Source organism: Podarcis bocagei, assembly GCF_964188305.1.
Source record: "Podarcis bocagei genome assembly, chromosome: 5".
In the NCBI taxonomy this organism is placed as follows: Eukaryota; Metazoa; Chordata; class Lepidosauria; order Squamata; family Lacertidae; genus Podarcis; species Podarcis bocagei.
Window position 1 is genome coordinate 60,969,292 of NC_138129.1, and position 144,179 is coordinate 61,113,470.

Here is a 144,179-nt window from a genome sequence, read left to right on the forward strand (position 1 = left end):
CCTTCCGGCACGAGCCCTTTCGATGCTATTTTATAGAATAAGTTCCTTCCCTTGGGGGCCACCCGGCGCCTCCAGAAGCTCAGCGCCCCCCGTCCCTTACCTGGCCCCCTCCCTCTCCTGCCCTCCCTCTCCGCGCGCCTGCCTGCCTGCCAGCCTGCCTGCCTCCGCCTCGCCTCGCCTCCCCTCCCGGCCCTGCCCTGCCCTGCTGCATTGTGGTCCGGCCCGGCCGGCGGCGGCGGCGGCAGCGCCGAGCGAAGATGGCTGAGAAGCAGCCGCAGAAGCACGACGGGCGGGTGAAGATCGGCCACTACGTGCTGGGGGACACGCTGGGGGTCGGCACCTTCGGCAAAGTCAAGAGCTGAGTATGGGGCGCGGGAGGGGCGGGCTCGGGGCTGCAGCCGAGGAGGGGAGGGAGAGAGATGGAGCGCGCGCGCGAGGAAGCGCCTCTCCAAGGCGCAGCGCGCACCCCCCCCCCCATATACGCACACGCGCCGCAGGCACCAGGCGACAGCCCCGCGCTCAGTTATCCCTCCGTCTCCATCCTGCACCTTTCCTCCCCAGAGCCCCCTCCCCACCCCCTGAAGCGAACACCTCCCCCACCCCGGTGCCCCCCACCCCACAGTATATCCCTTTTTATCTGAGGCAGCCACTGGCATAGGAGCCAACTCACTCCCGTTTCAAAGTTCATGGGCATTGCCCTTCAAATGGCATCCATGTCATGGGATCGGTTACATGGGGCTTACCTGGGCCCCCCAATATTTTAGTCAAGTTGGCACCCCTGGTAATGCCATTCACACACACACACACGTGTATATGTGATCAATTATGTCATGGAATGTGAACAGTTATGTGTGGCAGGGCTTACCTGCCCCCCCCCCCAATATTTCATTCAAGTTGGCACCCCTGCTTTACATTTCCATCTGACCCTCCATTCAGCTGGGCACCTAGTCCAGCAATTTCCCCTCAGCTCCTCCCATAAACACCTTTGCACTCTCCTCCCCCGCTGCCTTCAGAAACCCCACAATAGGATGCTGGGGAATGATGACAGGGGCTTAGAGAGGGTCTTTTTCTAAGAATCATGAATTGTAGAATTGGAAGGGACCACGAGGGTCATCTTGTCCAGCCCCTTGAAATGCAAGAATCTTTTGGCCAACGCTGAGATTAAGCATCTCATGCTCTACCAACTGAGGTATTTGGAAGTTCTCCTAGCGTTAGAAGACAAAAAGCTCTGGGCTTGAAATTGGGAGCACCTGGCAAGCATCCAGCACACATACCTTCCTCTTTTCTCTTTCAGTCAGCGCCGACAGTACACATGAGCTGTGTATATATGCTTTAGCAAAATAAAAGTGTCCGGGAGAGGGGTCTCTGCCCTGATGAGAAGGGAACGTGACACTGTGGAAAGGACAGGAGGGGATAAATAGAGGCAAAATGTGTGCAAGCCGAATGCGGTTACCCACACTGTTTGGCCTCCAGTTGATGAATCACACAGCCTTTCCTCCCTTCCTTCCTGTAAGATGTGCAATGCATTGTGAGCCCTGCCTTTGGCTGCTCTGGGATGTACACATCTTGCTCCCTCCAGCATTTACACAAGGTGCAACAACATTGGACATCTTCAGCTCACATCACCTTGGTCTTTGGCTGCCCTGAAGTAGCCTTTTAGAATAAACTTCATGGGCATGCTGTCACCAAAGAAACAGTTTCAAGAGGAATAGCTGTGTTAGGTCACAAAACTCTTGGCTAACAGTTTAATTATGGCATCATCAGTTGAAATGAACTGGACTTCATGAAAGCTTATGCTGTTATAAATTCAACAGACTTTGAGGTGTTAAAGCTGAAGTGAACTGTAGTCCACAAAATCTTGTTTTATCACCAAAGAGGCTAATTCAGGAAGAGATGCTAAGCTATTAGAAGCTATTGCTATTATTATTACTATTTATGAAGTTGTTGTTGTGAGATATTTGTGAGATATTTTCCAGTGTTGGCTGGCAGAAAATGTCATTCATACATGAGTCTGATTCTTTGCAAATCCATGGAGAATCTTCACATCGTGAAGTATTTTTTCCAAGGTTGGCATGAAGTTAATGCAATTTTTTTAAGGTGCTCAGGAGACAATCATGGCTCATTCTACCCATTTTATCGTCGCAAAAAGCTTGAAGTGGAAAAGTAGTGAACTGCCCAAGGCCACTCAGTCGCTGCGTGAGGATTGAACCGGAGATTCCTCAGTTTAAGTCCAGAACCACACTGATTTCTTAATCACACAGACCCTCCCATCTGTCATACTCTACCCAAATCATATCCCAATCATTGCAAAATAAAGTCCAGGCTTGTCAACTGCCACTTGCCAAGTTGCTTGTAGGGAGCAAGATTTGATCCCAAGCAGGAAATTATTTTTATTCTTTTCCCCTTAACAGTCTGATCCTATGCATATTTTACTCAGAAATGAGTCCCACTGAGCTCAGTGAGGCTTAGTCTTAAATAAATATGTATAGGATTGTTGTTGTCATCATTCATTGGTGTGCTACAGACTACTAATGTGGGTGGGCTAGTAAAACATTTTTTAGGGCTAGTAACTTTAATGGGCTTATTTGCAAGGTTGAAAAAACCTGTTTTTTAGTGGGTGTGAAAGGTTAGGGTGCAGCACACAGTAGCTAGTATCTAACTTTCTTAAGGACCATTGTAATAATTGAGCTGAACCATTTCCTATAATGTTGCTAAGGTCACCCTCTGAGTAGACCTACTCAGAGGGAAATACTGTCTTTCAGAATTCCTGCCTTATACCATTTAATTAAAACACAGATGCGTACACACACACACCCAGTAATGTGTTAAATAGTGTATCATAGGGAGTTGTTGTGCCTCTGCTTCATGGTTATATTAGGAACCTGAGTTACCGCACTACGCAACAAATAACACTGTCTCTCTTGCCTGCATCTCTTAAGACATTCAAGTCGGCTTAACAAGTCCCAAGGGAGCGAAACAATAATATCTCTGTATCAGTTCCTTGCTGTAAGCAAACGATGGATTACAAAGCAGACTTGTTTATTATTAATTATTAATGTATCGGCACTAAGAAAACCACAAACAGACACATGTAGTTTTTTTATTGATAACAAATGAAAGATGGGCTACTCAGTTGCAGCTTAATACTTTGGTTTGTTTGCTTTGCTGGTTTGGAGTTTAGCAAATGTTCTGTGTGAACTACAGCAGGTTGTAGAATAGATCATCCTAAAGCAGTGTTTCCCAACCGGTGTTCCGCGGCACACTAGTGTGCCGTGAGACATCGGCTGGTGTGCCGTGGGAGGGAGGCGGGTGAGTCGGGCGGTGAGAGGCGGCGGCGGCGAGGATCCGCGTCGAGCCGGGGGCGGCTCCGCGGTGGTGGTGCCGAGCGGCGGGGCAGCGCGTGCAAAAGGGAGGAGCGCGAGACAGCGGAGGAGGAGGAGGCCGGCATGTCCGGGCAGCAGCAGCAACAACAGCAGCAGCAACTCCCGCCGCCGCCCCCTCCTCCGCCCGCTATCGCCGCCACCACCACAACAGCCGCCGCCGCCTCAGCTGCCGCCGTCCCTCAGTCCCTCGCTCTGCTGCCTCCTACCCCCCACCCCCAAAGCTTGGAGGTTCCCCGGCAAGGGGGAGGGGAAAAAATTAAAAACTTTCACTTTCGTGCGTCCCTCCCGGCGTGACGCTGCGCGCTGACGTCACGGGGCTGTAATGGTGGTGTGCCGCGAGATTTTTTTCATTAAACAGGTGTGCCGTTGCCCAAAAAAGGTTGGGAAACACTGTCCTAAAGTGGTCACCAAAGCGGACAACTGGGACTTTGTCCCATTGGAACATAATTACCAGTACATTGTTGATCTGGGAGCTGCCAGATAAGCATTTATTTATTACATTTATATACAGTACTACCTTTTATCTTCCAAGGATCTTAAGGTGGTGTATGTGGTTCCCTCCCGCCCATTTCGTCCTCACAACAACCCTGTGAGGTAGGCTAGACCATGGGATGGTGACTGGCCCAAGGTCACACAGTGAGCTTCATGGCTGAGTGGGGATTCGAACCCTGCTCTCCCGGGTCGTAGCCCAATACTCTAACCATTACACCACACTGGCATAAGATGATAGACTTCCTTCTGACAGAAATAGCAGAGAGAAAATTCCAATTTCAAGGATGTTTCATACCCGCTGGGTGATATTCAGCCTTAGTTATAGAGTAGTCCCGCTGAAATCCAATAGGTTTAAGTAATTTGCTTGCAGATTTCAATAGGTCTACTTTGAGTATGACTAATGTTGGCTATCACCCATTCGCTCAGTGATCACCAGCATTGCTATCATGTGCTTAGTCTCTTTCCCACTCAGTTATTCCCTAAAATATCAAGGGATGATTAGGCCCTCACTCTGCCCCCTCCCCATGTATAAAAACACAAGCCTTAGCTGCATCCTCAAAAGAACGTGTAATGTGTGTGAGTTCAGCTGCAGGAGCAAGCTGTGAACTCAGTGAGTGCTGTTGCCACTACTTCTAAGGCCCAGATTATTTCATGCATGTGTATATACAGCTGGCATCTTTGTTGTTTCATCTCCCAGAGCAAAATATTAGCAGTACAGTTGTCAGGAAACATGTCATGCTTTGCTCCTGTACAATACAAACGTAGCATTCAGGAAGTCGCAGGTAAAGATTTTTAGAGGCTCAAGATGAACGCATTATCACCTGCTAATGTATGCAGAACAAGCTGCTGCTAGAGGTATAGGAATGATCAAACTAGGATAACTGTTACTAGACTAATTTGTGGCCCATATTTTTTTGGCTGTGGCACTGCAATAGGGTGCTGGAACAAAAGTTGCCAAACATGGGTTTTCTAGGATCCTGGGAGCATAGTTACAACCTGGAATATGAAGGGGTAACCAGATGCTAAAGCTGACATGGCCCTGCATGTTTTAGTGTTTGTGTTTGGCATCTGCATCATATTGCAGCAATGGTAAGAAAAGATCCCCCCCCTTTATGCAGCTGCATAAAGCACAAAAGCCAAATCCACTTTCACACTTAGTCACCCAAAGCGTGAAAAGCTATATGATGAGCACCCATTTTGCTGAAGCAAATACCTCAAGTTTGCACAGAAACATATTGAAGGACTTGGTTTCACTCTGTGTTTGGCTGTTTATGAAACCGCATAGTGGCTGCAGCAGGCAATCGAGGGATATGGAGCAGAGTGAATTTCCATAACAGGAAAAGGAATGATAATTCTTATGTAGCCCTCCTGTTGTTTCACAGCAATCGGTTGGGAACATTTCCTAGGGTTTATGTTTGCCAGAGAAAGGTCGAGATAGAGGCATAGATTTTCACTAGAGGCACCCATTGTCAAGTGGGATCCAACCATATACGGGCATATTCATGTTGCAGAGTTATGGTTGGTTTCATTTAGTGCCTTTGTGAAACAAACCCTCCTCCCCAAATATCAGACTTCTTGCAAAAAGGAATGCGATGGGGAAATGCATTAGAAAGGGTGGATAATGCTACCTTCATGTACCTTTGTCTAGCCTCCCTGCAAACAAATCAGAATAAATGCTCACTGCTCCATAGGTCATATAGCTAGATAAAAAACCCCTTTTCAGTGGTACCCCAGCTGTGGAATGCTCTCTGCAGAGAGGCTTGCAGTCTTTTTGGTGACAGGTGAAAAAAAAATGTAACCGCTTGATTTTTAAATCTAAAACCTGATTCATTTATTTCTTGTTGCTGAAACCTTTTTGTTATATGGATTTTAATCTACGCTTTGTAGTTTACTTCATTATTAGGGCAGGATAAAAATATGGTTGATCTGTAAAATAAATAAATACACTTGTGCGATGAAGAGCATAGCATCCTGTTAATATTTCCTAGCCTAGCCGAGTACATAAAAAGGAAACAAGCCCAAGTGTTTTTATTTGGAAGTGTGGCAAAGCACTTTATTTTTAGAACACTCATATTGAGGAAAGAATTTCAGACTGCTCTTATCTCTGCTAATAATAGCGACTTGCTCACCCTATACAGCTACTGCTTTTACCACTCTGCTCCGTTCTTTAGTCGGGGCCACAGTCACTGTCACAGATAGTCTCTTGCCTAGTTTTAACATTCCATGACTTTTAAATTAGAATGCAAAGCTGTGTGAGAGTTCAGTGAATTGTATCCTAAATGGCATTTCATTGTTTGCTGTAACAAGCATAATGGCTTCTGCTAGAACCTTACAGCTTGGGACGTTCTGTAAAACTCCCGTTTGTTTGTTTTTCGTTTCCAGAGGGGGTGGCCACGTTGGTCTCTTGCAACATGACACACACTTTTCTGAGTTACAGATATGTTTGCGGGGAGGGCTGTAAACAGTAAGGTCAGAGGAAATGAAGTGCAGAAAAGCACAGACAGTGATAATTATGTAATTAGCAGCAGTGATTCATAAAATGTTAATTCAGACATGCTGGCATTTGTAAGCCAATTAACACATGACTTTACTAAAAAAAAAAAAAAATCCTTTGTCTTAATCCAGTCCATAAATAATAGCACTGAACTCTTGATGCATTGTAATCCAACTGTTTCAAGTTGAAGTCTCCCTTTAAAGTTCCTTTGCCCCCCAAGATGGCCACTCTAATGTCACAGACACATATTCTGTGAGGTTGAAATACAGTATTGCCATTTCTGATCTCAAATTTGTGTCTTGTGAGAAAAGAGAGAAAGTGGCTTTCAACTGCAGTGGGAGCATATTTGCCCACTGGAGTGAACCATTTGCCCTTGTTGGCAAAAATAAAAATAAAAAATTAAATCACTGGCAGCTAACATCCTTCTTCACAACCTACGAAGAGGATGATGAAATTGGGGTGGGAAGAACGTTTCACCTTAGACTTAAAATTATATTATTACCTTTTGTTATTTTTGTTTCTGTTCAGGGCCAAATACCCCCTCATGACTCTCATTATTATCCAGTATACATTATACGTACTTCAATAAAACATGAAACTTTTCTTTCTTTCTTTTAGTTGGAGAACACCAGCTCACACGGCACAAAGTAGCGGTCAAAATTTTAAATAGGCAAAAAATTCGCAGTTTGGATGTGGTTGGGAAGATCAAACGAGAAATCCAAAATCTGAAGCTTTTCCGACACCCCCATATTATTAAATTGTAAGTATTGCTGCCACTACTCCCATTGTTGTATGTTGCATGAAATGGGGATACTGCTCTCAGGGACCCTGTGTGCTCCTGTTACTTTACCGTGTGTTGAATTAATATTTTCAAAGGTAACCTGCAATGCAATTCCAGGCACATTTATTCTGGAGTAAATTCCACTGAACTCCACTGAGTTTACTTCCTAGACACGGGTGGCACTGTGGGTTAAACCACATAGCCTAGGACTTGCCAATCAGAAGGTCGGCGGTTCGAATCCCCGTGACGGGGTGAGCTCCTGTTGCTCGGTCCCTGCTCTTGCCAACCTAGCAGTTCGAAAGCACGTCAAAGTGCAAGTAGATAAATAGGTACCGCTCCAGCGGGAAGGTAAACAGCGTTTCTGTGCTCTGCTCTGGTTCGCCAGAAGCGGCTTAGTCCTGCTGGCCACATGACCCGGAAGCTGTACGCCGGCTCCCTCGGCCAATAAAGCAAGATGAGCGCCGCAACCCGAGTCGGCCACAACTGGACCTAATGGTCAGGGGTCCCTTTACCTTTACTTATACTTAGAACTACAGCCTTTGCTTTTCTGAACCATAGTAAGCAGGATCTCTATTGGGATTCTGTTAATTTATGACTACCAGATTAGAGTAGAGGGAATGTTATAAAATATTGTTGTAAAACGTTCATCTCATCATCTGGCAGCTTGTGATAGTAACATACAATGGCTGGATTATACTCTGTGCTCACTGAGGAACAGAAATAAAACTTGGACTAGCTGATGGATTTGAAGTAAATTCCTGGATTTTATGGAAGGATTTGATGCGCATTTGAGCAATTTCTTGGGCGAAGCAACTGAGTCTTCTTGTTAGATGTGCATTTCACTCTCTGGGATATTGTGGTTCTGTGCAAAAATGGATTTCTGAAAAGTAAAATATTTTGACTATTATACTTGGACTTCCCTATCCTCTTGCCACTACGATTCAGTTTTACCATATTACTCGAGTCTGAGTATTATCTCCCATCTTTTCAAACATTCTTGAACATCTGTAGCCACAATGGAAATTTGAAAAGAGGGTTAGTCATAAGTGAGGTATAATTATTGTGCAAAGATTCCAAGAGATTCAATAAGCTTATGGAAGAAGAAAGGTAAATCCGTCAGAGCCCAGAAACAGTTTATATCTGCTTTTATCATAAAGAATATAATAAAATTCACCTTAAGAAGTGGAAAGCAATTATGCGTGAAGTGCTAATTTTAAGGAAAATGTTAGTTTAGTAAGATTAAGTAAGCACTAGCTCTTGTCTCACTATTGAAAAAGATGCAGATAAAAAACAACATAATTTTTGTGTGTCTTTTTGTTAGGTACCAGGTCATCAGCACACCAACAGATTTTTTCATGGTAATGGAATATGTGTCTGGTGGGGAATTGTTTGATTACATCTGTAAACATGGACATGTAAGTGACTTTTTCCATTAAGGATAAATGTGTGGGCAGGAGGGAAGTGAATTCTACCGATCTATAATATCTTTGCTAAATGAGGGTTCTTTTTCAGGTTATTAAGGCCAAAAATAGAACTGGCTTCATCACAGACCTATCTGGAATGACTTGCAACTGGCCTGATGGCACTGCAGTGTCCTACACAGTCTTAGAGTGCAAACATTTTGCTGCTCCATCTTGCCTTGAACTGCATATCATTTGAATAAACATATAAGAAGCAAGGCAATAACCAGTAGCAGCTTCCTGGCTCTTTATATTTGAATGCGTTCTGGCAAATGAAAGCAGTTTGGTGATAGTGATCCAATCCTAAATATGTTCTGACATGTGTGCTTGTAATGGTGGTGCAGTTTTTTGGGTGACATTGGATTAGTAGAACAGCCGTTTCAGACGATGCTGAGCATTTATTTGCCGTTGCAGTATAATTTAGTGATAACTATCAGTTTACTATATAATTGCCCAGAAAAGACAATAAGCCACAGAATTTCCTAGAGTGTAGGTGATAGTTCAAGCTCAGAAACAAGACAGAAGTGCTTGCCTCTGTAAATTTACATTTTACAGCCAATCAGCACAATTCATGGTTGAACAGTGTTTTATTTTTGCTGCCCAGATTTTCCCTGAAATAGAAATTATTAAATGCTTTTTAAAACATAGAATCTAAATTCTATGCAAAAGCAGTAATAATAAACAGATTTTGATTGCACTCCTGTACACATGTACATAAGTCTATTTTAACTCAGCAGGACTTAGTTCTGAATAGACATGCTTAGGATTGTGCTCTTTCCATAGCGCCAATTCACAGGTTAGAGAGGATCTCATATCTATTTTTTCTTTAATCCTTCGGAAGCTATTAGCAGAATTGAAATGCTCTCTGCTGCATGCTATGTGATTGTCACCTCACCACTTGGACTGCATAAAATTCAGTATTTGAATTTTTGTACTCTGTAGTCATAATATTTCCTAATTTGATCCCTTGTTCATAATTTATTGAGAGGATATTATAATCTGCTATATAATTATACTTGTTATAGAAATATGTAAAATGTTAAGTATGTACTATCATTACCATTGTTTTACCACTATGATTAAGTGGTGAGGCGCATCCATTAATGGCCTAAATTCAGTTTAAAAATAGTGTTTCTATTAACAGACCTAGTCAACTCAGGCTGTTTCACAACAACTGCTAGGATCTTGCAGACTGAGACTGCAGCTAGGGGTGCCATTTTTGAATGCTCTCTAATTGGGGGGTGGGACTTTCCTGCAAGTATAAAAACTAGGACACCAGGAAGGGTCTAGCCTGGAATAGTCCTTGTTGTCCTAGGGTTGTTTTCCTTGTGGGGTGCATCGGTAGGTCCCAGTGCCGGATTTACGTATAAGCTAAACAAGCTATAGCTTAGGGCCCCACTCTCTTGGGCCCCCCCCCAAAAAAAAAATTAAAGGAAAAACAACAACAATTGGATGTACATTTCCAAAATATAAGATAAAAAACCAAATAAAATAAAACCTATATACAGCAACAGTGTTTTGTGTTGTGTAGGCTCCTATGTTGTAAGTAATGGGCCCCGCCTGCTAGCCTGCTCCCTAAAATATCACTGGTTTGGTCATTTCTATATATAGGGTGCCTACATTCTGCATGGACTGGTTGCGTGGCAACATGTGCAAATGGTTTTAGATACCTATTAGGTCCATAAATTACCATATATAATATATTAAACACAAAAAGTGACAATTTGTTGTTTACAAAGGACAGCTGGACATATAAAGGGCCCTAGCTTAGGGCCTCATCAAACCTAAATCTGGTCCTGGTAGGTGCCATAAAAAATATGATCTCTCTCACTTGGTCTGGTATAGCTCATTCTACTCTCTTTCTCTTAAGATATGCACAAAGAAGAAGAGATTAAAAACTTCTACTTTTGCTTTAGTTTGTGATGTCTGAACTGAAGGAACTGTGACTTGTTCTGTGTTTAGTTTAAACAAACCAGGATCATACCATGATATGATATCCCGCTTTGTTAACAGACCGTAGTTTGAATAAACCATAGTTTCTCAAGTTCAGGCATGACAGGAAACTGTAGTTAGTTGGTGCTCTCCTCATATGCATGAGGGATAGGGGCAGGGGACCATGAGGCTCATTTCAACAACACTAGTACATTATGGAGCTGTGGGACTAGGTGAAAATGTGACCCCACTCTGGCACATTCCTATTTCATTCTACTGTGGATCCATTCCCAATAGCCAGGGGGGGGGGGAGTGGATCTTAAACTGTGCTGGCTTTAGGTTTAAGGTTCTAGCCTGGGCAAGTTTCCTTGAGTGGGCTTTGTCCTCCACACTTTGCTGACTTGCCAGTAAAAGAGCTAGCAAGCAGGTGGCAGCACCTGCTGATCCTAATTATTACTGTCACCATCACTTATTTCCTCATCCCCCTCCCGTCCAAAACGAAAAGTAAACAAACCAGTTGCAGCAGTGGAGAGGAGCAACAGCAGGGCCAAGTCTTGGGCTTTGGCCGATGCCCAAGTATGGGCACCCTTAGAGGTCAGTCCTGATTTCAAAAGTGTGAGATGAAGAGGCAGGGCCTTCTACTTTGCTGTCTCTGGCCCCCATGTTTGGTTTTTCCAAATTGGGTGCAGTCAAGGAGTAGAAGGCAAAAGTAACAAGGGCAATCTAGTTTCTTCAGTTTGCAGAGGCCTTTGGAAAATTACTGCCATGGGCTGCAATCTGTAGCAGAGAAATTTTTCAGAGCTGAACAATTGATTGGTCAAAGCAGCACAGTTTTAAAGCTTAAAGGCACACTTATTTGACACACTTAATTATAAGAGAATAGTGCAATGGAATGTCTCCTTGGGATGGCTCGCCTCTGTTTACTTGTTTGCTTAGTGTTGCTTACTGTAATTCTGTCTCTTGTGGCCCATTAAGGGGGCACATTCTGCCTCACTGAGTATCCTTTCAGGACAAAAAACATTGAGCCTTGTTTCCCTTCCTGTGCGTTTTTCTAGGTTGAAGAGCACGAAGCCAGGCGTCTTTTCCAGCAAATTCTGTCAGCTGTAGATTACTGTCATCGGCATATGGTAGTTCACAGAGACCTGAAACCAGAGAATGTGCTGCTGGATGCAAACATGAATGCCAAGATAGCTGATTTTGGTATGTGACCCCAGCAGCATTCCAGAAATGTGACCAGCTCTATGCCAATTGCTGAACTGTCTCAGGGCTAACATCCTTCAAAGAACCCAGCATCAGTTTTCATCACCATTAGCAGTTTCTTTGCTACTGTGAAAAACTTCCCAAGTTGAAAACATTAGTCTCGTCTTCACTGAGTATTAAACCTGAAGGTGGACGCTTACATAACTGGATGCTTCTCCATACTGAAAGTTTTTAAAAAATCCTGGCACATAATAAGTTGATTTCAGGGAGAAGGGTCCTAGCCTTGCCATTTCCCTGGCATCTAGTTTTCTACATCTTTTTCTTTATCTTATATGGTGGAACACTCAGCCATATGAACCTTCACCTGCAGACTGAAACAATACAATTCATACATTCACTTATCACCTCTAGGGAAAGCAGGCTTTTCTTGTTATGGTGTTGTCAGTGTGATTATAGATGTATAATAGAAATCATTTACAAAATTATTTTGGATCTTTGCCACTTTTAACATTTCCTCTCAATATTTCATGCAGTTCCGTGTGGCTTCTTATACTATCAGGTTTCATTTATTTATTTTTGTCCCATTGACCATAATACTGCCCCTTAAAGCAGACAGGACAGGACTGAATGTATAGCACTGATATTCAGCTTCATGCTAGACATATAGAAACATGAGGTCCTCCTCTCTTCCCCTTGGGGCGTACAGATGCCTTCCCTCTCTGGGCCTCCATTGCACAGAGTTTACTCCAGCTCTTCAGTAACCTAGATGAAGGAACCTGAGGAAAGATGGTCCATTGAATTCTCTCCAGGGGAAATGCTTAGAATAAGCTTTGAGAATCTAGTTTTCAGTTTGAAGTAGATCTTTACAAAGACCTTTCTACCTGTAAGGAATTGTTTCTTAAGCAAATAATGCAACACAGTTCTAAGAGCCTTTTTAAATTTTTTAATCTATATCTTTCCCTTCTGCCTCCCTTGCTATTTCACACACAAACACCCTTCTCTCTCTTCTAGCAATGTCAACAAATGAGTCTCTCTTTCTCTCTCCCCTCCACAACCTTTTAGGACTGTCCAACATGATGTCAGATGGCGAATTCCTGCGAACCAGCTGTGGCTCGCCCAACTATGCAGCACCAGAAGTCATCTCTGGAAGGTAGAACATTAAAGACCAATGGATACCCTTTTGATCAGAGGCATGGTTTTGACATGGGATTCATTCATATAGCTGAGTAGTTCGTGGTCATTTATATGTGCTTAGGTAGTGTTCGTATGGCAGCATTCTGTCCTACTGGCTGCACAGTTTGTTTTTAAGCAAGAAACAATAGCACCAAAAGGATTTAAAGTAGATACCAGGAATTGACCACCGAGGTTATTTCTGTTGACTGCACCAAGGCAAGTCCAAAGAGAGTGGACACTTCTAAGCAACACTCGAGAGAAATGTTAAGGATTTTTGGAGAATGTAGGGGAGAGCAATCAAAGAGAAGAGGCTTGAGCAGTTCCAGTATGATGAACAGGCTATGAAATAAGTTCAGGGAGGATGTTATTGTAATCAGATGCTCTTCCAGTTGTCACTTGGATTCAAGGCGACTGTTTAGCATTGCTTCCTTTTTCCCTCTCCCAGCTACTTAGGGTGTCCTTTGGAACTTCAGGCAAGATACTGCAATGTCTTAAGGAACTGGTTAATGGCACCTTCCTTTTGTTCAGATTGTATGCTGGCCCAGAGGTTGATATCTGGAGCTGTGGTGTTATTCTCTATGCTCTCCTCTGTGGGACTCTTCCTTTTGATGATGAGCATGTCCCAACCCTCTTTAAAAAGATCCGTGGAGGTGTCTTCTACATTCCCGAATACCTCAACCGCTCAGTTGCCACCCTCCTTATGCACATGCTGCAGGTGGATCCACTCAAACGAGCAACTATCAAGGACATCCGGTAAGGTCTGGTGCCAAAATTATAACTCGTTCCATACTAATATTTTTTTGATGATCTCTGAGAAGATCATCAGAGAAAATCAGCCAATATGTCCTTTAGAAATAATAATTTTTTTAAAAAAAGGAAATTGGCTGAACAGGGAATGGAGCTGACAGTTTGGAAAACATCTAATCTAACCAGCTTACATTATTGCTACGTTCTCTTTATTGCTATGTTCTTTACAATATTTCATAAGGAGTGACTGGGAGAAAGCAAGATGAAACATCACCTAATGCAACCTCAGTTGTTGAAATAGCAAGAGATACACATAGCATTTGAATAATCAGAAGTGTCACAAGGATGGCCAAAATCCCTCAACTAAGCAGTACATGTCAAACTATATATATGGTCCAAAATTACAACCCACCATAGCATTGTCTGTGTGTCTTTCATCTTCTGTTTCCAGCTCATCCCAATATCACCAGGAATGCCATATCCTGAAGCCTTGGGTGCCATTGTGAGAACATGCAGTGTAGTATATGACTAAAGAATGTTGTTGAGACTGCTTTGTCCCTTATAGCACATCGGTCACTACACCATGTGCTGTAAGGGACAAATAATTTATAGTTCCTCCTTTAATCAGCTTGTTTTACTCCTGCTAAACTCTCGGGGTCCGTAGTTTCTCAGAGGAGTGCATTTCGAAACCTCAGCCCTTTGAACTCAGAAGGGTTAAACAGGAATACATACACCAGCTTGACACTTACCATTTAACATTTTAGTGCCATGCTTGGTCTTTTATGATGAGTCAGATCTAGGATGTTGCATAAACAGTATTATTATTCATTAGAGAAACGATTTCTTTTAGAGAACACGAGTGGTTCAAACAAGAACTGCCCAGTTACTTGTTTCCAGAGGATCCTTCTTACGACGCCAATGTTATCGACGACGATGCCGTGCGGGAAGTTTGTGAAAAATTCGAGTGCACTGAGTCAGAGGTGATGACCAGCTTGTACAGTGGGGATCCTCAAGACCAGCTTGCAGTTGCTTATCACCTTATTATTGACAATCGGAGAATCATGAACCAAGCCAGTGAGTTCTACCTTGCTTCCAGCCCTCCCACTGGCTCTTTCATGGATGACACTATGCACATCCCTCCGGGGGTGAAGCCCCACCCGGAACGGATGCCTCCTCTCATAGCAGATACTCCCAAAGGAAAGTGTCCCTTGGATGCACTGAATACCACTAAGCCAAAGCCGTTGACTGTGAAAAAAGCCAAGTGGCATTTAGGAATACGGAGTCAAAGCAGGCCTTATGACATCATGGCTGAAGTGTACCGTGCTATGAAACTGCTAGATTTTGAGTGGAAGGTAAGGAATACGAATTCTTTGAATGCTATTCAACGTTTGATAATGGAAGTTTATATTTTACTATCTGCATACCAGGTTTTTTAATACTTTGTAAACAACTTAGAAGCCTATTTTGGCATTAAATGACATTCAGATTAAGCAGTGCATTAATTAATTGTGCATTGATGCATTATTAATAATATTTAATAATGCATTAATTAATTAATTAATACCTCCGGTAAGTTCTCAGTTAACTGGCTTTGTTTATGTATTTGCTAATGCATTCAAATGCTGACCCCTCAATATAATAATTCTCAGAGCAGCTTAGATCAAGAGAACAGGGCAAATAAAATGCACAAGAAATATTTAAGGAATTTAAACAGTGGATAAAGTGAACAGGGAGATTCAATCAGAGTTAAAAGGTTCGCAGCCTGGTAGAGTGTAAAGGTCTTCGCCTGGTGCAGAAAGGACAGCAGAATAGGGACCAGGCCAGACTGCCCAGGGAGGCAGTTTCAGGACTGGGGCATGACAAACAAGGAGGCCCAGTGACCACCTGCCTCGCCTGGTGGTGGGGACACCTGGAAGAGGGCCTCCAGCAACTATCAGAACATGGGCAAGTAGGCACTCTCCAGGTCCCCAGCTGTATCAATAATAACAGGCATAGCAATCCTAAATGGGGTTGAGGAGGAGAAGTGGAGCTGCAGATCTACCACTGCAACCCAAGCCTTTCTAGCTCATGCTGCCCAAGGTGGAAGGCCTACACACACACACATGGTTTTTCATTTTCTTACTTTCTCTGTACTTCTGACCCAGGCTGGTGCAGCAGAGGGGCCTGAGGTTAGGTCCCCTCTGGGTCTGTGCAGGACTTTGGATCTGGCTGCCTCACCACCACTGGGACAACTGCTGTCTGCAGCTTTCTGCCCAGCACAGCTGGAATCTCTGGTTCAGTGGCTGGCAGTGAAGCATCCGAAAGCCATTCTGGCCTCTTCCAGCCATCAGCACCTGGGAGTTAGAATTGCACTGATGAACAGTCTTCTAATGGCCATGATAGTATTCACCACGTCTCATCGTTAATTATTATTAGCTTACTCTCACATCATCCTCTTTGTGAATATTAGCACCTTCAAAGCGGTTAAATAATGTATATTTTTAATTACTGACCTAAAGGGGGCGGGGGACAAAACATACTTTCTTTTTTAAGCTTCCTAAGCTTGAGGATAGGCAGATAATTCTGCCTTGCACAGTGGTAGGGATAACAGGAGCTCCACATTTCTAATTATAGTAGCTAATTCCCTTCTGGGTAAATAATCTTACTGAAAGCTCCTAATAAATAGATGTTATTTCTACATGGTATCCAAGAACTGTATGGTCAGAGGTGAAAATGCAATATTGTTCCCTTACATCTGTCTTAAATAACTTGGTAGTAGCTGAGTCTTCTTTTTGCCACAGAATTGTGGTAGTTGCTGGTTTCCACAGTATTTCCCTGTACATAAGGTGCCTTCATTTCACAATCTTAATGTCAGTCACTTCCAGCCACATTTGGGGGGGGGGTGAGCTTGATCTTGAGGATTAATGATTATCTTTGTGAGGTTTTCTGTTTTCCTGTGTATGCCTCCACCCCACCTTTTTGAGCTAGTGATTTATGAGCAAGAATTAGTGTTGAAGCATCATTAGATTCACTTTCTTTCGTTGTTCTTATTTAACTTCAAGTCCTCAGTAAGAAATGGAAATGCAGTCTTCTGCTGCCTTGCTTACTGACATATGCTACATTCGATATGTTTACTGAAGCAGCTGCTTAAAAAACAAACCGCGTATGCACCAAAGATAAATACATACAAATTTTAATTTAAGGAACCTGTGCTCCTTGCCTGTTCTGCTTGCTTAGATGTTGATTATTTCCCTGCTGCTGCTGTTTTGTTATCGCCTTTATTACGTTTTGTTGTGTGCATTTTGATTCTTTGTTTCTCTTGGCTGCTTTGCCTGTTGCTGAATGAGAAAAGCAAGGTACAGGTGTTCTAAAATGAATAAATGTTCAGCGAATCCTCTGTATGTATGCTTGAAAGTAAGTCTCACTGTCTTCAGTTGGGCTCACTCCCAGGTACGTGTACATAGGATTGCTTCCAATATCCTGTACAAACTGAACCAACATTCCATGCCAAGGAAAGAGAATTATGTGACCTATACATTTTAAAACGAAGCCAAAATTGCATGTCTTTGCTTATTTTGAAATAATCTAACAATTTGCTTATTTGGAATAATACTTCTAGTCATTGTTAGGGCACAGAACTACGTAGGTAGAGAAAACCTTGCCTCCTAATCATCGCAATTCAGCTGTCCCATACGTTGTCTGTTGTGAGAGCCATAATGACTAGAAACCTGTTGCTTATAGAAATAGCCCATGGGACCCCCCCCCCAATAATGTGGTCAATGCCAGTTTCCACATTTGTACAGTTGGTTTTCTCGTTCACTAATACATAGCGCTCCTAACTAGAAGCCCAATAGGAGAGAAGCTTGTAGTTGTTTTAACCCCCATCGTTCTGCCCGGACAATGAGGTCCAACGCCGAGGGCCTTCTGGTGGTTCCCTCATTGCGAGAAGTGAAGTTACAGGGAACCAGACAGAGGGCCTTCTTGGTAGTGGTGCCCACCCTGTGGAACGCCCTCCCATCAGATGTCAAGGAAATAAGCAACTATCCTATTTTTAAAAGACATCTGAAGGCAGCCCTGTTTAGGGAAGTTTTTAATATTTAATGCTGTATTGTTTTTAACACTCGATTGGGAGCCGCCCAGAGTGGCTGGGGAAACTCAGCCAGATGGGCGGGGTATAAATAATAAATATTATTATATATTATATTATGGATGGCGGGACTAGGACTGCTGCTCTGATTACCTGACTCCTCATGTTGAAAACTCTCCCTTTCATGATGGAGGGAAGAAGGCTTGAGAAGAGTTTCCATGAAGGATATTTAGAAGAAAAACACAGGAAGGAATGGAGCAGGTGGAAAAGAGTCTATAACAGCCTGCCGTGTTCCATGCCTGAGCTTTTCCAGGAATGCCTTCCCCTCAGAGAACACCTCTTTTAAAACTAAGAACCAGCATCAGAGAGTGGGATGGGTTAACTAGCACATTAAGGACCCTGCTATGCTGGCAGGGGCTTAGGGGATTTATAGTTCAACTACATTCGAAGGGTTGCAGGTTATCCATTCGTGCCTGAACATAACAAGGGTTTAGCGTACGATGCAGGAGCCCAGTTTGGACTTTCTGAATAGAAAGCCTGCTAGCTACACCCCTGAGGTTCGTGCCCAATCTGAACAGTGTGGTGTGATGGAGAGAAATGTTTCTAAAGGGGGATCTGGGTGCATGTGTATAGGCTCCATCCTCTGTGATGGGGAAGGGGCAGTGGGGAGGGGCCAGCAGGCGAGACTCCATTGTCTACCTACACACAATCAAAGTCACCCAGAAGGGAGCACCTTGATCGAACTGGCATTTTACAGTGGTGCCCCGCAAGACAAATGCCTTGCAAGACGGAAGACTCGCTAGACGAAAGAGTTTTCCGTTTTGGAGGTGCTTCGCAAAACGAATTTCCTATGGGCTTGCTTCGCAAGACGACAATGTCTTGCGAGTTCCTGCTGGTTTTTTTCCCTCCCCCCTTTTTCTAAGCCGCTAAGCCGCTTATCAGCTGATCCGATCAGCAGATAAGCCGCTAATAGCGCTAATCTGCTAATCCATCAATGGGCTTGCTTCGCAAGACGAAAAAACCGCTAGACGAAGAGAATCACAGAACGGATTCTTTTCGTCTTGCGAGGCACCAGTGTACTTCCTTTCTGTTCGTTTTGTAGTAATACCGTGTGCTGCGTTACTGGAAAACTTAAAAGTCTGTGTCTGTAGTTAGGGCCCGTTATTCATATAGGCTTATTTAACCAAGTGATTGCTTCTTCTTTTTTTAAAAAATGATATTTATTAGAGGTTTGAAAGTTACAGAAGAAAGAAGAAAGAAACAATAAAAAGTTAAACAAAACAGAACAATACCTTACAATACATCAAAAACAAAAACAAAAAAACAATACAGCAAAACAACCAGAAAAACAAAAACATTTAAAAACACATCCAATATTTCCGTGTCTTTACCTTTCATTTACTTGTTTCATCGACCTCCTCACACCTCCCTTTTTTGTATTCTAGTTCAATTAGCTATTTCAGCAAATCCTTTCCATCTTTCTCAAATTTTGTTCTATAATTTATCTTAACACAATCTAACCTTAAATTTTCCACTTTGGTCCATTAACAATCTATTTTTACTTAATTCTTTATAACATTTCTGCTAAAGCCATATAACTTCATTCCAGCATCCTTCTAACATTCATTAATTTTGCAATATTTCTGTAAATATACTTTGAATTTTTTCCAATCTTCTTCCACCGACTCTTCTCCCTGGTCTCGGATTCTGCCAGTCATTTCTGCCAATTCCATGTAGTCCATCAGCTTCATCTTCCATTCTTCCCGGGTGGGTAGATCTTGTGCCTTCCAATGCTTTGCTTAAAGTATTCTTGCTGCTGTTGTGGCATACATAAAGAAAGTTCTATCCTTCTTTGGCACCAGTTGGCCGACCATGCCCAGGAGAAAGGCCTCTGGTTTCTTCAGGAAGGTATATTTAAATACCTTTTTCATTTCATTATAAATCATCTCCCAGAAATTCTTAATCCTTGGGCATGTCCACCAAAGGTGAAATAATGTACCTTCAGTCTCATTACATTTCCAGCATTTATTATCGGGCAAATGGTAGATTTTTGCAAGCTTGACTGGTGTCATGTACCACCTGTAAATCATTTTCATTAGATTCTCTTTTATGGCGTTACATGCTGTAAACTTCATACCTGTGGTCCATAACTGTTCCCAGTCAGCCATCATAATGTTATGTCCAACATCTTGTGCCCATTTAATCATAGCAGATTTCACCGTTTCATCCTGAGTATTCCATTTCAGCAGCAAGTTATACATTCTTGACAGATTCTTAACTTTGGGGTCTAACAATTCTGTTTCCAATTTTGATTTTTCCACCTGGAAGCCTAGTTTTTTGTCCAAATTATATGCCTCCATTATTTGATAATAATGGAGCCAATCTCGCACTCTATTTTTTAATTTTTCAAAACTCTGCAGTTTTAATCTGTCTCCCTCTTGTTCCAGAATTTCCCAATACTTCGGCCATTTGGCCTCCATATTGAGTTTTTTCTGAGCCTTTGCTTCCATTGGTGACAGCCATCTTGGGGTTTTATTTTCTAGCAAGTCCTTATATCTTATCCAGTCATTAAACAGTGCTTTTCTGACAATATGGTTTTTAAACGCTTTATGTGCTTTAACCTTGTCATACCACAGATATGCATGCCAACCAAATACATTATTGAAACCTTCCAAATCCAAGTGATTGCTTTGGGGCTGACTTCAGGGCCAAATATTTGTTTACCGTATTTTGCGCCCCATAAGACGCTCCGGCCCATAAGACGCACCTAGTTTTTTGGGGGGGAAATAAAGGAAAAAAATTATTTCCCCCCCAGGCGCGGGGCTGGGGCAGCCCGAGCTTCCCCCGACCCCAGCCCGCAAACAGGCAGCTCTCTGCAAGCCGTGGGAGCCCAGCGGTGGTTCCCGCTGCTTGCGGAGAGATCCGCGAAGCCTGCACGCGCTGGGATCAGCGCGCGCAGGCTTCGGGATGCCGGCAACTCTCCCCAAGCAGCGGGAACGTTCCCGCTGCTTGCGGAGAGATCCGCGAAGCCTGCAGGCGCTGGGATCAGCGCGCGCAGGCTTCGGGATGCCGGCAACTCTCCCCAAGCAGCGGGAACGTTCCCGCTGCTTGCGGAGAGATCCGCGAAGCCTGCAGGCGCTGGGATCAGCGCGCGCAGGCTTCGGGATGCCGGCAACTCTCCCCAAGCAGCGGGAACGTTCCCGCTGCTTGCGGAGAGATCCGCTAAGCCTGCAGGCGCTGGGATCAGCGCGCGCAGGCTTCGGGATGCCGGCAACTCTCCCCAAGCAGCGGGAGCATTCCCGCTGCTTGGGGAGAGGTCCGCGAAGCCTGGAGAGCGAGAGGGGTCGGTGCGCACCTACCGCTCTCGCTCTCCAGGCTTCAGCGAAAGCCTGCATTCGCCCCATAAGACGCACCCACATTTCCCCTTCATTTTTGGAGGGGGAAAAGTGCGTCTTATAGGGCGAAAAATACAGTATTTAATTGAGCCTTTCTAATCTGAACTCACGCATGCTTCGTAACAAGGAGGTAAAGACAATTCCATGAATGAACAAAACCATTGTATTGAAGGGAGGATTTGCAGGTCTCTTATAAACTGGAGTAGCTATAAATGGGTCATCACAGAACAGAACTGAAGTAGGCTAGACTGGGGTCCAGCCTGCCCTCCCTCCCCAGTCTGCAAATGTGTATTAGGTGAGACAAACCTAACCTTGATTATCCAGAAGTGGAAAGAGGGGCTGCATCTGATATCCTTGCACAAAAAGCATTTCTGGGTATGATAGGTGGTTATGAAGCGTTTTGAAAATATATTTTCTTTTCTTAAAGGACACTGAGGGTAATAGTCAACTAAGGTTTATTCTGAGTAGACCTAACATAGTCATGTTCATGAATTTCAGTGGGTCTACTCTTGAGTAAACCTTTGTTGGAATGCCATCAGTTGACCTCCAAACCTGGGAGCAAACCTGTGTAGGATTGCACTGCCAGCCTATGCTTAAGGCAGAGTTGTTTTCTTGAAATGTGAAATTGCAAAAAAAGAAAGAAAGAAAAAAGACTGTTTCTCCTGTGCCATAAACCCATTTTTCCTGAAAGACAATTACATGTTTTAGGTGGTGAATGCCTATCATCTTAGAGTCCGCAGAAAGAATCCAGTGACGGGAAATTACGTGAAAATGAGTTTGCAGCTTTATCAGGTTGACAATCGCAGCTATCTGTTGGACTTTAAAAGCATTGATGGTAAGCAGGAAATGTTGTAGAATAAAACCACAAGCGTGAAGGAAGTTTTTTTCTTGTTTTTTTAAACCCGCTTTCCCCATCTACTCTTTTTATTTTTTATTTTACTTTATGATATCTCCTAGTGAGGACTGCTGTTCCAGCAGTACTACCTTAATCTTTTTGTCACCTCTAATCTTAACTGTGACAATTTAATTGCAGTTGGGTAGGTTAAGAGAGAATTCTACTCCTAGCAGGATTCACAATAACCCTTAAATGGATAATTCTGTTGCAGACCTTTTCTGACCATAAACCATTTTGGAGTTCCAAATAATGAACTTTTGCAGTGAAATTCTTCCCCACCCCTGTAGAATTGTTACAATTGCTGCTACTAGTTGACACACATTTTTTTTTTCTTACAGTGCAGTCCCTTACATGCTCAGAAGTAAGCCCCATGGAGTCCTATAGGACTTTTACCCAGTTAAGAATTCATAAAATCATAGAATTGTAGAGTTGGAAGGTACCCTAGTCATGTAGTCCAACCCCATGTAATGCAGAAATCCTGCCTACAGCCATCCCTGGGTGGGCTCAAACCACCAACCTTCCGGTTAGCAGCTGGATGCACTGACCCATTGCGCCACTGTGGGCACTGCAATCTTACAGTACAGTAAATTTCACTTTCATTACAGCTAAGAATCACTTCAGTTATTCATTGTGTCCAAAATAATACTGTAGATGTTTATGCAATTTTCTTAGCTGTTTTACGTAAGGTTCTTCGTCATCAAAGCTACACATTTCAACACGACAGTCAAAGCTTGTGAATATTCAGCTAATTACTATCAGTGCTTTCCCCCCCACAGAACTCAGAAGCGGTACAGCCTCTTCCTTGGCACCAGCCCAGTTAAATATGGGAGAGTCAATCTGTGGCTCTCTATATGTTTACTCTATTATATTTCTAAATTTCTTCCCACATACAGAGGCATCCCAAAGCGATTTGCAGTAAAATACAAAGCACCTTAAATATTCAATAAAACGATGCAAATATGAACTATTAAGTGTGCATTCCAAAGAAAAAGTCTGCAACTCCCACCTGCACTTTGGCTACGATGGCTGAGCTAGTGGGGATTCAAATCCAACTTCTGGAAGGCCACAGATTCCCCTTCCCCAAGTTAATGTGCAGTTTAGGCTGCAATCATATACATACTTGGTTGGGAGCGAGGCCCATTTAACACAGTGGGACTTACTTCTGAGTGAATACACATGGAACGCAGCTGTCCAACAGCAGCGTCCTTTTAAAGCCAGCAGGATGGAAGCTTGAAGAGCAGTAAATTCCATTGAAATAGGCTACAGCCTTAGGGACACAAGAGAGGCAGATGAAACAAAGTGAAAGGATAGTCTTAGGCTTGATTAAGAATATTTAAAAAGATGCAGCAAGAGGGAGAGTCAGCTGGCAGTGTACAGAGCACAAAAGGAGATGCAATGGCTGTCTTCGTCAAGAGTTTGCAGAGAAAGTGTGGTTTGAAGGAGATAGGCAGAAATGGCTTGTTTTCTCCTGGTCCAGAGGCTCGGAACCAAACCAATGGATTCAAGTTACAAAAAAGAAGATTCCAACTAAACATCAGGAAGAACTTTCTGACAGTAAGAGCTGTTAGGCAGTGGAACAGATCCCCATGAGAGGTGGTCGACTCTCCTTGGAGGTCTTTAAGCAGAGGTTGGATGGCCATCTGTCATGGATGCTTTAGCTGAGATTCCTGCATTGCAGGGGGGTGGACTAAATGTCTCTTGGGGTCCCTTCCAACTCTACAATTTTATGATCCTAAACTTCTCATGCGATCTTTGTGGCACAGGAACTCCTGCTTTGTGGCTCATTCCCGCTCCCCAAACTTAATATGAGAGAGCCGTGGGGGAGATGGGTGAGCAATGGTTGCATGGGTTTCACTGTAGTTTATTATATGTATCCTGAAATGTCTTCCGCATATCAAGCTTATCTCAGTCTCTTCTTGCAAGCCACACCTTCTGAAGAGAGACTGCCATAAAGGCATAGGAGCAAAGTCAGTTGCCGGAGAAAGGAACGGTAGCCTCCTATCAGCCTGAGCAGATGTTTAAAACCTTTGTTTTCTGTTTGTGCCTTCAAGATGATGTCGTGGAGCAAAGGTCAGGCTCTTCTACACCTCAGCGCTCCTGCTCCGCAGCCCGCTTGCACAGACCGAGGCTGAGTCTCGATTCCGCCACCGCCGATTGCCAGTCGCTTCCTGGGTCTCTCATGGGCTCCTTGACCGGGAGCATGACCTCGGTGACACCTCGTCTCGGTAGCCACACCATGGATTTCTTTGAAATGTGTGCCAGTCTCATCATGGCGCTGGCTCGCTGACAGGTATCATTCAGAAGCTTGATTTCTTTGCAAAAGCTGCATGTCAAAGGATCATTTGGGCACGTGCAGCAAGGAACCTAATCCTTGAGGTAGAAATCCCAGATTCGGTACCCAGAATACATGATGTATATTAAGGGAAGTAGGCAAATGTGTTCGATTTTATGTAATCTTTATTGCAGAATTTGCTTCATTCTTTTTGCAAGGAATTTGGAATAGTTGTGGTAGAAGTGGAGGTAGAAAGCAGTGGAGGAGGGCTTTGGGCCCGTTGTCCAACAGCTGGTCACTGTCCAGTCTCATCGCTTGCCACACTAAGCTTCAATTATGCAGGAAACAGCAACGTCTGCCAAAAATCTGAAAAATGTCTCCAGTCACAGAATCCACAGTGCCCCTGCCATTGTAAACATATCAGTGCAATAATGTTCCTGAATACTTGAGTATTTCTCCAAAGGATTCTGAAAAAAATGATTTCAGAAAATTTATCCCTATCTTTCTGATGGGGTTGATTTTCACTTTACGCATGTGGAAGAAATTTTCACCTTTGCTGTTCTTTCACCTACTGTAACATGTAAAATCACCTTTTGTAGAAGGACCGTAGCTCGATGAGAAGTGCAATTTTTGAATGTTTTCAATCCCACATATCAAATATTTACAGGTTTTAGTCTCAGGCATCTCTGGCTAGGAAACAGTTGATGACAAGCCTCTGTGGCCAAGCTGCAGTGTAACATTCTCTCTCCCTTCCCGAGTCCCCGCCTCGTGGAAGCGCTCTTTGAATGTTCAGTAGTCAACAGGAATCTTGTTCCCTGCTCATAGGTTCATATGAATGAACAGCTGCAGCCTACAAGTGCATTCCTCCATTCTAAGCACACTTAATGTAAAGTAATGCACCGCAGCAGGAAAAACCCACAATTTCCTAAAACAGTGGAGAGCAGGATTTAAATTCTGCTGACCATTATAGTCAACAACAGTGGCCTGACTCTATTATATTATTGTCATATTGTGGCAAAATAAGAGAAAGAATCGGGTATTACCATTGAGGAACAATGCACAGGCAGTTCTCCATTCAATATATCCTTTGATTTAGTCCTTTTCTGAATTCTGCACACTCTTAACATAGTTTTGGTTACGGCTAGGGTGTTTCACACCCTTGTAGAGACTTGTAGATCATGGGTGGCTAACCTGAGGCCTTCCAGATGTTGTTGGACTCCAGCCCTAATTGCTGTGACTGGGAAAGAGGGGGACCTGTTGCCCCAAACAAACAAACAAAAGGTGGAGGACTACGGGTTAGCCACCCCTGCTGTACATCCTCAAAAGACAAATCTGTTAGAATGAAAGAGATGGGTCAGTATGCAGAGTGCAAGGCTGTAATTATACAGCAACAGTGCTAACAAGGTGCACAAAAGGACACACCATTTTGTGTGTGTATACACACACACACACACACACACACACACACACACACACACATAATATATGCCTGCAGTTCATGTACCAGACCCACCTTGCCTCCTCTCTTGCTGCCCAGAAGTGACTGATGGGTGTGTGTACATGTATCCTTGGCTCTCCCCTCTTTGGATACTGAATCTGCTAGCGGGCGATCACTAGAAGTTAGTCAGCACTTGAATGCTGGAAAAAGCCTTTTGTGACATGGTTGCACAGGGCTACCGTCTCATTTAGTAAACATCCCACAGCAACATTTTTTCACAGCTTTAATTAAAGTTTTGCATTTGGGAGTTTCTGTTCCCTCCAAAGGAATTCTTTCCACTACAGCCTTTCATAACCATTTTGTGCTCACTGCTGTTCATTGTCCTGGGCTTGTTAAGCTCAGACCACCTACTATATCCCATAAGTAATACTCGCAGCCTGCTCTTAATCACATTATTAGTCTTCCATCAATCATTGCAGCCCCTGCCTTGTACCAGAAATATCAAAGCACAAGGCCTGTATATTTAAATGAGGAGCAATCATTAACCCCATGGCAGCTGTAGAGCAGATAAAGATTGCTGTAACCATCTATGTAAAACTCATAATAGTGGGATGGGGGAGAAAAAATTATATCTTTCTTCAGGAGTGAGGTCCTTTGATAACACCCTTGTTCACTAGCATAAAGCAAGATAATTAGAGAGTGTATTCAGCAATACAGCAGGAAAGAGGGTAATGGATAAAATTAGGAGCATTAAGGTAAAGAATCAAATGAAGAATATCCTGGCTCGCAAGATGAATGGACCTCCGTTCAGGACTGAGCCTGGGGTTTTTTTTCTGCTGTGGCTTCATTCATCTTTTTTACTATATCTGCTTGATCCTGATTCCAACACAGATCTTCATCAGCATAACCTCTTCAAGAAATGACTTCTTAATTGTAAACAGATAAGGGCATTGGCAGGATTAATGTAATAACCTGCAGTTTCATAAGAGTATATATTTAAAGTAGATGAGTAAAAGAATAAGTTAACTTAGAATATGCAGGGAATGATAAAAATAAAACTAAGGAATCTCTGAAAGAGGAGGAAGGAAGTTGAGTTTTGAAATGTTAGAATAATTGTAAAACTATTGAAATGTATATAACTGACAATCATAAAAAGGGCTTTAAAAATGTTTAATCCATGACCTTAAAAACCAAACCAAATAAGTTTTTAAAAATTCAGATACAGGAGTGCATTTCTTGTCACAAGGCCCAGCTGGTCATCATTCCGCTACACAGCCAGCTGTGGGAGCAAGAGCAGGGCAGATTGTGTTTGCCATAAAGGCTAGACAATCTGTTTTCCACTGATGAAGACCAGGCATTCAGTGCTCAGGAAGAACCAGTTGCTCCCAGGCCCTATTGTCTTTTGAAACATACTAATATGTCCTAAGAGAGATAACTAGGAATCCACAGTGGACTCAGCCCCTCAAGGTGTGTGCTTTGTCTGGGATTTGGGTCAGGCTTCTGTAATCCCCAAGATCTGAAAATTTACTAGGAGCCAAGAGTGTTTCCCAGTCTGCTCCTTTTCTCTCTACAGTTAGATCGTCAACATATTTCAGTGCTTGAACCATCGTTATGTTGTCTTTTGCCCCCTTCTTTCTCAATTCACCTTGTTGCTTCCAACCAGCTCTTCACATCTGCTAAAAATAAGACACGCGTCTCATTGTTTCCATACCTCGCCCTCCGTGACCTTTTCCTCTATTCAGACTTCTGTTGAATTATAAACACATCAGCTTCCACTTTCCTTCTTCCTAATGACTGAGCCAAAGCTAGTCCAACATAGAGCTGCAGTGGGACGAGCTTTGTGTCTTGAATGTTTTCTGACCGTGTGTAGTGGGCATTCTCCAGTAGGGCAGCAGACAGATAATCAGTCTTGAATGTTGCAGTGCATCAGCCATGCTGACCCAACATTGGGTTGCCATCTCAGGATGTACTTTGTTCACAAATGGCGTACGGTTGGCCCTGAAGTAGCCCTTCACAGTGGTAAATATAATATAATGTGCTGTTTCATTAGGCAAAAAGAAAGAAAGGTATTACATACTCCACAAATCACAGGTGCTCATGGTCATTGTATCACAACCGAATGAAGAATTATAATACAGAGGGAGGCTACACCGGACATACTTGTCATTATGTTGACCAAAATATATTTTGGCAGCCTCATGTGGGGTTCCCTGCATGGTACAGGCCAGTGCCCTTGAGGTCTAAGGAGTTTGAGTTTTGCATTTCATTTTGAATGTTCTTCCTAGTGACAAAGACGCTGGCTATTCCCCCCAACCCCCCAAAACAGGACAGCAGCCAAATTTACCTTTCTAATATAAGAGCAGATAGAATCCCTTCCGTGTGCCGTTTCATGAAAGCTGGAATGTAAATTTGACAATACTGTTCCAGACCTCAGGGCTTCAATGTACCTCCAAAGCTTAATTGACTGTGACCTCTACTGATATACTGATAAAGCAGGAATAACTTGTGTTTTATTGTTCCTTTTCTGCAGGATAGCTGAAGGAATCAGGTTTACTAAATTTGCAGTAACATGCCATTTTTAAAGGGTAAAAACCTTGCTTTTAGGATGACAAAGCTATAGCTTGTGTGGGATGTTTCAGTAACATTTTGGGGGTGTGTGGATTTTTATGTCACTTTTCTCTCAATAAGTATTAGCTGCTTTTGTTTAATTTTATAGTGGGCTTGATATCAATTGCCCGATAAACTAAAAGGAAGCAGAATAGGCTCCAAGTCAAGACAAGAGGGCCAAAAAACTACGCTGGGGCCATAAACAGTTATTAAAAATAAATAAATAGTAATAATGGGAGAACAGTTGGCACAGCTTTAGTCAAAAGCCTCTGTGGGAAAACATTTGCCAAACAAGTCGTCTCCATCATTGTTACCACATCGTTTTATCAAAACTGTTTTTCAGTGTCCCGTTGGTTCTGAACTACTGCAGGATATTCATTTTCCTAGGAGGCACTATGGCTTACTTCACACAGTCATAGGAAAGGACTCACCTTGACTGAAGGAGTAGCAGGCTGTACTGCTGGCCCCGCTCACCCAACATTGCACAGCTTTCCTGTCCCAGACACTGAACACAGGCATGTACGGTAAGTGGGGAAGCCTCTGTGCGTACATCTCTACATGTGTAGGCTCCCCCAAGCACCCCACCTGTGCTCAGTGTGTGGATGCCAGTGTGGGTAAGCTGTGCAGTATCAGGGGCTAATCTCACAGAACCCCTTCACATGACTAATACATGAAATACAGGCTATATTCTGTGCAATTCTGCTTCTTTGACTTAGCCCCCAATTCTTCATCTTGAAATGCTCTGAAAGCAGAAGCTCACTCCATGTAGGGAGCCCATCAGTTTGGCCGAAGGAAATAGTTGGGAGAAGAAAGGTAGCGTTAGGGAAGAGTTAGCAATATAACTATTTCCACTACCAGTTGAGTGGAATGTCATTGTCTTTTTCTGGGCTGTTAAAATATTTCCCAGGCATAGTGTATAGGAACAGGTTTCCTTGGCCAACTCTTAACCCTTACTTACATGACAGACATAAATTCTTAAATTGCTACTTTTAAATTTAGCACTTTTATTGCACTTTACCTCTTTTTAAGAAAGACACTACTAATATTGGGAGCGGGGGAGGGGGGAAGAATCAGTGCTACTTTTTAAATAAATAATTTGATACTACCACAGGCTAGAGACGGAGAATAGTTTTATTAGTATTTCTGAGTGGTTATAAATTATTTGTAATGTCAGTCGCATCTGGGAGCATTGGCCGAGATCTGGCACCACAGACGTTTCTTGCCAATAATAAAGAGCCACATCTTGTGTGGCTACATCCTCATTGTCATACTTCCACTGTGGCAAGAACTACAATTTAGAAGCATCTGAGTGTCAGGTGCTTCAAAACATCTGCCAAAGTGTTCAGCGACATTAAAGACTAATCGCTATTCTGCCCTTAAAAAGGCTGTGCTAACCTTTTGGGGTCCGTGAACACATTTGCCATGTGGGCAAATCATTGTGGGCACCATCCACACACCACACTACAAGAGAAGGCTTCTTTCAAGCCTAATTCCAGTAAGACAAGGGAATGTATGCAGATAGCCAACACACACGTGCAAATATGTATTTGAGCAAGCAGAATAGATGCATTTATGCAAAGCTCAGCACTAAAGCACAATTTTCAGCTGCTAGTTTAATGGCGTGTTGCAGATAAGAAACCACTAGTTATTTTCTAGAAGGAACACTGGATGAGTAAGGATTTAAAATAGCACAATATAATACAGCATAAATTCTGTAGTCTTTAAACTATGTTTCCAGTAAGGGTACTAACCTTGCACGAATTTTTCCCCCCAGTGGTCCCTGCTGCATCTGTGGTAGAATCGCACCAAATTCTTCGCATCACCACACACTGAGTCATATGACATAATTTACAGATGTAGCTTAGTAAGTCTAGGCAATTTGTCGTTTATTATCAGTGGTAGCATATTGTTTTCAGGAGGAAGATCAGCCTGAGCTAGAGAATACAAAACCGTGCCTTCTCATATCAGCTGCTAAAAATCACAAATGATTCATTTCCACTCATTTAGTGCGCTGCCTTCAGTACCCTAGGTGCAGATTTTTTAAATACTTGAAGTGTGCTTGCTGTGTTCTCACGTTGCCTCAGTGTTTGCATTTGCATGGGATAAAACTTCTTGTTGGAAACCTCCTGTAGAGTAGCAGCTGGGATGCCATTGTGGAAGAGCCATATAGGTCAGTATTTGTGCTCATGCTTTTTATATGCAAAAGGCCCAGAGGTCAATCCCCAGCATAGGGTTTGGAAAGATGACTGACTGAAGCCCTGCGGAGCTGCTGTCACTCAGTGTAGTTAATACACAGTTATTTGAGCCAGTATTTTCTGACTCAGTATAAGGCAGCTTCCTAGGTCTTGGGGCTGAATACTGTGGCACCTACCCTAACATTTTTTTTTTATCCAGCTTTTTAAAAATAATAATTTGTCACTCCTTTCTTTTCTCCACTCCAGCCCCAGGTTATCCGTGACTTATTTGGACTTCAGGTTCATGCCATCCAATGTTTAACATGTTTGCTATTAAGATTTGGCATGCTTTTATAGGAAGCTAAAGTGTGTCCCAATCCACTACGTACAATGTAGAGGAGGAGATTCTGAAGGATGCCCCATTCACTTCAAAGCAAGTAGCAGGTCCACAGGCACAGCTCTTTGCACATGTAGGGCTGCCCTTCCATTGAAGTGAGCAAGAAAACATTTGTGGGCAGGAGAACTTCCTCTATGCACACTAGATCAGGTACCAGGCTATGGCTTACACTACAAGCATGTCAGCATACAAGCAAAAAGTAACAGTCAATGTTCTTATGCCTTTCTTTGATGTTTCTCCAAAGCAGCTCCCATGCCCGAAAAGGCAAGCCATTACTCAGTTCAAAAAGTTGTCTTGTCTCTTCAGGGGTGACAGTTGCTTTCAGGAAGAATTAATATCCCAAATGTAATTTCTCTTACTTGCACGCAAGTGACTTTGACTCAAGAACGTCATAAGCTATGTGGCAAATTGCAATGTGTTGATTTTTCTGGTTGTGGAAATTCTAAGTTACTGTAAAATTAAGCATTTAAACCCTTAGTAAATTCAGTCTTCTATGCATTGAACAGCAATATTTCTTTACACACATTTACTAGACAAGAAACCTGGTCACAATATTAAATCTTCTAATTCTCTATTACCCTTGCATTCAGATAAAGTATTTTCTCCCTTCAAAAAGCCTTGAATCTCCTGCTGAAAATGCCTTAACTGATCAAACTTATTTATGTAATTTATTTATTTAGTGTCTCAGTGTTCATTAATGCATTTCTCTCCCTAAGTGGTGAATGTATCCTAACCTCACAAAGCTCTGAAATGAATACCAATGATACAGTAGTGTTTATTCTTACTTTGGAAGTGAACCCAGTTTTTCTGTGTTAAGAAACCTTTGTATGTATATTTTGTAAATCTAGCAGCATTTTCTTCTTCGGTGTGCACAACAAAACTGCAGGCCACCTGACAACTGTGTCCTTGAACTACTTGTAACTTGAGTAATAGCAGGGAAGCCTGTGTCATGCAGCTTCTATTATGTAAAAATGGAGGAATGCCATGAACTCTGGATACCCAACCTTCATTAGTGGACAAAAGCGGAGATAGGCAAGCTCTCGCAAACGTACCTGTGGATTAACTTTGATCTCCCAATTGTTGTCCCAAATTATTATATTTAGAGCTAGTCTGAGGGCTCAAAAGAATGCTCCAAGTCCAGCCAGTTTTCAGAGTTCCCAGATGCCATACCTGCTAGCCCACTTTCCTGAAACTAACTTCCCCCTAGAGAGAAAGAGGAAAAGAAGGAAGGGCCCTTGCATGCTACCACTTCTGCCTGAAAAGTAGAGAGGATTCAGTATTGGAGAGCAGGAGCCAGGGGAAAGGTCTTTTGGGGACTGCAAGAGCTGGGTGAGAAGCCTAAGAATCTTATGGCTAAAATTTTAATTCAGTCTCGCTTCTCAGACATTCATGTCCAAATCCAATCTGAGCTGGCTTCCCTGTTCAGATAGGAAAGCAAGTCTGGATGATCTTAAAACCGATCAGTGTTTTGCATATATGACAGTGTTGCAGGGAAGGCACTACTCCCTGCCCGTTTAGTTTTGTAACTTAAGCAGAAAATGAAGGTTGGGTGGCTGCAGTTTCACTGACCTATTTTGGTGTTGATTTCCCCCTCCCCTTTTATTGTACCACACTGTTTGTGATTATTACTCCATGGTTGACATTTGCACTTTAATAAAGAGATGAGAATCTTACAAAATGCTACATGCTTGAGCTGTTCTTGTGATAAAATCAAAGGACTTAAGATACCTTCTGTCTGCTCATAGCAAAGTGAGGTATGTCTTGAATTACCAGGGAGCAGCGTGTGGAAGAAAATGCTTAGCAAGTTATCAAAAAACGTGAGCTTCCAGAGAATTGCCATTAAAAGTGAAAAATAATCACGGGGTGGCACAAAGGCAGGCACAATATTAAGGAAAGCCCATTCGTATTGCCCACTAGTAATAAGGACAGAAAGCTAGAATTTGTTACCACATACTGTTTAATGGTATTTTCCCCAACAACAACATCAGGCACCCATGTAAAGGTACAGGGCCTGAAATAGGTTTTCTGCTAAAAAAAAAAAAGAGTCCCAGATTGTAGCACGGTGTAGGGAAATTCAGCTAACTGACATGACTATCAAGGAAATATCTCAGTTTTTGCCATCAAAATAATCCATTTTTCATTCCTACAACCCAGCTCCGGTGGTTGCATATCAAAGAGACTGACAAGCCAAGTCAAAGTAATTAACAATAAGTTTATCTAATGTGGAAACTGTTGATTTACACAAATCCACATTTCTTCTGAGTTTTCTCCTGAGATTATGGAAGTTCAATATTTTGTGCTGACAAACCTGTGTTTTGTAGGCTTAAGCCACTTTGAAAGCAAGCGTGCATGTCAGCACACTTAATTCTGTCCACATGTTAGAAAATCAAAACTCCAGGGTATCAAATTCTAAAGAAGTTCTTGCTTGAGACTGGGATTTGGCTTTTATTCAGATTTCCCCCACATGCTGTACTATCTGGTCATTGTAACAAGTGCCATTTCTACAATTGGCTTTCCATAATGAATCATGTTTTCTAACAAAGCCAATCAATTGTTATAAAATCTCTTAACAACATCTTGAAACAAACAGAAACTCTAATTTGATTGTGCAAACTTGAAACAATGTGGTTTTCAAGGCCTCTGTGCACAAGGTGCCTATTTTTACCAATCTGCATGAGTTTTACTTTGTTTGGTGAGTCTTCTAGAATGTTGTTGTTGTTGTTTAGTCGTTTAGTCGTGTCCGACTCTTCGTGACCCCATGGACCAGAGCATGCCAGGCACTCCTGACTTCTACTGCCTCCCGCAGTTTGGTCAAACTCATGCTGGTAGCTTCAAGAACACTGTCCAACCATCTCATCCTCTGTCGTCCCCTTGTCCTTGTGCCCTCCATCTTTCCCAACATTCAGGGAGACCCTGGAAAGGGTCTTTTCAAGGGAGACCCTCTTCTACAGTAAGTTCAGATATTCATTGCACATACTCCCATTCAACCCTTCTTTGCACAGTTTACCAAGGGATGCCTGGCTGTGAAGATATTGTAAATCTAGAGGGAAACTAGCCCATTTACCACAAAACCAGAAGAAGAGGCCAACATGCATTTGTGTCAAGGCCTCTCATCTTTGAACTAGGTCCCCCCCCCCATGGCCATTTGTTCTTAACTCAAAGCTACTTTCCTTCTTTTATTTAAGCTACTTACAGATTAAGTTAAATAAAAACAGGAAGCCAAGTTTTAAGCAGCATCGCCTTCAAAAACAATCTATTAAATGTCAATTCATACTTCATTTTATTTACATCTACAAGGAATGTTTCAAGTATGCCAACAGCACATCTAATATGTACAGGGATTGATGCAGATTTAATATAGGAATGCCAAGGCTTACATTTTCATCACTGACAACACACACACAGACCAGCTGTTTCACACACAAAATGGTAAGTATGCTGGCCATGATCCAAGGAACCAAGGTGATTTCTGCACACGCACAGGAACTTTACATGTTCTCCATCTGTCATAACTGAAAATCCTCTTGTTCAGGAGGGGATGGGAGCTGGAAACAAAATCCGACGAAAGCCTCCTGTACATATGCAGGTTCATTAACTATGTGCGCTAGGGTCTTGGGATCCCTGCAGTTAGCTAGAATCTAAATTATCAAGTCACACAAATGGCACAGCATGAACTTGAAAAACAATTTTGAACTTGCAATATTAGAAAGCAACCATGCTCAACTCCTTGTCTATCATTCAAGCAAGTGGCAGCTGTTAACTGTGAGCTACTGAAGAATTCAAGCTTAGCATTCAGCCATCGACAACTCCATTCTATTTCTTCCCACGCAAAGAAGTTTCTTACTGGTGCTTATTTTCGGTGGATGCCATCGATACATCATCACTTCATAGGAAACAGTTGTGCTGCAGATGTACAGTACTAATGTCTGCTACAAAAGAAAAGGCACAAGTTTATCCCAGCTTTGCACATGGGTATTTATTTATCGGTGATAAATACATTGGGAAACAAAAGAAGCAACTCCCTTAGTGTTTGACTTAGAACGCAGCAACTTTAAAATATGATCATGGAGCATCCAGAAAGTATAAAACAATGCAGCTACGTAAGAACATGAATCATTCCCAAAATAAAATTATAAAGGAGCCTCTTACTTTAATTGTCTCAAAGAACATACAAAACTACCAGATCCTGCCACACTAAACCTCAAGCAAAAATGCTTATGAAATTGTTCTCTTAACATCGGGATAAAAAATACACAAAACCTACCTGAAATTCAAGTGTTCTAGTAGCACAAATCCATCTAGGAAAGAATAAAATAAATTATATTCATAAATCTTAATATTTTAGGCATATGCAAAATCCTCCAAACATACCGTATTTTTCCATCTATGATGCCCCTTATTTGGGGGGACTCAGATTTAAGAAAATGGGAGAAGATGTATCTGTGTATAAGATGCCCCCTAACCTTTGACATTTTTAAGGAAAAAGACCTAGTCATACACGGAAAAATACAGTAAATGCCTTAAAACTGGTGAATAGTCAAAGATAAGCCAAGAATAGGTTTTCCTAACTCAAACTGCCAGAGTCAAATACTGATCCAAGTAAACAATCCATAGTCCATCATTGGTAGCAGAGTTTTGGTTTCTGGAGAAAAGGGAGTCTGGTTCTCAGCTGTAGAAGGGTCTGGGGAGCCCAGAATTTCATTTGAGCTACTTACACATTCAGATTGCTTCCTTGCAATACCCAATGCCCAGTTTGTGATAATTGAGACTGCCAACTCTCCTCTCACCCACCCATACTGTTTTGTTTAAAGGTAAAGGTACCCCTGCCCGTACAGGCCAGTCTTGACAGACTCTAGGGTTGTGCACCCATCTCACTTAAGAGGCCGGGGGCCAGCGCTGTCCGGAGACACTTCCGGGTCACGTGGCAAGTGTGACAAAGCTGCATCTGGCAAGCCAGCACCAGCGCAGCACACGGAAACGCCGTTTACCTTCCCGCCAATAAGCGGTCCCTATTTATCTACTTGCACCCGGAGGTGCTTTCGAACTGCTAGGTTGGCAGGCGCTGGGACTGAGCAACGGGAGCGCACCCCACCGCGGGGATTCGAACCGCCAACCTTTCGATCGGCAAGCCCTAGGCACTGAGGCTTTTACCCACAGCGCCATCCGCGTCCCTGTTTTGTTTTGTTTTGTTGTAAACTGTTTTGTTTACACTCTGCTTAAAACATGGCCGTTCCATTCAACACCACTCGGAAAACTTACATTTGCCTTCAGAATTCCGACATATCAATTGGTTCCCTTCCGTAATATCAATGACTTCAAGTTGTTCACCTGCCGTGATCCTCAAGTCAAGTTTTCCTTTGGTCAAAGTATTTGAGCAGTGTGCAACTGCGGTATTGATTACCCCAATCTCCTTATCATACTGAGAGAAGGGAATAAGAAAATAAATAAAGATGCAATCGAAAGTACACTTACTGGAAAAAGACCCATTGAAAATAATGGGGTTACTTTCAATTAAGCATAGGTAGCCAAAAGGGCTTGGGCATCCTGAATGGTTCTTTGAACAAAAGATATACACAAACTTACATCACAAGCTGCTTTGCAAAGTCTCATGTTTCAGAGGTAGGCTGCCACACAGCATCAGGATGGCTGAGCATATGGATGAATGTTTGAGAAATGCAAGGCCAAACCTTCATTGGGCATGCAGAAGAACTAGTTGTATTATTATTTGGATTTCAGGCTATATCATGAGTTTGAACATTTCTAATCACTATTAGAGTGGATCTGCAGCCTTCTGAATAGACCATGAAATATATGAATGATGCCTACGTTTTTTTTGGTTTTGTTTGTTTAAAAATAATCCTAGTATCCAACCCACCAGGTATTAAAGGTAAAGGTAAAGGACCCCTGATGGTTAAGACCAGTCACGAACGACTCTGGGGTTGCGGCGCTCATTTTGCTTTACTGGTCGAGGGAGCTGGTGTTTGTCCGCAGACAGTTTTTCTGGGTCATGTGGCCAGCATGACTAAGCCGCTTCTGGCGAAACCAGAGCAGTGCACGGAAACGCCGTTTACCAGGTATTAGGGCTCCCAAAATATAGCAGCAGCAAGGTTGATTTCCCCAAAGTCTCAGAAGCAGATTTAAAATGAAAATGAACACTAGATTTTTTTAAAAAATTAGACTGTTTCAGTTCAACTCCATTAAATATTAAACTATGGAAAACATTAGGAGGGGACAGCTAGAAAAATGTAACAAGTGCTGTCTCCAGCATCGTAAATCCTAACCATCACCACCTAAAACACTATAAAAGATCATACAAACACCCTCATACCTGAGGGTGTTCAGCTGCTGGAAAGTGTCAAGCATCAAAACTGGGATAACCTCTTAGGAGGTTTATGTCCTGGCTTACCAGAGACATCATATAAGTAGCTGGAAATACTCCTGACTGGGCTCAAGCAGCTGATTTGAAAAATCAGCATCAGATCTAGAAAACATTTCCTTGTATTGGAGCCCTATTTTAGTATGTTTCTAGCAAACGTGTGCCATGATGATTGCTGCGTTCTGCAGCCTACAATTCTTCAGGTACTTCTATACTTTGCAGCTCGCAGGTTTCTATCTGAACCAACGCCCAGAATCCTTGGCAAACTGCTGAAAAATTACCTATGCAACTAATGACAAAATAATTTAAACAGAACAGTTTTCTGGAACGTTGCAGCTCACAGTTCTGTACATGACAGGAGGTGACAGATTGCGCAATAGACTTTCATGCACCATACACATGCAAGAGTTGACTCTGCATTGCAGGTAACCATGCCAACATATTCCAAGCTTTTTGTAAAAACAGAATAAGGAAACCTACCATGAACTTCTCTCTAAACTGCTTTTCTTCTTTTGTCATCTTGCTATTCTTCTCTAAAGCATGTTTCTTGACTTTGAAGAAATTTCTTGAGGAAGGCCTATGAAGAAAGAATATACATACGATAAACCAGCAACTCAATGTAAGCAATTCAGAACAAAAGTGGGATGGTATTGGAATAAGATGGAGGCATATAAGAGCACGTTTCACAAGTGAGAAGAAAGCATCCGTGTTGAGTATACTTATCTGGAAGCAAGTCTCACTGAACTCAGTGGAACTTACTTCTGCATAGACATGCAAAGGAAAATGTCACAAATTTCACTGAACATACTTCAGAATAACATGCATAGGAGTCTCTTGTAAGAATGCCATTTAATCTAGAAGATATCATTTGTAAAAGTTATTAAGGGAGAAAATTTATTAAGCCAAATGTATTTTCTAGTCAACATAGACTTTATATCCAATTTAAAAACTTCTATCCTGCATCTCTAAATGTTAGCTTTACAATACAGGAATTGTGTCTACGTATGCACGTAAACTTTTTAAATACCAAAAGGACAGAAGAACAAAAGGACACTAGCAAATATTAGAGAAATAAAAAATTACAGCCTAGTTTGGAGGCAATGAGAAACCATGATTTGTTGCTACAGAAGTGAGCCTTGGAGAGCCTTGGGCTTGGCTTCCCTCTCTTCTATCAAACATGATTTCAAACTAACCATGGTTCCCTTGATGTCCAAACACAGGAACATCCAGTTTGCTTAAACTACAATTAGTGAGAGAACAAGGTACGGTCAAAGCATGGTTTCAGAACCTGATTTCTTTTCACTAATTACAGTTTGTGGAGCGGGGGATCAACTACAGTTGCTTCAAGGCTTTCCATTACTAATATTTAGTGAGGAGCAAAGAGAGTGGCTTTATTTTAGGATAGATTCCCATAGCTTCCTGAAGCAAATAGGAAATAATGACAAATACACCTTTTCATGGCATTTTGGGGCCGTCAACATTTCTCCACCAACCCTTCTCTTTTGACTTGAGGAACTTTAACTTCCCATTTTATGAATCTCATTTTTCTCTCCAGAGAAAAGGGGAAACACCAGGTTTCCTAATGGCACACATGCTGCAAAAAATGCTGATGCTCCAAAGAGAGACAATGAGTCTCAGCGAGATCAACCACAATACCCCACACAAACAGGCCTCATTTCATGCACCACTGAATCACAAAAACATTTTCCAATAGGAATCATGTAGTTACAGCAGTACACAGACTTGCAGCTCAATAGGTTGCAAGTGGAGAACCAAGCAGTTTTATTCAACTATAGAGCTGAAAGGGGTTTTTTATATATATAAAAAATGTAAACATAGAACAGATGTCAAAAATTAAAATTTCCTTCGAATGCCGCATGAATTTCATCTCCATGGCTTTCTACCCCACGAAGAGACAGTTATACATTTAGTAGTCAATTATTCTCATGCTGCTGAAAAACTAATTCTTTTTTATCATGCTCATTTGCACCATCTCTATCTCCGACACACATTCTCACACTGCACACATACATGCATTCATATAGACATGCAGTGCACACACCCATTCATTCTCACTAACATTCACAAACACATCCACACACTTTCTATAACCTCCCCACCTCATCCAAGTGCAATTAAACTTGAAAACTTGAAGCTTATTTGCAATCTAATTGAGGCAGGGGGTGGTTTTGTTTGGGGGGGGTGTCACTGTGTTTGATGACAGGAGGGTTAACCCTTCCTTCCCAAGCTGCAAGTCTTCCCCTCAAATGCCCCCTGGCTCTGTATTTAGGCTTGAGAAAAGTCTCCTATTGCATTCAATAGGAGGCTTTTTCAAGCTTATATGTGGTGTGGGAGGTTGTGGGGGCGGGCTGCAGAGCTCCACATGGGGAGGCCTCCTAGGCAGGATGTGACCACAGGTGCCAGCAGCCAGCATGCACGCGCGCGCGCACACACACACACACCACACCACCACCACCACCACCACCACCACCACCACCATGGATTCAAGACTCAAGCTTGTCATCACATCTGTTAACCTAGAGCCATTGCCACAATTCACAAACTGGGCGGGGGGGGGGTGATCCTGAATCCACAAGAAAAGCAGTCTATGGGGTACATCTATGCTGCAAACCTGTTTTGTTTTTGTCCTGCTATCATGGCCCCTCCAAAGATTGCTAGAAATGTGTTGCTTGGGGAGAATGCCAATAATTTTCAGAAATCGCTAGCTCCCTTTGCACAAAGGGGATGCTCTTAAGATCTGCTGAGACTGTAGCATAAATAAAACCAAATGCATATCCTTCATATTCTGAGGCAGATGGTGTGGCTCAAAATGGAGTACTAGAGGTATTCTTGCTCAGATAAATTCACTGTGGACTATGTATTAAGCAAGCATACCGGGAGGTCCATCTTCAGAGCAGCAGAATCATTTACATAACACTACTGCTGGCAATAGAATTTTGGTTATGAGAGCAAAATGTCATTTATCACAGTTTTTACCTACTTTGTATCATTTTGTTCTGCGTCGATGTTGTCATACACCATGCTTTCTGGGGCCATAACATCTGTTGTCAAAAGCACATGTGGATGTTATTATCTGTCATTTACAATGTACCTAAACTTTCCTAAGTGCTGTACAAAGATTTTTAAACAGGCCACACCCCCTGCCTACAGGTTTATAATCTCATAGACATGACACAAAAGGAGACAAAGTGATCTGGAGCAGGGCCATAGGTAAGGGGTGGTGATGTGGGCCCTGCCAGGGGCACAGGCGAGAGGGGGGTGCCAAATCGGCTAAAATATGTCCATAAATGTGTCTATAAATAAAAATGTTGATTATTGCCTCATAAAAAAAGGTTTTTAAAATTGGGTGAATTGAATGGGTGGAGGAAGGGGTTTGAGGAGAAAAGAAAGAAGAACTAATTTGTCCATGGATGGGGGTGCAATCTGGATGGTTCTGCCAGGGGTGCAAGACCACCTAGCTACGGCTCTGATCTGGAGCAGGATATGGGAGAAAAGGGAAACACACACAGATGAGCAACTGTCCATTAAAGTTTCAGCACTGCAACAGTTAACTCAGTTACAAACAATACTGTAATCCAGGGGCTGGACTCCAGCTCCTGTTTCCCTTCTACAAGCCATTTAATGCACAAATCGGAAATTAAACCTGCCTCAACATCTAAATCAATTCACAAAGCGTCTAATTGTTCAAAAATCTAGAAAGTGGATAACCTGCTCTTCAAATCAGGGAAATTGCCACCTCTCAAATCCTAGGCAACTTGCTTGTGGCATGAGGGTCATTTGCCTTCCCGGCACCTGTATAATAAGCCTTAAAATTGCTAATCAAGCAGTAACCTTTGAAAATAACATTCTGGTTTGTATGAAATATAGCTCTGTGGGTTTTCAGTGCACACAAAGGCAGATTCATCCTGTAAGATCAGTGGCAGTAGGTGCATGAAAATATGTCTGGGTTGCATTTAGTTGTTGTAAACAATTGTTATGATGTAAATTATAGGCTGTGTTATAAAAACCAGCAATTACATCTCGTGACCTGTCTACTTCTCCATCCTCAGTGTCAGAGACACCTCACCTCCACAACCCCAATGTGTTCAAAAGGGAGGCAGTTTCCAGTATGGGACACATCAGCTTACCCAGATTTGGTGCAGAACTGGAAAGGATGCTGAGGAGAAAAACAAAACAAAATCTAAGTTGTGTGTTTCAACATGGTTCATAAATTTCAGTACTGGTTGTATGCAGTTAAAGACTTTGAAGAAGGCTTTTGCATGCACACATCCACTTTCTCATCACACTTACATTTTGGATGAACATTAGAACAAATTGTTAAACATCTGCTACCTAACCATATCCTGTACTGTTTACAGTATTATGCTAACGTGGCTAAGTAACACCGAGAATAAATCAATGCTGCAGGGAGGAATAGAATATATGAAAAGACAAGGAGAAAAGTGGCCTCAAGAGTTCATGAGCTATTTGACTTCTACACATAGGACTCTGTTTCTTATCAGTCTTAACCAGTGTTAATCAGAGATTATGGGAGTTGGAGTCCAACCCAGAGGGCTGCGGTCTCTCCATCTGTGCCATACACTCCTTTTGAACCCAACTCTTTTAAAACTCATTTTAAAAAATCCTTTGTTGTTGTTTAGTCGTTTAGTTGTGTCCGACTCTTTGTGACCCCACGGACCAGATCACGCCAGGCACTCCTGTCTTCCACTGCCTCCCACAGTTTGGTCAAACTCATGCTGGTAGCTTCGAGAACACTATCCAACCATCTCGTCCTCTGCCGTCCCCTTCTCCTTGTGCCCTCAATCTTCAGGATCTTCAGGAGCCTCAGCTTCAGGATCTGTCCTTGCAGTGAGCACTGAGGGCTGATTTCCTTCAGAATGGATAGGTTTGATCTTCTTGAAGTCCATGGGACTCTCAAGAGTCTCCTCCAGCATCATAATTCAAAAGCATCAATTCTTTGGTGATCAGCCTTCTTTATGGTCCAGCTCTCACTTCCATACATCACTACTGGGGATCCTTACGTATCCATATATCCATCATGGCAAACACCATTTTGTAACTAACAGCAGGTACGTAATTACAAGAGAGTTACATTTGTAAAGTCCTGGGGGTGTTTTGTCCAATAGAGCTCCTTCTGACTTGAGCAGCAACAAGATCATAGGACCAGTGGAAGAAGAGTGGGCAAAGAGGAGAGCCTAACATGACTACACTATTCTAAGGTGAGCCAGCTATGCAGAGAGGCTGATGCAGAAGGAAGTCAGCTGAAATGTATGCAAGCACTAGTGAGCAGCTGAGCATGAAACAACTGTTCAAGGTGTTAGAATTCCTTTGGCAGGTTGCACAACAGATCCTGGAATTACAAGTTACATAATCATTTTCTTGAGAATCCTGGCAAGGGTGGGGAGAGGGAAGGTCTGTAGCTAGAGCATTTGCTCTATGTGCGGATGGTCCCTGGTTCAGTCCCCAGCATGTTGCGGTAGGGCTGGGACGCATTCTGGTCTGAAGCCTTGGAGAGCTACTGCCAATCAGTATAGACTAGTGTTTCCCAAACATGGGGTTCCAACTGTTTTTGGACTACAACTCCCATCATTCCTGACCACTGGTCCTGATGGCTAGGGCTGGTGGGAGTTGTAGTCCAAAAACAGCTGGAGGCCCAAGTTTGGGAAACACTTGTATAGGCAATACTGAACTAGATAGAGTAATGGTCTCTCTCAGCCAGCTTCCTATATTCCCCCGTGTTTTGATCCTAAAGAGATACAAAAATAGATAAAATGTAATTACACTGGGCAACAATTTTTTACTTTTTGAATGTTGTCTAGATTTCTACAACTGATTTAAGGTATTTTTGCATTGCTGAATCAGGAAATGGCATCCGTTTCTCTCCATCAGGTCAGGTTTTCTGTAAACTGAATGGTGGGCATTGATAAAGGTAAGTACACGTAAATTGCATGTTGCTTCACCATTTTTCAAACTTCAGGGCTTGAACTTCTGTTTCTTGGAACTCCTGGAATGCTCAGCAGCACGGAGGTCTCTCTTCAGAGTCCAACAATAGTCAGCCATCATAACTGCGTCCCAGAGACCCTGATACCTGGTCTCCATCTCTTTCATGTCCTGATGGAATCTCTCCCCCTGCTCGTCACTCATTGAACCCAGGTTCTCAGGAAACCGGTCCATATGTGAAATTAGGTAGTGCATCTTGACGCTCATGTTGCAGCCCAGGTTTCTGAAAGCAGTCAGCATGTTGTTGACAAGTTCTGCGTAGTTTCTGGCCTTATTGTTGCCAAGAAAGTTCTTCACTACCAGAACAAATGCCTTCCATGCTTCCAGTTCCACTTCGTTCATTGAGTTTCCGAACTCTGGATCTCTGATGAGCTGACGGATCTGAGGACCGTCAAAGATGCCAGCTTTCAACTTCTCCATGGTCAATCCTGGAAAAGCCTGGCACAAGAAAATGAAGCAGTCACCATCCTTGTCCAGAGCCTTGGTGAACTGCTTGATTAAGCCGAGCTTGATGTGCAGCGGTGGGAAGAGTATTCTGTCTCTGTCCACCAGAGGGCCGTTGATGACGTTCCTTTCTTTGCAAGGCACCAATTCCTCCCGCACAGGCCAGTCCTTCTTCGTGTAATGCTGAGCACGGTCCCTACTATCCCACATGCACAGAAAACATGGGTACTTGGTGAAGCCAGACTGTTGTCCCAACAAAAAGTTCACCAGGGGGTTGGACTCGATGGCCCTTGTGGTCTCTTCCAACTCTATGATTCTATCTTCAGGTCAACACAAATAAACCGCTTATGCTGATCATAACCAATTTTCTCCAGCACATACTTCACCGCTTCATAGTTCTCCTTCAGTGTACTCGAGTGAGCCAGGGGTATAGAGGCAAACTGGTTGCCGTTGTGTAGCAGAACACATTTCAGTGATCGCTTGCTGCTGTCAATGAACAGTCTCCAATCTTTGGGTTCGTACTGTGGCACTCCAAGCTTGAGCAGAAGCTGCGCAATATCTGCAAAGTACACCAAGTCCTTCTCTTCCGAGAAAAAACGGAGGTACTCTTGATGCCTGTTGCGCAAGAAGCTGATGTGAGCACTGTCAGAGAGGAGGTTTTTTCCCTTCAATCTGGATGCCAACAGTTCGGCAGAGTCCTTTGACAAGCTGAGGTCACGAACTAGATCATTCAACTCCTTTTGGGAAAATGGATGTGGAGCATCATCTTCAAGAACCACTTCTTCTTCATGTCCTTCAACACTGGAGGCATCTTCGTCACTAATGTCAGCAAGTTCTCCGAAGATAGGCACTGAAATTTCATCACAATGAGCTACAGGACGACGTGCTGATTGAAGATCAGGATACTTTGTGAGGCCGCTGCCCCATTAACTTAGTTTTGATCCTCCAACTTTATGCTTTGCTGGACCAATTTATGGAAGATTTCGAGGTTTTATGACTTCAAACTGATCCCTTTTTGACACAATCACCCAGAACTATCGGACCTGAATACTTCTTGTCATTAAAATAATCATTTCCAATCAAACCAATTATTTGACAAGGCATTTTACCCCCACCAACTTCTTCTAAAATGCTCCACACAAGCGTACATGTGAACAAAAACGTAAAAAAAGACATGTGGCCATAGCTCAAAAACTTGAGCTGATTGAGCAAAACCAATGTCATTTTTGGATTCAGCGCATCAGATTCATCCTAAATCAGCTGAAAAAACGCAGACAACAAATTTGTTGTTGACCAGTGTTATCTGTTGAGTATTAGCAAGCATTTGACATTATCAGCTGCCCTTTCATCTCTCCAAATGCCAGAATTGGGGGGTGACAACTTTTCAGTACAGACACAGTTCTGGGCACCAGGCAGTTTTATAGTCATATGCACATGAAGCCAGCTAGTAAATCAAGGAAGATTACTTTGCTTTCAGGATAAAGGGCAGCTGTTGATTTAAATTAAGACTACATACCGTGAATTCTCTTTTAAGTGTGAATTTTTCATTTTGAATTTTCCTTTCTTGAAAAATTTCCCAAGTCCCTTTAATTTTTCTTTGACATCACTAGGTAAAGAAAAGGTTAAAAACATAAGATTAAATCCAGAACTGGGAAGTTATGCACATTCATCCTTTATCACCATTTATGAATGTGAAGTTGATTGGCAATAAGGTTAAGACTAGCAAAAGGCAGTCATTCTGATTATGGCAGATTCATAATTAATGTCTGGAATTCAATACCACAATATGTAGTCATTTCTACTAACTTAAGAGGTATTTGAAAGGGGTTAGACAAATCCATGGTATAGAGGTCTAAATGGAACATGGGTGTTCTGAGGGACTACTAGATACTATTTATTTAAATGTGTATCTTTCCTTTTCACCAATGGTGTTCAAAAGTGAAAATTCAGAGGTCTTCCCCTTCATAGTGTATGAAAACCTACTTAAACTGCCAGTTCTGAGGTAAAAGACAGGAAACAAAGCACTCACTCTGACTTGGTTGAACTATAGCCTTCACTTCGAACATCCTCATAGGTTTCTTCACAGGCATACTCTGAAACTTGATAGACATTTAGATCTCTTTAATAACACAATTCCCAGCAGTGAATTATTATCTGAACAGAAAGTCAAATGCTTGGAGATGCTAAGGGGTGCAGCAACGAAGTTTAATGTACAACAGACCTTTTATTATGCCTTATTAACATAGCACAAGCATTTCTTTTAAGCCTTAAGGAGTAACCCCCTCTGCAATCCAAACTCGGTGGCCAGCCACCGCTGCATCCACATTACTACTACAGTACTATAGACGGCAACAATTTTCTGCATGTGCAACTGATACGCAATTGCCGATTTGCAGGTCCTTTGAGGCCTGGGAGAGGGCAGAACGGGGGTGGGGAGAGCAGAATAGGGGGGCTTATGTGGGGGGACACCTGTGCAAAATGGTTGCTGCCTGTACGGTGCTCAAGCTGGCCAGGGCAGATGGAGGGCAAGAAAAATGCCTCTTCCCTGCACCAGCTCCCCAACTGGTAAAGGAAAGACACCTGGATCAGACCTTTTGCCATCACATGATGGCACAGGGACACCTCTCCCCTGAAATGCCCTGTTTGGGCATGGGGGTGGGTAGTCCACTATCTACCACCTGTGGTAGCTTCTGCCTGCCTACTCTTTGGGTATGGAGAAGTGGGGCCCTCAGAAGCAGTGACAGAGCAGGGCTGGATGGAGGGATACCTCTGCCTCATCCAAACCCCTTCCAGCATGGCAGATTGGTGTATGTGTATGGATTGCCTTGTAAATTGTTGTGAAGGAGAAGGAAGGGTCAAGTGAATTTCAAATTCAGCACATCTTTCAAGGGGAATAACCAACAGGACTACTTTCACATAAAAGAAAGGAACTATTGGAAGGTCAATAAGCATTGAATTATTCAACCTATAAACCTCTACATGAGGACATGTTAAATGAGCTATACCTATATGGTGCTTTAACTAGTGTCTTTAAAATACCAACTTATTTTAATAAGTTTTGCTAATGCTATACAGCCCATATACTCCCAGAGCAAAAAGAGAGAAGTCTATAAAATAACTGAACCAGAAGACCAGATTAGAAACTAGCACTTTCCCCTCAACTAAACCTCAACATAAAGACACATTTAAAAAACAGGGATAACTATGACTTCCACCATCACACACGGAATGGCTGCTGTTAAGTATTATTGTGGGCTAATCAGTCTCTCATAAAAGGGCCATTTTTGTCCCTGACAGTACGATTATAACCCCTGAACATTTTAAATGCAGTTGCTTCAAATATAGTTAAGCAGGCAAATTGAATCTGCTCACTCACAAGAGGTTTGACTCATGCATAGTTGGAGATAGTTAGCCACTAACTTTAAGCCCCATTGATTTCAGTGGGCCTGTTCAAAGTATGATAATAACCGACCCAAAGTCACTCAGTAAACTTTTGTGATGGATCCATACGATCACTTGGCCTAACTTAGGAAAGCAAGGGTAGGGGGTATGCTGCCTTGAGCTCTTTCAGTAAAAACTGTAGTAATACAAAAAGCTATATAATAAAGGTCCCATCAAAATAACGGTGAACAAGAACCTCTCAAATCACTGAACATGTGCATAAGCAGATTAAGAAAACATTGAAGACAGCCCCAAAGGGATCTGGCAGAATGTAGTGTGCATCCTATTAGTGGGGACTAGGCATGCTTCAGACTCGGAAGTCACATCATAACAACTCCATACAGCACGAATGCAGAACTTGTGTCCTCCTAGATGTTGCTGGATTAAACTCCCATGAGCCGTAGCCAGTATAGCTGATAGTCAGGAATAGTGGGAGTTGTAGTCCCAGCAACATCTGGAGGGCTACAAGGCCCTTGTTCCTGCCATGCAGCCTCAAGAGATTTAATGGATGGAGAAGAAAGCGTTATTTCTGATTCCTAGAAGGTTTTATCCTGTACAATAAGAAAATAGACTGAACACCAATTCCTATTTTGTACATTACTCATCAACCAGAGGTTATCAGGAGACCACAAATTTGGATTGGCAAAGGTGTTCTGAACTAGGATTATAATGCTTTTAAAAAAGCATTCTATACATGCTATTTCCACCTATCTATTATAACCCTTGTTATACTTGTTTAATAACTTTATTATTTTTTTAAGAAAAAGGATAGTGTTACTTTCACACTTACAGGTATCTGAAGTCAGTGAGCTGTGGGCATCAGAAGTTTGACTGCAACAGAAACAATTTTAAAAAGAGTTGTGATGAATATGTGCTTCAGATTTCGAAAGACATTTCCAAAACTTACATCTACACCTGGACACTCTGTTAGTACTCACAGTTCTCTCTGTATTCCTTCCACGTCATCATACACTTCCTCATGAACTTGCACCACTTTGGGAGTCCTTGGAGCCAGACTTGAATTGTCTTCATCTGTTTTCAAGGCTTCCAGGCACACATAATCATCTGAAACTAGAGCAAAATTCCTGCTTACAAGCCTTCCCGAGCCTATACAAAATTGATGCATTACCTAAACTTCTTAATGCTGCAATCGCAAAGCAGAATCCTACGTTTCTCAGGTAGGACTATCATGAGTGTATCAACCTCTCCACACATGCCTCCTCAAAAATCTACAGCCAACCAACATTCTCAGTCCTTACTGCCTGCTATGCTTCCAGCCTTCTTAGGACTCAATAGTGCTTGAGAAGCTACAGCATACTGATGTTTAACAACATCCAGTTTTGTATCTCATTTCTCTCCTAAGGTTTGACCATAATGTTACAGTAGCTAATCAAAAGGCTGACTTTGGGTGGGATCTGTGGTAACAACAACAACAACAACAACAAAAGCACAACCTTGAGGATGGATGTGTAGAGCAGTGGTTCCCAACCTAGGAGACACTGGCCACTGGGAAGGGATGGGGAGTTACCCAAGGGGTCCGTCCACAAAGAATGTTCCTCTAAACGGCTTGATCATTTCCTCTGCTGTCCTCTTCTGCTTCACATCTCTAGGAGCGCTGTGTTATCGCTGAGGCATTTATGACCATTGGCAAGCACAAGATTGCCACTGAGTGCAATGTTTCCCTGCTGTTATTTCTTGGTTGGCAATGTTTCCCTGCTGTTATTTCTTGGTTGGTAGTTAGTGTGAGGTGCATTTAAAAGAACAAGTGGTGGCAAGGCATGGAAACAGCAAGTTTTGACCTTGCCCTCCATGCTTCTGCTGGTTTGTCTGCAGAGGTGTGTTGTGCCTAGGTTTTTCTGGACTTTGATACTGCACTACACATAGGGCTTATTGGCGGGAGGTAGAATACATGGCATGGTGGATTGAAGGCCCTTCATTGGATTTTAGCGGACTACATACTGTGGACCATTGATGGGCTTCATTCATCCTAATTACTGATTTCATTCGGGCGCCTGAGTTTTGGCATTATCAGGGAGTATTTCTAGTGCTCTGTGGAAATAAATTCTGTGGACGAGGGTTGCCTAATTTTTGGGTGGGGGACTGGATTAGGTAAGTTTTAGGGGCAGATCTTTGGAGGCTGTTTTAGGATTTGCTACTCATGCCCACTAGCTTATTTAAAAAATGCAAATAAATAAAATAATAAATATAAATAACAGATCATTAAATGAACTGTATATATAAATAGCTTTATTTACAGAGATTAGGGAATTCACTGGATTATACAAATGATGGTTCTGATTCTATACAGAATATGCTACATTTGTATCTATGAAAGTTTGCATTTTAATTCATTTGAGGATTACTTCAAATGGGTTGCATTTGAGTTCAGTTGGATATAAATAATTTTGTATTTAGTTGTAATTTGATTGATTAGTTGGGCTATCATTGGGTCTACTGAGGAAATGAATAAATTTCTAATTATAAATAAAAATATATGCCATACATTTAGCAATTGATTAATAGGGTTGATTGGTGGGTACATTGGGGAAATAATAATAATAATAATAATAATAATAATAATAATAATAATAATAATAATAATATCTTTATTGTCATTGCCCCCTTCGGGGACAACGAAATTACTTGACTGCTCCATAAAAACACTAATAAATGAATGAATTTATAGTTATGAACAAGTTAATATTGAATACCTCTTAGAATTAATTGCTTGAATTGATAATTGGTGGGTTACATTGGGGGAATAAATAAATATTTTTTGCCACCTCCTTTGATTTTGGCACATTTACAAATTAATTGAAAAGCATTATTGAGGTCATAATAGTTGTTTGCCATTATGTGTTTTTTCAATTAAAAGAGCCTAAAATGGTGACAATTAGCATGGAGGGCATATTCAATACTTGCAAAGGTGGAGAACTACTGGGGCAGATAACACTCAACAAGAGGTCATTTATTATGAAAAGAAAGAAAAAGTGCCTTCTTTAGTTTCCAAGTTTTTAATCCGAATATGTTGTTCTCTGGAAGACAGCAACTTGAAAAGAATAGAAATGATGATAAGAAACTGGGGAAAAGGATATGTTTCATATTTTCCTTGAAAGGGAGCGAAACATAATTTAAAGCGTTTCCCCATTCATCTTCTTCAGGTAGACCCACATTTGGCCCTTGAGCATTCAAACCCTACCCACACCCACCCAAACTATTCCATTCTGTTTTCTCTCCGCTATCACACAAACCCTGCTGAGGCAAGCTAATGGCTTTCTGTGGGAGTCGCAAATGCATCTAACGGCTGGATTAAGCTTTAACACAGCAGTGTTTATACTTGGAAAAGATGTAACAGCATGAAACGAGCCCAGCTTCCAGCTCACAAACACTGTGGCGAGGCTCTTTTATATTTGAAAGCAGAACAGGTTACATTAGGGAAGCTGTCAGAGAAGATTCACAAACAGCACACGTGTCATCACAACATTTAAAGGCAGCACCAACTTTTTGCCAAGAGAATCCGCATGCATAAGAGAGAGGGGGCTCATTGTTTGAGTGACAAGACAAGCTCAAACTAAAGTCATTGCACAGCAGGACTGGAATAATTTAGAAAACAAGGTCTTGTTCTATTCTTAGTTGATCAGACAAACCTGATGGAGGGGGGGATTACAGCCATGTACCCCATTTATCTATTTAATACAAGTTCTGGGTTCTTCTCCAACTGTTCTCATGGAAAAAATATATATTGCACCTTATGGAGCAATTAAAGCATGAATTATCTAGCTGTGATTGTTACAACAACCCCATAAGACAAAACCAGAATCATCATCTCCATATTTCCCAGGGGGGTGTAACTGCACAGTGTAAACCATACTGTACTCAGATTAAATTAAAGTAGTAGCAAAAAGTAACTCACCGTTTCCATCTTTTGCCAGCTGTACCCTAGCGAAAGATGGTGCTGTCTCCTCTTGAAGTATGCCCTTCTCACCTCTATATTCTCCAGTGATTTTTGGTTTAGCGAGCATAGCTCCTGGGGCACAAATCTAACAGTAAACATTGTGAAACTCAGGTTATAGCCTTTTCAAGACATTCCTTCCCTGGTTCTTGTTATATCGAACAATGACATGACAGTCATTATCTGTGCATGTTTGCATCCCACCTTTCTTCCAGCTTGGAAATCAAGGCTGTGAGAAGGTTTGAGAAATCATCTGGTGGTGGTGGTTGCTCTACAGACCAACATAAAGGGAATATGGAAAAGGTTGGGGTCCACTGTGGTTATTCCTGAGCTAACGAAAGATCACCAGCATTTCCACTGACTAATTTTTAAGAGTCATACTTGATGTTTGCTATGCACATGTACTTTAAGGCCTAAAAGAGTAGCACCACCACAGGGTATTCCCTTATGTGCTTCTATTTAAATATACCTTGGCTGATTCTTTAGCTTGTTGGCGTTTTGTCGTTTCATGATTCCAGGGTGGTCCTCTCTCTTCTGTATCCTCTGTTTTAGAGCTGAAATTTCAACATATATTGTAACTCATGCCACAATATTATAAATATAATATGGAGGTCTGCATTAATATAGATCCAAAATATATTTCAGTGGACATCTAAGGTAGCTTTAGAATAAGACTATACATATATCTTCAATCCTATTCACTACAATAGATATACATTCCTGTTTGGGAATTTTGTCTGGACTGCAAAATGGTGGGAATGATCAAGAGTCATACATATTCCCTAGAGCAGCTGTGTATTGGAGTTTGCATTTAACTTGCAACTTTCAAAACAATCCATATACAGTGGTACCTCAGGTTAAGTACTTAATTCGTTCTGGAGGTCCGTTCTTAACCTGAAACTGTTCTTAACCTGAAGCACCACTTTAGCTAATGGGGCCTCCTGCTGCGCCTGCGCCGCCGGAACACGATTTCTGTTCTCATCCTGAAGCAAAGTTCTTAACCTGAGGTACTATTTCTGGATTAGCGGAGTATGTAACCTGAAGCGTATGTAACCTGAAGCATCTGTAACCTGAAGCGCCTGTAACCTGAAGCGTCTGTAACCCGAGGTACCACTATAGTATGTTTGAACTGCGGTGCTGTCTTATCACCTGCTATTCGGCTAATACCCCACTGGGCCTTCTTGTGGCAGCTACTCCTTTTCCTGTTGGCCCTTGCTCACACGTACACACCTCCTTCAGTGACCTGTCAAAGCCACCACTGTCTTTTCCTCACAAAGGCATTAGCCACTGAAACACCCAGGTTAAGTTGCTATAGAATGCCATTTTTCTAGTGTTTCAGCTGTAAAAATTAGGATTGATAAAAACAGGTGGTAATGAGTTGAATCACAAAAATATGTGAAAATGCAAAGTCTGATGAGTAATCAAGTGGACTAACTCTGTAACGTGTTCCACAGTAGTTTCATTCTGCTTTGTCCATTATTAGGAGACAAAACTCATTGACAGTTCAATAAGGTTGCATGCCCATCATTATGTAGCATAGCCATGTTCTAGGCTGGGGTAGGCAACCCCATGGGGGTCATTTAACCTGCCCCCAAGCTGCCCCCGAACCAAGCCACCCGCTTAGTGAGTCCCCACGCACTGCACTAAACCAGCGCAGCATGGCATGGGGATGGAAATCGTGTCTGTGCATGCTCAGACTCCGGAAATCGTGTCTGCGCAGACGCCAGAAATTGCGGTGATGCGTGCTCACACATGATCCGGCCCACAGAGGGATCTCCGCTGGAGTGAACCAGCCCTGGCAAGGTCAACCTTGCCAACCCCTGTTCTAGGCTATATGCTCTAGCACTGAAATAGCAGCATCTCATAGAGGGCAAAAACAGAAACTTTTGCCTACAGGAGGTTTGCTCCCTCATGCTGTTAACCAGTGTATTTTGACTCACAGAACCTATTTTAATTTATAATACTCCAGATTTGCATTGGGTGAACTAGTTCTTTGACAGAATGAGGGTGAAATCTATTCAGAGTTTTCCAACAAACTCAGAAGATACCTGTAGATTACTCCTTTGATCTGCCTCCCTCATGGCAACACTCCCTCATGGCAACAGATTTTATCAGGGGCTCAGCAATAACAGTATGCTTCTAAATGTCCCCAGCAACATCTGCCACACACCCAAAAAGGAACCAGCAAGCCCATCACCATCAGTGGACGCAGTCAAGCCAGTTCTGCCTTTGTTGATCTCACTTATGTCTATTGCTGACAGTCAAGTTCACTTGTTCAAAAGTGATGGAAATTAATGAGCGATAGTCAACCAAGTTTTACTCAGAGTAGGTGAACTGAAATTAATGGATCTAACCAGTGGCGTAGCGTGGGGGGTGCCAGGGGTGCCAGCCGCACCGGGCGCAACATTTGGGGGGCGCGCGTTTGGCCGGCCCTCCTTGAGGAAGCAGGAACCCCGCTGTCCAGGCGGAGAGACCTCCTCCCGCCGCCAGCCTTTGGAAGGCTGCTCCGAAGCCTGGCGGTGGGGCAGAGAGCAGTGGCGTAGTGTGGGGGGTGCAGGGGGTGCACGCCGCCTGCCATGCCGCCCTGGCTGCTTCAACCGCGTCCGACAGCCGGCTCGAGGCTCCTTCCGGCCGGGTCTCCCGACGGGGCGCTGCGGGCGGAGGCTCCGGCACCAAGCGCCACGCCGCCCAGGCTCGGGTCGCTGTCTGGATGCGCGCAGCCCACCAAACGCACCATCTGCGGCGCTCTAGTGCCTGCGCGCCAAGACCGCCCACCCGCCCCGACGGGCCCCCCTCACCCGCGCCGGAGGCCGGTCGACGCACTGGCCCCAGAGCCGCCCCCTCCCCGCGCCAGAAAGAAGCCGCATCGGGACTAGCCGGGCCGGGGAGGGGGACTGAGAAGGCTGCGCCGCGACGCCCAAAGATGCGCGTCTTGACGCAAAGGGGCCCGCGGCACCCAGACGCGGAAGGGACCCTCTCCCCCTGACCCGCCACTGAACTGCAATTTCCAGCTCCCTTGGCAAATCCCAGTCCCCAATCCCCAAGATGCTTTATTTGAGGCAGGGGTCCTTTAATTGCAAAAACAACACCACGGAGGGCAGTAGTCACCACGACGTTTGCCCCAGAGTAGAGCCGTCAGTATTAATGACCATGGTTAGGGGTTAGGGGGCGCAAATTACTTGACTTGCCCCGGGTTTGGGGGCGCAAATTACTTGCCTTGCCCCGGGTGCTGATAACCCACGCTACGCCGCTGGATCTAACTTAGTCATGTTAATCAATGTCAATGTTGCTACTTTAATTAAAACTTGCCTGAATACCACCAAATGTGCTTAAATTTGGGAGGATCATTTTTACAGTGATTTGGCACCACTGTTATTTTTGTGCCATGCAAGTATGTCTAGAGCAGATTACCAAACATTCCAAAAGGAAAGATGTAGTAGTCATAGGGCCCTGATATCTATTGATTTCTATTGATCTATTGATCAGCTACCCTGCTGTCTATTGAAACTCAAACTTTGCCAAGAATATAATGCCCAACAAATCCCTTAATACCCTCACTGACAATATCATTTCACAGAAGGTAGAAAAAGCAACAAGGGGACCACTTCTCTTGGATCTGGTCCTCACCAACAGGGAGGAACTGATCGATGGTGAAACTACAGGGAACCTTGGGAGGAAATTATAATGATCTCTTGGGTTTCATTATACACAGATAAGAGAAAGTTGAATGTAATTGGACATGCACTATGGACTTTAAGAAGGCTGATTTCAAAAAGCTTAAGTAACTACGGATCGAAGTCCCATGGTCCCATGCTCAAAGAGAAGGAGTCCAAAATGGATGGGAAATTCTTAAAGGTGAAATATTGAAGGCACAAGGGCCTTCAAAATTCCAACAAGAAAGAAAAATGAGAGACACCTAAAGCAACATGTGGCTGCATAAGGAGCATCCAGATGAGCTGAGATGTAAGAAAGGAATGTATAAGAAATGGAAGAAAGGGAAAACCATGAAGGAAGAGTATACATAAGTAGCCAACAGTTGCCGGGAGATGGTTGGCAGACCAAAGCTCAGAATGGCTTGTAAAAGAAGTTAAAAATAATAATAATGGTTTCTTTGGCTAGATTTGAAACAAGAGAAAGAACACACAGTGCCCAACCTAGAGGTAACTGAATAAATGATGCAAGGAGGGAGCTGCAGCCCAAGATATGAAAGGAGGTGGTTAGGGAACACCTAGCTCCTTTAAATTCAAATCTCCAGGGCCTGATGGGTACTAAACAGTATCCAAGGGTACTAAAGGAGCCTGTGGGTGTAATCTCAAGCCTCTGTCTATAATCTTTGAGAATTCTTGGAGAACAGGTGAGATCCTTAAAGACTGGAGGCAGGCAAATATTGTCCCCTTCTTCAAAAAGGAGGAAAAAGAAGACCCAGGTAACTACTGACCGGAGAGCTTGACACTGATTCCAGGAAAGGTCCTAGAACAGTTGGTCTGTGAGCACTTAGAAAAGGATAATTTGAATGCTATGACCCAGGCTTCCTGTTTCTGCCTGTGCCAGGAATGGAGGTCTTCCTTGACATCTCAGGGAGCTACAGACAGAGATAAACAAAGAATGATGGGGGGAACTCATTCTTTGAATTCCTCTCTAGGTGGGAGAGGTATGGGCTTTCACCTGTGGACTGCCCTGCAGTCTGGCACTCCCTATGGAATGTGAGGGCAGGCAAAGGCACTGGGTGCATGGAGCACTCTGACTGCCGTGACTCCCCCCCCCCCAATCCGTTCCTGGAAACAGAGGATATCCTGCTAATTGGGCTTTAATTGGAGTAAAGTACAGGCGCGTGCTAGGAGCAATGAGATGACAAACTGCGGAACATTTTGGCTGCAAGGATTTAAAGGCTGGAATTGAGATAAGGTTTCATTCAGTGCCAGAGACAGTGGGGGGAGGGGACTCCATGGTTGTTTCTTCAAAGTTTTTCTTCTACATTTCTGATTTGGCAACCCTCTTTGGAATGCAACATTAAAATATAATACAAAATGTGAGATTGAAAGGAACTGAATTAATATCATGGAATTTAGCATCAAACTGGAACTGCGTGTATGAGTGGAATGGAGGGAGAGAGAAAGGGAGGGAAGTTTCACTCTTTGAAAGGACTATGTTGGAATATAGAAAGAAAACACCCCTACTCTCAATTATTTTCAAAGGAAAGTGAAGGAGACAGACAATTTTGAATGTATTCTAACTGGAAGGATAACTGGCTATAAATGTTCAGCTGAAAGAAGGAAAGGAGTCTGCCAGCTGCAAGATCAGAGGTTTCCATATTAATCATTGGAGTTTGGAATCAGACCACTCTTCCTAGGTTGAAAAAAATGGTGAGGACAGTTTATTTGTTGGAACAGAGGGATCTCTAACAAGCTCTTGAATCATGGGATGAAGTGACACAGAGGCTTTTGGAAAACTGAGATAACTGCTTCCCTCGAGTCATGATGGGAAATATCAACAGTTGGAAGAATGAAGGACACAGCACCATATATGGTTGGGACAACATCACGGGGTGGGGGTGGGGAATATCACACACAGGAAAGAACAATGATTACAGACTAACTCACTTGAAACTTTATAAATTACTTAATAAATCAATATGAAGTGAAATAAGATTGTAGCTGTTGTATAAGGGATTATTATTTTGAAGGGGATGTAATGGAAATTATTAAGATTTTGGAACACAGAAAATAATAAAAAGGAACCCATCAAATCTAGCACAGGAGGAGGCCACTTTAACTTAATTGTATAATTCAGTATATAAATAATTGGTTTTAATAATTGTATTAATCGGATAAAATTGGCATTGTTATAATGAGGCTGTTATTGGAATGATATTGTAAAATCAATAAAAATACTTACAAAAAAATATGATTACTATGACCCAGCACGTGTTTCTCAAAAACAAGTCATGCCAGACAAATATCTTTTTTTAAATGGAGTTACAAGCTTGGTGAATCAGGGGAATGCTGTGGACATAGTGTATCTTGATTTCAGTAAGGCTTTTGACAAAGTTCCCCAGGATACTCTTGCAGAGAAGCTGGAAAAAAGTGACAGATGGGATGCTGCAAGGTTCTGTCCTGGGCCCATTGTTGTTCAACATTTCAACATCTTAATAAACAAATTGGATGAATGAATTCAGGGGATGCTCATCAGATTTGCAGATGACACCAAACTGGGAGGGGTAACAAATGCCACTGAAGACAGAATCGGCATTCAAGATGACCTTAACAGATCGGAGAACTGGACCAAACTAATAAAATGAATTTCAATATGTACGAATGTAAGGTAGTGCACTTAGGCATCAAGAACCAGCTGTACAAATGTAAAATGAGGGACAGCTGGATTGCTAGTAGTACATACAAAAAGGATCTAGGGAGGGTTTTAGCTTAACATGAGTCAACAGTGCGATGCAACAGCAAACAAAAAAACAACAACCAAAAAACCCCCCTAACGTTGCTCTGGGCTGCATTAACAGAAGCATAGTGTCCAGATCAAGGGGAGTATTAGTCCTACTCTATTTTGCCTTGGTCAGACCACACCTGGAGTACTATGTCTAGTTCTGGGTGCTACAATATAAGAAGGCTATTGACAAGCTGGAACACGTGCAGAGGAGGGCAACCTTATGAGGAACGGTTGAGGGAGTTGGGTATGTTTAGCCTGGTAAAGAGACGACCAAGAGGAGATATGATAGCCATCTTTAAATATCTAAAGGGCTGTCACGTGGAAGATGGAGCAAGCATGTTTTCTCCCGCTCTGGAGGATAGGACTTGAACCAATGGATTCAAGGTACAAAATACAAGATTCTGATTAAACAACAGGAATAACTTTCTGACAGTAAGAGCTGTTTGACAGTGGAACGGACTCCCTCAGAAGGTGGTGGACTCTCATTCTTTGGAAGTTTTTAGGCAGAGGTTGGATGGCCATCTGTCAGGGGTGCTTTAGTTGAAATTCCTGCATTCCAGGGGGCTGGACTAAATGACCCCCAGGGTCCCTTCCAACTCCACAGTTCTATGACTAGCACTACTTGGCACAGAGATCAGGAAAATGTTTAGATGGCTGGTCAAACAATAAAGGTACAATGGTTCCTGTCAGGAAATAAAAGATGAAATATAGTGTTACACCAAGGTCACTGTCTAGCTCCTTTACCTTCCTGGATACACTACAGAATGTTTGGTGGTATGTAGGCCTAGGTTCTAAATTCACACACATTTACAGATAGACCTTCCTTATTCCTTCAGCTTCAGTTTTAAGTCAAATAAATCAATAATTAAAATCCAGTTGTTCCAGGTATCTTACTTTAAGAAAGCAAGGGCAAAAATATAACATGAAACTCCAGAAAGTACACTTACCTAGGTGTGGCAAGGAGAGAACTTTGTTTCTGTGCAAAACACAAAGAAGAGAACTTCAGCTTTCATAGCCTGAAAAGTCAGGTCAATCACGCAACAATGCAGCGTTGTTTGTCTTGAAGCAACATGTTTACTCAAGAAATATCTTGATCTACATCTGTTCTTTCATGTACTTAATATGAAACATGGCCAGAATCCAAAGACGACACTAAATTACAGTGTGTTTCCATGTGTGTACAGAGGTGTGCATGCCTGCCAATTTTCCCTTCTGGACTAAGTCCCTGACAACAAACTGATGGGCATTCCAGAGGGTCTGCCACTCTGAAGGGTTTGCACAGAGGGAGGCAGTCAGCTGGTGAGAAATGCATGGCTGAAAAGCCCCCATGTGCAAGACAGTGTGTGGGCCTTTGGATCCCAGGCATTTACATAGATGAAGCATGTCGCCAGGTCTCTTAGCAAAAGATTTAAAAAATGTCACAGGCAGCTTCAGCTCTGTACTAAACCTCCCATGTGACTATGCCCATTTAAGTAGACTTGGTGATATGTTCACCTGTTGAAATGGGGGTGAGTTGGTCAGTGTTATAAATAGTGTTCAGTATTATAGGACCAATCAGTTACAGAACCATTTTTACATTAGATGCAACACCATGATTTGGAGCTATGTATATGAGCCCAGTGCTCACACACTCCCTACTTCCCCTCCCTTCATGTGCTTTGATTTTGTACATCGCACTTACTATAGTTTGAGAATACATACCTCAATATTCTCATTTTTCCCAGCCTTGGAAGCTAGAGTAAATATTTTTGTAAAAATTAGTATGTTCCATCTTCATTTCATTTAATATTATTAAAGCCACTAATCATAATATGGAGTTTAAGCTGCAATGGTAGGTTACCCAACATTTCTCACCTGGGCTGCTATAAGCTATGGAACCATCCCACAATATAACTGCAGCCTAGTATACCAAAAGGCGTCCTAGCTTTATTTATTGTTAAATGACAGCTACACATGCAAGACTCCATGCATTATTTGTGTAATTAGATATATAGTTTATTGTCATCTGCATTCAAACCCTGATAATTACGCAAGTGAAGTGTTTGAGATTTTCCATACAGGTACAAAGATAAAAGGTTAAAAGGGGGGGGGAGGGGAAGAAAGCTAGAAAGACGGGTTAAAGGTTAACAAGCAAGGGATTAAGAACTGTGACACCAGTTACGCAAAAGCAAGAGACCAAAGACTTCCAGACAAAGCAGAGAGCCAGGAGTTTTTTGTTGTGTGAGGATAGCTAACTTTTCAAAGGTGGTTCACTGCAACACTAACCTAACTGGATGCTACACAACTTTCAGAAGACATCTGAAGGCAGCTATTGAAAAGTTGTTATTGTTTGATGTTTTATTATGTTTTTATGTATGGTGGAAGCCGTCCATATGGGCAGGGTATTAATAATAAAATAATAACAAACAACAACAATAAACAGAAGCAATGACTTTTGAGTAACTTTAAATGGCATATGGCCACCACAGTTCAGAACCCAACTTGGCTCCCATTCAAAAGTGGCACTCCCTCCCACTCCTTAAAAGTATCTGTGAACTTGAAGAGGAAGATGGGGAATATCAGTGCAGCAAGGTCCAGCTGGTGCCTGACCTGGCCAGCCATCAGTACCAAGCCTGCCCACACAGCATGCATGGCATAAGCATACCAACTGTTAATAGACTTACGATGTGTAATTTCTTGAGCAGCATTGGTGGAACTCTCTGGCAGCTTCAGATAGGACATTGTTTCTTCATAAGTGCCTAGTTCCTCTGTTTCAGGACTAAGAGAAATGAGGGAGAAGCATTATTGTTTTGGAGACGCTCTTGGGGGAGATGAAAGGATTAAAATCTCTCTGAAGAGGTGCCTTCCTCAAAGAGTGACAGACTTTAAAGTTCCTATCCAGATACTGACCAGAACCATACAAGCTTAGCGAGAGAGGGAGGGAGGGAGGGAGGGAGGGAGGGAGAGAATATGTAACAACAGCGGATGACTGCCCTGTAAGTTCTGAAATATTAAGAACTGCATGCACAACACAGCAAAAACTTCTAAAACACGTATCTATTATGAGACTGGGCCCTGGACCTTACTTACTGGCTGCCTACACAGCCCTGCATATAAAGACTAAACTTTGTTTGCCAGACATTTGGAGCACTGTTGGGACATAAAAAGGGGTAAGTGCAGCAGAAGGCATTGGAGAGAAAACTGGCCCAAAGGGCAGCCTTAGAGAAGTTTCTGGGGTTGCTTCATGAAAGGTGCAAGCAGGATGACATCAATGACTAGGGAGCATCTCCTGTGGTTCAGTGCCAATGGGGCAAGTCAGCCTCCTGTCTCCTGCTAAGAGCTATTTTCCCAACATACTGTTAACAAATGCTAACAAACAACAATAAACCACATTTAGTGGCATATTTTTAAAGAGCATGCTATTAAACTGAAGCAAGCAAATGAATGAATCTGCCAGCTACCCAAGGGGTAAAAATCCCCGCATCTATCTTATCAAGCCAGGAGCACATTTGTTGACTGATTTCTCCGTAAATCATTTCAAAAGATGGACTCGACAGAGCCAAATGTGTCGTGCACAGGTCCCAAAGCAGGCAGCTCAGCTTGTTTATCAATGAAGCAGCATTGCCAACATGATCTTGTTGTGTGTAAGTATTACAGTGTTAGGTTTGCAGATGGTCAGCTGGGCCAAAGACAAGAAGCTGCCAAATATTCAGCCAGGTGCCAGGGATGCTTGCAAGCTTACATCCAACATTTGTCTTTTTTAAAATATACTTTTGTTGTCCAGGACAGTGTTTCTGATGTATACATTAACCCAACTAATAAAACCCAACTATGGAAACTGAACCAGTTGCTAAATGGCAACTTGCCTGGGACTAACGTCCACTCACCCCAGCACCTTTGCATATACATCTTACATTTAAAGTCCACACCATTCTCCAAAGAACCCTAGGAACAGCATTTTGTTAAGGGTGCTGGGAATTGTAGCTTTGTGAGGCATAGGCTACAGTTCCCAGGATCCTATACAGTGATACCTCCGGTTGCAGACAGGATCCGTTCTGGAGCTCTGGTTGGATCCCGAGGTTTCCGCAACCGGAGGGACTGCTTATGCGCATGCACGCACTGCGAAACCTGGGAAAATACTTCCGGGTTTGCCCCATTCACATCTTGAAGGATACGCAACCGGAGGTGTGTGTATCCAGAAGTACCACTGTACAGAGAAGCAATGTGTGGTGTGTGAATGCAACCATTAGGTCTTGGCTACTTGTCTTTCCTCCGAGCTTAGTCCGGCTAAGTTGAAGCACATCTCTCCAACCTCAGCAAAGCTGCAAGATGTCACTGCAGTCAATGCCCCAGTTTATTCACCAGCTTACACATCTTGCCGAACTGATATAAGCAGTATAGATTTACTTTTGGCACATTTTATCTGCTCCCCATAGCACCAGATATCCAAGACACACATACACACAGAGAGAAAGGTCCAAAAACACAAGCCGTTCTCAAAAGGCTGTCTAAACAAAGGCCACCAGACAACAACTTATGCAGCTTAAGCCCACGCTTGCTGCCTAAACATTAGCAAATGCAATCAAAACTCTCGCCTGCTGACAGCCAGCGATAACAATAAAAGTTAGTGCTCAGCACCTGCGGATTAAACTAGCTTGTGTGTGTTTACAGGAACAGGCCTCAAAGCTTCTAACTTCAGAAATGTCAAGCCAGAGAGAAGGAATAGATAGGGAAAACACTGTGTGGGAGCAGATCTCTTTAAAGAGGGAGGAAAAGCAAGTACATCGCTGCACAGAGACATACGTTGATGTTCACCACAGGTTCAAAGGAGTACCAGCAAAAGACAGCTAGATGTAAAAGAGAATGAGGCAGAACTGGGTCTGTAGTCTTGTAATAGGAAAAGTGAAGAAAGTACATGAAATGAAGTCTCTTTTGCCAGATTCCTGTGTTAGCTATTTGGTTTTGAATATGAAACAACTTGCATTCCTGGTTTCCAGAGAGTTAGTGATTCTTTCTTGAAGCAGGGATGGGGAAACTGTGGCCTTTCAGATGTGGTTGGACTACAACTCCCACCACCCAGATCACTGATCACACTGACTGGAGCTGCTGGAAGTTGGAGTCTAACAACATCTAGAGAGCTTAAGAGTCTAGATTTTCAGGCAACATAAAGAGAGGTGCACTTACGTTTCAGGAGTCATGTAGGCATCATCCACAGCATCTGAAAACAAATTTTTGTAATGTAAAGGAAACAATAACTGCAACCACACAGTATGCCAGAGTGAAATTTAGTGATGTAGTGTCCTGGTGGTTCCATTCCTTGATCCTAGCAAAAGTCCCAGAAGAAGTTGAATTCAAACAAGCATGTTGCAGTGGAGAAGACAACCCAGGCAGTAAATGGACAGGATGGATTCCAGACTTTGAGCTTGTCTACACTTCCATTTGTCCCCAAGGGCATACCTAGGGGTAGGTTAGGTTGACTCCCACCAAGAGCCACCAAGTGATGGGATGCATGTACACAAAAATCATGCCTCTTCTTGTTCAAAGTAGCCCACCCAACCATGTACACACTCCCTCTCGGTCACCAAGACATGCATTTGAGATAAGTGCTCCTTCCTGTTCTTGACTGGAAATTATCTCAATTTCTTGTCAGCATCCACCAGCCATTGCTTTAACAATGCCTAAAATCCAAACAGAGAATGCCTTACCTGGAATGTTCTTCTGGAAGGGACCAAGGTCGACGTTCGGAGGCCTTGGTGGTTTCTTTGGAGGAGGACCAAGTGAAATAATGGAAGGAAGTGGTTTGGGCTTTGGGCTTTTTTCAACCTCATGCCATCTTTCTGTAACAGAGGGAAGAAACCATATTAATGCTTTGGTAGGGAGAATGAACTTCCATGCTGGAATTTCGCAATGGGTGAAACTAGTGCTTTTTTCTTCTTCTAAAAAAAATGTTTAGAGGTACCCTTTTCCCCCTATTCATATTGAAATACTGCCCCTCAATGAGGTCAAACTTAGGTTCATAAAATGTTTATGTGTACCCCTGCATACCCCCCAGAAAAAAGCACCGAGTGAAACAGACCAAACAAAAATCACAGTGTTCCTTTTTTCAAGTTTTGGCAGATACAGTTGCCCCTTTCCAAATGATGGAATTGACATACATTGACACTTTGGCTGTCGAAATGGGTTCTTGATTGCTTAGGTGCACACACAGCAGATATTGGATTATTATTATTATTTTTTTTCTCAAGTGGGGGAACCGACAACCTGGATGCAAGACACAGCATTCACAAAATTAATTGCTCTTTTGAGAAAGAAAGGAAAAATTTACCCAGCTACAGGGATTCTAACCACAAGCCTGAACTTCCTTCCCACCTGTCAGAGCATGCTTGGCAGAGTTGTAACCCAGTAGGCAAGAGTAATTACAGAGTTTGTCATTCACTGACCTATAGGAGTCCAATAGAGTAGGGCTGTGTAAGTAATAGGCTTCCTGGGGGTCTCTGTGGACCACCTTGCTCTACATGTCAAAGCCATCAGAAAAGGAAACCTGTGCATATTGGCAAATATACCGTTCTGTCACATAGCAACAATTTAAACTGCACTCATGACTAATAGGAAGAGCCCTTTGGCATGGTACAAAGCTGGCAAAGTGCACAGAAAGGTTAGCCAGCATCCTGGAACACACACACACACACACACACACACACACACACACACACACACCTTATCTGATTAGTCACCTGCAATTCATTGTAAGTTGGCAAAACAGCTGCTGAATGCTAAGTTCCTGTAAGGCAGCTTGTTCCAGTAAAGAAAGAAAAAAGATGTTTTTCGTAGTTGGCATTGGTCCTGGATTTTGTAAAGACAGCATGCCAAACCAGAAGCTTCCTGGCTGGAGGTTTTTTCTTCTTCTTCAATTAGCAAAAAGGCAATGCAAAGATTAGTTTCAGCCTCAATGTTGGACTCCCAAGTACTGGTCTGGCCCAAAACGTCTACTCCAAAGTTACCATGACAGCAGACAAGTGTTAATATTTATAAAGAATGGACATTGATTAGCAGCTAGGTACATTCACTTCAGGAAACCGGTCAAATTGCAGAAATAAGGAATGCATTCAGATTGCCAATTGTTTACACAGTGCCTGCAAGTACAAGTTGATTATTAGGAGGAAGAAAGAGGTCACTTATCATTGCCCTTATTGTGCAATTATAAGAGGGGCTACTGATTAAAATAACCTAGCAGCATCTCAGTTTATTTTACTGCATACCCTCTCCAGCTGTGAAGATTGATCAAAAATACATTTTAAACATTTCTCCAGAGTTTTTTTTAAACAACACAGCTGGACAACTACCCTTCTTCATGCCACACCTTCTGAAAAACTAAGCGGCGAGGGTATTTTTTGCTCAAAACAATGTAGGAACTACCCATGTACATTTCATGTTCTGTTCTGAAAGTCTAGGAAGCATATAAAACCTACTCACATTATCCTGAACTGACTGGCTTTTAGCTAGATACTAGAAACATCATAGGCAAGTTCTTTAACACAAAAGTATTGTTGCCCACTGCTGACTTAGGGCTACAAAATATAGACAGGTAACATGGCTTACCGTTTGAGCATTGCGAGGTCTTGCTTGGCCTGTCTAAGTCATTAGTGTCTTGGGGAGAATCAGCAACTTTAATGGCACCGTGGGCCAGTGTTTCTGAGCTTGCATTTCTTGGTGGAACAGGTGGCGAGACTGTGGGAAATGGAACAGGTTCGACCTGTAGACGAGAAGGGGTGCTTGGTGCAGAAAGCACTACTGCTTGCTCATTTTCAGCTGCTTTTGCTGGAACCTCTGGAGTGACAGCAACGTTCATAGTTTTGGGCTGGGGAAGAGACGTTGTTCTGTTTGAACGCTGAGGAGGGGTCTCAGACCCCTTTTTGTCACTCTGCAACAAAGCGCTTTCCCAGATGTTCAGAGTATTGCGGAAAGAATTGCTTGCCGGTGCAGTTTCTTGAAGGCAATGATAAGATGCCGGACGTTGCTTTGGTGTATCTTCCACCAGTACAACTCTTGCACAAACTGTCTCCATAATGTCTTTGCTTTTTCTGTCTTCATTCTTCCTGACTTCAGGCAATTCGTGAAGCCGGGCCCTTGGTAGCACCACAGGCTTGATTTGTACTATTTCAGACTTCTGCGATAAATAACTGAAGGGCGCTGTCTTTTGCTCGGGATCTGGAATTTGTCGTCGGCACAATGGTTTGGGTTTAGGATGGGATGCGGGACTGCCATCGGTATTTTGCCGAGGGAGGGTTTCTGCAGGAAGGTTCTTTACAGGTTGGAGCAATGCACTGGAAAAATTGGAATCATTCTGAAATTTTGCTCGAAGTGCTCGGAAGTCTCCAGCTCTTTCCTAAAATAGCCAAGCATACAAGAGACAAACTATCAATCATATTTTTAACAAAGCAGTTCTAAACCAAATTGAGAAAGAACCCAGACTGGTGTAGTACTGGGTGAGATGGTTATGCAATCAAGTCTGGATTCAGGATAGAGGAGGTTCATGTGAAAAGTATATTCTGATGGGGCCCCTCTGATGTCAGTGGACCTCTTGTAGCTTACCTGATGACAGTGCACAACTAGATACAGAGAGGAATTGGGTTCATCCTCTTTTCACAGTGGGCTGGCCTTATTTAATTTTCCCAAATGTGCTTGTGGATTGGAATATGACTGCCAGATTATGCACGGTGGATTTTGTGCTGAAGTTGCGCACATAAAATATATATTCCCTATGTTGAAAATGTATGTATTTTATAGGATATGTGTGTACAAAATGCATACAGTTTACATGCAGATTTTTCCATGCCTGCCCCTTTCTTAAGGCTGCAAAAAATGAGACAAACTGACATAGGACTGACTGCTATTGAAAATGACACAAAATAGATTTAGGCATATCTGTCCAATTCATTGCCAAGCATCTGGTTCCATCATGAAGGGACAGTGTGTGCAATTTAAATGGACCCAGATGCTTCCCCCCCCCCAAAGAGGAGCACAGGACATTGCGAGTGATGGGTACTGCTGGGGTACTGACAACTTCACAAGGAAGCTGTGTCTGTGGGATGAGATTGGACCAAAGCTTAATTTCTAGAATTTGGGGGGTGCTTCATGTCCAGATGCCCATCTCAGGGGCTTAGCATCCCCAGCCAGTGACCAAGGGTGATTTCTTGGAATAGTGCACATCATAGGGTGACCTCTGACAATGGCCAACCCCTGCTATCCATTAACAATCTGTAATCAATAAAAGCTGTCCCCTTATTTGATGCCAGTACTGGTTTCTTGTGCCTTCTTTGTGTTCACGCCCACCCCAATGGTTCCACTGCACCTGGGCCTAGAACAAAGCAGCTCAGGGAAGGGGGAGAAAGACCACCACATTTCTACTCGGCACATGTGAAGGTGTATTCAGATAACTGACTGAGAACAAATCCTTCCCTCCCCTGCTCCAACTAACCCCCAAGCCCACCCAATACCCCAGACTCTGCAATTAGATCACATCAGGACACCATTTGCTTGAAGGAAACTTACAGTTGTAGGATATGGGTGAGATTACAATAGCCTTCTCTTCCATATACAAACCTGACAATACAGGATCGTCGTCATCTACAGTGTTTACTCTATAGTGACCCCACCCATATCTAAAATGTCGCAGCACACCTTGGGAGCCTCAGAAACTAGGCACTGGATGTCAAATTCCACAGTTCATGAAATGTGGCCATTTCTTACTCGCTCTCTTTTTGGAGCTACCTGTATATTGTGAGCTGCCTTATAAAAATCTGAATGTGCTTGCTCGGCAGGAGGAACAGCAGCCATGCAGATCAGCCTTGTGCACAGAACTGTGCTCGCCTGCAACAGCTTGCTGGATCAGAAAATTAGGCGAAACAAGACAACCTTGGACAGAAGCGCCATTATGCTGAAAAAGAGACACAGATGCCTTTAATGAGAAGGCAACACAGCAGAGCCTTGTCCTGAGATTTTATTGAATTTTGCGTAATTGCATCCAACTTATTAAATACAAAACAGTTTCTCCTGAATAACCCCTTTTAGTCAACGCTATTATTTTCACATTACACAGCATGATGCAAAGCACCTAGGAGATGTTTCAATTGCTCCGATTGTACTGGAGCAGCCAGCTGTATGATACAACTCAGTACTATGCCCAAGCCCAGTCTGGAATTTATATGCAATTAACATTTCCGTAAAGGAAAAGACAGACCAAAACCCCTCTGATCTTCATCCAAAACGTCACACTGAGTTATGACTACAACCAATGGAAGCCAAGGCAAAATAAATGCCATTGTTCCTTCAGCATGGGTGCAATATCAGCAGGCGGACTTTAAGGTCTGCTCAAATGCACAGCACTGTTTACGGTGCTTTACTGCAAACCAGGTGCTTCTTTTATTACCGAATTCCTCATCAGAGCTGCAGAGAGAAGCCACCATGAAAAATGAAACCTTTGCCAGGTTGCCACCCCCTAACTAGAGATAAGCTTCTTCTTTTTTTAAAGTAACAATTGCTTTGTGATTTTATTATGCATTAAAAGCACAGCTGAAAACTACAGAGTTGAATCCTGGAGAGCTCTTCCTGTTTCTGAAAGGGCAACACAGGTGCTATTGCTTTCCCAGGCAGTGCATCCAGGAGCTCGCTGGGGTACTTCGCCCCTGAATGCCAGAAGCATTAAGTGCTTGACTGTTTCCATGGAAGCATTTCCATAATGTGGACATATTACCACCGGTAGCAGTTTAAGCTCAAGTTTCCAGTCTCCCTCAGTTCACTATTTTTACTTACAACAAGGACAGATGTTTTTGCTCTGTTCCATTTAATTATTTTAACATTGAAAATGTCCTGTTCTACCCAAGCCCTTGACATTCTCAGTTCATTTGTTCCAACTTATCATTTACCAGTTATTTCTGCCTGGGTGGAGAGTAGCACAGAGAGTAAACTAGGGATTGTGCCAACGCTGAGGCTCAGTTTGCTGAACCCCATGCAGCTGCTGAACCTAACCCACATACTCACCCCCCCAAAGAAGGCTGCAAACTGTAGTTGCTGCAAATTTTAGCTCTGTGAAGTACAGGTCCCAGAGCAGAGCAGGATGTGCTTTAAAGGTATGGTGTGTACATAACCTGACTCTCAAAGTGTGGTTTGGTTTTTAACACAGAGCCTGCTGATGATGAAAAGGGTGAAATTAGCTGCCAATCTACTATTTTGGCACTACTAACATCCACTAACCAACATTAACTCATTTCTTCCCCTGTGTTTTCATATTACAGATGAGGGAGGGAGGGAGGGAGAACACAATAGGCCTTGAGAAGTCAGGGGGCATCTTGTTTAGCATTAAAGCTGGCTTGCAAAGAAATGGAATGATGAATTCAATAATTGGGGGTGGCTGTGAGGTTAAATGGTGTGCTGTGGTGTGCTCCTAGCAGATCACTTGACCAGCTGTAACCACAACTCACCCAGAAAGAAAGGGAAGAGAGCAGGAAGTAGAAGCTATTAACAGGGCTAAAGGTAAAGGGACCCCTGACCATTAGGTCCAGTGGTGGACAACTCTGGGGTTGCAGCGCTCATCTCGCTTTATTGGCTGAGGGAGCCGGCGTACAGCTTCCGGGTCATGTGGCCAGCATGACTAAGCCGCTTCTGGCGAACCAGAGCAGCGCACGGAAATGCCGTTTACCTTCCCGCTGGAGTGGTACCTATTTATCTACTTGCACTTTGACGTGCTTTCGAACTGCTAGGGTGGCAGGAGCAGGGACCGAGCAACGGGAGCTCACCCCGTCGTGGGGATTCGAACCGCTGACCTTCTGATTGGCAAGTCCTAGGCTTTGTGGTTTAACCCACAGTGCCACCCGCATCCCTCTTATTAACAGGGCTACCAACATTTAAAAAGCCAAGTGCTTAAGTCAAGTTTGCAGCTCACCACTCAGCAGGGATGCCAACTTGGATAAAATTGGGGGAGGGAAGCCCCACCCGGCATAATCTATCAAAATATGTGGCACATGCATACTATTTGAATGCCAATGCCCATCAATGGGGGGGGGACACCAAAGGGACCTTGGCCCCTAGAAGTTGGCTCCCATGCGACCTAGGCTATGCCACTCAGGCAGATCACTGTCCCCGGTTTACATGTAAGAGGGGGAAAGTCTGTACAGCAATAAACTTGCCACTTCAGCTCTAAAAGGCATGAAGGACTCAATGCTGGGTTTGTATGCTCTGGAATGAGTTCCCAGATTATTTATTACATTTTAATCTCATTTTTCCTGTTAACAATGTAACTTTAATGAGCATAAAATGTGATGGTCGTATGCACGGAAATAAAAAAGAGGTTTGCATTAGGCAGTATCTAGGAAATGCGGAAGGAGACACTAGAGATTTCTGTTCCAGCTAAGTGATGACTAATCCCTGGGGCACCTGAGAACTCAGCTTCCAACAGACAATAGAGCCTGCAACAGCAGGAGCTCATTTTAGCTCAGTGATCTGGAGCAAGCAAGTTACTTGTATAGGATTTCTCTCTGGGAGCAGAGAAAGGAAAGTTAAGGTCTTTAGGAAGACTGGACTGTATTGCTAGTTTAAGAGCAATGTGTTACTTTGTATTTTGCAATGTTAGTTTTGTAACTGGTTTAAGACTGCAGAAAAACTCTTTGAAACTTGTGGTGGAGACAGTGGCGTAGCGTGGGTTAGCACCCGGGGCAAGGCAAGTAATTTGCACCCCCTAACCCGTGGAGTGAGTGAGCCAGGTAGGGGCAAAGAGCTGCGAGTGCGAGCGCCCCCCCCCCAGATGTTGCGCCCGGTGCGTCTGGCCCCCCTGCACCCCCCACGCTACGCCACTGGGTGGAGAGCATTAATTTTGACTCTGCACAATCAAGGATGCAGATCAGGGATTCCATTTGCAACAACTCTTCACACATCCTTCCAAAGAGGCCTAGGCAGCATGCACCTCACCCCCATCCCCACCCCCACCCCTGCTTGCCCAGGTCTATATTATGCTCAATATGCAACCCTGTGAGGTAGGTGAGATTTGCTCAAGTTTGCTCAGTGAGCTTAATGGTGGGATGGGCATACCAGATACTATTTGGAGGATACAAATCAGCTTCCCCATTTTGATGTTGTTTTTTAATACTTTGCACAAGACTGTAATCTGCCAGTTCCACAAAGCGCCATTTACAGGAATCTCTTATGGTTCCTATTTATGAAACTGATTGGCTTTGTAAATCTCAACAGGAACATTCTGCAGATATCATTTGTTTACTCAAGACAGTACTCTGACCCACAGCAGCCACAATTGCTGGAATTTTGCCACATGCTCCAGGTACCATCAATCAAGTTTGATGACATCCAGAAAGTATAAACTCAGGCAAGTTTTCCTGCAAATCCACCCACAGTTTCTCAAAAGACTAAAATGTAAAGAGGTTAGCCAGGTAGCTTCATAGCCAAATCAAAGACACTAGAATGACTTTGGGAGGGAAAAGAAGAGTGTATCAGGGCTGTTAGTTTAGCAGTACAAACCTAGGCATATTTACCCAGCAGTAAATCCCACTGTGTTCAGTGTACTTCTCAGTGAGTAGATTAAGGATTGCAGCCCAAACTCTTAAAATAAGAAAGGGACTATGGTGTTTACAAATGGTTCAATGGTTACAAAGAATCATTAAAGGTTATGTTCTGCTCCCCTTCCCCCCCCCCCCCAAAAGGGTTTAAAAGGAGGCATCAAGAAATAAGGATGTGGGGAAATTTCAATTTAGATGCATTTAAAGCCAGCTTTATCAAATTCATATAGTTTCTGAAGCTGAAACCCTGCCATCCTTTGAAATTCACGCTCCTCCGAAGGTTACAACGCAGTTCTCCAACCAACCAATATTGACAAAAAATGCATATGATAAGGGGAAAGGGTGCATAAAAATAAATTACATTCCCGAAAATAGCACACTAAAATGCATAATATTAGGAGAAATTGCTTGCAAAGATGTGTGCATTAGTCAAAACTGCGCACAAATTGCACTTACTAGGAAAAATGTGTACTAAAATGCAGAAGAATTTTAAAATAAATAAACAAATTGCAAACTGCTGCAGAAACATGGAGATTGGAAAAACCAAGAAACAGAACTAAAACTAACAGGAGGAAGACTGGGCTCCTGCAGTGCAGAGATGTGCAGAAGAAAGAGTTCAACAGGTATAGTTTCACCCGGTGTGTCAGTCAGTGTCTCTCTCTTTTACACACACACACAGACAGACACTGCTGAAAGGGGCAGCCCCATGCTGCGCTCGGCTTCCCTTTTATAAGCACTTCAGGTAGTCTCAGGCATGTGAGAACCATGACCTTTCATCAAGAAATCATCCTGCACTTTTTGAACCCCATGTTTCCCTCAGAAGGATAAGGTTTCAACCCTAACATTAGAAAGTAAAGAGGTGCATTTGTGGCCAGGTTAAGGCACTGATTGGGAACCTCCAGTGGTTCCTGGACTACAACTCCATCAAACCTGACCCACGGGCCATGGTGGCTGGGGCTGATGGCAACTAAGGACCACAGATGTCCCCCTGCCTTGGTTTTTAACCCTGAACATTCCCATATCATTATAGCACAACCTTGGTATCTCTTTTCTCTGGACAGGGTGGGGTGGAACTTAGCCCCACAAGACCAGCACAACAAGTTTCCAGCAAAAGTAATAATAGGGAGCTAAATCCTGAAAACATTTATGCCTCCCTATCAGGTAACCTCCCCCAGCGTTGAACCGGCTCCCTGTTCTTTGCAGTGATCCACGTAGAGCTACACACCATGTTACAAGATAAGCTAAAGAAGAACTGTTTGAACAGCAAACAGAGGCAATGCCCCAGAAAGACACATAAAAAAGCAGCAGAGCAGCATTTGTAGTTACCATTTCCATGTTTTCTCTTGCTTTCATACCTCCTTCTGACGTGGCTCAGTGTTGCAGCCCATTTTTGAGCTTGTGAGTAGTCTGTTCCCAGAGCAGAGGAGTTTAAGGAACTTCCTTCCTGGCAGCTCAGAGTAATCCTGCAGCAAGAGCCAGTGGGGTTAAGGTGGAGCAAATGCAGAAGGATCACACCTGGGCTGAAGGACTTGGCTCCTCCCTAACCCAACCCACAGTGAGAGAGAGGGAGGGGGGGAGAGAGAGAGAGAGAGAGAGAGAAAGAGAAGGCAGACTTGCTTCACCTGCAAACAGATCTCCCCCTTTGTTGCACAAGAACCAGGCATGCCCATGGAGGAAATGTCAGTCTTTGGAGAACTGTTAGTCTAGCAAAGGTATGCTACTGTCATCGTGGGTTGCGGCTGCATGGCCTTGAATTTTGAGGGGAAGGCTGTACAGAGCAGGCTGTGCATTTCGGAACAGAGATCACACTATACACACAGCTGCGTAAACTAGTTTTGCACCCACATAGCCCAGATTCTGTGACTAAATAAATTATGCCAATAATTTGGGTGTCGTTTGGGTTATATTTCTGTGGAGATGCAAGAAATCAAACTAAACACTCGCACAAAATTCAGGTGCAGCTTCTCTGAAATGGGGGAGGGGGCATGGGCTACTTTCATGTGGGCCTCAGTTCCAAAGCCTATCAAGTGTCTCCTCACTTACATGTCCCCGCCTTGATGTAGCCATAGATTTTTTTTTTTGTTGGACCGATGCCAGCACCAGTGACCCTCCCCATGTTGAGAAAAGATGGCTGGGAGACAGAAATGTTCAGGAAGAGAGGTCTTCATACTTTGAGGGGGAAAGGCCAGAGAAGTCATTGTAAGAATTTAAAGAGATGCAAAATTAATTAAATTAAAAAAACTAATTATAGCCACTGGGGATACAAGGGAAGGAGAGAAGAGAGGAAATCAGTTAGATGAAAAAGAAGTAATGATAAAAAGGAAAAGGTGTGAAAGAAGCAAGCAGAATGTTGGCTAGGCTAGTTTATGCATTGCAGCAGGAATGGGGAACCAACCTGTAGCTTTCCAGATGAAGAGGGATGGACTATGAATGGAGCGGGGCCCTTATCCCTCCCTTTGGACCCCCTGGGAAACTCTGCATATTTGCTGTACTTGGAACTGGGTGTGGAGAGTGCAGCTGAATGGGACACAGGTAAGAGCAGACTGTGGAAGAACCATCTTCTTTGGGCCTGCTCATAAAAAGCAAGTCCACAGTGAGAGACTAGGGTGATGGCCGCTATTTCCATGAACTCTTCTGATTGTGAGACTTTTGTGGGTGAGCTGAGAGTTTGTTTGGGCCCTGGGTGAGAATCCAGAGGCCTGAAGGGAGGGTGTGTCAGAAGGAAAATGAATTTATATTGATTTATATAGATAAGTAACTTTGCATTCATGCAGCATTTTTAAATGTAACTGCAAATTTATGTAAGTTGTCAGTTGTTGCTTCGGTTTTCTGTACACCGCTTAGATATTTTAAATATAATAAGCTTTATGGAAACTAAATAATCAATCTCCCATCAGCCCCAGCCAGCATAGTCTGTGCCCAGGTATGATGGCAGTTGTAATCCAACAACGCCTAGAGGGCCACAAGTTTCCCATCCCTGCATCCAAGTTCAGGGAGTTTTAAGCCATTCTGTATGTAAGGGGAATGGGCAGTTTTTTTCTACATTGTCCCAGGTTCTTTTATTGTGGTGGTGGTGGTGGGGAATAAGAATGCCTGGGGTGAAAATGCCCTTCCTTGTTTTGTGTATGGCAGACCACGTGCTGACAATTACCACATGGAGCAATTTAAAGCAGCCTCGACGCGGCAGCAACGTATAACTCAGCCCCAAGTCAACATCCCATCCTTACGCTGACCCTTGATGTGCGGCTGTCTTTTTAAATGCCATTCTCTTCCTCTTTACCAGCAGTAAGCCTGAGGAGGGACAGCTATCATCTTTCATCATACAAGCAGTGCTTTCCCTGCTATAAATCTCGCCGTACAACCATGTTTCCTGAAGCCTAAATGCAAAGTTAAGATATGGGAAGAGACACTTCCCCAGAGCAAAAGAGCTGTGCTTTTATTGCCAGGTAACGGAGATCGGTACGTTCCTTCCCACACACAGCCCTCCCCCAACACTTCACAGTGTGGTGTTGTGGGTAGAGAGCAAAGTTTGGTTATGTGTGTCATGAGTCCTGAGGCAGCAAGCAAGGAAGGTCTATCCTGGCAAGGGGAGAGTAGGAATGGGGTGAGATGGCTGAGGGGTGGGGAGGTCAGAGCAGTGTGCTTGGAAATATCGCCTCCCTGCTGCTGAAGAATGTTCCAGCAGAGGAGGGAGGATTGTGCAAGCAAGTCATCCCCCTGCCTCCTGAGAGTGAGGTTGCCCTGGCAACTGAGGAAGTGCAGGAGCCTGAGTAGGACACTGAGCTGGCCTAGCAGACCCAGGTCCCACCTCCCACGACCCACTGTTGGATGCACCAACACAACCCGGCCCATGCTATTTGCAGGAGTGCCTGCCTTCTTGACCAGCTCCATTTCTCGAGATGAGAATCACGTGAATGACTGTGCCTATTCCACTCTTCTAAAGGTGAGCAAAGTGGGCATATCAGGTGTGGAGTCAGCGCCTTAGCTTACTCCTAGCGGTGTATCTCAGAGCCTTGCTTCTGAATTCTATAGGCTGCGTAACCTGTATCTTGATCTGTGTTTGAATTGTGTGCTGATTTTTGGAATAAAGCCTTTGGGAATCCTTGAGTGTCTGAAAGTGGGAGCCAGGACAATGGGAGACCCAGAGTCGGGTTCCAAACAGTCATTTATGGGTTATTATTGGAAGGGTAAATAAATATAGAACTGTAAAGCACTTTGTACACTGAAAGGTGCCTTATTTAAAAAAAAAATCTATTAAGCTGCTCATTTCTGCTCTTTAGTGAGCTGCTTCTTGGAATCTGACCTATCACTTTTTTCCCCCAGGGCAGGACATAGCAATTACTTTATATCTCTCTAGTGGATAATTGTTTATAAGCACAGGGCTGTGAATTCAGCAAATCTGAGAATGAGTTTTCACAATCACACTTGTACTGGCGAAAGGGAAGTGAAACCATAGAGTGTGGAGGGTTTTTTGTGGGGGGAGGCATTAGGCTGTATTATGTCTAAACCCCTTCTAATTTCTGGATCCAGCAAAGGTTAAAATCTAATGGAGGATCCCATTGTTGAAGTAGCCAGGCAAGCTTCTAGTTAATGGGCCCTAGTGTATGGGTCATTAGTCTAAAGAAAGGAAGTTGCTTTGTGCTGGAGGGCCATGGATGGGCCCCCTCCCTCACCTGGCTGGTAGTGACAATAACCAGAGCTGAGTTGTTTGTGTGAGCTGAACTGCAAGTAGGCCATTGGAAGAGGTCAGGGCATGAGAACCATGCTTGCTTTCTTCTTGAATCCAAGGCTGTGACTATCAGAGAAGCAAGACCCTCTTGGGGTGTTAATGCTGTGAGTCCTTCCATCACAGACTTAGGTTGTATATATGTGTAAATAAACCATATATCATAAAGATATCACAGTCTCCACTGTCCCTTGTTCCCAGGAAACTGAATTCTGGGTAAGTGCCTGGAACCCCTGGAATCTTGCACTGCTTGGAGATTAGGGTGGTGTGCAACAGCATGTTTCTGTTCCATCATCACCTGAGCTGTACAGTTTATTTCATAGTGCTGATGCCCAACTCTTTGAAGAGTGAAACCCAGCTGTGGAAAGTCATTTGTTACTTTAGCCTGTAATTCTGGAGCTGGTTCATCACCTGATTGCAGCTCTGCTTCTCTCTGAAAAACAGACCTATTCTCTCTTAGAAAAACACTGGGGCCTAATTTGAATAGTAGAATGTCTGGCATCTGGTGGGCGGGGCTTTTGTGTTGTGCCCTGGAATTGGCCCCTCCTTTTGGGTATTCAGTTAAGTTCAGTTAGAGAGGCCAACTGCTATTCTTGCCTCATGTTATTTTAGTTTCTCTCAGACAGTATGTTATTGTGTTACAATGTTTTATTATTACTGAAGCTTTGTTTGACATATACGTGAGCCGCTTACTTTGCTGAAAGAAAAGAAACTCTGCTGAAGAATGATGGAATATCCTAAACTGAGGGGGGTGGGATATTCCTAGTCTGACAGGAGGATTAGTTTTTTTTAATCACCCCCACCCTCTAAAACATTCTCCCCCCCCCCTGCCCCACTGGAATGGCCCAGTCCTCAACACACGTTCAAAGCAATCCAACCTTGAAATGTCAAGGAAATGAATGTGAAATGTCAAGGAGGGAAAGTAGGACCCATACTTCAAGGAAGGGAGTAGCATAGGAAGTTGCCTCACACTGAGTCAGACTGTTGGCTCATCTGGCTTAAGATTGTCTACCCTGACTGTCAGCTGCTCTCTAGCATTTCAAACAGGGGACATTTCCAGCCCTACCTGGAGATGATACTTGGGACCTTCAGAGATGCTTTGCTGCTGAACTACGGCTCTGTCCTCTTGCTTTATGGAAGGACTCCTAAACTGACTTATCAGCTTGTTGAGGCCTGACTCATAATGGAAGAGAGTTTTACTACAAGATTCGGCAAGGCTGTGTGCTCCTTTGAAAATAGCAATCAATGTCATTCCTGAAACACAGTGATCTCATGAGAGTGGCAAAAGCCCACAATATATAATTTGATGTGGGGAATGAGATGAGGGACACTTTAATCCTAACTGGAGAAAAGGATTTGCTCTTGCAGTATTTGCTTTTATTTTGAGACAAGCATTACAAATCCACCTGGATTTATCCTAGGAACACAGGACGAGTGTGATGGCACTCTGTTACCCCTCCAGCTGTTTTATACCAAGTTAGACCATTGTCCCATCTCCTTTAGCATTGTCTACACTGACTGCAGTGGCTCTCCAAGACTTCAGGTGTGGAACATTTCTAGCCCCACCTGGAGATGCCAGGAATTGAACATGCCACCTTCTGTTTGCTTGCTCTGTTTTAGACACCTGCTGAAAACTTGTCTGTTCCAGCAAGCCTATCCAGATGTTTAATTTTGTTACTTGCATTTGTCTCAATGTCTTATTGATTCTACCTTTGCTTTTAGTGATAAATGATGATTTTAGGCATATTTGTATTTAATTGGTTTAGGTATTTTAGCCATTTCATTCATTTATTTATAATGCTATCTGCACACCGCTTGGGGAATTTCTTTTGATCAAGCAGTTTTATGAGTTCCCTCAATAAATAAACCAAGTGAATGAGTGTTTTGTTGAATATAAATTTTATGTGGACATAACAAACCTCGTTGAAGCAAGAACTGTTTTATTTTGTGTGTGTGGAAGGGCCTTTACAGTCTAATCATATGCATATTTTATTGAATTAAAGTTTCATTGAGCTCAGTGGGAATGGCTGCCAAAGGGGGCACAGGATTGCACCCCAGGCTCCTATGACCCGCTTGCAGCTTTCCACCAACCTTCCGCAGGTGCCTTTCATCCCAGTTTGGTATGGCCAGTCATGTTCAAATTGTTGTCTGAAAAGGGTTTGGCTGCAAATCTCCACTAGAGGGTGAGCTAAGCTAGCGATACCCATATTGGGTTTCTTTGATGTAATTCCTCCAGCATTTGAGGAAGGAAGGGGGGGGGGGAGAATATCCGCAGCACTTATTGATCCTTAAGTTAAACACAGACAAGGTGGGTAATGAAAACTTTTACTGGGCCAACTTATAAATTATTTGCCAGACCAATAAAATTTATTGCACATCTATTATTTTTCCCCTCAGCAATTTTTAAGAGAGCTCTAGCCAAACAGGACAATGAAAAAACCAAAACAAATGGGAAAGTGTTTTCTGGGCTGTCAATTGCACTGAATTTCCCCTATGTCTGACCAAATGCTTCTGATATGCCGCTCGCTGTGTCCATAGATGGGGCTGTCCTTGAGATAACAACCTTTCCCAAGTTTGTCCAGGACAATCTCAACTAACTTGAGCCACCCCACAATTTTTCTAATAGGCACCTCAAATCCTAAATATCCTGGTTTTATTTCCTCTCTTGTCTCCTGAACAGGCCAGAGGGGAGAGGCAAAGAAAGCATTTGAATCTGGCTTCTCCTGAGTCATACCACTCTCCATAATGGAATGCAACTTCTGATGAGTCATACCACTGATTCATCCAGCTTCGTATTGTCTTTTCAGATTAGCAATGTCTCCTGATGGGTTCAAGGTACAGTCCCAACTCTGCTACCCAATAACTAAAGGTGTCACTAAAGGTGCCAGTATACTCTATGGACCATGGGAGGTAAAAAAGCAGGACCCTTCTCCCCGCACCACTTTTAATAGCTATCTCTCCTGCAGTTTGACGTTGTTTTACCATTTAGTTTCACAGCCCAGGTCAATCAAGAGTGTCAACCTGCAAATGAGAACAATATTAGGTGTAAATAAAAAAATTCCTTCCTGTAGCACCTTAAAGACCAACTAAGTTAGTTCTTGGTATAAGCTATCGTGTGCATGCACACTTCTTCAGATACACTGAAACAGAAGTTGCCAGATCCTTCTATATAGTGAGAAGGTGGGGAGGGGTATTACTCAGAAGGGTGGTGGGAATGGGAGATTGGCAGATAGCTGAGATGAGCCTGTTGACGACTCTTGACGACTGTAATAGGTCTTACAGGAAAAGGCAAGGGGTGAAAAGGTGAGAAATGGCTTAGTCATGTATAATGAGATAAGAATCCAATGTCTCTGTTCAGACCAGGTCTCTCCATTGTTTTAAGTTTGGTAATGAGTTGCAATTAGGTGTGTGCCTAACATGCCTAGCATGTGGAAGCACCCAGTTACATGGGTAGTTGTGGTCATGAGAAAGGGTCCATTGCTCTGCTGTAGAGCACGTGTTGTGCATGCAGAAGGTCCAAGTTTCAATTCCTGGCATTTCCAGCTCAAAGGATTGGGCAGTAGGTGCCAGGAATGACCTCTGCCTTAGGATCTGGGGAGCCCTTGGCAGTCAATGTAGACCATGTGGACTATAGGGATGAAGAGTTTGATGTAGTATATAAGGTGGCTTCCTGTGTTCTTATGACATAACGATAGGCTCATCCAGACTTCGTTTTGTACTCTGTTTCTAGGCACAGGTCTGAGCTTTAAAGCTGTGTGTCTAAGTGAGAGGATAGATAGATAGATAGATAGATAGATAGATAGATAGATAGAGGATAGTACTGGTGCTTTCCCTGTGAAAACTCGTGTTTTACCACTACATCGGAGCAAATGGCAAATGAGTTTTCCATGGATCGCCACTTGCTCCAATTCAGTGGTAAACCATGGTTTTTTTCCAGGGAAAGCATGGGGGGGGAGGGACCCTGCTCAGACACAGAGCTTTAAACCTGTACCTGGAAAGTGCAGCGCAAAAGGAAGTCTGGATGAGTCCTGTCTAATAGCATTTATCCACACATTGAACAAAAGGAATTGCATTTCCACAGACCACAGCAAAGGAATGTGGTGTGTGTGTGTGTGTGTGTGTGTGTGTGTGATATTTGGTTCTCAGGATTCATTTTTAGAACTGGGCCATTTGGATGCAAGATTTCTGATGAGTCATAGGAGGCAGCTTCAAGCCTTCTGCCTCACATCTCAGTCATTGCCCATTTGTTTCTCTTGCCTGCCATCCTATAAGGCTCTCTAGGGCTGTGCCACTAGTGACTGATGGCTGCCACTGAAAGCTGCTGTTTGCCTTTTATGCTCATTGCAAACAAAGGGTTTCAGTAAGAGGGCTACCAGGATTGTGCTGAGACTCGTGATCTCTGTCCAGTGTGACAGAATTAGCACCCTTCTCCCTTTTTGTTCCTTTCATACATCTGAAGTTTCATCCAGGTACGGGTCTTATTTTATGACTTTCTGTTCCGAGATGGGGGCAATTTTGTGATCTGTGACCATGCATGGATTCTTTTTATGCCTTTTGGATTTGGTGTGGGGAAACTGAGCTAGGAGGACAGTCTCTTGAAGGTCATTGTGCCAGCCAGCCAGCCAGCCAGATTTATAGCAGGATATCCAACCAGTATTTCAGGCTAGTTCAGCTCCTCATTTTCTTCTACGTATGTGGAAGTATAACTTTTAACTATCATTTTCAATATGGAGCACCTTGCAATGGGGAGACTTGTTATATTTTACCCGCAATTTGCTCCGCTGCTTAAATCGCTCTAACCCTCTCCTGCCCCCTGCAACACACACACACTACAATGACCTACCTACCAGCACTCTGAAATTGGAGATGTGCTTGATTGCACAAGGCTGTCCGCAGCCTTATTTCTAGAAGAAGATCCACAAATAACTTTAATCACATGTGGTATGTTTCTGATGCTGCTATCAGGAGGCGGAAAATGGATATAATGCTTCTATAATATCTCTAGATGCTGAGAAGGGAGGCATTTGACTGCGCAAAGCAGCCATTTATATTAAAGGTCGGTCAGGCTTTGGACTTGAGAGATTCTCAGCGGCTGGGGTTCACTCAGCATATAGAATTAAAGGTGAATTTCATATTTTAAGTTGCCGCTTTCTTCTCTCAAATTGCTTTAGAAAACAAAGATTTAGATCCCAGTGATGCAGTGACTGAGTAGGCAAACATGACAGCCGTTATGAGCTGAGCAATAACTCACTCTGCCTCGGATGCTAGAAACTCTTTTATTGAGACAGGCAATGGGGGAAAAATGAATTGCCATTTCCTTTAGGGCCCTGTACTGTGTACATTTTGTTTTTCCTAAGTGAATTCTTCCATAAGATGCAGTGCACTATTTTGCAAAGCTCTCCCGCATGACAATCCCTGGGTTGCCAGGTGGTAAGTGTGGGTGACTTTGCAGAGGTCCAATGAGGCATAGATTAGTTTAAAGAGTTAAAGGTGTGAGCAATCATTTTGTATTTTTGTAGCAGGATGACCCATATCCACTGCCAACAAACTGGCATTTTAATACATTCTTGGCTTCATATGACTCAGGTTTCACCAGGGCTTGAGCACTGAACCAGTTTGAATGTCAGGACTTGGCTACAAAGGAATAAAAAGGACAACCTCAGCAACTTACTTATCACACTCCATTCCTGACTCATCTGAGCTTAAACAGGACAGGCCTCCTGGTTTAGCAGGAATGATGTGGACATAGACTGGACCCTCACACCCTACTTTTTAATCAGTCAGTGGACATGTGTCCTGATACTTGGTTAGCAGCTCCCATGACATGAGCAGACAGCCATTTACCAAAGGGTAACGCGGGTGGCACTGTGGGTTAACAGAGCCTAGGACTTGCCAATCAGAAGGTCGGCGGTTTGAATCCCTGCGACGGGTGAGCTCCCGTTGCTCGGTCCCTGCTCCTGCCAACCTAGCAGTTCAAAAGCACGTCAAAGTGCAAGTAGATAAATAGGTACCACTCCAGCGGGAAGGTAAACGGCGTTTCCGTGTGCTGCTCTGGTTCACCAGAAGCGGCTTAGTCATGTTGGCCACATGACCCGGAAGCTGTACGCCGGCTCCCTCGGCCAATAAAGAGAGATGAGCGCCGCAGCCCCAGAGTCGGCCATGACTGGACCTAATGGTCAGGGGTCCCTTTACCTTTAACTTTGCCAAATGGTAACTCAGCTGGATAGCTCAGTTGGCTAGAGCATGGTGTTGATAACGCCAAGGTTGCAGGTTTGATCCCCGTAAGGGATAGCTGCATATTCCTGCATTGCAGGGTGTTGGACTAAATCAGTCTTTCCCAAACTTGGGTCTTCAGTGGTTTTAGGACTACATCTCTCATCATCCCTAGCTAGCAGGACTGGTGGTCAGAGATTATGGGAACTGTAGTCCAAAACAGCTGGAGACCCAAGTTTGGGAAACACTGGACTAGATGATCCTCAGGATCCATTCCAATTCTATGAAGCTCATGGAAGACTTTAGTGTTCTCCTGCCAAATGTTCAGAGTGTACCAAGGGCAGCTGTGTGATTACGTGATCATCAGCCCACCCACTGTAGAACACTCTTGGGAAGTTATGTTGTGTAAAAGTACCCCCTGCCCACAGCACCAACCTGGGCAGTGTCCTAAATCAGAATGCAAAGCCATTAAAAGGTCCAGCTATACTTTCCTCTCTGCAACTACCTCCAGCTGCCTAAGCTAGAGTAAATTTGATATTGTGTCAAGGATGAGGTTCAGTGCTTCTGACTGAAAAGGAAGCAATGCTACTAGCACCAGATCTCTTGGCACTGTTAAATTGTATGGCTCAGGCTACTCAATTACTCCATTCCACCAAGCTCCCAAAGCATACATATGTAGAGATTGCATGCATTGATTTCTACATACAGCCAGATTTTTCTAACCAACCTGGACAACTCAGGGTAGTTAATGATAGTTAAAGGCAACATCTGCCTCTGGAGGTGCTCAGCATGTTAAAAGCTCAGTGTAGGAAGGAGAAAAATGAGAACAAATCCTCTAGTATCTGGATGCAAAAGACAGTAACATTGCTTTTCCTTTTCTTAGCCTCACAGAGTGCATAAGAACAGACTTCTGGATCAGGCCAATGGCCTATCTAGCCCAGAATCCTGTTCTCACAGTGTCCAGTGAGATGCCTGTGGGGAAACGCACAAGCAGGACTCAAACAAAAGAGCACTCTTGTCTCCTTTTCAAAAGCATTGCTGCCTCCAGCTGTGAAGGAAGAACATCGTCATCATGGCCAGCAGCATCTGGTATCCTTATCATCCCTGAATTTGTCTGATCCTCTTTTAAAGCCATCCTAGTTGGTTGATATCACTGCCTCCTGTGGCAGCGAGTTCCGCAGTTAAACTATACATTGCATTATGAAGTGCTTTCTTTTATCTATCCCGAATCTTCCAACTTTCCACTTTATCGGATGTCCATGGGATGTTATGAGAGAGTGAGAAAAAACTTTTCTCTGTCCACTTGCTCCATGTGATGCAAATTTTTACAAACATCACTAATAATAGTAAGAAATAATTTTATTATTTATACCCTGCCCATCTGGCTGGGTTTTCCCAGCCACTCTGTCATCTCTTACTCATGTCGCCTCTTACCTTTTCTCTTAACTAAAGCTGCATTTCCAAGTGACGCCCACAGCAGTCTTGGGTGGCTGCTACGACAAGGTCCTGTACACAGTCAGGTGGAAGACATCACTCGTCACCTGTTAGCCTGCCCCTACCCAAGAAATTGTTTTCTGAAACCTTTGTTCACACAAGCAAGCAGACAGACCCCATCAGAAATGATCATTTCTTTTGAGTGATAACAATAGCTTCATAACTCTGTAATAAACAAAAATCTGCCCTTATTCTCTTATGGGGGACACAAAAGCCCTTGTAGAGTCCTTTGTAGGTTCTCCATTGGTAGGAGAAAATAACAGAGGCCAACCAGAGAATATAGAGAAGCAAAACAGCTCGTAAGCCTGATCTTTATTGAACTGTTGCAACAGGGTGCTCCCCTCACACACAGGAAAGGAGGAGGACCCAGAACCAAGGTGTGCCTGCCCTTATACAGACATTTTAAACTCCTTGCTCTGGAGCCCACCACCCCTCCATACATCAGACATACATCACAGAAGGGGTGTAGCCCAAGACCACCCCCCACAAACATCATACCTACATCACAGAATTAAAAAGCAGAGACATCAACTTGCCAACAAAGGTCCGTGTAGTTAAAGCCATGGTTTTCCCAGTAGTGATGTATGGACGTGAGAGCTGGACCATCAAGAAGGCTGATCGCCAAAGAATTGATGCTTTTGAATTATGGTGCTGGAGGAGACTCTTGAGAGTCCCATGGACTGCAAGAAGATCAAACCCATCCATTCTTAAGGAAATCAGCCCTGAGTGCTCACTGGAAGGACAGATCGTGAAGCTGAGGCACCAATACTTTGGCCACCTCATGAGAAGAGAAGACTCCCTGGAAAAGACCCTGATGTTGGGAAAGATTGAGAGCACAAGGAGAAGGGGACGACAGAGGACAAGATGGTTGGACAGTGTTCTCGAAGCTACAAACATGAGCCTGACCAACCTGCGGGAGGCAGTGGAAGACAGGAGTACCTGGCGTGCTCTGGTCCATGGGGTCACGAAGAGTCAAACACAACTAAACGACTAAACAACAACAAAATCACAGAAAAGGTGGTCTACAACAGAAATTTGAGTACATTGTTTATCTCCTATCTGGCAGGTTACCTGTTAATGGTCACTTGATTGGATACCCTGGGGAGCCTGGCCAGTCTTTTGTAATGACAAATACTTAGTTCCTGAGCCAGGTCACAGGCTCGCCCTATTCATACACAGACATACCCTTAAGACAGGATTTGTGAACGAAAAGACAAAGGGGAGGCTTTTTCATTTTCCTTTGACCTTGCAGAGAAATATTTGAGGTCAATTTGAGGTCAATTTGGGAGGGACAAAATGGTTTCAGGACTTTTTCTGTGGGGTTTCAGACATATGATTTATATATGCAGTTATGAACATTTATCATAAGGATATATATATATAACTGCATATATAAATCACATGTCTGAAACCCCACAGAAAAAGTCCTGAAACCATTTTGTCCCTCCCAAATACACACACACACACACACACACACACACATATATCCATCCTTAAATTTTTTATTTCAACACAGGGAGCAGCCCTCTATGCACTGGCTGCAAAAGAAATTAGGAGAAAGGAGTTAGATTGTTGTGGTATTTGGAGGTGTTTAATTGGAAATCAAGCTGGATTTGAGTTTGTCAACATCTCTGGTAACCGCTCTCTTACATCATGGAAGTATGGATGTATGTGATCTGCCTTGTTTTATGGGCTGGTACTGTTGCTGCGGGTTTGTCATGGCCTTTGGCTGGAACAATAAACTTAAATTGAATTCAAAAGTATTACAACCCCAAGGTGTCATTCCTGGTCAGTCACCACCAGTTCAGACCCCCACAAGCATATTTGTGAATTTTAGATTTTTTGTGTGCTGAAAAAGTACCAAACAATAACCAACCACATGCACCCAAAACTTTATTTTTTAATGTGGCTCCCTTAACAAGGGGGAGTTTTCTATAAAGGAAACCATTTTTGCCTAATGACTACTCAGAGGGTTTCAGTTCAGTTCCACTGATAGCACTCACATTGACTTTAGTATGCAAACAACAATTTCCCCCCTTTGCCCAATGTTCGGGAATCTATTTCCAAAATAGTGATGTCCTTCAGTGATGTCTGGGCCTTTTGTTAATGATTCACAATACTATGAGAGCTCAGGGTGCAACCTTCTTTTTTAAAAAGCTCACTCTCCAAAACAGGTACCTGGAGGTTTCCAAACCAAAAATGAAAAGCATTTGTTTTTATTAAAAGAAAATGTGGTTCCATCTGAGTAGGCTTTTTCCTCCTATGATTCTCTTGATAGCTTATCTACTATCATGTCAGGATACAGTTGCAGCACACAGTAAGCTAACAGGATTGCCGTCCCAGAGGTAAGTCTATCTCCATGTAATTTAAGATACTGCCTTACATATAGAAATTGCTGTCTATCTGGTCAGTGCATCAATTCAGACTGAGAATGAGGCATGTGGGTCCTATTACTTTTAAGCAGCTAGCAGAAAACGATTTATACAATAGTCCCATCACAATATGGTGAGAGGGCTGAAACATGAACCATTTTGAAGTCTTATAATTATACCTTTTTTAATACGTTTCCTTCTGCACTACAATTTTTTCTTCAAGAAGATTTCATTCCTCAGTTCTCATCTTTCACATATTCTAATTTGATATGCAGCTTTTAAACTGCCGTTGTTTCATAACACTATGAGCTGATACGGTATTTCATATTATTTCAGTGATAATGAGGTAATTCAGACAAAAGTGAGAGAAAATATATCAAGATGCCATTTCTTCTTTCTTCTTCTCTTTCAATATCTTATTGGATAATAAATAATAAATAATAATGTTGTGTGTGGGTTTGGGTTGTATGTATTTAAATCATGTATTAAAGAAAACTCTATGGGGCTTTTCCCAAGCTGCTAATTGCAAACTGGACCAAAGGAAATATAATGTAGAAAGATCAAAAAGTGGTATCAGTAATAATTGGGATATAGACGCAGGGAGGGGGTCGGCAGAGGAAAGAAAAGATACATTTAATTATGAAGGCTTATTCTAGTAATCCTTACAGAAACCAAATAAAGAACAGATTTTTGATGTTTGATGAAGTTATCAAACAAAGCAGGATAATGAAGAGGCACATTTTAAATCTAAGTGAAGGTGAACTCACTGAATACTTTTCTGAAAGCTGAAGGATAGAGGCATCACATCTTTCTACCACCACAATATATGTACACACACACCCCTACACCCCTCTCTCTTTGTTTGACTGCTGCTTGTCCACAGACACCCTGCAATTTGATCCTACACACACTGATGTGTATCCACAGGCTCATCTCTTGAGCATTTGAGTTTTTCATTTAGTGTTATTTCTTCTGTAGCTTCTGATGAATCTCTCTTCTAATTATCAGTAGAATTACCATAACCCTGCAAAAAGAAAAAGAAAAAAAAATACACAGCCTCTTAAGCAAAAAAACAGCCTGTCTGTCACACGACAAAACAGGCTCTAGCCTACACCACCTCACTCCTGCCAGGATAAAGTGTCAGTTTTTAAGGTGCCCTAGGAGTCTTTGCTGTTTTGTTCCGCTTGTTGGCGTTAACAGATGATAACCGATGATGATGGAGCTCTAGTCAAAAACCCAACAATAACAAGTAATTCTGGGACCATCTCCTCCCCTTCTCCATCAATGAATAATCAAACTAGATGTGTTCCTTATTATGGAATATGTAGGATGCAAATCATGGCTATGTCTCACAGTGGGAAAATACATATTTTGCTTTGTTCTTTGTCTAGGCTCCTTTTAGAGGATATACCCCAAAGGGACACATCCTCACACTGTTGTAGCTTGCAGGCTCTTGTTAGTCACTTGACAGAATTTCAATGCGGGAAACACAAAGGCCACAGATACAAAGAGCTTCTTTAGTTGTGCTCACTGGGACTTTTGCCCTCTTCCCCCTCCCTTCCTCCTTCCAATAGCAAGCTACTTATGTCATAGGAACATAGGAAGCTGCCTTACATCAAATCAGACTACTTGTCCATACATCCTTATGTTGTCCACTACAGGGGTGGAGAAACTGTGGCCAGCCAGATGTTGTTTGACTACAACTCCCATTAGCCGTTACCATTGGCCTTGCTGACTGGGGCTGATGTGAGGACCACAGGTTCCCCATTCATGTTCTAATTTGACTACCAGTGGATCTTGGGGATCTCAGGCACACCATCACCTAATACTGAATCCTTGCAAATGGAGACACCAGGGCCTGAACCAAGATGTTTAGGGGAAGGGCAGTGCCCCATTGGTTGCCAGGTTCTCCAGCAGAGGCTGGGAGAGATTGCCTGTCTGAAACCCTGGAAAGATGCTGTCTGCCAACATAGACAATATTGAGCTTGATGGACCAGGGGCACCTGAGGTGAAACTCCCCACTGCCACCCTGTGATGGGGGCACAAACTCTGTAACAAGTCTTCCCCACTGGGATGGTTGTCCTTTAGGGCTTTCTCATCCCTGCCCAGTAACGGGGCTTTGCTCCAGCTCTTCCCTTCAAGAGAAACCAGTGCAAAGCCCCATCACACCACTGTGTCTGTCTGTCTGTCTGTCTGTCTGTCTCTCTGTGTGAGAGACGGTGGCAAAGCGGGATGGTGGAATGCCTCCCCTCTCTGCCCTTAGGCATTCCACAGAGCTTTGCCACCAGCCCCTCTCTGCCCTTAGAGGCCGGGGAGACCAGTGGCAAAGCTGGGGAGCAGAACAGGTGTGCCACCCCTTGAGGTGATGCCGACTGAGGTGGCCGCCCCACCCAGCCTCATGGGTGGGTTGGTTCTGAGATGGACTAGTGGGTTTGACTTAGTAAAGGACAGCATATGGAGGATGTACCCCTCCCATCACACAGTGTTTTTTAAGTCTTGTCAAGATACAAAGGTTGTTTCCCATGCAGCATGGGGAGGGGCAGGGGGAAATAAGAGTGCCATTGTTCCTGCTCAAGAAACACAAGACCAGAGTCCTAATCCCATTTGGGGGATGTTGATATTCCATGCCCCAAATTCTCTGTCAGGGCAGCTCAGGAGTTCATGTCTGCCATGGCAAACATGGGTCTGTCTCAGATAATTTCAGCAGTTCCCTCTCAAGATTTGGGCTTTGTGATGGATGGGATGAGGGTAATCTGAGGGTGGAGGAACATGATATAGTTCCATGGTCATGGACAGATGACCTGCTCAGGTCAGTCCATTCACTGAGGCCCACCTTTATGTCTTAAATAGCTATGGGTGAATCTGTCAGTTCTCTCAATTCCTCATTTTTCCACTCTTAGATTCAATTCTCTATCATCTATCTATCATCTATCTATCATCTATCTATCATCTCTATCATCTATTTATCTATCTATATCCTCACAAAAATGCATTAGCAGTTTAGTGTGAATTCCTCCTAATAAACACATTTTTGTATGCACTTTTGACTAGTATGCACATTGTTTGAAGCAGTTTCCCCTAAGGTAATGCAATGTTGCATGTTACTTTCACTTCTGTATGCCTATTGGTGCACATTGCATAACTGAATCACAAAATTCAGAGATGTGCAACTTGCAATGGATATTTGGGTTTCAGTTCAGGTATTGGTTTGAGGACTGTGAAATAGGTAGCTGCTCATTAAATGAAATATGGGGGGGAAACACCTCTCCCATGCCACTAGTTTCAGCATCCCCTGAAATGTACTTACTTGGCTGGGAGAAAGCGTTTTCCATGGCTTCACCTGCACTCAGGCAGTCGCTTCTGGGGGAAACACAGCCACACTCCTCCTTTAATGGCCATCAAGAACTTACTAAAAAAACAAAGAAACACATCCTTTTAAAGGCTTCTTTGGGGTGGATCGCTGCTTTATTGTATTAGTTCTTATCTGCATCTTTTGGAATAACTTTTACTGCAGCTGTTTCTGTGTTGTTATTTTTACGGTTCTCTTTAGTGTTTTTTGCAGCTGATAAAGTTGAATTATGGTTTGACTTTTTGCTAGCTTCCCTTACTTTTTTATGAGGGAGAGAAGGTTATAAATGTTTAAAATAAATAATTAAAACTCGGCTCATGGTGCTAGCTGCATTGTTATTTGGGTAAGTCCCAAATTTTCACCCTCCTTGCAGCAGATATACTGTCTGTCTGTCTCTCAGGCTATCTATCTAACTAACTTGGTGAATCCATAGCCCAGATTAATGGTTGTGTCTTGGGTCATGTCTGGCTCATGCATTTCAAAGGAATCGTGTGAGCACCTTCATCTGAAAAGATTTAATGGGGATTAATCAACCATCCTACCTTTTCAGAGCTGAACAGGATCCAACACAATCCTGTCGGCTATCTCTGGAGAATGTTGCAGTTATCGTGTAATGGAAAGGCTCAAGAGATCACTCTAAAAACTGTATCCATGAGCTTCAAACATTATCTTAGAAATTACCTTTCAACTCAGGATGGGTAACAAAAGCAGCTGATGTCATGCATTGTGTATGGGCCCTGTGACACTGATTGCCAGTCCACCAGTTTTAGGGAAGGGAGGAAGGAAGGCAGGAAATAGTAACTTTCCAAAGACCATTCACAGGCCAACTTTTCAGGCCCAAGTCCAGCATTCTAGCTACAGTACTGTACTGTTGGCTTTTGAAGCCACAAAGACTGCCCAACAGTTGTTTGTATTGCAGATGGCACTGTTTTCAAAAGCCTATTTTACTTGTATTGGAATGGATTTAATTCATCTGCATCTACACATTTAATCTTCTTGCATTGGAATTTATTATTGATTTTGTTGAGCTTTAAAGGAAACCCACAGGACACAGTATATTTTCATGGAGCATTCCTGACTCATTTGTATCCATTTTAGCCCTGAATGTTAAATTTGGCCTCATGCCTAATGCTTCCTGGTTTTATATGGAATTTGTTACAGGATCAGGAAGAATTCAGAGTGAGTAATGCACTCTGTATTATACCTCACCAATGGGAATACGAAATCAGTTAATTTTGTTTTACATGGACAGGCTTATGTGGGCCTATTCACACAGCCATTCCCAGCTATAGTTGCTATGTAAAACTCCAATGTATGCCCAGCCTTCATTCACCTACTAATATACATATACTGCCACACACATAATCCAGCTTTTGATACACAATCACAATATCTGTGAGCAATAGACTGGGATCGTATGGGCATAAGATGTAGTGTTGTCCAACACATCAAAGGCAAAACCCAGGATGCCATTTATGGGACACCATCTTTCTGATTTTTCTCATGAGAGGATGATGGCCATTTTGGGTGCTGCATTCTCATGTGATTTCACCCCCTAGAAAGCATGAATTATATGAGATCATGGTGCCTCAAATGGCTGCTGTCCTCTTGTAAGAAAAAACAGGATGCCCCAGTTTTTCCAGGACACTTGCAGGGTATTCTAGGGCTGTGCAATGTATCTGGCCAAATCGCAAATCCTAAACCAAATGGGTATGATTTGGGCCAAATTAGGACTCTTCTGCATTGGGTCAAGGCAGCCCCAGATAGGGTTGGGTTCACCTGGAGCAAATCTAGAGTTGTCCGAAAGGTATGGGAGGATCAGGCAGCAAGGGCAGGGAGGAGGAGATGGAGATGGTGAAAGCAGAGGGTCTCTCCACCACCTTAGCCCCAGGGATGTACAAGGCCCTTGGTTTGGGGGCTGCATAAGATCAGGTTGTGATGAGGGATGCCTCTACTGGAGGTTTAATTAGGAATAATACCTCAAGTATGGCAGCTTTCTGTAACGTAACATAGATAATAATCTAATCTAATCTAATCTAAATTTTAAAATTCGTTGTTCATAGATGAATGCAGTCTTCCCAATCTTTTCATCAATAGAAACCCACAGTAAAACCACTTCCATTTTTTTAACATGAAAGTCACTTATCCATTGTGTGCTTTGTGCTCCTCACACAATTTTTCAGTGTTCATACTTCTAAGCCTTGACTTTAAAAACTCATAACTTTAGGAATACATAGTGTATTTTCACCTGACCAGTAGAAGGGAGACCAAAGCAATACTCTTAGACATTTGGCATAATATAAACTGGCCAAGAGGGGAAACTTGGATGGTCACAAATATAGAAGAAAAATGTCAAGTCTTCACTTTAAAGGACCATTTTAAAAACTGCTGCACCAAATGCATCCTCATGATAATTTTCACCAGATTACAGCTTTTGCTAAATAGTTTTTCCTTGACAATTGCATACTGTGATGGGACAAATCATCTTGATTTTTTAAAGGAATACAATAGCCGAGCTTTAAAACTATTGAATGCAGAAAATACCAGATGCCTTAACTATATAGCCATTGCTGGGGCTGTGTAATTTTCTATCTCCAAAATGAGACGAACTAAGGGGAAGACCCTTAGTGTGTACAAAAGGAAAATCACAAATAGCCGGCTGTGTATTGTGGAAAAACCCAAAAACAAACTAGTTTTGACAGAACTTCTAAAGGTTTATCACAGCAAACAGCTTCCCACATGCATCTCATACGTATACTGATCACATTTGTTCTTATCCAGTTATACCAATGGAGAATGCAATAGGGCAGGATTAACAGCAAAACAATTAATGCAGCCCCAAACCCGATACTAAGAACTGCTTTTGATTTCAGGTGTGCGGGCAAATTGTAGACATGCAGTTCATCCCTTGAAGCATAAATCAGGCACATTCTAACGTGTGTTCGTTTCACCTACATGTTTTGAAGCATTATCCAAATGTGAATTGCTGTTTAATTTTATTTTGCTATTGTAATGCAGTGGCTGCCGTGCACTTGGAAATGTCATTATCTTGGCACTTTGGTGCTGAGATGCTGTGAAAGAAGCCAAAAACAGGATTTGATTGTAACCTTCTAATTTTTTGGCATCTCTCCACTGTGCTTCAGGTTGTTTTGCTGCTCTTTCCCCTAACACAACTGAGTCATATTTCCCCCCTAGTGCTGGGGAGGAAGTTAACATCCAGAATTATTTATACACATAATAGGACCCCACAGTAACATCCATATGTATTTGTGCACATAATAGTCTCTGACCCACTGAGGGGCAACCCGCATGCAGAGGCATGTTTACACACATTGATCTCCCATTACCACTTGTGCAAGTTTAAGTTGCTCTTGAAGCAATAATAATAATAATAATAATAATAATAATAATAATAATAATAATAATAAATTTTTCTTTATACCCCACCCTTCCTGGTTCAGAAAACTGGGATCAGGGCAGCTAACAACAAATTTAAAACACCTAATTGATGCAACAACAAAAAAGCATAAAATACAGCATAAAATGTGAATAACAATAAATTCAGAATTCAAAAATCAATTTGGGGGGGAATCCATCCAATAAACATTGGATGATCACCAGGGCTAGTATTGGGAAATATTTTTGCATCTTCACTCTTGGGTTACACGTGAAGGTGGCACTCCAGTCTAGAAATCCATTGACCCATCCCTTCTGAAATGGGAGGACACGGTGTAATCACCCTACCATGTACTATCATTTCAGCAGGAGAAGTTGGGTTAGAGAGAGCTCTGTAGAAGTACTGATGAACTTGCTGGCTTTTGAACTGGGTGCCTCCACCTTATCATTGCTTTCTTATCACTCCATCTGACTTTGATGTTCAGAGGTGAGTGTCATTACTTACATATCCAAAAGGGCACCAGCCATGCACTAGAGGGTGACATCAGTAGGCTTGGACGAACCCCAAGGTGTGCAGACATACAAAAGGCTTTCAGAAGGGAGAGAAGAAGATGGGAACCCCCAAACAGCCCACTGAGACCTGAGGATGCTCAGTGTCCATGGGATGTTTTTGGAGTGTGTTGGAGTGGCTGGAATCTTGAACAGCATCACTCCACACTGCAACATTTTGCATGGTCAGGTTTCAAAAGCACGCAAGAAGCCTCTATGTACAGCAAGGTCCGCAGATGCTCATCTTCCCACATGTGGGTGGCAATGTGGCTCGATGGTGGGGATGCAACAGGGTGGAGGGCAGTGAATAGACTCCCATTAGAATTCTAATTGCACCAGGCTTTGAATGCCTGAATAGGGCTATTCTCTGTGCAACACCAGGTGGCCCCAGTTGGGAATGCACATAAGAAGGTGGACAATCACACTGGCTGCCCCAAGAGATGCTTACTTCCATAAACAGATGTATTGTGCTGGACTGGGACTGAGTTTAATTTTTCTTACATTTGGTGACCATCAACAAAGGACACCAATATATATGCATTTGTGAAATATGGTATTTGCAAGTATTTGGTGCTTTCGCTTATGACTGCTGAGAAATAACAGCTTTTCATCAAAACACATATAATTACACTTCAACCATTTCTTTACTAATATGTCATGGGAGTCCATTTGAAACCTCACATATAAACTTCTATCACTGTAAAATTGACTCTCTCTCTCTCTCTCTCTCTCTCTCTCTCTCTCTCTCTCTCTCTCTCTGTGTGTGTGTGTGTGTGTGTGTAAGTGTGTAAACTGAGTGTAATTTCTTAAAAGTTGCTCTCTGCCTGGGGGCCTTGAGAATAAGGCTGTGGTCCTAAGATGTAGGGGCTGGGGAGACTGAAGCTAGTTTAACCACTTCTTCACCGGACATCCTGCTAGGCTCTGGTGAGGGTGGAGGAATGCTCTACTTCTTCATCTGTTTCTAGGCATCAGGTTTTTTTCACACACACACACCCCATTTTCTCTCTCAGTGGGAAGGGAAAGAGGAGGAAAAGCTTTAGGCACACTCAGGAACCTGTCTAAATCCCCCACCCCACTTCCTGTAGTCAGTGCTTAGGCCTGAATTAAAGCAGGACTGTCTGAGAGGTGCTCAGTGAAAGATCCTTTCAAAGGGTATCTTGGGGCCCCTCAGCTGTAGATATTAAATCTATTGCAGCCATGCGTATCCTGCTGAAAATGATTTCCACAGGGAGCGTGCAATATAGGGACTTTCAACATTGCCAATCACTTTTATTCTCCTCAGGAGAGCAAGAAGACAAGCTGGAACACCTGCTCCCATCGATTGCCGCCTAAGTCAGTGGTCAGGATGGACCGAATGTTTCCCTTGTCAAGGAAGAAAAGTAAGGATCCACTCAAATATAGCCAAGCGTTCTTTATAGCTGCCTGCAGTGAAAATAGACACAAACTTTGAACACAAAGGGCAGTATCCAACCTCTGTCCCATTTGCACAAGGATTTCCAGAGGCACAATGGGACCTCCCACCTCTTCTTCCTTGTACAACCCATGCCTTCCCCAAATCTTCTCCAGAGGGTTAGTGAACCCCTGGAACAGATTTGAGAGGGGGGTGCATCAGGGGAACAGTGTCCCATTGCATAAGTGAAAATCATTGCATTGGTAGAATGGTGACTTTACACTGAATACAAGCCAGTGGTTTACAGTTGAAAACAGATGCATGTTTACCCAAGCCCATTAAAACCAATGGGCCTAAGCTGAGAGATGGAGATGGCCTATGTGACCAGCAGTTCAACAAAGCAGGATGCCCATGAAGGATATAAGAAGAGCCCTGCTGGAATGGAGACAGCTTCATATATGCATGGAGTGCATGGGGCAAGACTCTTGCACAGACAAGTTGTCTGTATACACATACAGTAGAACTCTCAGTCATATGACATTCTATCATGACTGGGTTGGCTTTCAATCAGCCAGTGAAGTTACTCTTCCATTTAAGATATTGGGAATGATTTGACAGACATGGAAAAAGTCAACCGCAAATACTTCTGCTGTGTTGTTAACCTTCTCATCCCTTCACATTTCTTCCCTATGAGCTTCAAATTGTGTTTTAAGTAATTTTTTGGTTTTGGCAGGCATAGCTGTACTGATAAAGCCTTAATTTGTTTTACATTTTTAATACTTAAATAATTAATGCTTGCTCTTGCTAGGTTAAAATATTGTATAGATCTGTTTTTATTGCCTCCTGAATTCAAATTTTATCGTTTTGTATATATATATAATTTATGGCAGATATCCATTTTTATTTTTTTTAAAATGCATATTATAGCACAGATATCGAACTTTGCAACAGCCAGCCAAATACAAGGGGAGCATATGTACTGGCCACCTTTGGGATGAAGTTGCGTGCCAGTCAGCAGGAGAATGTATTGTGAGCCAAGACTGTGGAGCTGATTTTCGGTGTGAGGAGACTGGTGAGTATGATGCCATTACAGATCCATTAACTGATCCAGTGATCCTGCTCCACACCATTAACCCATTTCAGGAATGCGGTAAAGGTACTGATCTACAGTTCCATGCAATAAAGTTAAAGTGGGGCACAGTGACATCTAGGAAAAGAAGGAATCGCCTAAGGATCTGCCAAAGCCAGCCCTATCATGCCAGCCCTATCATAGCGTGAGGTGAGCTTGATCCAAAGGTACCTACCTGCATGCGTTCAAAAGGACAATGTGTGCAAAGAGTGCTCTGCTGCACATGCAGATTCTGGAATGACTGCCTGACCAGCTGCACTGTATCCTCATTTGTGCCAATCTCCACATGTGTAACATTTTGTGCTTGCAACAATAGATCTGCAAATCTGCAGCTGCAGGGCCAAGCTAACCCTGGACTTTGGCCCAAATGGTGCCCTCTGGGTACAGATTTGCTGAGCCACTGATACACCAATTGCTTTCTTGTCTGCTCCTCACTCAGGTTGAGTGCTGTATGGCAAAGCTGTTGTTATAGTGTGAAAAGCCACACCTGCCTTTTTCTTCAGGAACACTTTCCACACTGCTGGCTAAAGCAGGAGAAGGCAGGAATCTACTCTTAAGGATGTTCCTTGAGTGTTCGTGCCTTAGCCATCATTATTGCAACAAATTTCTCGAGCACATTCTGCAACATCACAGCGCCAGCCCATTCTTTAAGCTGACAGTGTTCATTTCTCCAAAAAGTAGCAGCAGGAGACTTTTAGGCTTATAGTTGCTTTTAAAAACCATAAGCAGGGATAACAAATGCATCCTGGGAGCTTTGACAAAGTGAACCTGACAAGGAGAAGCACACGGTCTATTCATAATCCATTATTTAGAACTGAAAAGGTGCCCAGCTAAAGCTTTTCCTGTCTTACCGCAGTGGCAGAGGACAAGAAAAGTTTCAGGATTCTTTCTGTAACTAGTTTTGGGAGCACCCTTGAAGCAATGTGCTTTCCTTCATTCACACAAAGAGAGATCTCCAAAGTCTGGAATGATAAAGAATACAGTAAAGGGCACCAGGGTCTTGAACAGGAGATTCTTGTAATGAGTGTGTAGTTCACTGAATCATAGAGTTGGAAGGGATCCTAAAGATTCCTGCAATGCAGGAATCTCAACAAATTCAGTCACTATATAGTTCATTCCCTAGGTGGCACAGGTGAGGGGCTGTAGTTCAGTGGTAGAGCATCTCCTTTGAATGCAGGACATCACAGGTTCAATCTCTGGCAACTCCTGGTAGAGTTGGGAGAGGACCCTGCCTGAAACCCTGATGCTGTTAATTAGTATAGACCTTTCTCAACATTGGTTCCATAGATGTTGTTGGACTACAACCACCATCATTCTTAACCAGCATGGCCAGTGGCCAGGGATGATGGGAGTTGTAGTTCAAAAACATCTGGGAACCCAAGGTTGAGAAAAGCTGATGTAGACCATACTGAGCAGGATGAAGCAATGGCCTGATTCCTTATCAGGCAGTTTCCTGCATTCATATGTACATTGCTTATGGATGGAGTCTAAAGTTCCCTCGTGCTGAAAGAAATATTGTTTTATAATAATTGCTAAGGTTAATTTGGTTAAAAACAACAACAATACAGATGCAAGACATGTGAATAATTGTGAAAACATGAAAATTTCCAGATAGACTGAAGGAAGTCTGAAAGAGGAAAGATTAGAATTGGATGTATAATTCAAATGGAATGTTTTTCTTTTATTGTTATATTTGAAACTTTATAAATAAAAAAGTATAAAGTTCCCTCGTGCTGTTTTGTTCTTGTTTAAGGAAGACAAGAAAGTTATTGTCTAGTTTCCTGGCTGGAAACTCTTTAAGCCTCCAATAAGTGAGGCCCAGTTGCCAATGCAGGCCTGAAACTGAGCCCAAACATTTACCCCTCTGCTAGGACCAACACTTTTAAAAACCTTGCTGCAGACACAGATTCCTACTTCACCTATCTTCTCATGGTTGCTTCATCCTGCAGCATGGCAAGGTGTGTTCTGCCCATTGCTTCCTCCCAGTGATACCTTGCACGTATGGTTAAAAGGTGTTATAGCAGCTTCTAGCCCAGAAATAATCAGGTGACACAAGGCCCCCTATAGTAAGGTTACCAAACGTTCCTGTTTCGCAGGGACAGTCCCCAGATTTACAGATCAGTCCCTTGACAAAATCCATCCATTCTGACTGAAGTTGGAAAGCGTCCCTGGATTCATTGGAAAAAAATCTGGTGACCTTACCCTATAGGGCCCTAAAAAGCAACAAAACCCATTAACCTCAGAGTTATGTGAAGACATAACAATTCAAATTCTAAGTGCTTTTCACTGTCAATATAAAAAGACACCTGGAGTCGTGTGCAATTTTGTACATGATATCTTGTTGCATTTGAATGGGAAGTCTGAATAGGAAAGGAAATTCCATGCCACACACACAAAACCATTCCTGTTCTCAACATATTTCTCTTTGAGTATTCTTCACAAAGACCTCCTGCTCAGTCAGAAAGTGACAACAGCACAACCTGAGCAAGGTCCTACATTATCTTTGTGATTTGGTTTAAGTGAACCATTAAGTCCAGCCTTATCTAGCTAGAGCAAACATGGATTCTAGAAATGGATAACAAATCTTTATCTGCGCTGCAGGTCGCTGCATTAAACGCCACCTTGTATGCAATGGAGAACCAGACTGCAGAGATCAATCTGATGAGGCAAGTTGTGAGGATGCTGAAAGATTCTGTGATGATCTGGATCCAGTCCCCGGGATCAGTAAAGTTGCACAGGGGTGAGTTGCCCTACCCAAGTATTATGGTTCTTACACATGATTTAAGCATTGGGAAATTTTCTCTTTAATTTTAACTTGCTATGTTGTGTAGTTTAGAGAACTCCCAAGTTTTAAAACTTCTTACATAAAGGAGAGAAACAGGAGTCCATGTGTTTATTTATTTTCATGGACTTTGTCTTATAACTCATGAGCAAATTGTGCCTGTTTTGCTCTTCCACATGAGCACTGGCATAAAACAAACCACGAACCCTCACTCTGCATTAAATTCAGATCAGGAATTGTGGTTTGTTATATTCAAACTACAAGTGATGAGCCTAGAAGGAAACAAGAAGGATTGTATGGAATGAAAGTGAGAGTCTCTCTCTCTCTCTCTCTCTCTCTCTCTCTCTCTCTGTGTGTGTGTGTAAGAGCACTAGCAAACTCTCCTTACATGCCTGCTCCTGTCTCTTTTGCTCCTGAAAGATACAATATCCTTACACAAAAAGAGGCACAGATAGTGTACGATCCTTCATTCTATGGAGGCCAGTGTGAATCTGTCTATAACGGAGAATGGCGAGAATTGAAGTATGATGCGGCATGTGAACGTCTGTATTACGGGGATGATGAGAAATATTTCCGAAAGCCATATAACATCCACTACTATCAGTTTCTTGTAAGTATTTGTAGGCCAACATTAGCGGTAAGGCTGAGTGGGCAATTGGACCTCAGCCAAATATAGACCCTTGCAACACGTGAGCTCCTCTGAAGTTCCATATCATCTACTGCTACCTTTTAAAAATGTCCACTGTCCAGAATATCACATTAGCATGTCATATCAGTTTTAGGTGTTATATTTTGGGGGGGGGGGTCGGTCTCTTTATTACATATTATCCACATATCAACCAGATAATATGTGAGCGCGGAAGCATATGCAGATCCCTCTGAACCCTTTCTAGCAGATTTATCTGTAAGACACTTACCAGTGGGGACCCCCATGCATCTTTCCTCTACCAAACCTGGATGCCACATGCAATGCTTTTGATGTGCACACCCCTCTATACACTGGGCACAAATGGCTTCTCAAAAGTCTCCTACTTGAGGACAGAGACATCAGGGAGACCTGATTTCTCCAGGGGAAGGATAAATTATCCTACAGTTTCCCAGTGGTAAGGCTTACCATTAGAAGTGACAGGAGCACAGCTCTTTTCTTTTGTGCCTCCTAAGTGGGTTTTTTTTGGGGGGGGGGTTGAGGGGTTGATGCCACTGCAGATGACATGACACCTCTGGCAAGCGGCAGTCAGTGATTGTGTTGGCAGCCTGGCCCCCATTTTGTATCTTCTGAAATGGCCTGAACTCTGGCATTGTTCTGGGGCACTGGGGTGGGGAAACAGTGGCCTCCATCAAAAAATGGTGGAAACAATTCTGTAAAGTAGTCTCCTTTCTTCCACCATGCCCTTTCTGATCACATGTTTAATCAGGGGGGTGGGAGCAGGGAGGAAGAAGGAATGGCAGTGGAAGCACTCCAGCTGAGAACAGAGGGCTTGCTGCTGCCGGTCCTGCTTGTCCAGGGTCTTCAGGAAGGCTCTTGAAAGGCAGTTCCCTGCAGCATCAAAGCCCCCGAGGGTTGCATGCGAAGATGCTCTCTGCTCTCTGACCAAGAGCATGGAGCTCTGATTGAATCCTCTGTGGGCTGCACAGGGGTCCGTGCACAATCCTCTTGAAAGCGCTCTTGCAGAGGGCTTTTGGGCAGCCCCTTGCTTCTGGTTGAGCCTCTGAAAACCTGGACTGATCAGGATTTCAGCCCCACTCATCAGCTGATGAACAGAGATTGAACCCCGCTGCCTTGGTTGCACAGCCCTGTTCCCTGCTGGAAACAGGAGTATGTGACCAATGCAGGATTTAACCCCGTCCTCCCACACAGTGGTAGCAGGAAATGGGCATGGCTTTAGGGAAAATGGCCTTGTGGCCCAAACTGGGCTCCCTGGTAGGTGAGGATTGGCCAAAGAAGTAGAAGTTCCCCAGCCTCATTATAGAGGCTAACCACACAGACACTTCATCCAGTCATATAAAATCCTTATAAAAATGCAGCAATGAGTTAAAACAAGATGTCATCCTGGTGCATCATTTGAAATGATTATGCCACCAAACTTTAGCATTATTTTTTTTTAAAAAAGTCTTGCAGTACCACTGAAAACTGCTCAGGCTTGGTTTTTGTTGAGTCTCCAGAGCAAAGGAAAATCATCCCCCATTAAGCCAATATGCTAATCTAAAATATCTCCATCCAGCTAAGATGTTTCTCTTTTCATTTCAGGCACATGCTGATTCTGGCTTTTCTTCAGAGTATTTTGATGATGCCAAGGACCTACTGAATGCCATAAAAAAGGACACCTCTCGAAGTTATGGCTTTACATTTGGCATAAGCCCTAAAGATGTCCCTTTGTCTCTGAGCATAGGCATTGGCTTATCAAAGGGTCAGGGGACCCTGAGAAATTTTACTGAATACGCAGCAAAGGTAATGAGAAAGCAGGCGGAGGGGCCTTCTTACTCCTGCGATGCTAAATCGCCCAAACACTCTGTTACTGATATTGCTTTATTTCCCTGCCCACATGTTTTCCCCTTGAAACAATAATCATCCTACCTTAATTTGTTCATGTAATTGCACGTGTGATCATTAGCAATTCTGTTTGCCTTCCTTATTACACTGAAGCAAACAGAAGCATTGTAATGGGAATGAAATTGAATTACAAGTAGAACAACGCATGCCATCTCGCCCCATCCCTCCTGTTTCATTGTGACATTAAGTATATAAATGAGTAAGTGCTTGGAGTGGCGAACAGAGTGGGGGAATTTAAAGAATTGCACGTCAGCAACAGTTGTCTTTGGGGAACATGTTCCAATGTCACAAATATATCTTGTTTAAATTAGTGCAAACCTGAGTGAATGGCTGCGAGAAGCATTTGTTTTCTTAATGGATATGAAATCTTTGGGAAATCCAGAGATGTAAACAGAACTGGGCTTTGTGTTTTGTCTTGCTTAAGCGTGGAAACCTTGTGTAATGGGTAGTTGCAAGCAGGGACCTATGGTAACAGTGGCGTAGCGTGGGGGGTGCAGGGGGGGCTGGCCGCACCGGGCGCAACATCTGGGGGTTAGGGTTAGGGGGCGCAAATCCACGGGTTAGGGGGCGCAAATTACTTGCCTTGCCCCGGGTGCTGACAACCCACGCTACGCCACTGTATGGTAAAAAAAGGTAAAGGACCCCTGGATGATTAAGTCCAGTCAAAGACAACTATGGGGTCTCTTGCTTTTCAGGCCAAGGGATCCAGCATTTGTCTATGAACAAATGGATGAGGGAGCACAGATTGAATTGTAAGGGAGCAGAAAAACTACCTCCCCAAATTAAATTATCAGCTCTGCAACACTTGCAAGCCCTTTGATGTCTGAAAAATACTTTCCTGAAGTTCCTGAAAGGATCTGCAGGGAGAGGGGCAGTTAGGCTTGGAGGATTCATAGTACATGGCATGTATCCTTTGGTCCCTGCCTTGCATATCACCACTAGCTGTCCTCAAGGTCATAATTAAAGGTAAAGTAAAGGGACCCCCGACCATTAGGTCCAGTCGTGGCTGACTGGGGTTGCGGTGCTCATCTCGCTTTACAGACCGAGGGAGCCGGCATACAGCTTCTGGGTCATGTGGCCAGCATGACTAAGCCGCTTCTGGTGAACCAGAGCAGCGCACAGAAACGCCGTTTACCTTCCTGCTGGAGTGGTACCTATTTATCTACTTGCACTTTGACGTGCTTTCGAACTGCTAGGTTGGCAGGAGCAGGGACCGAGCAACGGGAGCTCACCCCGTCATGGGGATTCAAACCGCTGACCTTCTGATTGGCAAGCCCTAGGCTCTGTGGTTTAACCCACAGCGCCACCCACATCCCCTAAGGTCATAATTACATAACCAAAACTCTGTAGCTTAGGATTGTTCCATAAAGAAAAGAAAGATATAGTCAGCCCTGCAACAGGCGAGATCTTTTCATTCATTCGTACTCTATAACTAGAGTTGCTTCTCCATCTTTAGAAATTATTTCCTTCAGTTTGCTGTTTAATCAGATGATCATTATCCACAGCATCATTTTAGATCACCCACTGGGAAAAGTTCTCAAGCATCCCAACATGTGTTGCTTCATGCTTGAAATAAACTGGGATTGTATAAAATGGGGCGGGAAACCTTGTTCACTCTGAGGGTCACATTCTCCTGTGGAGAACCTGCTAGGACCCACATGCAAATGATGCACAGGGCCAGAGGCCAAAGGATGTGACTCTTCCCTTTGTATAGCAGGCTACGTTCTAGCCATGCAACACTCGCAGGTTTATACCCACACACTCCTTTTTGTCCAGGCTACAAGGGAGTGTACCACTGGTCAAACACATTGTAGCTTGGCAATAAAATTTGAGGGGGATGCAGGGTAGGCTGGTAAGGAGCATGGTCTGGTGAGGTGGAATGGCCTAAGAAAGAAGAAGGAGAGTTTGGATTAGATATCCTACTTTATCACTACCCTAAGGAGTCTCAAAGCGGCTAACATACTCCTTTCCCTTCCTCCCCCACAACAAACACTCTGTGAGGTGAGTGGGGCTGAGAGACTTCAGAGAAGTGTGACTGGCCCAAGGTCACCTAGCAGCTGCATGTGGAGGAGCGGAGACATGAACCCGGTTCACCAGATTACGGGTCTACCACTCTTAACCACTACCCAAGGGCCAGGTAGAGAGGTATGGAGGGCCAAATTTGCCCCCCCCAAGGTTCTGCACTCCTGGTATAAGAGCACAGCCTTGCCCTATTGGTCTCTTTTGGTGCCCACCAAAAAGAAAGAAGGATATAACTTCAGAAAAAAGTGGGTAAACTATGTATTTTGCCCTGCTTCATCTACAGAATGTTGGATTTATTCGAGCTCTTACCAAAGTACAGACAGCCCGTTTCAAGATGAGAAGAGATGACATCGTCCTGGATGAGGAGATGCTTCAGTCTCTGATGGAGCTTCCAGATCGGTACAACTACGGAATGTATGCCAGGTTCATTAATGAGTATGGCACCCACTTTATGACATCTGGGACCATGGGAGGCATATTCGAATACATCCTTGTGGTCAACAAAGATGAGATGAGAAAAAGAGGTTTGCAGGTTTAATTTATTCTACCCGCTTGGCACATTGTAGGATGGAGGAAACTAATTTCTTGATACACGTAAAGCATATTGATTCAGCAGTATGTTGTAATGACCCAGAAACTCAAGATTCCTATTCAACACACTGCTCTTTTATTCAACAATGTTATGAACTTGCATGCCCAAACTTGTGTCTTGGAGTTAATAAATAATTTCCTTCCAGGTATAGCAAAAATAACAGCAATGATAACTCCAGGAATTTCTTGTCTTTAGCCTTGAAATTTCTGCATTTCAAAGCGCATGAGACAGCATCCTGCAGACAGACCTAGATAAATTCAAAGGCATTTCTTGATTCATAAAGTGTAAACAAACAATGTTTTTGGCGTTGCACCTACCATTTTACACAAGGTGGCTTTCAAACTGCAGAATGACAGAGTTCTGCTAGCTTCAGCTTTCAGCAAATGAAGGCATCCAAAGACAGCATAGTTCTGCCTACACTTTGTGTTCATGTAGCCAAGCTTCTGCAGTTGTTGCCATGCACATTTCATGATAGTTGAAGCATAAAGCCTTCTAATCATCAATGGGAAATTTCCAATAATAACATGATTCTCTTGTTCATTTTTGCAAAGCCATCTACTGTGTCAAAAAACCCAGAACCTGCTGTGCCTTCTGTGATACCAGTATATTAGTTATTCACATTCTCTTCCAAAGGTTCTGGTTTGGTGACTTCATGCTGGGATTCTCTCCGGAAAAGGGTGACATCAGCAACACCAGGCTTAGCCAGGTATCTCTAATCTTAGGGAGACTAGTTCAGCATCCCTGGTCTTCACAGTGTGTCTTGGCTCTCACCCAAAACATAGCAGCAGGTGCACCTGGCAAGGAAGCAATGCTTTATTAAGGCAGATTAACAGTGCAGATTCAGTTGTGAGGAAAGAGCCAGATATAGTCCAGAAGGTTTTACAAGGCAAAGGGTTAGCAGGGAAAGTCTGGTCTAAGAGCAAGGGCTAGGGTTCATGAATCCAAGATAAGTAGTGAGAATTGCACAGCTGCACAGGAACTGTGAAGTTGTTCCAACAAGTTTCCCCACCTACTCACCAAGCTTTTAAGCAGAGGTGGAGAATGCCCAGCTACTCACAAGAATCCTGGTTGTTTGCAGAAACTCCTGGCACACAATTAAATGTGTGTAAGTTTAGGGGTTACTGTCCGCAAAGAGAATCCTGACCCACTGTAGCCCTTGTTTATTTATTTGAATGATTTATATCCCAGCATTCTAAGCTGAAGTGTACTTAAGGTAGCTCATAATAAAGCAAACTGGCAACACCATCATGGGCAGGGACCATCACTAGCAACTTACTAGCAAGTTGTGCACTCTGTTATTGCTCTCTTTGTGCCACTGCCTATGTCTTTATCAAACCTAGATTAGGGTCAGCAGGATTCCCAGTGATTTTCTGGATGAGTTTCTCTGTCTCCCATTTTTCCAATCTTTCCAATCTCAGTTCTCCACATTTCCACAACAGCTTGTGATTATCTTTTAAAAAAAAAAAAAAAAAAAAACTCCTAAAAACTTACTGGCATTGTAGTGACAATTTCTCCTAATATACACATATTTGCATGCAGTTTTGCCTAATATACATTTTTGCAAAGCAATTTCATCCCTAATATAGTGCATTTTCATCTGCTATTTTCACTAACATTTATGTACACTTTACCACCATATTTAATTTTTTTGTACACATTCCTTGGCTGGAGAACTGCATTTCCAAATTTGGAAGAAATGTGAATTCTGAAGAATGCCTGCATTTCAGTCCTTTTATTGTTTTGGAAAGTGTAAATTAGGTCAGTTCACCAACTGAATTGAATCCCCGTTCCTGCTTGGGAGTAGGGAGACTGCTATAAAATTCCCAGTCCCCTGCCAGCCAACTTCAGCCCATCATCCCTCCTTCTCTCCCGTTAATTTATTTGTCCTTAATATTCTTGGAAAAGTGTCTTTCCTGGACATGAAGGCTGAATGATAAAGAAAAGAGCTTGCCAAGAGGGGCTTCAGGAAGCTGACTGCCAAGTGAAGAGGAAGAATGAATTAGCAGCATCTAGACAGAACCATTATTTTACTTTATATTTTGCTTACTGTATTTCAAAAGTGCTGTGATTTATTGCAACAAGATGGCCCTACTGTAAGGAAGAGGGAAGTTGAAGTTCTAAAAGAGACAAAAAATGTGTCCCAGAACGGACATAATTTTTACTTTTATGTAGGATACTTGTATAATTTCATCTACAGTGCATACCATAAAAAGAGGGCACATTTATCAAGCTGGTGCTCTGGTTAAGTGCTACATTGAGTAAGGAGACGCAAATCAATGGTTCAGTGAACAGCAGCCCTTCTTTGCTTCAGCACGGCCAGCATCTGAAAGCAAATGTTTTCTCAAGAATTATGGGTTTTTATCCCTTCTTTTAAATATGCTGGTGATGGATGCAACTGGTACCCACTCCGGCATGGATGGCCTGATGAAATGCCGCAGAAAATACAGCTTCGAGGGCTTGACTGCTGAAGCTTGCCTTCACAGTCAGGGTCGGAGCAATTGCTAGATTAAGACTGTGATCCTATGTACATGTACTTGGCAGCAATTTCCCATAGCCACCCATTCTGGCTTCTGAAATTTAACCAGATATTGCCCATGCACTTTCAAGCATGTTTTTACAGTTGCAAGGCAGAAGGTCCCAGATTCAATCTCTGTCATCCCCAGGGAAATTGCCCACCCCCCCCCCCGGGAGCTGCTGCCAGGCCATGAGCGAGAGAGACCAATGCTCTGACTTGGTATGAGAAACCCTGGGTTGTTCCATTTGATTTTTTTCTTCTTTTAATGAAAGCAGAACCTTGTACCCACAAAACAAATGCTACACTTGGGTGCATGTAGAACTGCAGTTGCATACAATCCTAGCTTTTTTTTATCTGATGACAGTTCCTGTGGATGATGATGATGATGATGATTGTATTATTTATACCCCGCCCATCTGCCACTCTGGGTAGCTCCCAACAGAATTAAAAGCACAATAAGACATCAAACATTAAAAACCTCCCTAAACTTGTTAGAAAAGATAATACAGTGGTACCTCTGGTTACGTACTTAATTCATTTCAGAGGTCTGTTCTTAACCTCAAACTGTTCTTAACCTGAAGCACCACTTTAGCTAATGGGGCCTCCCGTTGCTGCCACGCTGCCGCTGCGCAATTTCTGTTCTCATCCTGAAGCAAAGTTCTTAACCCAAGGTACTATTTCTGGGTTAGCGGAGTGTGTAACCTGAAACGTATGTAACCGGAAGCGTATGTAACCCGAGGTACCACTGTAATGAAAGCGGTGGGATTCCCCATGCTCACCTGAACGCAGGTTGGTCACACTGCTGTTGGTGGAGAGGTAGATGGCAGCAAGGTTGGTGTGGTGCAAATGCACCGGTAGGTGACCAGATTGACTCCAGCGTACCTCACCCACGTCACAGCCACCACGCCCCTCCCTCTCTACCTCCCAGGGAGCAGCAGTGATGTGACTCACCTGAGCTCAGGTGGAGCAGTGGTGCCTTGCCACACGGTCCACTGAGGAATGAAATGAACTGTCATTTGTTATGAAAAGGAGGGTTTGTCGATCTGCAAGGAAGTTAGAGGAAAGCAGGATCCTCGTGAGCAGCCCCAGTGTTATCTTTTACTCTTTCTTTCGAAGGAAAACACTTTTGTTTTATGACTTTGCTGAGAAACAAAGCAATTTACTTGTGGTTTATCACTACACAGAAAGAGATTTTTTCCCCCTTTTGTGATTAATTCAAAAATTAAAAGCATAAATCAATCTAATTGGTGGGCCATATTCATATCATTGGATTTGCATCCCATAATAAGCAATCTTGTTTACTCCTTCCTTAAATTGCCAATATTTTGTATGATCATCATTTTGCTGCTTCTGCTGCATTCAGATTGATCAGCCTTGGATTCTTCCCCCCTGTGGCAACCAATAACAAATTGTATTGACTGGCCTTTGCTGAAAATAATTACTTAACAGGAACAATAATATATCAATTAATCAGAGTGTAGTTCAACTTTAATTTTATGGCACTCAAACAGTGATAAACAATAATCATTCCTATTGCTTACAGTAAATATATTTCACTCGGTTGTGTTGTTAACAGTTGTAGACTAGTTAAGCACAAGCCATTGAATACTATAGATTTATTAATACACTGTCAGCAGGCAGCAAATGAATATAAATTCAGCAATTGGGGAAATTTGTTTTATTAGCTGTGGTAAAGAACTGACCAAGCTATAACTTTATTGAGAGCCTTCTCACTAGGGAGCTAGAAGCCCCAACTTCTGTTAATTAGAAGTCTTGCCAAACAGCGCAAGCCCCACATCTTAACATGTACACTTTCAGGATTGAAAAAAGCAAAACTCCAAACTGTGGATTAACTCTGGCATCTGCTTTAACTAAAATCTCATAACAGTAGCTGATTTGGATTAAAATTTTCCATTCATGTGTTCCCCTTTTCTCCCTCAGTCTCTGCCTTCATTGCAGCTGCAAGGAGAATAATTCAGAAACTTTTGCTTTCATTTTTAGTTAAACACAGTTTGTTGTTTCATTCAAATGTGACAAACTGTGGTTAGTCTTAACTATGGAGTAGAAGAAGCTGCCTTGTTTCAACAAGCCATACTTATGGTTCATCACAGTTTAAAAGCTTCCAGTCTCCTCGTGGCCACACCAGAGGGGAGGAGAGGAGAAGCATGCAAGCCTAGAGTTTGCTCTGGATCCTTTCCATTATAATGCTCCATAGTTTTATATAGTATTTACTCCTTTGTCCACATATATCCAACTTCTCAATGGCTGATTAGAGGCACTTGTGATTTGGGGTGGGGCCAGGGAAAGTCTTTGCCCAGGTCCCTTCTTGTCATGCTAAGGTTGCAGTGGTGTGTATACCAGTAGTGCTATTTTACATTTTGTACAATCCCTAAGCACAATGTTAGCAGCACCAAAACAAATAAATAACTTGAGTAGCTGGTAGTCCTTCTTGTGACTCTGATCCACACTGCTGGTTGGAACATCCCCTTCTAAGTACATGGTGCAGCCAGATACTAGAGGGAGGTGAAAGGGGACATGACCCAGCAGAGAGCATTGAGCAACAATGCTGTATGATCTGTCAAAGAAATATCACCCTTTACAATTGATGGGAGACAAACAGGGCTCCACAGGGCTCCTCCTATGTTTGAAGAAGAAGAAGAAGAAGAAGAAGAAGAAGAAGAAGAAGAAGAAGAAGAAGAAGAAGAAGAAGAAGAAGAAGAAATCAATAGACGTTCTGCTGCTGACTCCAATGGAAAATGAATGAAGTTCTTTGCCTGTCGTAACATCAGTGTAACCAAATGACTACTGAGCCTTTTCGCAGCAAATTCTCTCAAAACTGAGATTACAAATCAGTGTTGGAATGTGTAGCTTCAGTTGCCCTCACACATTTCTTGGTGGTGTTTCTAACCTTTTTTTAAAAAAAAATGGGCTGGGGCTTTATTCGGTGGCAACTATAGAATAAAATTTATATTGTTTTCAGAAAGCAGAATTGTACTTACTGCTTCACTGGTGATAGCTTTCCAGGTTCCAGCTATTGATTTTTTCTTTCTTTCTCCCTCGGACAGTGACTAATGAAAAGTAGCTCAAATGGATCTGTACGTTTTCGAGTTATTGTTTGCATACATGTATTGAGTAACATCTTAACACTTGAAGATTTATAGTCAGTATCTAGGGATATAAAACTGTGATTGACACTTGCCTTCCCTCCCTTTCCTTCAGGGGTTACAAGGGACATGGTAAGCTCCTGTTTTGGTGGATCATTAGGGTTAGGCTATAACCTTGACAATCCGGACATAACCATAGGTGCCAAGGTGTCCTTCGAACGCTGCTCAAAGGATGCAGGTCAAAACACAGGTAGGAAATGCATCCACATTTTCCAAAAACCTCTTCCTCTTTTTGTATTTGAAAAGGGTATATTTGCCTTCCAGGAAAGCTGAATCGTTTGCTAAAGTCATTCCTTCGAAATCACAAGGACCACACCCACAAGAACAGTCCTATACCTCTCCACTTTCTTCCAGTGGGGCTGGTGTAGTAGAAAGTGCTGTAGAAGCCAGTGGGACCTACTTCCATATCGTGTTTAGGGAGAGGTGCATTTGATAATGATAATGATTGATAATAATAATAATAATAATAATAATAATAATAATAATAATAATAATAATAATAATAATAATAATTTATTTCTACCCCACCCATCCAGCTGGGTCTCCCCAGCCACTCTGGGCGGCTTCCAACAGAAGGTTAAAAATACATTAAACCATCAGTTATTAAAAACTTCCCTAAACAGGGCTGCTCTGTTAAGTGCTCATGACGCTTCATTCATACAAGACACTCGATATGGAGCTTCTATTGTGCTTGATCAGGAGGATGCAGCTAGGGCAGAATGCTGCAGCACAGCTCCTGACAGGATTGAGACCCTGTGCTCAGAGGAAAGACATGCCTGTTCGTGGCTCAGTCACTTAGCTGCTACCAACACCACCATTTGCAACCTTAATGTCATCCTATGTGTCCCGTTAGTAAAACAAACAAACAGCAAATAATTTAATTTAAAAATCCTTAATTGTCTGGCATTTTCAGACACTTTTACCACCTGCAGCTGGAAAAGTGCAATGCATGTGATGCTATTATAATACTGTTATTACTCTCATCTTGAATTGCCTTTAGATAAAACAAATAACAAATAAAATAAAGATCCTCCTAAGTGAGCTCAGGAGCACACAAGGGGCATTTGAGCTTCCTTTGGCATCTTACCTCTATGAGTGTCTGCTAGGCCATCGCCTTGTAATAGCGCCTTGCAGGCAAATGTCCTCCACTGAGTCACCTTGACGAACCAATTTTGACTCCACTAGTGTATTCATAGAAGCGAACAGTAATCCATTTCATTGTCCAACTTTCCAGACACTCAAAAGGAAAAGGCAGCCATCGAGGATATTATTCCCCGGGTTCGAGGCGGAGACGCAGCCTCGATTGGAAGGCTGATGGGAAGCTGGAACGCCAATGCATACCGTTATTGGGGGAGGTCATTAAAACTTAATCCCACTGTTATTGATTTTGAGGTAAGCCTTTTTCTTTCAGTTGTAGAAACGCCACATCTTCAAAGGATTGAAAGTGTACTAGACCAGATCATTTTATATTTTTATTGCTATTCCATCTTAGGACAGGATTAAATGTAATGGGCCACTGATCTGCTGACCTATTTCACAATGAGCAAATGCATTTTTTTAAAGCAGCACCTTCGAAGCAAGGGAGATAAGACACAGAATCTATCTCGAATATCGAAGTTTCAGTTCATTGCAATATGGCGACTAGCTGGCCAAAAAGAAGCTTTAAACAGTCATATTCATCCATGTTATATAATTCTTGGAAAAGGATAAGCAGAATCGTGCACATTCCCCCTCCCCAGAATACCAAGTGCAGCTCTAAAGCAGGCATGACCAAACTTGGCCCTCCAGCTGTTTTGGGACTACAACTCCCATCATCAGGACCAGTAGTCAGGGATGATGGGAACTGTAGTCCCAAAACATCTGGAGGGCCAAGTTTGGCCATGCCTGCTCTAAAGAATCCTTTCTGCAGAAGGATTCATATGCACAGACAGGTGACATGGAAGTGGCGCAGGAGACTTGTGGAGTGGACTTGTGGAGCAATGGGTATTAAGAAGTCCTGCTGGGGGTGCATATACAACCATGCAGCTTTGATGCACGGTCTCTGATAAAGGACAGCAGAGAGATGGGTGGATACAAAGCTTGCAAGGATACTCTCCCAGTTCAGGTGGGCATGTGGAGCAGATGCTTTGCGGAGCAGAGTATGGGGAGGCAGTGTTGCAATCCATCCATATCGGACTTCTAAGGCAGGCTAGCTGTGCAGCACCAAGTGAGCAGCTAGCTCCACAAAAGGCTAGAGGTGAGTGGAGGCCTTAAGAATCGCTTCCCACAGCCAATGTTTCTCAAGCTTTAGCCCCTGGTTTGAAGACTGTGTGGTTGTAAAAGGGACAGCCCTGTGGCCCGAAGGGAGTGTGCAACCTGTCTGTTGCACACCCTGCAGCATTGGCAGTACCAGAAGCTCCTGATTTCTCTGCTGAGGTTTAAGTATATATATGTTGGTGGGAAACTGTTGTGTGACGGGCCAATGGCCGTAATAAATATCAATCAATCAATCTGCTGAGCCAGGCTTGGTGGGGTGGCACCCAAGAGGGTTCTGGCTTGGCAGCTGAGAAAGAAGCCATGATGTGCTCTAGAAGGTCCTCCTCCAGAGCAAGGCATTGTGAGTGAGGCCACATGGATGGAGCCTGCACCACCGCTCCTTTGCTGCAATGGGGGCAAGTTACCATTTAAAGTGACCTAAAACCATTATACTTGTTTACCACCGTCATCCAGTGCACTATGGATGATCTCACCTATAGTGCCTCACTCTGAAGAAGGACCCCACTGAGCTGCTGCTTTGTTGGCAGTTGTGTGGACAGGCGAATGGGAGGGGGCTTCAGAGTGACTGCGGGGAGGAAGGTTGAGGTGATGGCGTGATGGTGCTTTGTTTTTGAGGCTCATCACGAGAAAAGGCTCTGAGCAGTTCCTGGGTATTCTCTGCACAGATCTTCCATTAATGCTGCCCAAAACACACTACTGTTTGCCTGTAGCCTACTCTATAACCTTTAAATGGCTGCTGCAGGAGCTCTGCCAGTGCTTGTAGTTTTGGAGTGGATTCAAGCACCCAATAATTAGTTATGTCCACTTGAATGTCCCCTTATCTTGACTCATGGTTGTTTGCTAAAAGGCCTTGTGTAAATATTGTTCCGAAACATCATTTTTCAAGGCCATGTCGCAGCTCTTCTGTGGAAATCCCTACTGCCCTTGTGAAGTACAGAAAGCAAAACCTCTGCAAACAGACTGTCCTGTGTGGTCCCAGCAGCTCTAAGCGTTATTTGTATCTATATTTTGCTCTTCGCTGTTCCTTCCTGGGGGGCTCACTGTCCTCCTTTGCGCACGTGCACATACACACCGACCTACACACCCACCCCAGGATGACTGTTTGACTGAGGGTTGAGACAAAATGGTTTCCCTGATCAGGTGCAGGGCAATCCTGGTTTTCTGTGGTTGGTTTTTTGCTTTGCTCTGCAAGAAGTTGTTTTTCATTTGTTAAGATGAGCTGCTGCCCTGGCAGCATATTTCTGCCGTGTTCCTGCTCTCTGCTTGTGGTACATGATGGCTTGTGCTGCAAAGACTGATCGTGAGGATGCATGGCCCTTCTGTGGGTGTGGGTGCCTTATGCCCTATGTCACAGCATAATGGGGGAGGTTGTGACCTGAATTGCAAGCAAGCTCAGTCTACTGTCCAAGTGCTGACTATTGCAGGGCAACTGCAAGGTCCCTGCTCACACTTCCTTCTTACGGTTCCTTAAAACTTGGGCCAGAAATACCTTCAAATTTCTTCAGTCTTCCAATAGCCTTTCAGATAGAGGGCTGATCTCTGTAAAGTAGGACATATGACTGTGTGAGGTGTTCTTAGTAAGTGAGAAGTTTTCTTCAGGCCACCCACTGCCCAGCATCGTCAGGTAGCCTACCAAAGGGCTTTCCAAGCTACTATTTGACTGTTATTCTGCCAGTTTTGAGAAGATGTTTCTCCTGGGTATTGCATTTCCAACGCTTTACCAATCCATTAGTAACGTCACGGATAATTCCCCATCTGTTATTCCACAGCTGCAACCCATAACTGAAATATTGCCTAGAACCAACCTTGCCAATATTGAAGCCAAAAGGCAAAACCTGAAGAGAGCTTTGGATGAATACTTAATTGAGTTCAGTGCCTGCCGCTGTGGGCCGTGCCAGAACAACGGTGAACCGGTGCTGATGGGGTCCTCCTGTGTTTGCGAGTGCCAGCAGGGTTCAGAAGGCCCAGCGTGTGAGAACACAAGACAGAGGGGTAAGGTGAAACCATTGGAGGGAAAGGTCTGCTAAATACATCATTCTGACTCTGGCTAATTGATACCTCCCGAGATCTATCCATCAATCAACACCTCTTTTCAATGCCTTTGATCATCTTGCATGCCAGGCAACCCAAGGGGCCTTATACAGGAATAAAATTAACAGCTCAAGTGATTATTATAAGTAAGCCAGGTTAAGCAAAGAAGGTTTTAGAGGTAACAAATGTTCCAGAGTCATAAATCATACCAGAGGCGGCAGGACCTGAGCCAAAGTATGGCACCAACTGAATATTAATGTTAAAGTCTTGCAGCCTCATCCCTGGGGCAGATGTGGGTGTGCCTAAGCTGATTTATTTCAGCAGGTTTTGGAGCACCTAAGTCTGCATAGGGTCAGGCCAGTCCTCCTGGCCAGTCTTGCTCAAGGTGCCTTTGCAAGGTTCCATTTCTTGTCTTTAAGTTTGTACGCATAATGTATTGTGTCACAGGTCGTCCAACGGATGGTGGTTGGAGCTGCTGGACACCATGGACTCCCTGCCAAGCTGGATCTAGAAGGCGGACAAGACAGTGTATCAACCCAGTTCCTCAAAATGGTGGAGCCATGTGCGCAGGGAAGAGTGTAGAAATACAGGGATGCTAACATCTTGTCACGAGTGGGTTAATGAGTTGGGTTGCCAAACAAGAAAATGATGGTATGAGTGCTGAGTCAAATGCATTGGGCCATTAATATCTGTGATAAAGTTGACCAGCAGAATGAATAAAGGGGAGGGGATTGGGGAGGGGGCTCAGTGCTTAGGGGCTAACTACTATGGCAGCTATTCTAGTTGTCATGTATAAGGCTGCAATGAAAAGGAATATAGTATTTTCCCCCCAAAACAAAATATGAAAGGAAAGGGACTGCAGTGAGTATTACTGGCCTGCAATATCACAGATTGACAGTTACAACAGGGCTGTCCACAAGCTCACCCTCCACGTGCACCTTCAGTTTGCGGAGCAGCACTGAGTGTAGATGAGCTGCCTCAGGGTTATGGTTGTGCAATTTCCTCCACCATGAGACCTGCTTACAACTAAATCACTTCCACATTTCGATGATGTGGCAAGTGTGGAGTCAGTTGGAAACTGCATGGAGGAACAAGGTGTTACACAACCACTTCACTACAAGGCCAAGTGGATACAACCAGAGTTTATTGTGTCTGTAAATCTCATGGTTGATTCATATAACCACTTTTTATGCCCCCCCCCCTTGTTGCTATGACTGGGCCATTTCAGCAGTCTAACAAAGCCCTGTTTTTCTTATTTAGCCTCCACAAAAGGCCATTTTGTGTTAGTTTTGCAATAGTGTGCTAAATCAGGAGCTCATGCATGTAGTTTAACACTGCCATTTTACTTCCATAGTAACAAAAATGTTACCCTGGATGGGAGAAAATAGTGCTAGGTATGGTCATGTGATGATTGGGTCCACACAGTCTTCAAAGACTGTCTATTGAAAGCCTGAGTCCTGTTAGGACATTTTGATGTGACATTTCCTTCTCAGACTCGTGTAGAGATACATTGGTGGGGTGAGAATCGCAATCACTGAGCAGACCATATACATTGCCTCTTCCATTCACCACCATCAAGTGAACAAATTTCTGAAACAAAGCAATCCTCATCCTTACATGGTACTTAGATTGTGCAAAGAATATTGCACCCTTATATACTGTGCTTCTTCTAAGTACAATTGATTCCACTTGGATAGCCCTTCCAGACAATTAGTCCCCTAGGTCTTCAATCCCAAAGGAAGCCTTAGCGTCCTTTTTAAATCTCTCTCTCTCTCTCTCTCTCTCTCTCTCTCTCTCTCTCTCACACACACACACACACACACACACACACACACACACACACACACACTACTTTTGGAGCCCATGGAATCACACAACCCAAGCATTTGACCCAGAATTCAGGGCAACTCTTTTGGCAGTCATATCAAAACACATTCTGTAAATTCTTCCGATCTGGTTCTGAAATGTTGGCAGCAGATATGCATTTATTTGAAGAAAGTGGATCAATCTGAATTGTTACAAAGTAAAGATAATAAAAGCATTAAAAAATAAAAGCATACATAACATATAGTGCAGCGCATGCTTACAAGTGGGCAGAGGGAAAATGCTCCACAGGTACCCTCCATCCTATACATGCATCACAGAGAGCTATACAGAAAGGAAAGATGGCTCATACACACCATTCATCTAATTCGTTCAATTGATACATTTGCTAATGGCATTAACTGTTTATTTGCTTGAAAAATGCCACATTCCTGATTCACATAGAATGGACTGGATATCAAAACAGGGGTGAATAGTGGACAAGAAAACCTGAATAATGCTTTACTTTTGTTCCAAGCAGATACACTGCCAACTTCAAAGATTCTAAAATCCAGGCTGCTATAATTTTTAATGTAACGTGATGATGAATAAAAGAATCATAGCCACATGCAGCCTGTCCACAGAGGACATTGCTGCACAAATGAGGCTATTTTCCCTTTAAGACTGGCCATGAATCATCTATTAGAACACCAGCATTTTATCTCCAAGGGTTCCAGAGCTGGAGATGTTAACAGTCCAGTTGATTTAGGAGCCCTTTTGGAAAACAAGACATAAATCTCAGTACAGGAATATGCACAGGATTGAACTGATTCCAAAGACTGTAGTTGGGAGTCCACAGCAATATGCTTTGAATGAATGATTGCAAAAAACAATAAAAACAGGCACAAACAAACCAATGCACACAGTGAATACCAACCATGCTGCATTTGATTGTGCTGTGCATTTTGCAAAGGGATTAAAGAATCATGATGGTGGACTGGCTGTCAATAATAGAGGAGGAGAAAATCAAGCAACATCATGCTTAAAACCAGGTTTCCAGATAGCCCCTCTCCATTTGCTTCTCCACCCAAAAGAGTTGATTGTGTCTCTCAGTCGGCTTAGCTGGAAGGACTAGAGGGCATGGACTGGTGAACACAACAGCTGCCATAAGCTAGAAGAGCCATGAGAACAATCCTTGTGACCAATGGGAGAGTGCAAAAACTGGGAAAAGAAACCTATATCCTCTGACTTTGATGTGCTAGATGCAGGTGTGTGGCTGCCAGGAGGTGCTGGGTTTGAACTGGGAATCTTTGGAATTGTGAACAGTGCTCCATGTCGTGATCCATGGAACTACACATTACAGCTGCTGTAGGTAGTTTAGGGCCTAGACTGACTCCATCTAACTACATGAAAAGAGCGGTCCTGAATCAGACAATAGGCCCTTTCATCCGATGCTCACAGTGTCCAACCAAATGCCTCTGTGAAGCCTATAAAGTAGGAGAAGAAGAGCTTGACACACTGTCCCCACTAAGGCTAGATATTGGCTCCTCCTGAAAAGGAAGGGATTTGAGGTCTTTCTGGCATGTTTCTGTATCCAGTGGTTGTTATTTGGCCTTGACATTTGACTCGAGTTGGGATAACTTAGAGGAACTAACTGAGCAAAAGGACAAAATGAGCACATTCTTCACACAGAGCTGCACTCAGAATGGTTATCTCACACCGGAAGAGACTAGAGTGGTGGGACATAGATCCTCTCCTGACACTGGGGCTGCTGCTGCTTATTTGGTCAGGGTTGGGGCAGTGGCAATTTTGGCATGTGGAGGTACACCCAGCACTTTCCATTCTTGATGAAGCAAAATGGAGAGGACAATGAGAGAACACTGGGATAGAGCCACTACTTAACAAAATGCCTTTTAATAACAGCCGTGGTCTTGAGATGCATGTTTTCCAACAGTATATCGATGAGCATTTAGAATTTATCGTAGCTTCACTAACTTGACTGCTTTACACCCTGGAGGATTAGACCATTGCTTCATGTGACCTTTCTAGATAGGAAAAAAGTCTTCTTTTTTAACGTTGTGTGTGGAATTTTTTTTAGCTCTTGTCAAAACGAAAGCAATTTGCTTTTGTTCGAAGGGCTATGCCATGCTGTTCTAAACACCAAGATTTGATTTTTCTGTAGAAAGAGAGAAACCAGCTGTATAACGCTTTCAAATTGATAATAATTCATGGTTTTGTACAGATGGTGCAGTATATTGCCATTTTTATAAAAGGGAAAAGAATCTCTATTTTTCACAGAGATCTGAAACCACATATATTAGCTCCAGTAATCCTTTAAGGTTCTGATCTCACACCAGGCTCCAAACAGTGGTTCCCAGCTTTGCTTATACTTCCGTTACATTTGAGACCCAGCGTAGCTACCGGCTGTATGCTAATGTCCAGAATGCACTGCCCAACCAGAGAAGGGAGATGTCCACAAGCTACACATGATGCTGATAACTGGGAAATATAGTCTCGTCTCTTGTTTGGGCCTGGTGGCTTCATCACACTTCTGTGAGGTCCGTAAAGAATTAAATGAGCGAAACTCAGACACCAAACAAAATTGTACCCAGCCTGTGTGTGTTCTTCAAGCTTGTAGTCATAGAAACATTTCAGCCTCTGAAAAAAAAATGCAACCCCTTCTCATCACATCCCCCACCCCAAAATCTGGAAGACTTTGTAATTTGTTCCAAAGGACTGTGGTTTCATTTTACTTCCACAACAGCCCATTAAGTAGGCTAGGCTGAGAGAGAATGATTTTATTAGGACCGCTTGATAATTTGTGGCTGAATCATTCCCACACTTACAAGGCCAACACTTTGGGTACTACTGCACCAATCTGGCAAGCATCATGTTTAAAAATAAGCAGGCAAGCAGGCTTGTTGTTGTTCTTGTTTTTTGTTGGTATTGGTATCCATCTGTCTTGAGAGACAATGGAATGTGTCTCCAGGAATGCAGTAAAATTGCTGGAGAATCACAGCGCCTGCTGTGGCTGCAGAGACTGCTAACTGCTAACTACTGCCTCCCATGTTGTTTATGCTGCATTTGAAGCAGCAAAGTGACCTCTCCAGAGTGCAGGCCTGGATAGTGTGTTTGGAGGTCCTGGGTTGCCCAGATGACAAGAATCCCCTGTATGCATGTGTGTGTACAGCATGTGTATACAGGACTCCCCTGTGTATATATCAACCTCTGCTGGAACTGTATTACCGAAGCTTAATATTCTATAGCAGCAAACTATTTAGGACTTTCAGTGCAGCTACGTGGATATCCCCAACAGGTAGTATGTAACCACCATGGCTGTCAACCAGCTTTCACTCTTTCTGAACTTCTGATACAGTTCTCAGCACACACAAAAAGCCAAAATGCATTCAAAAAGGTATATTCAAAGTAAATGTATTTGGAGAAATGCGTATTTTGAGAGAAAAATCTGTTTAACTGTGGATGAAAATCTATTTAAAGATACATATTTTAGTAGATATGAAATGCACATTTTTGTCTATATGTATATATATTTTAAAATGCTAATTAAGAGAGAAATAGGACAGTATGTACATGTGCAAATGTGACATAGACTGAAAACAGACTGATTCACCAGGGACCCACCCTTCCAGTATACAAATTGGATGGTATTTAAAAGGACACTAGAAGTAAAAGAGTCTTAAAGGAAATAATTAGCAGTAATTGAAAATGGAGAAGGTGTATGCTGGCAACATGTTCTGCAAGACAACCAGAGATCACTCTGGGTGGAATGTTTAATTCAGTCAGTAGAATTCAGCCCCTATTTCCTATCTCCTTCCTGAAGAGTTTAATATGTCTGAGCCCTGGCAAAAAGACAAGGAAATGTACAGGAAGGCTATACACCGCGAGCCACCTAACAAATGGCAGCAAAATGCCCCTTTTGAGACTCTCTTCAAATGTCAAAGAGAAATCTCCTCAAGCCCAAGGCATCCCCCCTGCCACACACACACATTTTATCCGAGGCTCACAAATCCTTAACAATGAAAAACAGGAGTTTTGTGCAATGAAGCTGAAGTGCGGAGAGAGAGAGAGAGAGAGAGAGAGAGAGAGAGGGAGAGAAAGAGAGGGAGAGAAAGAGAGAGAAAAGAGAACCTGCCTGCCAGGCCTGTAAAAGATTATGAGCAATTACACATTTACAGTGCTAGTCAAAGAAACTAATATAAGCTGTGCTGAAGGGCCCAGCATGTGAGCCATACCAGATGAGATAAGGCGCAGCCATTTTCTGGCCTAAATTAAAAGCTCATAATAGGAGATTTTCTTTAAAAAATAATAATACTACAGTTGCCATCCACTTGTAACGAAGGAATTCTATCCCCATATACATACTGACACACATTCGAGGCAGCTGTTATCCTACATATTTTGCATTCCCATATTTCTGGGAAACCTTATTTCTCTGTGTCCGACTCATGTGATGGTGGCACTTGGGTTAAAAGGTATGGGACACAGATGTAGATGTGAACAAACAGGCTTATTAACAAAAAGAAGAAGCAGTGTATAGTAAATGACTGGAGGCTGTGCACCTTAGGTTTTCAAGGTGCAGAGTCAAGATAGCTAGATAAGAGAACTGCTGAAAATGGTAGAGGCAGAGAAAGGTGTCTTCTGTCTGTATGACAGTGCTCTCCCTCTATGTGACTTTCCAGTTCTCTGAAATCAGCCCTCACCAATCTCAAGATGTGGCTCCCACACTACAACGCTCATCATCCCTGACCAAGCTGGCTGGGTCTCAGGTTCAGATTTAGGGTGTTGCAGGCAGTTCCCACGCATAGGGAACCAAGCTAAGGGGGTGCAAAATTCAGAAGCTCACTTGGGCTCACTTCAGAAGCTGTATTTACCAAAGATTACCAAAGTCTGCCCCTGCTGGATCTCATACGTATTGTCGTCTAACAGCATACTAAGAGCATCAGGTTCTGGAAAGCTGCCATATAGGTTAGGATTTAATTTTTACTACAAGTGAAACAAAACAAAAATGAGAAGAATCTTCACTGGAAAAATTGGCTGCTGATCTCCAGAGGTTTGCCTTGCGCATGAGAAAACATACTTGGGCATAATAATGTGGGGTTGTGAGTGAATGGGAGAGAGAGCAGTACTGCTCAACACTACACATAGCTGAAGGAATTCCTTCAGGAGTAAGTGAGGTTAGTCACTTCCCAATGAATAGGTAGCTGCTGGTAACCACAAAGAAGAGGAGAGCTGAGGCAGGAAGAAGGTCAGGATGGTGCAAGTGCAGCAGCAGAGCCAATCCAACACTCCAGCCATTGCATTTGCACTGTGCTGACTTCCCCACTGCCTCACTCCTCCTAGCTGCTGGCGGTGAGCTCCACATCGGGAAGCCAGGTAAGCAATGTCACCCTGCCAACCTCTACTGAGAGGAAATTGTGTGTTTATGCAAGAACAGGGAACCTTTGGTGCTCCAGATGTTGGGCTGTATCTCGTGTAATGCCTGACCATGCTGGCTGGGTGTTATGGAAACTGGAGTCCAGCAGCATCTGGAGGGACACATTTCCCCACCCTTGTGCATGTGCAAAGAGGCATTTCCAGCATTGGATTCAAGTGTGTGGTGTATATTTTGATTCCCCCCCCCCTTGGGCCTGGTGAGTTATCTAGAGCCCCACTGAAAAACCCTTATCTGCTTTAATCCCCATCAAGAACGACTTCTGTCGTCATTCATATACTGCATGGTAGCCTGGATCGCTTGTTGTAATACTGAAAGCCTTTGCTCAGAGAATGTGCACTCTAATCCAGAGCAAATATACGCTGGTGACTCATGCTCAGAATAATTGCAAAGGAGAAAAAATGAATAAATGTGGAGTTTCACCCTTTTTAGAAGTACTTGCACTATACATTTATAAGTGCTTACTGCCCTAGGCTCCTTTGGGAAGAATGGCAGGATATTAAATAAATAAATAAATAAATAGTAAAATTAAATCTGTTTCCTGATTAATTGAGCCTCTGTTTAAAGAATTAATTGGCTGAATATCATGGTCTTAGGGAAAAAGCCCAAGAAAATATTTTGATTATTCCCAATCCCTTCATTTTCATAATGAGATGAACACCTCACTGCTTATTATTTTTTGCAAAGTCTCTGAGCCCCCCCCCCAGCTCCCCAATGCTGCCACGCTGTCATGAGTCCTGATTTATTTTAGCTCAGTGAGCCATTCAGCATTATGATGTGGTGTGTGTTTGAAACAGCAGATGCAATTGATAGATGCAGAATGAGCTTCCAGCCTCTTGCCAGCTTTGCTTCATATTTATGCTCAGGAACGATGGTGAAATTTACATAAAAGAATTTACTCTTGTCCAGAAAACAGCTCAGTCAACTTCCATTCTTTACTCACTCGAAAAATGACGAGCAGTTCTGAAACCGGGCCAAGGTGGTGGTGGAGCTCGTGTAAAAACACTCCAAATCGTAATTCAGCACTGGAAATTCCAGGGACATCATTTTTCTGCTTCTTTCTCTGTACACCACTCACATGAAAAGGGTCTATTGTGACGCCTTGCTTCAGATATGACCATGGCTGGCACTTAATCAGTTTTCTTTGGCTGTGGGTGCACCTCAGAATTTGCTTTTTTAGTTTTCAGATTTGGACTTCACCTTTTCACCCAATTGGGTTTCCAACAGCAATAAAATGCAAAGTACAAAACAGCAGTCAAAGGGCATAAAAACCAGCATATTTACTGTGGCCATAATGAGCCAGCTTAAGAGGCCAAAAGCCTGCCAGCAGAAGGTCATTGGAGACAGGGGAGCTCAATGGGCTTCCCAGAGCCTGGAAATAGCTATGGAAGAGCAGGAGCAGCTCACCAGTGGCAAAGCCATAGCAATAGCCTTCCAGCAACGGCCACTTGCTTACAAGGCAGGGCGAAGTAGTGGTGTGGTCAGGGCAGAGTGGATGGATCGGTGGAGACAACCCAGTGCTCCCACAGTGGGCCATGCAGTCATGGACTCCCCCTCTTAGTGAGTGGCACTGATACCTGCAAGATCACCTGTACCAACACTGCTTCTGCCCAACAATTAAAAGCACATAGCAGGTGACCTAGTCTGTTTTACATCACTCCCAATGCAACTTGCTGACTCTCAGCGTACAGCATAATGGTTAATCTTTGTTTGTGTGGATCAAGTGTTTTTGCCCATAAGCTTTATGAATTTTAATTTATTTCATTTCATTTTTACATTCAGTTCCAGGTTGCTTGCGAAGGTCTTTCTTATAGAGGGTAATCTACAGGGGAAAATCATCCAATGAATAAGCATATCATTATAACACAGTTTTGAAATTATTGGGTGTCACAGGGGTATTTGAGAGCACTTCACAATTCACTTTTCTCCCTCTAAGGCAATATCTAATTGGTTAAACAATTTACGTTCAATGCAATAAATGGGAAACTGAGTCTATCGCCACCACATTGGATTCAAGTTTCACATTTGACGAGGCTGCTGTGATTGAGATTTAAAGCTTTCATTTATCTCAGCAGGATGAAGCACCCTCCAGTGACTATTAGAAAAAAGTGTATTTTTAGGCATTCATGGGAAATAGTCAATTGAAGTTCAGCCAAATAAAGAAAAAGGTGTGAATTTCTTGATGTCAGAGTAACAGATGACTTTTTGTATATATGGAAATTGAAAAAAACACAGTGCCAGATATTAAAAATATATATTTACTGCATGTTCTGAACATGTATCTATTAATTATATTTTCCATATGATTTATATTCTGGTTCAAAAGGTCATATGTATTAATTCAGAAGTGTACAGAAAAGTCCTGCACAAGGGGACCATCAACACTGCTCATGCAATGTGATTCCCTCTATCCATTGAACTGCATAGGAAAACATATATCAATACTTTTGTCAGAGTCTCCATGCCTGAAGGGAGTTTCTATATTAGACCACAGCCATTTAAAGTGTCTACCTAAATAACAATAATAACAATGTAAAAAACTAGAATTAATACTAGTGGAAAATAGAAAACGTTTTTAGGGCCCTTCTATTGCTCTTCCAAGTAACTTCTCAAATATTTCACTAAGCAGTTTCAGTGTTTGGCCCCATGCATGGCTTGCCACCATTTTGCACTGCTGGGTTGTTACATTCTCGCCTTCTTGTCCGTTGTCCTCCAGAAGCTGCAGACCAGCTAGACCAACAGCTCCAGTTCCCATCTATAGCAACATCTGGAATAATGAAAGATTAAAATCAGGGTTACTGTAAAAGTATTACAGATTTGGTGCTGGCCTGGTGTCAATCTTCCTCTCTTCTGCTAGTTCTCCTTATTTAGGTTCTGCCCTAGCAAACATCTTGGATACAGTGAGAGTGACCATGCATCAAAGTGATACATTTAGCTGTGAGCAAGACGGATTTGAAATTGATAACTACACCTGAATCTAAAAGACATTTCTTTATCACACACCATGCTACTGATTCGTTTAAAAATCTGGAACATTATTCAGGGTGTAGTAGCTTGAGAACTTACTTCATTAAGGTGCCTTCTCTAGATCAATTCATAGCATGAACATGGAGGTTAAGAAATAGCCTCATGATAACTTAACCCACCCAACACCTTAAAATGGCCATGTAAATATTTATAGTCAGGCAAGAGGTACAGGTGGTTTACATGTGAGGTACAGATGCTTGCATCAGCAGGGGGAGCTCTGAAAGTGCAGATCTTCCAGTCTGCAGCAGATACATTTTTTCAAAGGTATCTTTGCTCAAGAAGGAGGCTGCCCAGCCCTGAGCACTGGGGTGCCAAAGAGTTCTCGAAGGCACTGATCAAGCTGTCTGTGAACTGACTCAATCCACACTTCCAAAGATCTCTTTTCAGGTGGGAGCCTGACAACCATTGCAGAGGGATGCCTTTAACAGCACAGACTGGCAGTTAGCTGGCTAGATCTATACCTTGAAAGGTCTCCTTCCTATGGTAGGAAGTCACCCTGAGCTGGGAGGGAGAAAGCAAGAGTGCCAGACTAGTAACAAGCAAGGGAACACACAGTTCTAGGCAATCTCAGGATTTGTACAGCACAGGAAAAGCAATCAGGTGGTTGCAGACTACAGATCCCACTATCCTTGACCATTGGCTATCCTAACTGGGGCAGATGGGAGTTGTAGTCCAAAACATCTGGAAGGCATCTGGGATAGTGCATGTCAATGCTTTCAGAATAGAGATTAGAACTGAGAGACACACCCCCTCTCCACCCACAAAATATACATATTATAGAATTATATTTTACTTTGGCAAACCTTCCTAAATGAGTAAGAAAAGGATATGTAGCCTCCAAATTGCTTTGGACAGTTTAAACATAAAGCCGTATGTAAATACTAACTAAAAACAAACAAATACATCATTCTGTAGTCATTTTCACCCAATAGTTTGTTCTTTTTCTTTATATATATAAAAAATCCTTTTAATCTCTTACCTGTCCTTAGTGTGTTTTCACAGGCAAGACCCCGATGTCCCAGGGGGCATATACACTCGCAGTGAGTCCCTGAAAAACACAGTAGGTAGAGTCAACCCATTCTTCTGAACCCATTTTATATATACACACAAAGCCTCAAGAAGCAGGTGAAAAAAAATTGTAGTGCAGAAAGGGTAGGAAGCAATCAGCACAGTGTTGGCTCTTTCCCAATCCTTTCTAAAGAGGTGGCAGTAACAGCACAGGAAAAGCTGACCTTGTACTTCTGCAAGAGGGTTGTAAATGGGAGTGCTCCTCACCCTTATCTCAGTAGTGTTGAAACTATGCTTATCATGAACACTAGTCTTCAACTGGTTGTTCAGGAGCCACTACTAGACTGAAGCCTGATCTGACAGTAAAGAAAGAAAGGGGTCCCTAGTTGCATGCTTCAGTTAAAGGTGGGGCTGGGTCCCAAAAGGTTGCTGATCTCGCAGAACTTGAGATGCACCAAGCCAAATGCAACCCACCACCAATGTGCAAGGGTCTTGGTGAGCCTCATGTTTTGCCAACAGGTGATGTGCAAGTCCCCTGAGACCCTGGAGAGCAACTGCTAATCAGAGCTGGCCCTACTGAGCTAGCTGAACAAACGGTGTGTCTTGATATCAGACAGTTCGCTCTCTCCCTGTCTTTGCACTGAGACTTATTGGGTAGCTGCTCACAGCGCCGATCATTCTTGATGTACTGATACCCTAACAAAGTATGAAGACAGCTTCATATGTCCGAGTGACTCATTTTATTACAATTCAAAAATTACTTTCCCCTGTGCAGTGAAGCCAGTGTCATCTTCAAAGCAAGAGCAGCCCAAAACGTGAGGAGGGTGGGGGAAGCACTCAATGCAGAATCTCTGGTGATGATAATGATAACAGTCTTTAGCAGTTGCAGATGGCATTTCATCTTCCAAGAGCTGGGAGAAACACTAATTAATGGCCAGAGAACTAGTCAGCTTGCTAAGCTTAGCAAAGCTATTTCCGAAAGAGATTTCAAGCAGATTGCAACTTTGTGTTTTATGCATAATTGAGTTGGAAAAGCCTTCCTAAATGTAAATGATTAAGATTACATTCCACTTGCCAAAGCGGCACAGTCCGCTATCTCGCTGCACTGCCCACGAAACAATAGTGACATTTAAATGAATATCTCTTCTTATTATATTCCCTTCATGATATTTAATGGGGAAACGAAGACAGCTGGGGCAAAAGCACACTCTCTCTTGATCAGTGATGTCGGGCATGAAAGGGGAGAGGCCAGATCTTACCTTTCAAAAAAGCATTTCCATTGCCCTGGCACTGACTGCAGTGACAGCTACTCGTTTCCTGTTGGAACTCTTCCAGGGCACGCCTCAAGTTTTGTTTCAGAGTATTTGCATTTGCAAAGGTGGTGGCAGTTGCTAATTCATACAGTGGCTCCACCTACATTGAGGGGGAGGGGGGGAGAAGTGGTAATATACTTTAAATTAAAAATGTTTTTAGAGTGCATTGCAGTCATCCAGTCTTGAAGTCACCAATGCCTGAACCACTGTGGTCATGCTTTCCTTGTCCAGAAACAGCCATGGTTGTCGCATCTGTCACAGCTGGTTAAAGGCACTTCAGGCCACTGAAGTTACATAAGTTTAAGTTTTAGATTATAACTTCCATCAGCACTGACCATGCTGGCTGTGGGCCTCAGACCCAGCACCAGTGTTTGCTCAGGTCTGGCACTGACCCCAGGGCTCAGAAGAGCCCCTCATTGGTCTGAGCCAGATGTGCCACCCATCACTACTCTCCCCCCAAACCAAGTGGTGGGTGGGCATCAGTGGCACCTTTGAAAAAGAGTCAAGCTCAGCTTCCCTCCACAGTCACTGTCTTCAGAGTTAATACTTGAACACTATATCCGTTATATCCACCCCTCGCAATCAGATTTTAATAGCTATTGTTAAACTAGAGTTGGGGGACCTTTATGGGTCAAGGGTCAAGGTCCATGCTCCTGTGATGGTAATCTATTGGGGGGCCAACCTGCTCGTGGGTAAGGTACAAACCAGCCTAGTTTCTCTCTCTTTATCTGTTACCAGCTTTCACTCTCTTTCTGAACTCTTCTTTCTCCCCAGCAAGTGGAGGAGAGATTGCTATCACCAGAGATCTGAACTGTTAGCCTACAAGGGTCTTTTGAAATGAGGCTCAGGGCTACATGCAACCCAAGGACTACAGCTTGCCCACCCTTAGGTTTCAATCCAAAAATGTGCCAATGGGAGGAGACCAGTAGAAGGTGATTTTTGTATCCCTTCCTCCTCCAGAGTAAACACTCCGGAATAGGGATGGAACAGAAATTCAACTCAGTTTTCATTTCAAGCTGAAGCAATGAAATTTTCACTTTCCAAAACAAAAGTGTAGCCATCCTTCAGAATTCGCACATCCAATTTTTGCAATGCAGTTCTCCAAAAAAACACATACCAATGTTTGTATAAATGCATGTATATGGGGTAAGTGTGCATAAAAATGAAGACATTGGGGGGAGGGAAATAACATACAAAAATATATTTGGGAAATTGCTTGCAAAAATGTTAAAGCTGCATATAAAGTTGTGTTAAGAGAAATTTGCACAAGAATGCTTATGAATTTTCATGAGGATAATTGCACATTGCTGCAAAATGTGGAGAACTGAATTTATGATCAGGGAAATGCGAAAGAGGGAACCAAAATTGACAGATCTTCCAATCTCTACTCCTGAATTGGGTGGAAAATGCTTTTTTAAAAAATGGACGAGGACACCTTCCATGAGAGCACCCAACCCTTAGGAGAGACATGGCAGCTCCTTGGGGAAGTCAGGGCACTGTAAAGTAATCTTCTACTGACCGCTTCCAATCATTTCTCTGGATAGAAACTAATGTGAAATTTAATTGATCATGTCTTTTCTCTTTCAATTATATAATCAAATTTATTTTTCCATCTTGATTACATCACAGTTTCAAATCCAATGTGAAAATTTGAAATTCACATACTTAAATTTTAGCAAATTTGTACAAGCCTTGTATCGCCAACCACATTTCAGTGTGTCAATATAGCATTGTGATTGCTTTACATCACCTTCATCCGGATGATTTCAGGGTTGTACTGAACAGCATCTCCCCACTCTTGCATCAGTTCTGCAGTGGGCAGGTCTTTGTAAGCAAGTGTTGTTATATATTCGCTTGCACCTCCACGAACAAGGGCGACAAAGTCATCCACAATTTTCCTTTCTGCTGTGTTATCTGTAGAGGCACAATTAAACACATCAGTTCAGATTACATGTGCATCCGTACATGAATATTTATCATCTGATAACTGTAACATCAAGCAATGATTTAGACAAGTGGAAAGACCTCCTGCATACAAGGCTGCAGATGGAATGCCATCCTTCCTTCTAATAATGAACCCAGGATGTTTCAGAAGGATAGGAAAGGAAAAGGAATGCTCTTTTCATTTGAAGCTTTCCAGAACCTATAAAGACACTCCCTGGGAATAAAATCCCCTGATGATAAAGCTTCAAAATGTTCAGGGTTGAACCTTTCAAACCTCTAGTGCAGGTATCTGGGACCTTTGGTGCTCCAGATGTTGCTGAACTACAACTCCCAGAATCCCTGGCAATTGGGCATGCCTTCTGGGGCTGACAGAATTATAGTTTAGCAACATCTAGAGGGCCAAAGGTTATCCACACCAGATCAAGTGTTAGTAGTATAGCACAGCAGGATAAGGCGAGGTAACTTTTTTTTTTAAAGTGCCCATCAAGACTTCTCCACTCTTGAAACTTCCCCAACCCTGACCTGAATAGCACAAATTTTCCTGCACCAGGTTGTCCAGAAATGTGAAGAGGAACACGCCACTTAGCAGCTTGGGACACTGCAATGTCCACTTGTATCACCTTAAATTTAATATTGTTAAACAGAAGCAATATAAGCAATGAGCTCATGTGAGTAAGGAATTATTCACTGTTTTATGCAATCATTTTTAATTATTTTTTTTAATTGTATCTTTGTGATCCTCTAGATTAGCTTTCTGGTGTCCTCAAGAGATTTTGTCTTCAAGACATTTTGGATCGCAACACTAGTCTGCCCCAGCCAGCATGGCTATTCAAGTTGTAGTCTAAAATACCAGAAGGGCAACAGGTTGGGGAAGTCCGCTTTAAGCCCTGTTTATAATTACTATTTTATAAAAGTATCAAAGATCAGTCATGCCTTACTTTAAATTGATTTATTTAGTGTGTCTTTGGTAAACTGCTGATGGTCCTTTTTATGCCTTCCTTTTCTCTTTCTTCGTTTGTGTTATTATTTTAGTATGTTTTGAAGGATATATACAAAAGGGCTGCTATTTTCTGTTTCCTATGTTTGTAACAACCACTGAAACATTATAGCAGCCCATTGTTTTTCAACGGACTGGTACATTTCAAAATAAAATACGCTTTTTACAAAACTGTCTCCCTTAAAACTCACGTTTTATCAACAATTGCAGTCACCTTTTAACAAAATTGTTTTCTTTTTGAAACAAGTATTTTGTTCATGAATGAAATTTCTAAATTAGTGTGTGGATCGTTCACATTCCTTGATAATAGTTCACTTACCTCCAATTTCTTTTAAAATGGCATCACAACCTGCAATTGATATTCCAGCCGATAGATAAACACCATAAATATTTCCACCAACTTTGACTCCGTGATTTGTACAAGACCGGACATCACTTAAAGAGTAGCCTTAAAGAGAGAGAGAGAGAGAGAGAGAGAGAGAGAGAGAGAGAGAGAGAGAGAGAACACACAATATTTATTAAAAGAAACAGGTTTGGATCCGAAATCCGTGTGAGTGTATGACACTTCACTTCCACTATCAGGAAGAATGCACCCAACCCCAGCTGCTCCAAATGTCTCCTGACCCTCTGGATCCACGTTGCTGGGAATTGCAACAGAGAGAGAAAATGGGATCATAGGAACCAAATAAGCTGCCTCATATTGAGCAAGACCTTTGTTCTATATACCTCTGCTTTGTCTATAATGACTCTCCAGCATTTCAGGTAGGTAACAATCCCAGCCCTACCTGGAGATGCTGGGGATTGAACCTGAGACCTTCTTATGCAAAGCAGATGTTTTCCACCACTAAGCCAAGACTCCTCCCAATTGGCACTGCGTAAGCAGAAAACAGTGGGACGTGGGTGGTGCTGTGGGTTTAAACCACAGAGCCTAGGGCTTCCCGATCAGAAGGTTGGCGGTTTGAATCCCTGTGATGGGGTGAGCTCCCGTTGCTCAGTCCCTGCTCCTGCCAGCCTAGCAGTTCGAAAGCACGTCAGAGTGCAAGTAGATAAATAGGTACCACTCCGGCGGGAAGGTAAATGGTGTTTCCGTGTGCTGCTCTGGTTCACCAGAAGCAGCTTAGTCATGCTGGCCACATGACCTGGAAGCTGTACGCCGGCTCCCTTGGCCAGTAAAGTGAGGTGAGCACTGCAACCCCAGAGTCGGCCACGACTGGACCTAATGGTCAGGGGTCCCTTTACCTTTACCTTTAAGCAGAAAACAGCTAGAGAACACCCCAGAAGGCCATATAAAAACAGGTGCCTACCTGTCTACTTGGAAGGAGGGGGAGTTTAACCCATTGCCCTCCTATGGTCTTGATGGAATCAATCCTCTGTTCCTGCTATTTCCAGTGGGAGGAAAGCTGTCATTAGCACCAACGGGAGCTTTCTCCCCCTTGCAAATAGGGGCTTATGCATGAGCTGAACAATGACGAGTTAAAGCTCCCCAACTATTTGTTAAACAAACAAACAAAAACAGCTGCACAATGCCAAAGTATGCAATAAATATCACATCTACCTTGGCCCTTAGAGAAAGACTTGGGCTACTATCTATATATCAATATCAATATCATCAATATCTATCTATCATCTAAACATACACACAATGAAGGATAAATTCTTCACTAACAGTAGTAGTGTAATATCTTCTATTCTATTCTCTCCCTCCACAGCTATGTTTCCAAAGAAAATAGCACCCTTCACAAAGCAATCATGCTTAGATTGGGGGGTGAGAGAAGCTCTCATAGGCTCCAATGGGTGCTTCCCCTGGAAGTCTGATTTCTATACAGGGGTGTGAGGGCTGAGGTGGAGAGGCCACAGGCTAGATGTGTCATGGCCCAGATATGGCCTAAGGGCTAGTAGTTCCTGTCCTATCCTCTTGCTATCCAATAAATGAGAAAACAGATTGCATGAGATTGGAAGCACTGAATGAGGTTTTATCTTCACGACCAGGAGTTTTACAGCTTTCCATCTCTTGAGCTCCCACATCCCCTGAAAACTCCCTGGAAAATGCTGCGGGACTTCCAGAGCATCAGCCACCAGAGAAATGCTGGTTGCACAGAAGTGCTTTGTTTGTGTGCATGGACTTCTCTGGATCCGAGTCACTGCATGTCATAGAGAGGAATCCAGTAAGACCTTCTACAGACAGTTTGTCAAGCTCCTGTTGCCAATGGGTAAACAAGAGACTGAAGCTATTGATTAACAGCCCAAAGCTCTCTTTGTTCTACACAACAAACACTAGCCCTTGTGAAAGCACCATCCATCAAGCAGTAAGAGCAATGTCAGATAGGAGAGTCGTCCCAGTAAATTATTTACCACTCCTCAGAGTCCTACGATCTGTATGCTTACAGAAATGGAGAGGAGTGGCACAACTAGAAACCTTAGAGAACCTACAAGATTGAGAGGGGGTTAGCTTCAGATTTTATCAATGGATTTAGCCACTTTATTGTTCTTGGAAAGTGTTTCCAAGCCATTTTAAAGTGGTTGAAAAAATACTTTAACAGTGCAACCTTATATACCCCTGTGTGCACAAAGTATGTTCCACAAAGTTAAATGCAGCTTTCCTCCCTGGTACTGGATTGTAGCTTAAATGACCATCATTTCTGTGATGCTTATAGGCCATAGTTAGCATACAGAAGCAACAAAGGAAACACAAAACATTGCAGATATTTCTGCATGATACGAACCTATGTAACAATAATTATCCCACACTAAATTTCCACTTATTACTTATTACTTCCTTGTAATAAATGCTGGGATTATTATTTTTTTAAAAAAATCCACACCTTCAAGTGGTTTGCATTGATCTAAAATAATAAAAGCAGCAATATCAATATCACACACTAAAATGTAAAAACAAAACAAAAATGGAGTCAGTATTAAAACCTGGAGCTAAAACTGCCAGAATTAGAAGCTTTTTAGACTTTCCAGAAAGGCCAATTGTATGCATCTGTCACCCCTCCTTTGGGAAAGGATTCAATTAAAGAGAGCTGGAATGCTTACAGAAATGGAGAAGACTTCTTATGAATGACAATTTTGCCTTTCTTGGTGGCCGGTTCTGTAACCTTATTACTTCATCTCAACTCTTGGGGGTGAGGGAAATGAATACTGTATACAAGAAGGCATGGTGTCAGATAAATACCTTCCTTGTTCCTTAAGGGACTAAATATCAACATGACTTGTTACATTGCCTTTATTTATCTTGTTTCATACTCAGGAATTAAATTCTAGATTAAAAAATTAAATAATATATATGCAAGTTTCCAAGGCCCACAGTGTAAATGTACAGAGCTATAAGCCAAATGGTTAGGCCTTGAAAGTTCTGTGTCAAAATGATAACCAGGTCCATTGGGTTCGGGAGTCTAAAATAGTGGGATTAGCAGCATCCCACATAATAATAGTAAATGCTCAGATCAGACAGATGGTTTTAAACTCTGAGCAAATAATAACAAACAAAGTCACCAGCAGAAAGATACAGACATGTAATCACAAATATTTGTTGCTTTCTCATTGAAAGAGCCTGACAGTCAGCATCCAGCTAAATCAAACAAACAAATCTCTTCGCAGGAAAATGAATTAATCAGGTAACTATTGCTTTACTCAAATATGCCACCTTGTGTGATGTCAAATACCTATGCTGGGTTCAGAACATTGTTCCATGTCAGGATAAAACAATCTGGTTTGTCTACAGCCGTCTCTGCCCACATACCTGCTCTTTGAAGCTGCTCATCATTCAAGATCAAAGTATATTCATAAATTCCACCAAGGGTAGCTTCAGTAATGTAATGTGTTCCGTAGTCTCTGTAGAGTTCTCGATATTCCCCATAGCTGTACTCTAAAGGCAAGCGAAGAAGTCTCTGGAAGAACTCATGGTGAAGCATTAAATTCCGACTCTTCAGTTTATATTGGGCAACTTCCAGTTCGGAACGGGCATGAATAAATTTTCTAGACTAAATTGAAGCAAATGCATTCAAATGAGAGATAGGATATTTGTAAAGTCTTCCACCATTGCATTACAGGCCCCCATATATATTTATACATCCATAGATATATTTACAACAATCTGTGTTGCTGCTTGCATTAAATACATTTTGGAAATACAATAAAATATGAAAAATATATCACACTGAACCTCAGTATGAAATAAATGTACAGGTGATGATGCTGCTGCTTTGATTGATTTATTACCTTTTACATTTGTTTCAAGGTGACTTATAAACCACTACAAATAGATTTTAAAACGGTACAAAAACAACTGAAAATAGGTTTTAAAATGATACAAAATGAATACCAAAGGTTGGAAAAGTTGGTTGGAACAGCATCATCTTTAGTTGTTTCTAGAAAGCACAGGTATTCTCATAAAAGATGGGGGGGGGCGTGCACACATTCACTGCACCCATTCATCAGGTCTCCTGGAGAATCTGCACATAATCCTTCCATGAAAAGAGAACTGTACACATTTCCTAGTCAATATACATACTCCTCAACAGGCTTTGGGGAATGTGCATAGATTGACTGAATTTTGTACATTCTCCAGCTGTTATTTTGGCTGCATTTTGTACATTCTCCAAGAAATATGCACATTCCCCAGTCACTATGCATAGTCTCCAAGAAGCATGACTTTTACCCCCTTTCATATTCAGAAATGTCTGATATGTGCTCCCCAGGCTGCTTTTGGCCCACTGCCTAATCATACATGGCCCTCTGCATTGGGTAACTAGCAGGAGTGGATTTAGGATGGTGCAAAGAGGGGGCGCCATCTCAAAGCCCAGCAAGTGAGGCAATGGGCTTTGGGAAGGAAATATGAGGCTCTTAGAGTCCTTCCTTTTCCTTCCTAAAGCCTAGTTAGTGCTTTTCCAGGTTTGGGAAGGCTGTGGGAGGGCTCTGTGACTGCCTTTGGGAAGGCAGTGGAGCGTGCCAAATATTGGCTTTGCACAGGGTGCCATAGTACCCAAGTCTGCCATGGTTCACAAGCCTGTTCTGTGCTGCCCCACCAACCCTACTGAATAATGATTTTGCCTTGGTGAAGCCAGAAATAACACTGGGTTGTATGGTAGTCTATGGACTTTGCGACAAAGATATCCAGACTAATGTCTAAGCCAAAAATATGAGAAAATGTAATAGTAGAGTAACCTTCAAGAAAGTTGTGCCAGCTAGATGTATATTTTACATGGGGGGAGGGGGATATATGTATAGCTAACTGTATTCACATGATTCATTCATCGAAATAAATCTTCAAGTTTAATTAGGGAATTAAAAATACACTAATTATTCTGGCACTGAATCAAATTTCCTAATGCACTTGATAAAAATAATAATAATAATTGTCAGTGCTATTTTTCTAGAAAAAGAGGTGCCGTCACCATGAATGCCTCCCTCGTTCTCTTAAAATGGGAATGGTACCTGAGAGGCTGAGTTTCAGCTGGAAAACTCCCCTGATAATTGTGTTGCCTAAGTATCTAAATCTTATAACCATTTATTTTTTTTAAAAAAAAATTCATATCAGTGATAATAAGGTTTCTTCTCCCCATAATTTTGTGAGCTGAAGAATTTGAAGATTTTGTAGTGCTGAAATCCAGTCCCGCTTTTTAAGTATCAAGTGGTTTGTTTTGAAATAAATTCTACATGGATCGGTATCATCCTCCCGCAATGAAACTGCGAGTATTTCATGCAACCCACACTGCTTTCCTGAACAAGGCATTTCAGTGGATGCACCGACTCTTCCAAGGTGAATCGGCTTGCTTCAGTCTATAATTAAACTATGTAAGGCCTGCAAGCAGTTTTCATTATATATTACTGTCATGACTGCCCTGCAGTGGAATAGCTTGGTTTCTTTGCTTCTATTGCCATATTCTGAACTGACAGCACCTGTCTTGTTTCACCAGTCTAACATTAGCATGGCCTTTTATGCGCATGCTGACATCCCTCTGGAAATTCCAAGGACAGGAAGGCAGCCATCTCAGAAAGTACCCTTGGAAAAACAGATTCTTAAGCAGAAGTGAGCGGTGGGGCATTAGGGCTTTGAACCCAGCCTTCCTGTCAAATTCCTATCATACCTGCAGGGTACTCTCACACATCCCCTGTAGCCTTTTCCAATAAATGGAAATGCACACTTTCACATGGCCAGATCTTTTGCATACATCCCTCCACAGACGTTCATTCCAATTCCTTCACAATATATATGCTTGCTGCCCATATATATCACTGCACAACTTTCTTTCTGTGGAGCCTCCCTGAAATTATGGATCTATGTAGCATTCTGTTATTGTTTGTATGGCGGTTTGTTTGTTTTTAAAGTATATATAGATCACTTTTCAGGAAGACCTCACAAAGTGGTTGGCATCACTTTAAAAAGAAAAGGGGGAAAAGATTACCATACAATAAATACGACAACTCTTTTAGAAAAAAGCTGTTACTGTATCTTCTTCATTCCCCCTCAGGGCATGAGGTTATGTGATAGTTGGCATATAGGTTTATAATAAATCAATAAAAACATACTTTAAAATAAAATAAAATGGAACATCTGTTTGGGAGGGGAAAGCAGATAAGAGTGTTTGGATTCAGGGCCCCCTAGGTGGTCAGCACTGACACCGGTGACAACATGGAAATCCTACATATGAAGCCAGGACTGCAGAAAATGTGACCCAGCAAGTCATTGTAGCTGCATCCACATCATACATTTAAAGCACCACGAACCTACTTTAAAGAGCTATGGCTTCCCCCCAAGAATTCTGGGAGCTGTAGTTTTGTAGGGGTGCTGAGAGTTGGTTGGAGACCCCTATTTTATCCTCCTAGATCTATGATTTCCAGACTTGACACTGACGAGAGATGGATTGTTAAACCACTCTAAGAACTGTAGCTCTGTGAGGGAAACAAGGGTTTCCTAACAACTTTAAGCACCCTTAACAATCTATAGCTTCCAGTATTCTTTAAGGGAAGCCACAACTGTTTGAAGTGCGAAGATTGTGCTTTAAATGTATGGTGTGGACTGAGTAATGTGTCAGAATGATCCCAGACCTGAACCATTGTTTTGGAGCTAATTCAGAAAGGGTGATGTGACAATAGAAAGAAATCTCTGAATATAATGATTTTCAGCTCTAAATGTGGTGTGAAAACATTTGAGCAAAACTAAAAACACCCTTACTTTTCCTAACTTCAAAACACAGTACACAGTGTTTCTAAAACTGTCCATGTTCACTAAAATGAACCTAGAGTTATGGAGAAGCATGTTTACCGTTGAAGAAAATCGTTTTGTCCTCTGAATGTACTTCTGGTACCTCTGGTCATCATTACTGTAACCAACTTCAAACATGCCTGGTATTTTTATGCCAATGCTGAAGCTTTGTTGTTTCGCTTTTGCCTTGGAGACATTCTCTTCAAAACTTGAATAAGATTCATATTCAGTCAACGCAAATTCATACTTGCCTTTGGTCTAAACAAAAAACATGAATAAGGAACTTTTTGTATCCTGATTCCACACCTAAAGTTATCATAATTTTTGTAGTTTTCATTCTATATATTTATTGCAAACCAATAAAACCAATAAATAAATTTATTGCAAACCAATATTCTGTATGTGACAGCAAATAAATGGCATTCATAATTAAGTAAATACATAGTTGTCCACATGCAGACATGTTTTACACATAAGGCATATGGCTTGTTGGTAGAAAGTTAAGTGCCTCAACAATATATTACAGAAATATGTATTGCTGATTCATTAAAAGAGAGACAGAATCCTTAGCTGCTTTGCTGAAAATATGAAAAATCTTCCTTATGAAGGAAAAATGCAACTCATAATACCTGATATTATCTGTGGAGAGGTCTTCTGGATTATCTCTAACACACATATGTAGAGTACTTGAAAAAGCCCAAGTGACTTGGACTTCACATAAAACACGTATGCATAAAACATAAATATTTGGTTGAGCATTATTTTTACTTTAATAAATGACTTGATGTATCAACAATCCTAGGAATTTTAACTGCACATACAGCTCTTCAATACATACCTCTGCCAAATAGCTTTCTACATTGTATGGTTTTCTGAAATTGGTGTCTCCAATATACTGGGGAGAACATGCTCCAGCATAGTATTTATAGTCTAAAACCCATCCTTCCAGGTCATTTGTGAAAATATTTAATCTGGGGAGATGGGAAATGGATAAAGTTGACATGCTTAGACATTGGTTATTCAAAGTAAGTTATACATCTTCTTTTGGCTACAAATTTTAGTTCATATGAGGCCTGTTTTGGCCTTGGAAAAATGACACAATTTTTTAAAAAGCAGTAATGCAGCAAATGGGGGGGGGGGTGTCAAAATTGGGTCTGTAATAGCTGCCTATCAAGCATACTGATTTTCCCAGACACAGTGAACAAATTATATTCTGTTACCATCCAGGGGAGAACCTCCAAAGTATTCTGATTTTTTTCATACTTGCACTACTTGTAACCCACTAAGTTGAACAGAAGCCAGCAGTCAGGTGTGGCAGACCATGAGAGTTAAAATGGTTAAAACCTGAAACAGTTAAAACCTGTTCCATTGCTTCCTTTCTAGACGTATATATAGGTGGACAGGGCCTTGTGTGTGAGGCAGGCTATAGTATATGCAATAAAAACATAGCAAGTTGCCTTATACTGAAGTCAGACTGTTGGCTCAATCAGTTCAGTATTATCTATACCAGATTGCAGCTACTGTGCTTTCCAGAGGGGATGGGAGCAGGGGTCAGTGCACAGGAAACAGAGCAGCAGGACCCATCACCAGAGCCAGAGGGATCCTGTCTCCACAAACACAGCAGGCTCTGAGGTGTAAGGAGGAGCAGCAGAGTCTGTCTTGGAGGCTGGGGCAAGCAATAACCCACAGCCTATCTCCCTAGCTAGCCAGGTGGAGCTCGCTATGTGATTCTTCAACTGGAGTAGGCTCGGAACAGGTGAAGGTCACATGCCTCGTTAAGCCCAGATGCTGCAATCATTGAGGTGCTGTGTCTGCTCAACTAACTGCCTATGTTGATACTCCAGGATCTCTGTGGGACTTTGGGCATGTGGACTGACCCTGGACTGGGAACTTGACATACTGACTTCCCACCAGGTAGGCCAGGGGTTTGGGACACCCAGGGTGTAGATTTTTTTAATTTTAAAAACGTTCTAATATTAATTGTATTGGACCTTTGGCTAGAATGTATTAGTCCTCTTTTGGTGTGCCTGCATTTTATGACTCTTGCAATAAACTCCTTTCCTATCTGACCCTGTAAGTAGCACAAATGGTCACTCAGGATGTTTTACTACTTCTGCTTTGAGCTAGCATCGGGGTGAAGAAATCCAGCATCTCCTTGAGAGGTTCCAAGGAACAGATAGGGACAGGAATACCAACAACTGGGTGGAAGGCCTGGTTGCTAAGGAAACTCTGATATAGTAGGACATTTGAGACCCAAATGACCTGAGCAGTTAGGGGCACCCGAAGGTATTTGCAGGGGCGAAGTTACTGGTATGGAGCCATGTGTGTTTTACTTCTCATGACCTGTAACCTTTCTTGATGTTTGTAGGAGGGTGTTTAAGAATGTTTCAATGTTTTATAACTCTTTGTGTGCTGTGTTTGAGCTACTATATAAGCTTTGTTCTGTTTTTACTCTGGTCAGACCTTTTTCTGAAGTACCGTAGTGGTTCGGCTAGAACAACCATGTTAAGTTGAGCTATTAAAATAGTATCTAAGCTTGCTGTAATTCTTTTGGTTCCATGTTTTATTTAAAAGCTGTCCCCTTGCCTGGTAATGAACAGGTGGAGGAGAAGTAGATTCTTCCCATGAGTTGATGAAGGTTCAGATGTAGCTAAACTATATGAAGTTTCTAACACCTGTTGTAAAATTCTGCTGCAACAGAGTAACATGGCTACTTTTCTAGGAAGTATGATAATGTGTCTCAAAACCCCCCTTTTCTCTAAGCAGTCATAGAATTTATTGATAGCTCTTTATTGATAGCAGGAATGTGAAATCTCAGCCAGGCCCCTGAGCCAAATGTGGACTTCTAGGCCTATTTATCTGGCCCTTGAGAATCCCCAAAGTCATTTCCCCTCCCTGATTACCTCATCTCTTCCCAGGCCACAACCTCACCAGCCTAGTTTCACACCCTCCTTGAGTGTTTTTGGAATGTTTCCTTGAACTCTGTTAATTCCTCATAGTGGTCTGAATGTAGGGTAGGGCTGGGTGGGTGCAGTAACTAGCCTGCTGAATAAAGGTAAAATTTACATTTGTTGCTCTGCCTACTTTTACCTCTGGTCCCACCCACCATTGGCACATAGCTCTGGGGAATATTGCCCAGAAGTCAATGTGACCCTCAGGCTGGAAAAAAAAGGTTCCCACCTCAATTCTAAAGGTAGAACTGCAAATTGTTCCATTTGGCAACAATCCTGTTTCTGGAAATATAATGGAACTGCTTACCCACTTGCTAGCATTTGTATTCCCCAGTATTGTTCCATCTCCTGGCTGCACTTTTTATACACTTTCTTACAATTTCTTTCATCTGACTGATCCCCACAGTCATCATCTCCATTGCAAAGCAGCCTCCGATTAATGCATCTCCCTACAACACAGAGTGGGAACACACTAATTAATTGTTAATCTGATATTTCCCTTTAGCTCAATCAGTGCAATGCTTTGCCCCTGACCCCTGAAAATGTGAAGATGCAATTATCAATTTATTTCAGGGAAAGCGCTTGGCTTATCTGCTCCTTTACAAATTCGGGTTTAATAACCAGGCACATTTAATTGATTAGGATGAGTCTGCATAAACATTTTTGTAATATTATTTTGAACTTAAATTAGCGGCAAATTGTATTTCATTTCTTAGGCGAAAAGTCGTCACTAGCAGAAAGAACTTGAGAAATATGGTACAACTGTAATTGCAACATGCAGCCAATGTATAACCTAGCAATCTGGTTGAAATATAGAATGTACTGAGTATTGAGGATCATTGTTTTGAAAAGGCAATGTTTCTGTACTTTAGAATTGTGCTGAAATGCTTGAAAGCATGCTCGTACTGGCTTTGTTTGGATGTAATAATAAACTATGGTTTACTGTTACATCAATGTTCCTGTGCAAACCTCAGGCTCACACCTTCCCTGTTCTGCTTTGCACTGCCATGAGAAGCACTGCCAGCCTACCGCTAGGCAGAGTAAGGCAATTATCTCAGGTGCAGATGCTAGAGGAGGTTGCAGTAGTCCCTTTAAGTTCCTCCTGAGGCTCTGTTCCTCAACAATTCCCCTCCATTGGAGATTAGAAATATGTGTGCAATATGCCTAAACTAGCCTGCTGTCCTCAGGTGCACAGAGATATACATACAGACAGATGCTATCACATTGTATGTGTTAAAGCAAGACTTAACTGCTAGTTAGTTTCTGTACATGAAAAGGGGTGTGTGGAGCATGTTGCTATATGCTTCAGACAACAAGATGGCTTGGGTCAGTCCTGGAGGAAAATGGGAAGCTTTCACTTCCACTTTTTAATTAATGCCCGATTAGTGTTATGTCATAAGCTGGACAAACTGTGGATAGTTTTAACTATGCTTTGCTGAATGCAAACCTCACTTTATGATGCTGACTGGTGTCCATACACCTTAGTTCAGATTAGCTACAGTTTAGGATTCGGATGTAACATTAAACTGTGGTCAGTTGGAGATGGAGGTGAAATCTTCCAATCTCCTCACTGTACTTGTGCAAAAGAAGAGACTGGAAGGTGGCCACTCAAACCCAAGGCTTGCACTGTCTCATTTATGTTTTGAAAAATAACAGTTCATCATTATATTTGAATGAGGCCACTGTCTGCAAAAAGTTGAGAAACTGAACAGCCTGCACTCAATGTCCTATGCTGAGAAGCATGAGTTGATGGGCCATGTTTGAATACTAAACCTGGATCTATAGAAGTGGGTAAATACAGTGCAATGGCTTTAACCTTGGGTTTATATCCCTGTTCTCTATTCCCCAAAACTACAATAGGATGAGTTACCTACTAGTGATTTTTACTGCTGTATTTTAATCTATTGAAAGCTGCCTAGATTGGCTGGGGTAACCCAGTTCGATGGGTGGCATATAAATAAATTATCATTATTATTAGCACTAGTATATAAATATGTCCACCACCTAAGGATTCCTCATCCATAAAACTGAGTCTAAGCAAATTTGTACTGCAAATCCTACTTATGGCACTCTTGAGTCTATGTTTTCAAGACCTCCTTTCTGCCCTGCCATAACTCTTATTCCTGTGCCAACTTCATGCCTTTTCCCCTTCTCCTTGACCCCCAAGCAGCTCCTGGTTCTGCTTCCACTGCTTTCTTGGCTTGAATAAGACCCTGCCCTAAACTTCTTGAAAACTGGGACCGCCTGCTTGCTATGAAAGCAGAATCTGCCACACGTTGCATATAGCCTAATAATGCAAAGTCTCTTTCCCATGGCATCCCATTTGCATTACCAACTTAATGCTTCCTGCATCCTTTAATCACTTGCTGCAACCACCAAAAAAAGTACAATTTCTGTAGGAATTCCAAATGTTGCCATTGCATAAAAAACAAGCAAACAGCAACCTGGAGTTTCCTGGCTGCAGAAATCGAGACAGCACTGCTGTGTCTAATAAATCCTCATTTTTTTGTTTTATAGTGAAGTTTGAGGAGAAAGCTGATGAGGAGTAATTCTTAATATATTACGAATGTTGATGATTGTTGCTGCAGTATCTTGAAATTCTAGCTGTGTATAATATGAGTCATTAGAAGAGCTTGGGAAGGCAGTTTTCTTATTTTTCTTGCTGCAGTTTATAACCCAGAACAGATCTGAAATTATTTGCAGCCTGTCTAGAGCATCTATACCTCCAGCACCCTGCCATGTATACTGCTGGAAAATGCACACGCAGGCGTGATTACCAAGCAGGCTTGGGCATAATGTAATCCAATAAATTTTAACAGCAGACATGAGAGAAAGCACGTGAGCTTCATTTTGATCTGTATGGACCTCTTAAAATGAACCTAGAAAGGGAGCTGGGAACAAATAAATTTTGTTATGATAAAGCTAACAGAGAGCATATCATTTATGATTTCTGAAACATGACACCACCAGGGGTACACAGCGGGTGGAATTGAACATTGTGCATTGTGTAGGAACATGGACATTCCGTCTGCACAAGCACTGCACCTCGCAGATTGGAACTGTTTAAACTATGGATTAAATATGAGCATGTAGTATGCTGGTGTACACTGTGGACGTTACAGGCACTTCATTCCTTCCCTGCTCATGCTCTATATGTGCTGCCAGGAAACAGTCCATCATCTGACTTAGTCTGAACTCAGGCTTGTAGATTGTTTTCTCCCAACAAACCATAATTGGTAAGCCAATAACAACCCTTGGTTTCAATTCATGGTTTGTCAGGAAAGCAGCAAACCCAGATTGGAATTTAGTGCCGGACCCAGACTCTGGCCTGATTCCCAGCAGTGCAACAGCAGAAGTTGCTCACGAGAAGTGAATCGCCCGCTGTTTTGCATCATTCACCAGCACACTGTGTGTTCGCATATAAACCATAGTTTAGTTTAACTGTGGTTTAAAATGATGCGCAAACCAGGCCATTGTTGTTCCCTGTTGTCCCATTCTTCTTGCTGGTTTTATAATTATGTCTGTTTAATAATGCAAACCATATCAAATTTCAGTTGTGACAAATCAAACAATGTGAACTATTACTCTACAGTTTAAAAGGTCTGCCAAGAGTATGATTTCATTCACTCTATTAAGTTCAAATTTTCATTCACTCTATTAAGTTCGAATACAATTCAATACATGGGGGCTTAGCCACTGGCTTCAAATTTAGGAAAACCACTTCTTATTCACTAACCTGTGGCACACACAAAGCCTTCACATCTAACTGTATTCCTGCAAGGTCTGTTTGTAACGCAGTCTTCAGTTTCTTTGTCAGAGTAATCACACGGGTCACCGCCAAACTGAGAAGGCCGTTCCACATGGACAAATCTGTACTGTAACAGAATAGAGATTATGAATTCCAGGTCTCCTAAATTAAAAAAGGCATGTATCCCAGATATCCCTAGATCTCTGCTAGTGGCAGCACCAAGCATCAATGGCAAATATCAGATTTCTTCCTATTCCATCTCTGTGGTTAAGAAGAAGCCATCTGATGGCATTATATATATATATATATATATATATATATATATATATATATAATGATTAAATGATCTCAGAATCAAAGCAGAGCCCACTTCCCGATATATAGGTAAAGGTAAAGGTACCCCTGCCCGTTCGGGCCAGTCTTGCAAGACTCTAGGGTTGTGTGCTCATCTCACTCTATAGGCCGGGAGCCAGCGCTGTCCGCAGACACTTCCGGGTCACATGGCCAGCGTGACAAGCTGCATCTGGCGAGCTAGCGCAGCACACGGAACGCCGTTTACCTTCCCGCTGGTAAGCGGTCCCTTTTTATCTACTTGCACCCGGAGGTGCTTTCGAACTGCTAGGTGGGCAGGAGCAGGGACCGAGCAATGGGAGCTCACCCTGTCGTGGGGATTCGAACCGCCAACCATGCGATTGGCAAGTGCTAGGCGCTGAGGTTTTACCCACAGCGCCACCCGCGTCCGATATATACCAACTACCAAAACAATCAATCCACAAATCAATTTACAAAAGAGAAGGTAAAAATAAAGTACTAGTGTTAAAATTTATATCACAACATAGTGCAAGCAGTTTAACACTGTCTGGCCGCTGTGAGAATAGGATGCTAGGCCTGATCCAATAGGCTCATCTTATGTCATATATACACATTAATATCCTGTTAATGCCCAAGCAAATGTGTAGAACATATGTTTCCAAGTTGCTTTCAGAATGACGGTCAGGGATGTGTGTATGTTGTGGGTTTTTGTTTTTGCTGGTTTTTATTCAGGGCTATGTTCAAATTAAGGAGTTCTCAAG

At 42.8% G+C, this 144,179-nt stretch overlaps 4 protein-coding genes across 7 annotated transcripts in view; 2 read left to right on the forward strand and 2 right to left on the reverse strand.

Annotated features, from left to right (window-relative positions):
- Positions 1-208: 208 nt before the first annotated feature.
- PRKAA2 (protein kinase AMP-activated catalytic subunit alpha 2) lies at positions 209-67,395 on the forward strand. Of its 2 annotated transcripts, XM_081196893.1 has the most exons (10): positions 209-357; positions 6,988-7,129; positions 8,472-8,565; positions 11,598-11,742; positions 12,805-12,892; positions 13,444-13,668; positions 14,513-15,014; positions 21,832-21,958; positions 24,070-24,308; positions 67,379-67,395. In XM_081196893.1, exons 1-9 carry the CDS (start codon positions 258-260, stop codon positions 24,303-24,305), a joined length of 1,659 nt encoding a protein of 552 aa, XP_081053019.1. In that variant the 5' UTR covers positions 209-257; the 3' UTR covers positions 24,306-24,308; positions 67,379-67,395. The 2 variants fall into 2 exon arrangements, with proteins under 2 accessions (XP_081053019.1, XP_081053018.1); XM_081196892.1 differs by lacking the exon at positions 67,379-67,395 and having other exon boundaries at positions 24,070-28,670.
- FYB2 (FYN binding protein 2) lies at positions 34,131-72,613 on the reverse strand. Of its 3 annotated transcripts, none has more exons than XM_081196882.1 (19): positions 72,478-72,613; positions 65,157-65,943; positions 63,263-63,394; positions 62,742-62,775; positions 60,242-60,336; positions 59,280-59,311; positions 58,526-58,554; positions 51,610-51,694; positions 51,102-51,228; positions 48,127-48,259; positions 47,979-48,019; positions 45,777-45,846; positions 45,264-45,353; positions 41,431-41,459; positions 40,284-40,344; positions 37,763-37,859; positions 36,166-36,325; positions 35,171-35,204; positions 34,131-34,832 (listed from the first exon to the last, which is right to left on the reverse strand). In XM_081196882.1, exons 1-19 carry the CDS (start codon positions 72,508-72,510, stop codon positions 34,826-34,828), a joined length of 2,076 nt encoding a protein of 691 aa, XP_081053008.1. In that variant the 5' UTR covers positions 72,511-72,613; the 3' UTR covers positions 34,131-34,825. The 3 variants fall into 3 exon arrangements, with proteins under 3 accessions (XP_081053008.1, XP_081053007.1, XP_081053009.1); XM_081196881.1 differs by having other exon boundaries at positions 34,131-34,835; XM_081196883.1 differs by having other exon boundaries at positions 34,131-34,835; positions 72,449-72,605.
- Positions 72,614-85,710: 13,097 nt separating this feature from the next.
- Positions 85,711-115,487, forward strand: C8A (complement C8 alpha chain). The gene is made up of 11 exons (XM_081196885.1): positions 85,711-85,900; positions 94,504-94,600; positions 95,539-95,683; positions 98,342-98,480; positions 98,943-99,132; positions 100,771-100,971; positions 103,379-103,619; positions 109,422-109,556; positions 110,601-110,758; positions 113,392-113,614; positions 114,101-115,487. Exons 1-11 carry the CDS (start codon positions 85,785-85,787, stop codon positions 114,250-114,252), a joined length of 1,797 nt encoding a protein of 598 aa, XP_081053011.1. The 5' UTR covers positions 85,711-85,784; the 3' UTR covers positions 114,253-115,487.
- Positions 115,488-122,594: 7,107 nt separating this feature from the next.
- C8B (complement C8 beta chain) overlaps positions 122,595-144,179 on the reverse strand; it is a 34,293-nt gene continuing 12,708 nt past the window's right edge. The window contains exons 3-12 of the mRNA XM_081195766.1: positions 143,095-143,233; positions 139,666-139,807; positions 137,246-137,378; positions 136,468-136,665; positions 132,943-133,183; positions 129,517-129,645; positions 128,007-128,170; positions 126,203-126,356; positions 124,915-124,983; positions 122,595-123,675 (exon numbers count right to left, since the gene is read on the reverse strand). Of these exons, the coding sequence (XP_081051892.1) occupies positions 123,530-123,675; positions 124,915-124,983; positions 126,203-126,356; positions 128,007-128,170; positions 129,517-129,645; positions 132,943-133,183; positions 136,468-136,665; positions 137,246-137,378; positions 139,666-139,807; positions 143,095-143,233 (1,515 nt within the window). The 3' untranslated portion in view covers positions 122,595-123,529. The remainder of the gene's footprint in view (positions 123,676-124,914; positions 124,984-126,202; positions 126,357-128,006; positions 128,171-129,516; positions 129,646-132,942; positions 133,184-136,467; positions 136,666-137,245; positions 137,379-139,665; positions 139,808-143,094; positions 143,234-144,179) is intronic.

What these genes read in the sequence shown, in the direction of transcription:
- FYB2 (XM_081196881.1), bottom strand. Translation starts at nt 72,510, where the DNA reads ATGGGCTGCAACACTGAGCCACGTCAGAAGGAG. An exon ending in GGAAAAATGAGAATATTGAG is followed by an intron (nt 58,555 to 59,279) that starts GTATGTATTCTC and finishes TGTTTTGCACAG; the next exon opens with AAACAAAGTTCTCTCCTTGC. An exon ending in GCTGGCAAAAGATGGAAACG is followed by an intron (nt 48,260 to 51,101) that starts GTGAGTTACTTT and finishes ATTTTGCTCTAG; the next exon opens with TTTCAGATGATTATGTGTGC.
- PRKAA2 (XM_081196893.1), top strand. Translation starts at nt 258, where the DNA reads ATGGCTGAGAAGCAGCCGCAGAAGCACGACGGGCGGGTGAAGATCGGC. An exon ending in CACCCCCATATTATTAAATT is followed by an intron (nt 7,130 to 8,471) that starts GTAAGTATTGCT and finishes TCTTTTTGTTAG; the next exon opens with GTACCAGGTCATCAGCACAC. An exon ending in TGCTAGATTTTGAGTGGAAG is followed by an intron (nt 15,015 to 21,831) that starts GTAAGGAATACG and finishes TACATGTTTTAG; the next exon opens with GTGGTGAATGCCTATCATCT.
- C8A (XM_081196885.1), top strand. Translation starts at nt 85,785, where the DNA reads ATGTGGTTCCATCTGAGTAGGCTTTTTCCTCCTATGATTCTCTTGATA. An exon ending in ACAGGATTGCCGTCCCAGAG is followed by an intron (nt 85,901 to 94,503) that starts GTAAGTCTATCT and finishes TATTCTCCTCAG; the next exon opens with GAGAGCAAGAAGACAAGCTG. An exon ending in GGATGCAGGTCAAAACACAG is followed by an intron (nt 109,557 to 110,600) that starts GTAGGAAATGCA and finishes CCAACTTTCCAG; the next exon opens with ACACTCAAAAGGAAAAGGCA.